General features: G+C 49.2%; 3 protein-coding genes across 6 annotated transcripts in view; 2 read left to right on the forward strand and 1 right to left on the reverse strand.

The window, feature by feature from the left end:
* The first annotated feature begins 16,330 nt into the window (after window positions 1-16,330).
* SAE1 (SUMO1 activating enzyme subunit 1) lies at window positions 16,331-76,963 on the forward strand. Of its 3 annotated transcripts, none has more exons than XM_068992337.1 (9): window positions 16,331-16,498; window positions 29,044-29,155; window positions 33,082-33,255; window positions 35,499-35,641; window positions 37,240-37,339; window positions 49,526-49,631; window positions 67,263-67,407; window positions 72,449-72,518; window positions 76,063-76,279. In XM_068992337.1, exons 1-9 carry the CDS (start codon window positions 16,401-16,403, stop codon window positions 76,153-76,155), a joined length of 1,041 nt encoding a protein of 346 aa, XP_068848438.1. In that variant the 5' UTR covers window positions 16,331-16,400; the 3' UTR covers window positions 76,156-76,279. The 3 variants fall into 3 exon arrangements, with proteins under 3 accessions (XP_068848438.1, XP_068848437.1, XP_068848439.1); XM_068992338.1 differs by lacking the exon at window positions 16,331-16,498 and adding an exon at window positions 16,752-16,787; XM_068992336.1 differs by lacking the exons at window positions 67,263-67,407; window positions 72,449-72,518 and having other exon boundaries at window positions 76,063-76,963.
* Window positions 76,964-81,254: 4,291 nt separating this feature from the next.
* On the reverse strand, window positions 81,255-88,780 carry BBC3 (BCL2 binding component 3). Its single transcript, XM_068992664.1, has 4 exons — window positions 88,730-88,780; window positions 85,750-86,038; window positions 84,124-84,314; window positions 81,255-82,122 (listed from the first exon to the last, which is right to left on the reverse strand). The coding sequence occupies exons 2-4, from the start codon at window positions 86,021-86,023 to the stop codon at window positions 82,006-82,008; spliced, it is 582 nt and encodes a 193-aa protein (XP_068848765.1). The 5' UTR covers window positions 86,024-86,038; window positions 88,730-88,780; the 3' UTR covers window positions 81,255-82,005.
* Window positions 88,781-111,220: 22,440 nt separating this feature from the next.
* Window positions 111,221-119,817, forward strand: part of CCDC9 (coiled-coil domain containing 9) — a 12,649-nt gene continuing 4,052 nt past the window's right edge. Inside the window, exons 1-8 of one of the 2 annotated variants that reach the window (XM_068992562.1) lie at window positions 111,221-111,291; window positions 112,908-112,981; window positions 113,109-113,213; window positions 114,952-115,047; window positions 115,218-115,466; window positions 117,091-117,174; window positions 117,272-117,445; window positions 117,990-118,171. In XM_068992562.1, coding sequence (XP_068848663.1) covers window positions 112,979-112,981; window positions 113,109-113,213; window positions 114,952-115,047; window positions 115,218-115,466; window positions 117,091-117,174; window positions 117,272-117,445; window positions 117,990-118,171 — 893 coding nt within the window. In that variant the 5' untranslated portion in view covers window positions 111,221-111,291; window positions 112,908-112,978. Of the gene's footprint in view, window positions 111,292-112,907; window positions 112,982-113,108; window positions 113,261-114,951; window positions 115,048-115,217; window positions 115,467-117,090; window positions 117,175-117,271; window positions 117,446-117,989; window positions 118,172-119,817 lie in introns of both variants that reach the window. The other variant, XM_068992563.1, reaches the window with a different exon arrangement.

Raw genomic sequence — 119,817 nt, forward strand, 5'->3', positions numbered from 1 at the left:
ACAAGAAACTGAGGTGATCCGGAAAGAACCGAAGGCAGTGTCGAGGGTGAGTGGCAGGAGGCGGAAAGAGCCGAGTGATGCCCGGCGGCGGTAATAAGGTTTATAGACCGAAAGAGCTGAAGTGTGGGGCTGGTGAAGCGATTAATGACGAGAGTAAAGACTTTGAGGAATTCGCCCGAGAGCAAGCGAGAAGAACCTAAAATTGCTAGGTTTAAGGGAGGCGGGAAGAGTCGAAAGCCTTAGGTGGGAGAACGGGAGAGAAGGAATTCGGGATACGGAGAGAAAATAATAACCGAAAGCTGGAGATCGGGTGCCTGGAGTTGTAGGTTTCCGGAGGATGAAGCTGAACAGGCCCGGAGATGACGTCATTAGAGACCTCTGTCGCTAATGTTATTCTTGGGCGGTGCAAGAGGGCGGGTCTTAGTAATTCTTTGGGAGAATTTAAGAACCTTGAGCTTAGTAGGTAGAAGATCTCAAAAGGTAGACTTGGGAACGCTGACCGGGTTCGAACAGTATAAAAACGTAAAATCTTTTGACTATCACAACTCTTATAAGGGGAGCTACCATTATGCCCATTTGATGGATGAAGACTGAACCTCAGTATCTAGCTAATTGGCTCATGGTTATAGGATTAGCCGTAGGGAGCATACCAAATTTTTAATCACAGCTGTCATTCCATTGCTCCCCTGAAGAAATTCTGTTCAGTGCTATTTATAAGAGGAGCTTCGTTGCATGCTTTTATGAGCACCTTGTACAGGTCGAAGTCCTGTGATGGCCGAATGGAACATAGTTTCTTCTTAATAGAGCTTAGAAACCGATAATGCCACAGGGGAAAAAAACTGGAAGTTAAAGAGTAAATGAAGACTCTTACTGTATTGGCAGACAAGGTTGTTTGAGCTGAGACAAGAAGAGATAATTCCAGGCAGAGGAAATAGATTATTTCAGAATCTGACAAAGCAAGGACCAGTTAGATTCCAAGAACAGAGAAAAGCCTTGTGGCATTAAGAGAAAATCTGGAGGCAGAGGCTGTCAGATCGCCTGCTATATTAATCTTACTATAAAAATTTAAAATATCGCAAACCAGGTCTGGACCACAAGATCTTCAGGAGGGTAATTTGCAATCTCTAGTAGTTTGAAACTGTTTAGATTCTTATTCTTATAAGTAGTGTATTGCATTCTATAAACAGTGTGTTGCATTATATAAGGCATTAGATTATATTTGCATCCCATAGAGTCACAAATAGTTTTCTAGACCATTATGGATATAGTATCCTTAGTGGTACTGCACTGTGGAAAATAGCTTGCAGTTAATTAACACAGTGCTTTATATTTTTCAAAGTATTTTTTAAAAATATTTGTCTGTTTGAAAAAAAAAAATTGTCTGTTTGAGGTTTTAGTTGTGGCTTGCAGGATTTCTCTGCATCATGTGAGATCTTTCATGCATTGGAGAAGGAAATGGCAACCCACTCCAGTGTTCTTGCCTGGAGAATCCCAGGGACGGGGGGAGCCTTGGCTGCCGGTAGGACTATGAATTGTCTAACCAATCTATATTGTGATTTATATCAAAAAAATGCATGTGTGGTTTTTGTCCTAGTACCTTGCACTGAGCTCCTAAAACCCTAGGAATGTCCAAAGTGATAAGAGCTATAGATAAAGGTTCATACAAGCCCCTTTTAACCGCACCTTAGTTTATGTTAATGAAGTGACTTTTGGAAAGCCACCAAGCTAGTTATCAGGGGAACCAATCAGGAGATTGCACTTTTTACTCCCCTTCCCCAGTCCCTGGTGGCTTCCCTGGTGGCTCAGACGGTAAAGCATCTGCCTGCAATGCAGGAGACCTGGGTTCGATCCCTGGGTCTGGAAGATCCCCTGGAGAAGGAAATGGCAATCCACTCCAGCACTCTTGCCTGGAAAATCCCATGGACGGAGGAGCCTGATAGGCTACAGTCCACCGGGTCGCAAAGAGTCGGACACGACTGAGCGACTTCACTTTCACTTTCATTTCCCAATCCCTAGAAGGAAGAGGAGCTGGAGATTAACTTAATCACCAATGGCCAATGATTTAACCAATTATACCTACATAGTGGGGCTTCCCAAGTGGCTCAGTGGTAAAGAATTCACCTACCAATGCAGGAGACTCGGTTTCCATCCCCAGGTAGGGAAGATCCCCTGGAGTAGTAAAGGGCAACCCACTCCAGTATTCTTGCCTGGAAAAATCCCATGGACAGAGGAGCGTGGTGGGCTACAGTCCATGGGGTTGCAAAGAGTCAGACACAACTTAGCGACTGAGTACATACACACACAAATACATACACTCCTACGTAGCAACACCTTCCTAAAAATCCCTAGCCTATGGGGTTTGGAAGAGCATGGCAAAGGATGAGATGGTTAAATAACATCACCAACTCAATGGACTTGAGTTTGAGCAAACTCCAGGAGATAGTAGAGGACAGAGAAGCCTGTTTCTAGTAGAGAAGAAACACAGGCGTTCCCCTCGAGGCACTTTAAAAACTAGCCCGGCAGTTATCAAATACAGGCTAGTTGATTTGGTGTCGGAACGTACTCCTACACCAAAATACAGCAATTCTAACCCGTGAGTTAAAATTCATGTTTTATGGCAAGATCAGAAAAATTTAAACCTATTTCTTTTCTCTCCCCTGTACTGTGCTTTGTATATCTGCATTAGAAGTCGACCAGACCTCCCCCAGTCCAAAGAAAGACCTGCTCAACCGTAAAGAGAAATATTCTCTCAGCATCAACAAGACAACTCCTTAAAAGATAACATCTTCTTGATTTTGTAAGGGACCACGTGACCCACCACTCTGTACCCCAGATTTGAATTGTGCAAACTTTCTACATCATTAAATGTACAGTCTTCTGTCTCAAAAACCTAAATAACTGTGCTTTGGCCTCTAACAGGTGGAAGAGTCTCAGAACTTCCTGAGGTTATAATCCTCCATTTGACTCATAAAATTTTCCATTTCTTTCCTAGATTGATCAACTCATTTTTTTTATTGACAACCCCCAAAGTATATATCCCGCAAGTACATAAAAAGGCACAAAGGAGATTGGGGATAGTAAGTAGGTAATGCGGGATTGATCCCTGGTCAGGGAGCAAAGATCACACAGGTGTCGGAGCTAAAAAACCAAAACCAAAACTAGAAGCAATATTGTAACAAATTCAATAAAGACTTTAAAAATGGTCCACATTAAAAAAAATCTTAAAATGGTGTGGCCAAAATTAAAATAATAATAACAGTTATAAAAATCTATGTATAAACACTTTTTTTTCTAACTTACTACCTGAAACGAAACTTTGTTTAAATTCCTTACTAAGAAAGCACTCAAATCTAAGTTTATCTTGTCAATTTCTCGCCAAATTATTGTGTCTTTTTTCCTACAAGAAATATGTTTTTTTACAAAAAAAATTTATTTATTTTTGACTGTGCTGGGTCTTTGTTGCTGCTTGGGCTTCTCCCAAGTTTCCGCGAGTGGAGGCTTCTTTTGGTGTAGTGTGCAGGCTTCTCCTTGCTATAACTTCTCTTGTTGTGGAGCACAGGCTCTAGGGTGCACCTGCTCAGCAGTTGCAGCTCCCAGGCTCTAGAGCACCAGCTCAATAGTTGGGGTGCATGGGCTTAGTTGCTCTATGGCACGTGGGATCCTCCCAGATCAGGGCTCCAACCTGTGTCTCCTGCATTGGCAGGCGGATTCTTTACCACGAAGCCACCAGGGAAACCCACTAAAAGAGACAAGTTTTGTCTACTGCCTTTTTTGGCCACTTCTTAGATTTCAGTTCTTTTTCTCCTGTTAATCTGTCTTATTTCAATTTTATTACAAATCTAGCCACTCCCTTTGTAATTTTATTACAAATTTCCCACTCCCTTATGGCATCACCAACTCAATGGACATGAGTTTGAGCGAACTCCAGGGGACAGTGAAGAAAGGGAAGCGTGGTATGCTGCAGTCCATGGGGTCGCAAAGAATCAGACACGACTGAACGACTGAACAACACACTATATCTTGGAGCATCTAGAGAACCTCCTCTTGCACAGGGCCCAGAAGCCCTAGGATGTCCTTTGGTGATGTCTCCCAATCATGATACAAATTGCTGCTAAAACTCCTAGAGGGCCCCCCAAACATTTTGGCTTTCTGGTAGTAGGGGTGAGAGGAAATACAAGTTTTAGCAACTTTCCCTTTGTTTGGGGACAAAAAAAAAAAAATCCATTCCAACATATCTCTTCTTCTGGAACTCCAAAACATCTTTGACCTGGCAGGTGCCCATATTTTTCTGAGACAGAACCTTCTATAATATGCATAAATCTATAATCAATGAATCCATGGCAACTGTTTCACTGTCCATTTGGTGTTGGTGGTTTAGTTGCTCAGTTGTATCCGATTCTTTGCAACCCTGTGGACTGTAGCCCACCAGGCTCCTCTGTCCATGGGGTTTCCCAGGCAAGAATACTGGAGTGGGTTGCCATTTCCTTCTCCAGGGCATCTTCCTGACCCAGGGCTTGAACTGAGTCTTCTGCATTGCAAGTGGATTCATCACTGAATGAGCCCCCAGGTATTCTTGGAAAATCATAATTCTGGAAAAGGATGTGATTTTTCTAGTTCCTGGGATGGCTTTAGGGTAGGTTCTTGAGCAGTCCTTTAGAGAGGAGACATCACAGAGTCTGGATGCAGTGCCAGCTTCAACTTCTGGAAACCCTGGGGAAGAAAGGAGACCATTGGTCAAAGAGAGACATTATGGTGTATTGGATCCTACTGACTACCAATGCAATCATTATTCCCACATTCTTTTTTGCTAATCTGATCTTGGATTTATTGGGAAGGTTGGAGGTAAAGAAGTTCAGTTTATGAAGTGAGCCTGTGTCTAACTAGTTCTTAAGGAGATGATGTCTTCTCTGGGGCTGAGATTGTAGCAGCCCCTTGCCTTCCAGCTCTAGCTGTCCAAGCCTGCCTCTCTGCCTCCGGGCAGAGAGGGGCCTGTATGCCCTTATGGCAGAAAGTGAAGAAGAATTAAAGAGCCTCTTGATGAAAGTGAACGACAAGACTGAAAAGGTTGGCTTAAAACTCAACATTCAGAAAACTAAGATCATGGCATCTGGTGCCATCACTTCATGGCAAATAGATGGGGAAACAGTGGAAACAGTAACAGACTTCATTTTCTTAGGCTCCAAAATCACTGCAGATTGTGACTGCAGCCATCTTTTAATGAAATTAAAAGACACTTGCTCCTTGGAAGAACAGCTATGATCAACCGAGACAGCATATTAAAAAGCAGAAATAGGTCCAACAAAGGTCCATCTAGTCAAAACTATGGTTTTCCCAGTAGTCATGTATGGATGTGCTGCTACTGCTAAGTCACTTCAGTCGTGTCCGACTCTGTGTGACCCCATAGACGGCAGCCCACCAGGCTCCCCCGTCCCTGGGATTCTCCAGGCAAGAACACTAGAGTGGGTTGCTGTTTCCTTCTCCAATGCATGAAAGTGAAAAGTGAAAGGGAAGTTGCTCAGCCGTGTCCGACTCTTCGCGACCCTATGGATCGCAGCCTACCAGGCTTCTCTGTCCGTGGGATTTTCCAAGCAAGAGTACTGGAGTGGGGTGCCACCGCCTTCTCTGGTATGGATGTGAGGGTTGGACTAAAAAGAAAACTGAGTGCCAAAGAATTGATGCTTTTGAATTGTGGTGTTGGAGAAGACTCTTGAGAGTCCCTTGGACTGCAAGGAGATCAAACCCGTCAATCCTAAAGGAAATCAGTCCTGAATATTCATTAGGACTGATGATGAAGCTGAAACTCCAATATTTTGGCCACCTGATGCGAAGAACCGACTCATTGGAAAAGACCCTAATGCTTCGAAAGGTTGAAGACGGGAGGAGAAGGGGACAACAGAGAATGAGATGGGACGCGATGGACATGACTTTGCGTAAACTCAGGGAGTTGGTGATGGACAGGGAAGCCTGGCTGCAGTCCATGTGTTCGCAAGAGTCCTACACGACTGAGTGACTGAACTGAACTGAAGGAGATGATGTCGCCCCCTAGAGGACATTTTGGAAATTATGGAGGGAAATTATTTTTGCTTCTCAATTGGTTCTCAAGGGGACAATATTGCTCCCTTGGGGACGTTTTGGAAATTTTCGTGGACTTTTGAGGCATCACAATAATGAGGGGGCTGTTACCAGATCTAGAAGGTAGAGGTGGGGATGATAGAATGTTCTGCAACATTAGTTTGTGAATAATGGGAAAAACTGTTTATGCTAAGTTATATTAAGCTGTCATGCTGAACTTTTCCAGTTCTTTAGGAATTTTGTACATAGCAAAGTCATGGTAGACTCTTGGAGATAAACGCATACCAACACTTTTGGAATAAGAGAAGTGTTTTGGAACTCAATAGAAGTGGTGGTTGCCAGTGGTGGCTGCACTAAATGTCACTGAATTGGTCACTTTATTTATTTTTTTAATTTGTATTTTAGATTAAACTATAGCTGATTTACAGCGTTGTGTTGGTTTCAGATATACAACAAAGTGATTCAGTTATACGTATACATTTTTAAATTTTTTTCAAATTCTTTTTCCAACTAGGTTATTACAAGTATTAAGCAGAATTCCTTGAGCTACATAATAGATCTTTGTTGATTTTCTATTTTAAATATAGTGGTGTATATATGTTCAGTCCCAAACCTTCAATTTATCCCTCCTCCACCAAATTAGTGTCTTTAAAATGGTTAATTTGAGGTATTCCTTGGCAGTCCAAAATATTTTATGTTATGTGAATTTCACATGAGTAAAATTTCACTCAGGACCCTCCCTAACCAAATGCAAATAAGTACATGCCCTGGATCTTTAAGGTCAATTTCAAGATCAATATATTAACAAATCATTCAAAGTTCCGAGTCTGTTTTTGCAACTCAAAAAAGTTTCACTTAGAATTTCCTGGTGGTACAGAGGACAAGAGATCTTGCTCACCTCAAATGGAGAAAGTCTGCATGGAGCAATGAAGACATAGTGCCACCAAAAATCAATAAATTTAAAAAAAGAGTTTGATTCCTTTATTTTCCTATGCTCCGTGCGTGTGTGTGTGTTTAGTCAGTCATGTCTTACTCTTTGCGACCCCATGGACTGTAGTCCTCCAGGCTCCTCTGTCCATGGGGATTCTCCAGGCAAGAATATTGGAATGGGTTGCCATGCCCTCCTCCAGGGGATCTTCCCTACCCAGGGATAGAACCCAGGTCTCCCGCATTGCAGACAGATTCTTTGTTCACTTGAATAACACAAGGCAACTCAGCAAAAGGGTTTATTTCCAAAGGCTTATCCAAAAGATGCTTGATATAGCCCTTTGCTCCCCAGTCATTCCATGACTTCTAAACATCTTTACTGAGCAGAGGTTGTTTGATCCTGTCTTTGGCATTTTCCCCACAGAGGTTATTTGATCCTGTCATTGATATTTTCCCCTTTGATTGGAAAATAGTAACACAGCCGAGTGCAATAGCTTTGAATTTAGAACTTACAAAACAAGGTTCAAAAAAAGAAAAAAACCACAGTTTTATTTTGGAAAAATTCAAAGATACACAAAAATAGAGGGAAGAATAAAGTGAAAGTCATATATATATCATCCAAATTAAACAATTATAATCTCATAGCCAGATAACCAACAAGGATTTACCATATAGCAGAAGACCTGTGCTCATCATTTTGTAATAACCGATAAGGGAAAAGAGTGTGAAATAAATAGTTTATGTGTATGTGAAAAGTGATACAAACGAACTAATTTACAAAACAAAAAGAGACGCACACATAGAAAACAAATTTATGGTTACCAAAAGGGAATGGAGAGGAGGGCTAAATTAGGAGTTTGGGATTGACACATACACTGTGGTAAAGAATCTGTCTGCCAGTGCTGGAGACACAAGAGTCTCAGGTTTGACCTCTGGGTGGGGAAGATCCCCTGAAGAAGGAAATGGCAACCCATTCCAGTATTCCTGCCTGGAGAACCCCATGGACAGAGAAGCCTGGTGGGCTACAGTCCATGGAGTCACAAAGAGTCAGACACGATTGAGCAGGTGAGCATGCATGCATATAATATAATACAGTACATACATTACATTATGCAGACTGATGAATTTACATCTGTACAAAGTGTTACGGGTCAAATCGTGTCTCCAAGAAGATATGTTCAAATCTCAATCCCTACTACCTATGAATATGAGCTTATTTAGAAACAGGATAGGATTCTTTACCACTGTGCCACCTGGGAAGCCCCTTATTATAGTATGCTTTTATTAAAATGTATTTGTTTTCAAGACTCCACTTATCCTTTGACTTTCATAGTTTCTACTCTAAACAGCAGAAACTGTGTCTACAGAATGGCTTAGAAAGCGTGATTAAAAGCTGTACAGACCCATGAGAGATGCCAAGTCACTTCAGTCGTGTCCAACTCTGAGACCCCATAGACGGCAGCCCACCAGGCTCCCCCGTCCCTGGGATTCTCCAGGCAAGAACACTGGAGTGGGTTGCCATTTCCTTCTCCAATGCATGAAAGTGAAAAGTGAAAGTGAAGTCGCTCAGTCGTGTCCAACCCTTAGCGACCCCATGGACTGCAGCCTACCAGGCTCCTCCGTCCATGGGATTTTCCAGGCAAGAGTACTGGAGTGGGGTGCCATTGCCTTCTCTGCCTTGAGAGATACCCAGAGCTTAATCCAATGTCATTTTTTAAAAACTGAAGCATAGTTGGCTAACGATGTTGTGTTAGTTTCAGGTGTACAGCGAAGTGATTCAGTCATACATATTCTTCAAAATCTTTTCTTCTACAGATTATTACAAGGTGTTGAGTATAGTTCCCTGTACTATACAGGGAGTCCTTGTTGGTTATCTAGTTTATATTCAGTAGCATGTATGTGTTAACCCCAAACTCCTAATCTGTCTCTCCATCTGTTGTCTTTTATTTATTTATGACTGAACCACCAGGCATGTGGGATCTTCCTTGGCCAGAGATTGAATGTGTGCCCCTCTGCAGTGGAAGTGCAGAGTCCTAACCACTGGATGGCCAGGGAATTCCACCCCTTCCCCATGTCTTTTATCTATTTTTTTTAAGTTTTAAAAAATTTTATTTTGTATTGGGGTATGGCCAATTAACAATGTTGTGATAGCTTTGGGTGAACAGTGAAGGGACTCAGCCATACACATACCTCCCCCCCCCCCCAGTCTTTTAAATACCCCTAAGAGTTACATGGTTCTAACAGGAAGAGGAGGAAAAGAATTCAGACTAGAATGAAACAAGACACAGACCTTTGTTCCACAGTTCTCCACACTGACTGCCTTTTAGAATCATCTGGGGAGCATTTGGTAAAAATCCCAAGGTCTCAGCTCCACCCCGAACCAATTAAGCCGTCTCTGAAGGTAGGGTTTGGGCACTGTCTTCACTAAAAAGCTCTCCAGACAATCCTAATGTACAGGTGGGATTGAGAACCACTGCCTTGGTGAATGGTGAGCAGTCACCTGGGTGGAGGTAATTATGTAATCCTTAAACCCAGGAGCCTGATGTATTGAATAACCGCTCTCCTCCCCCTTGAAGTTACTCTGTCACAGTTTGGGCAGCTGTTCTGATGAGGTGTTGCTGAAAAGCAAATTGCCCCATGGGTATCTACCCAAGAGAAATGAAAACTGTGTCTCGAAGAGATATTTGTACGCCAGTGTTCACAGCTGCATTATTCACTATAGTTGAAACGGTAGAAACAAACCAAATGTCTATTAATGGATGGATGGATAAGCAAAATGTGGTATATGCTCACAATGGAATATACTCAGTCTTAAAGAGTCTCCGCCTGCAATGCAGAGTTCTCCTGGGTTCAATCCCTGTACTGGCGACTAAGCACACACAATGATCACATATTACAATTAACAAATAGATTTCCAGGCTTTAAAAAAAAAAAGTACACACTTTAATCCGATGTTGTATGTCAATTATACGTCAGTTAAAAACAAAACAAATCATTATTTTGCCTCTTGATTGATGCTTTGTCCCCTGGGGTCACCGTGGCTCAGTCGCCTAACTTCTCTTCCTTTGTCTCCTGTTTACTTGGTTATCACTTCCTCTAAGAAATGTTCCCTAAGCCTACAGTACAAAACACTCCCCCTGCAGGTTATCTATTGCCTAGCATGGGGCTGGGCATTGAGGAGTTAGTGGCTTAGTGTTAGTCCCTCAGTTGTGTCTGACTCTTTGCAACGCCATGGACCGTAGCCCTCCAGGCTCCTCTGTTCATGGGATTCTCCAGGCAAGAATACTGGAGTGGGTTGCCAATGCCCTTCTCCAGGGCATCTTCCTCACCCAGTGATCAAACCTGGGTCTCCAACAGTGCAGGTAGATTCTTTACCATCTGAGCCACCAGGGAAGCAGGCATTGAAGATGTCCCCAGGGAAATGTAAATGAATGAACCCATCAGAGAGACTTTAAATTCAGAAAGATGGAGAGTGAGTTCGCATTCTCAGAATACTCTTTCCTGACTCCTACACTAAATCAGACACTATTGTAGCTCCTTTCCCTTGACAGCACTGCTCAAAGTTTCTATTTATTTTTATACCACTTTCAGCAGAGAAGGAGAACTAGAGTTAGAAAGAGAAAGGAAGCTGGGGTTGGGCAATAAGGGAGAGGGTAAGAAGGGAGAGAATTGGGTGGGGAGAATACTCAGGTTTTCTAATGCTCTGTAGCAAGTGTCATCAAACTTGTGCCAAAGGGCTTTCTGGTTCTTAGTTCCTGGACCAGGAATTGAACTCATGACCCGGCACTGCAAGCTGCCGAGTCTTAACCACTGGACAGCCAGGGAATTCACAGTAAACATTTATTTTACTTACAGCTCAGTACTTTGGGCAGAGCTTGGCAAGAATAGCTTCTCTCTGCTCCCTCTGGGGTGATTTTCTGCCAGAGAATCAAATCTCCTTTCAAGATGGCACACTCACATGGCCAGAAAGATGGTGCTGGATGTTGGCTGGAGCTGTCGGCCTGGCCGAGGGTCAGAAGCTTTGATCTCTTTCCATGTAACACTTCTCCGTAGGCTGTTTTGGCTTCTACTAGCGTGGAAGCTGGGGTTAAGAACAAGTGTCCCAAGAAACACATAGTGGAAGTTGACCACTTCCTTTTTTAAAAACAGCTTCACTGAGATATTCACACACTATGCAATTCACTCATTGGAAGTGTACAATTCAGGGACTTCCCTGGTGGTCCAGTGGCTAAGATTCTGCACTCCCAATGCAAGAGGCCAGAGTTCAATCCCTGGTCAGGGAAATAGATCCCCAATGCCACAGCTAAGACTTGACGCAGCCAAATACATAAATATTTTTTTAAGTGTACAATTCAGTCTTTTTGGGTATATTACATTATTAATTTAAAAGAATTTTACCCATTTTTTATTTTAAACCATTTTCAAATGTACAATTCAATGGAATTAAGTACGTTAAGTGTCACACAGCCATCACCAGTGCCTAATTCTTGTTTCATCACCTTTTGTATCTGAGTTCTTTCACTTAGCATAATATTCGCAAGGTTCATCCAAGTTATGGCCTGTATCAGTGCTTCATCCTTTTTATGGGTGAATATTTTTTCATTGTATTGTTTTACCACATTTTTTTTTTAATCCACTCATCACTTGATGGATGGCTTGGGTTGTTTCACATTTGGCTTTTGTGAATAATTGTTGTCATAAAGACTGGCATACAAATATCTGTTCGAGTCTCTGCAAATGGAAATGCTGGGTCCTATGATAATACAAAGTTTCGCTTTTTCGAAGGGAGGTTGCCCATTTCTTAGGGGCTGGACCCAAACACTGGCCTAGCATTCACTTCTATCATATATGATTAATCAAGCAGCCACAGAGCACAGATTCAAGGACAGGAGACCTAGATTCCTTCCCTCCCTCCCAATACAAATGAAGAATATCAAAAGATTTGAGGACATGTTTTACCCCTCCCACAGAAAGTCTGGGAGGGAGAGGCAGCGGTAAGGGCCAAGGAGAGACTCTCAAGGAGTCAGACGAAGAGAATTAACTCAGACTCTGGGTCTTGGCAGAGGAAGCCATGCTCTCAGCTTGGAGTTCTTCCGCTGGTTTGGTAGTTTCAGTCTTTATTGACTGCAAATCTCAGCTGAAAGTTTACACTCTCAAAATATCTTTTCCTGACTCCTACATTAAGTCAGATACTGTCATATCTCCCTTTTCTTTTCTCTTTCTCAAAGTTCTACTTCTTTTACTTTTTTAGTTAAAAAACACATTTAATTGTTTTTGGCCGTGCTGGGTCTTTGTTCCTGTGAGGGTTTTTCTCTAGTTGCAGTGAGCCGGGGTCACTCTGTAGCTACAGTGAGTGGGCTTCTCATCGCAGCGGCTTCCCCTGTGGCAGAGCACCAGCTCTAGCGTGCGAGGCTTCAGCAGTTGCAGCTCGCAGGCACTAGAGCACAGGCTTAGTAGTTGTGGTGAGCGGGCTTAGTTGCTCCAACGCATATGGGATCTTCCCAGATCAAGGCTCAAACCCGTGTTCCCTGCATTGGCAGGTGGATTCTTTACAACTGAGCCACCAGGGAAGCCCTAAATTTTTAATTTTTTTTGCCATACCACAAGGCTTGTGGGATCGTAGTTCCCCAGACAGCAAGCGCAGAATCCTAACCACTGGAGCTCCCTGGAGTGTGTCCAAGTTTATCATGATTGTATCCCCAGGGCCTGGCCCAAAGTTGAATACATAGTTGGAATTTGGTAAATAGTTGTTGAGTAGTAGTTGCATTAGTGAATGCCTTTGATGAAGTACTGTCTGTCCTCCCTACTAGAGTGTCAGCACCAGACAGGGCGGGTGTTTCCTTTGTTCACTCTTTCCACAGGGAAAGATGTGTAGTCAGTGGAGTAACTTGCCTCCAGGATGGTCCCCAAATGATGTTTGCCCTCTAGTATTCACATCCTTGTATAACCCCCTCCCACAATGAACCGAGCTGGCCAGTACGTGGCCAATAGCATACTGGTGAGAACACGTGACTTTCAAAGTGGCTCTGAGGATCACCTGCTCTGGGGTATGCCAGTCAGTATGTCATGAAGACACTCTAGCAGGCTGGTGGATAGTCCCAGAGGGAGAGGAATTGAGGTCCCCAGCCATCAGCCAACATCAACTTGCCAGCCACATGAGTGAGTCATTTTGGAAGGAGATCTCCCCCCACCCCAAGCCATCAGAAAGTTGTAGCCCCAGCTGCCATCTGACTTCGTCCCTATGAAAAACCTTGAGCCAGAACTACTCCTCCAAACTGCTCCTGAATTCCTGATTCACAGAAACTCTAAGAGATAACAAATATCTACTGTTGTTGGAAGTCCTTAAACGTTTATATAATTTGTTCCATAACCATAACCAACACAGTAGGTATTGCTACCCTTTTCTGAATCCCAGAGTCATATTGCCAAAGGGGAAGAAATATCTATCTCTGAGGTTCATAGAGAATGTACCTCACTGGGCAAGGTCATAGAACATGTGTGTGCATGTGACTATGTGCTAGGCTGCTTCAGTTGTCTGACTCTTTGAGACCCAGTGGACAGTAGCCTCAGGCTCCTCTGTCCATGGGATTCTCCAGGCAATAATACTGGAGTGGGTTGCCATGCCCTCTTCCAAGGGATTTTCCCGACCCAGGGATTGATCCCATGTCTCCTATGTCTCCTGGATTGGCAGGCAGTTTCTTTAGCACTAGGTCAGAGAACATGCTGCTGCTGCTGCTAAGTTGCTTCAGTCGTGTCCGACTCTGTGTGATACCATAGACGGCAGCCCACCAGGCTCCGCCATCCCTGGGATTCTCCAGGCAAGAACACTGGAGTGGGCTGCCATTTCCTTCTCCAATGCATTAAAGTGAAAAGTGAAAGTGAAGTCGTTCAGTCATCTCCAACTCTTCACGACCCCATGGACTGCAGCCTACCAGGCTCCTCTGTCCATGGGATTTTCCAGGCAAGAGTACTGGAGTGGGTTGCCATTGCCTTCTCCGAGGTCAGAGAACATAGTAAGAGCTTAGTGTACCACCAGAAGTGTAACTTCCTGAGAAAGCATGTGGGTCTGGGTTTGAATCCTAGTTTCACTACTCCTAAGATATTAATACTTTGCTTGGGCCACTAATACTTAACTTTGCTGGATCTCACACTCTTCAGCTAAGAAATGGGAATATTAAAGAATGTATCTACTCTTCCAAGGGTTAGAGAAATAATCCATGTAAAGCCCATTTAAGCTCCATGAGAGGGCAGATACTGTTTTTTTCTTTTTCACTGTTCTATCCCTAGCACAAAGATTGGTGGTTGACAATTTATTAATAAATATTTGTAGAATGAGCAATAAAAAGGCACTTTGCCTAAGTACACATTAGCTATTACTAGCCTACAAGGTCCTACATGGGGCTTTCCAGGTGGCTAAATGCTAAAGAATCCGCCTGCCAATGCATGAGACATAGGTTCAATCCTTGGGTTGGGAAGATCCCCTGGAGAAGGAAATGGCAACCCACTTCAGAATTCTTGACTGGAAAATTCCATGGACAGAGGAGACTAGTAGGTTACATTCCTTGGGGTTGCAAAGAGTCAGACACAACTTAGTGGTGGTAGTGGTTTAGTTGCTCAGTCGTGTCCCACTCTTGCAACCCCATGGACTGTAACCTACCAGGCTTCTCTGTCCATGGAATTCTCTAGGCAGGAATACTGGAGTGGGCTGCCATTTCCTTTTTCACGGGATCTTCCCAACCCAGGAATCGAACCCTGGTCTCCTGCATTGCAGGCAGATTCTTTACCGACTGAGCTCGGAGGGAAGCCCCACAACTTAGTGACTAAACAACAAAAAAAGGTCCTAGTGATTTCCCACCTGCTTCATTTTATGATTTAATCTCGTGCCATTTGCCACCCTCTCACTCTGCTCCATCTGCCCTCCCCTCTCCATGCTGCTGCTGCTGCTAAGTCACTTCACTCGTGTCCGACTCTGTGTGACCCATAGACGGCAGCCCACCAGGCTTCCCCGTCCCTGGGATTCTCCAGGCAAGAACACTGGAGTGGGTTGCCATTTCCTTCTCCAATGCATGAAAGTGAAAAGTGAAAGTGAAGTCGCTCAGTCGTGTCCGACCCTTAGCGACCCCACGGACTGCAGCCTACCAGGCTCCTCCGTCCATGGGATTCTCCAGGCAAGAGTACTGGAGTGGGGGGCCATCGCCTTCTCCCCCCCTCTCCATGGGTCCTCAAATGTCACATGTGCCAGCTTCAGGGCTTGTGCACCTGCTGGCCTCACCACCCCAAGAAATACTCCATCTACATAGCTTGTTATTGCAGCTCCTTCAGCTCTCTGCTCAATGTCACCTTTTCTGAGAGACCTCCTCTGGCCACTCCTGTCACCCTCTAGCCTCATATCCTGTTTTACTTTTCTCCAAAACATTTACTGAGTGCCTGACTTCCCCTCCCCCTTCCCCCCACTTTGGGCTCTCTTCAGTGTAATGTAAGCTCCATGAGGGCAGGGCTTAGTCTATTTTACTTGCCACTCTATTTCACAACGCCCGCGCTGCCAGGATTCAGCAGATTTAATTATATTTTCTGGATTTACAGCCACATAAACGACCACCTCGGAGAAGGCAATGGCACCCCACTCCAGTACTCTTGCCTGGAAAATCCCATGGACGGAGGAGCCTGGAGAGCTGCAGTCCATGGGATCGCTAAGAGTCGGACACGACTAAGCGACTTCACTTTTACTTTTCACTTTTACGCATTGGAGAAGGAAATGGCAACCCACTCCAGTGTTCTTGCCTGGAGAATCCCAGGGACGGGGAAGCCTGGTGGGCTGCCGTCTATGGGGTCGCGCAGAGTCGGACAAGACTGAAGCGACTTAGCAGCAGTAGCAGCAGCAAACGACAACCTGGCTTCCCTGGTGGCTCAGACGGTAAAGCGTCTGCCTGCAATATGGGAGACCTGGGTTCGATCCCTGGGTAGGGAATATCCGCTGGAGAAGAAAATGGCATCCCACTGCTGTACCGTTGCCTGTAAAATCCCAGGGACAGGATTGCTACGGTCCATGGGGCCGCAGAGTCGGACATGATTGAGCAACTTCACTTTCCTTTCCTTTACAAACGACCACCTGGGTAGTCCCGTGGGGCTAGAAGCCGCGGGGACTTTTGGCCAGGATTGGCCACAGACTCCGTCACGTGACTGGCTGTGTCCCGCCCGCCTTGGAGGCTAAGGAGGTCCACGTGGTTTTGACTCCGGGGCGGGGTGGGGGTGGGGCGCTGGAGGAGGTACTGCGCAGGCGCAGTCCGTGGCGCAGGCGCAGACGCCTCCCGGGCGGGCGACCGGCGGCGGTTGGCGGCGTGTGGGGCCGGGTGGCGGTTGCCGGGAGCGGGACCAGAGCTCAGGCAGCTAGAGCCGGCGCCATGGTGGAGAAGGAGGAGGCGGGCGGCGGTATCAGCGAGGAGGAGGCGGCGCAGTATGACCGGCAGATCCGTCTTTGGGGATTGGAGGCCCAGAAACGGTCAGGGCTGGTGCGGCTTGGGGGGTGGGTGCGTTGAGGATCTGCAGGGGGCGTCTGGCCTGAGGCGTTGGCGGCCTTCGGGGAACGCGACGGTTTAATTTGAAAAGAGGAGGCGGGAATCGTGTCAGGCGTGGGCGCCCTCTTGAGAGGACTGGAGGGGGTAGATTTGGTCTGCTTCCTCAGAAGCTTTGGGAAGCAGGGACGTCCCAGGTGGTGGGAGGGTCGTTCCGAGGGGTTGGCGGCCTCTCGAAGCGGAGGTTCAGGGACTCGACGCCCGAAGGGAGTGATGGTGGGATTTGGATCGGGGTTGCGGGCTTAGGGAATAGGAGAGGGGAGGAATGCCTGGAAACGGTGAAGTGGGGACGGGGGGCATAGTTGATTCATTCATAGGTAGCAGGAACCTCGTCTTGGCTGGCCGCTGGGGGAGACTGGCGAGCCAAACGGATGCGAACTTGCATTCATTTCTTGTGGCCTCTAAGTGGTGGGCCAGTCTGAGAGAATGAGGGCTTTTTTCTTTTCTTTCTTTTTTTTTTTTTTTGAGGAATTTTGGGGTACTTTATTTCAAGTGGGCATCCCGAGAGGCTCGGAAGGTACGCTGGAGGTACCCGAAGAGGCTTCATATGTGTAGATCTGGGGATGCCCTCCAGAGAGGACAGGATTGGGCATACCTTCGTCTTGGGCAAGTAATTTTCTGAGGGGATGAAGTCTTTGAAAGAGGCGATGGATTTGATCAGATATTTATTGAGCACCTACCGCAGACACCGTTGTAGGCACTGAGCGGGTGTCAGTGAACGATGGAGACTACATTCTTGTGGGGAAGGCAGTAAACCTAAAGAAATAGCAAAATATTGGGCAATGCAGGAGTCAGGGAGAAAAAATAAAGCAGGAAAAGAGGATCAACAAAGGATGGTGAGGTGGAAGAGCTGTTTTAAAATTTTATTCATTTTTGGCTGTGCTGGGTCTTCCTTGCTCTGTGGGCTTCTCATTCATTGTGGGGACTTTTCTTGGTGCAGAGCGGGGGGCTCTAGGGTTCTGAGACTTTAGTAGTTGTGTCTCCTGGGCTCTAGAGCTAGGGCTTAGTTGTGGTGCACAGGCTTAGTTGCTCGGTGGCAGTAGAATCTTCCCTGGATCAGGGATCGAATCCTTTGTTGGTAGACGGGTTCTTCACCACCGAGCCACCAGGGAAATCCTGTTTGTTTGTTTGTTTGTTTGTTTTTCGTTTTACTGGAGTATAGTTGCTCTACAGTGTTGGGTTAGTGGGAGAGCTGCTTTGATAGGGTGGCCAGGGGAGTTACCTGAGAGGTAACACTGAGCCTCGGTTCTGTATGCAAGGAAGGAGGCAAAGAGCTGTGTGATCATCTCGAAGGACCTTCCACCCTCAGAGAACAGCAAAATCCTGGAGGCCAGGGCATGCTTGGCAAAATAGAGCAACAGAAGTGGCTGGAACCAAATCCGGGGAAGGTTTTTAATACTAAGTGCTGAGGAACCTGTTGGAGAGTTTTGAGCAGAGAAGTAACACGATCTGCTTTGTGTTCGAAAAGGATCAGTTTTCTCTGTTGAAGTGCGCAGAAGTGGGAAGAAGGATTCTGGTTAGGAGGTAGCTGTGGTAATCCCCTTGAGACGGAAGTAGTGACCACTTGGAACTCTAGTGAAGTGAAGTTGCTCAGTCGTGTCCAATTCTTTGCCACCCCATGGATGGTAGCCCACCAGGCTCTTCCGTCCATGGGATTCTCCAGGCAAGAATACTGGAGTGGGTTGCCATTTCCTTCTCCAGGGGATCTTCCCGACCCAGGGATCGAACCCAGGTCTCCCACATTGCAGGCAGACGCTTTAACCTCTGAGCCACCAGGGAACTCTAGAGAAGGGGTCAAATATAGATTCTTACAATTTGAAGGTAGAGTGGACAGGCTTTGCTGAAGGATTCAATGTGTGGGATGTGAAACACAGAAGTCAAGCATGCCTCCAAGGTTTGGGGCCTAAGCAAGTGGAAAGATGGAAGTGCCTTTACTGAGCGAGGTGGGGAAACTGGAGGTGTGGTGGGAAGAATTGGGAGTTTGCTTTTGGATTTAGGTTTTAACTGTTTACTACTAGACATATAAGTAGCAATGTAGGAGTGATTGAGTTCAGTAATGAGGTCTGGGTAATGGGGAGTGATTATGTGATGTGAGGGTGTACAAAGTGGAGAATTACTTGATTGAAGGATTGGGGAGGCAGGCAGGTCACAAGAATTTAGTTTGAGAAGTGAGAGCTTGTAGAATTTTTTGGTGAGAGTGTGTGTGTTGGGGGTGAGGTGGGGGTTACTTCAGGCTCATTCTGGAATCTTCTGTGATTGTGGAGGAAGGTACATCATGAGGTATTAGTAAGCATTGGTCTGAGGGTTGGACGCACCTGAAGTAGACGATTGATCAATAATGAGAATGGGCTTGAAGACATAGGTGGGGTGGATTGAACTTAGGTTCACCTGATTGAAGGATTGAAGTGTTAGGAGGTCCTAAAGAATTGGGACATGAATCCTGGGTGTTCTGGAAGGATTGATCCAAGGGTTTGGGAACAGCAGGTCGGTCTTATTTGAAGTGGTATAGTGTCGGTGAGGATTAAACTAGAATTAGTGAGGGAGCTGTCAGAGGCTTAGGAACCAATGATTTATCTGAGGAGCAATAAAGGATGGATGGAGGCTCTTGAGGGAGAGAAGACCTAAGGAGCAAATCAGAGTCAGGGTAAGGAATTCTTGGGAGGTTGGAGTTATTCTGAGGAAATGGAAATGTACTGAGCTCAGTGGAGAACCTGCAAAGGGTTGGCTGAGGGTCCTGGGGGAAGGAAGGGGTTACCTATCATTTGAGAGCTATAGATTTGTAGGCAGTCTCACAGAGTTGATAAAATGCTCTATAGTCTCATAGCAGCTCTTTGGAGAAGGAAGGCAGTGGTTTCTTCCTCTGTTCAGAAACAAAGGAAGCACCACAAAGCAAACTGATTGGTCTCTAAGGGAACTCCAGGTGGGATAGGAGAGCTTCGGAGACTGGAGTAACTTCGTGCAATAGAAAGCAGCCTGGGAGTCGATAACTGCATTCTGGCTACAGGTTTGCCTCTGACTCTGTCATGTTGGACCAGGGTTGTCAGAGAGTTGTCAGGGAGAGAAATCATAATAAAAATGGCCTTCAGGGGAACTCATACAGTCTGGAGGTTAAAAACGGGTGTATCTCTCATACAGTGTTTTAATTTTTTTGAAATTAGTTGCCAGCATTAAAAATTCTAAAAGAATTGGCCAAATTTGGAACAATTTGAGCATGGAAAGAATAAAATCAACCTCACTTAGAAATATTTAATAATGTATTTTCTGATGTGGTGATATAAGAACCTTAATGCATCATCTCTGATGTTTTCCTACCAAACATATTTTACCCTAATCATGTTTTTAGAGAACAGGGGAACAGGTTAAAGGACACTATTGAGGTAATGATGAGATGTCCAGCATGTGGAACATTTTACAAGACAGCTGCCCTGGTTCTCTTCCAGAAGTCAGTGTCATGGAAAAAGCAAGCAGTGGGACTGTTCTCAATTAAGAGAGTAAAGTGGTGGAGCCAAATCCAAGGTGTGATCCTAATTGGATCCTGGTTCAAAAAGAAAACTTCTCTAAAAAAATAACTTTTAGACAATAGGGGAAATTTGAGTATTCAGTCCTGTTAGACAATTTGGGGAATTATTTTCTAGATGCGATAGCAGTGTGGTTATGAAGGAAAACATCATATTTTTGGAGCTGCAAGCTAAAGGTGTGAAGGGCTGCCTTGTTAGCACATGGGTAGAGCCAGCAGGGTAAAATATTAACTCTCCTTTCTATTTTTCTGTATGTTGGAATTTTTTAATGAGAAGTTGGGAAAATGTCTCTGTCTCCCAACTACTCCCCACGCTCCCCACATATGGGGATGTCGCAGTTTCTGATTTCTGTCTTTCGAAAAGTAGTTAAGGTCAGACAAACAGTAAGGTCAGACATCCCTACATCGGTTGGATCGAAGTGGAGGCTGCTTGTCTTACAGAGAGCTTATGTGGCCATGGTCTCCATCAGCTCTGCTTCAATCACTGATGGAACTGCCCGGCCCTAAGCATGTGAGTTTGCAGCTCTTGGTGTGTGCCCAGCCCATGTTGTGGTTGAGGTTTAGGGAAGGGAGCCAGCTCTCCCAAGGTCACACACCAAGTAAATAGAAGTGGGACTTCTATCTAAGCTGGTAACTTCAGGTTCACTGCCGGTTTCCATGATAGCTCATTTGCCACCCTGGAGGAGCTCATTCTTTCAGTTAAAGTAACATAAAGGAGAGCGTTGACGCTGGCAGCCCTGGTCGTTCTCAGACCATGTGCTTCAGTAGTTTTTGCACTGTGTTTCGCACCAGAGGCCCGTTTAACCCCATCTCAGAGTGAGGAAGGAAGGTGCCTGGGAAGAGAGAAGTAGAAGATAAGCTCTGTGAGGGTAGGTGGTTTGAAATGTCCGATAATTGAGATGTGGGTTTTGACCTGTCGCTGTGAAATTCCCAGTGCTTTGTTGAGTGGATGGAATGGTGGTAGGCGGCAAAGACCTGGGAAGTCCAGAAACCTGGGTTTAATTCCTGGCTGTGCTCGCTGGCTCTCTGGCCTTGGGTGCGTCACACAGTTCCTTGGCCTTAGGTCCCACATGTACACAAAGGAGGGGTGAGTGTGACTAAATCTTTAAGGACTCAGTGTTGAAGTTTTAACCTTACAGGATTGGGACTCCCAAAAACTTCGCTGTTTCGAAACACTCATCATCCTACACAGCTGCTGTTGAGACAGCACTTGAGTTGGTTCCATGGGCACCTAGTTGTCATGAAAGTGACAGAGCCTGTACTGGAAGCCAGTCCTGGTGGTTTCATATAAGGATCCATTTTCTAGTTATTAATAGTTGAGTTTGAATCCAGAACTTCTTAGTTATCTAACCTTGGATACATTTCTTAACTTCTCTGTGCTTCAGTTTTCTCACTTATCAAATGAAAATAACAGAATCTACATTATAAGATTTTTGAGAAAGATGGGACTTCCCTGGCGGGCCAGTGCTTAGGACTCCTGGCTTTCACTGCAAAGGATCTGGGTTCAGTCCCTGGTTGGGGAACTAAGATCCTACATGCTGTACAGTGCAGGAAAAAAAAAAAAATTTTTTTTTTAATTGAGAAATGGGATGAAGCACGAATAGGGTCCATGCACAGAAGGCATTCAGTGAATTCTCACTACCATTATTTGACAAATATAAATCACAGCAACAAAAGATGAGGAACTAAATAGGAGATGGGTTGTGATAAATAAGATACAGCAGGTGTCAGTGGGCTGCCAGGAAACTCCAGAAGGACAAGCTAGACTGGGAGGAGCAGGTTTGCCCAAGCAGATTGAGGTGGGGAACAACCTTAAGTTGTGTCTTGGATTCTGACAAGACATTTGAGTAAGTATAATGAATAGGCAGTTGGATTGAGCGGGATCATAGATTTAAATGACAAGTACTGTACTGTGGGTCTTCCCTGGTGTCTCAGCAGTAAGAATCCACCTGCCAATGCAGGAGATGCAGGAGACTTGCGTTCTAGCGCTGGGTCGGGAAGGTCCCCTGGAGGAGGGCATGGCAGCCCACTCCAGTATTCTTGCCTGGGAAGTCCCATGGACAGAGGAGCCTGGCATGGGGTCACAAAGAGTTGTATATGACTTAGCAATTAAACCACAACAACTGTACTGTTAATTGAAAAAGAAGTATTTTTAGAAGGAGGAAATGGTCAAATCTGCCAAGTGGTCCCATCATTTATCTGGTTGCACTGACCAGAAACCTAGGAACTCTTTATTCATCTTTGTCCTTTCTGTCTTCGTCCAGTCTACTGGGAAGTCCTCAGGGCTCTGCTTCAAGGTTTATCTCACCTGCCTTTTTTCATTATACTGATCATCTCAGATCACCTCTACAGTTCCTTGGTCTCCCCGTTCCACTCTTGACTCCTTATAATCCATCCTCCACTTAGTAGCCAAACTGATTTAAATGAAAAACAAACATTCCTTCTCAAAGCCTTCCCAGTGATTTTCTGAGTGCTTAGATCTTTTAAATCTGGTGCCCTTCTTGCCCTGCCTGCCTGTCCTTGCCTGCATCTCCCTGGCTTGCTCCATTCAAGCTATCTGTCCTTGAACCCCTCTGTTCCTCAGATATGCCTGTCCTTGGGGACTTTGTGTTTGCCCTACTAGAAATAGTCCTATACAAGATTTTTGCATTAGACTCTCAATAAACGTGGTTTGAATGTGAATTTCGTAGTCTTCAGAATTTTTAATCATGAGTGAAGTTCATTGGCTTGACTTACTTTGCAGTATGTTTTGTGAATTCAGATTGTGGTATAAAGATTGGTTCCTTCCTTTCCAGAAATTTAAAAGGTATTTCTATGGCAGAAGTTAGAGGGGAGTGAATCCACAAATACTTATTTAGAACCTACTTTATCTTCATTGGAAAAGACCCTGATGCTGGGAAGGATTAAAGGCAGAAGGAGAGGAGGATGACAGAGGACCAGTTGGTTGGGTGGCATCACCGACTCAGTGGACATGAGTGTGAGCAAGCTCCGGGAGGTGGTGGAGGACAGGGAAGCCTGGTGTGCTGCAGCCCATGAGGTCGCAAAGAGTCAGACACGACTGAACAACAATATGCAAGGCAGCATGGGGGAGACGATGAGAGAGGGAAAGAAAAGCACAGATCCTGGTTAAAATTGAATTTGGATCCCCAGTGCTGGGCACCCGTTAGCTGTGAGAGCTTGGACATCTTTGCTGAACCTGTATTTTTCCTTTCTCAAGGCAAGCATGAACCCTTTCCTATGGAAACATAATGGCCCATGCTGGGGCCCGTGGAGCCACCTTGCCTTTTAGGGAGAGAAACTATATGGAACATTTAGAGAGTGTGTGCTTTCTGAGAGAGGACAATGGTGAGCCATAATCAAGGTTTCAGTGAGGCACTGTATGTACACACCATACAGGGTGCCTGGCGCCCTGTGGGCCCTCTGTGGGTGGTAATTACTGTCATTGTTACTGATGGACTGTACACAATATGTCATAATGTGACTTTACCTTTATTTCCTGTAGAGAGGCATATAACTTTATTTTTTCCAAAGATTTTCTTATGTGGACCGTTTTTAAAGTCTTTATTGAATTTCTTACAATACTGTTTCTCTTTTATGTGTTGGTTTTTTGGCCCCAAGTCATATGGAATCTTAGCCCTCAGACCAGGAATCGAACCCGCACCTGCTGTTTTGGAGGTGTGGAGCCTTACTGGACCGCCAGGGAAGTCCTGAGAGGCATGTAACTTTATGAGCAGACTCTGGAGCAGTATTGCGCAAGTTGGTATCTGCTTTGCTAAGATCCCACATGCCTCACTGTGGCATGGCCAAAAAAACCACCCAAAAAACACAGTTTTTGAATGCCAAGCACTGTTCTAAGCAACTTATATATATTAACTTTTGCAAGGTTGGTAGCATTATTAGTCTCATTTTACAGATAAAGGAAGCTGAGAGTGGCAGACAAAATAATGCCTGTTGGGTAGCTGGTTTATATTCAGCAAGGTCCCTAAGAACTCCGTGCCTCAGTGGGTCAGTTTCCTTTTGGCAGCTGTAACGATTACCACAAATTTAGTGGCCTACAACAGCCCAAATTCTGGAGGTCAGAAGTTTGGAATCGGTTTCCCTGGGCTAAATGAAAGTCAAGGCAGGGCTGTGCTCTCTGGAGGCTCTGGGAAGAATTTGTTTGCTTGATTTTTCTAATGTCTAGAAGCCACATGCATTCCTTGACTTGTGGCCCCTTCCTCATCTCCAAAGCATCTTCAAGCCTCTCTTCTCTGAGCAAAGCCTTTGCTTTTGTCATCACCTTGCCACCTCTGACCCTTCTGTCTCCCTCTCTAAGGGACCCTTGTGATTATTTGGACCCACCTGGAAAATCCAGGATAATTACCCCTGCCCTTCCCCCCCAAATGCTTAATTTGATCACATCAGCAAAATTCCTTTTGTCATGATGTAATTTATTCATGGATCCCAGGAATTAAGGGCATGGATGTGGTGAGGGCGGGGCTGCATAATTTTATCTGACACTCTCAGCTTTCTTTATCTGTAAAATGAGACTAATAATGTTGTAGCCTCGCGTTCAGGGAAACAAACTCATTCAGAAGAACAATGCAGATAGTGGAGTGGAGTTTATTACACCGGTGGGCCCAAGGCAGAGTCTCCTCTTAGCCAAGGACCTCGACCAGTTTTAGTGAAAACCTTATATACCCTAAGTGTACGTGCCCAAAGCCACCTCCCCAAATTCCCTGAAACTAGTCTGAACAAAGGGAAAGAAAGATACAATCAAAGTTAACCCGTGATTCATATGCCTTAAGCCTAGGTAGGTAACAGTGGACAATTATCAATAGGTCTGTGGTCATAACCCAATAAGCATAATAGAATTTGTGATTCTGTTTGGTTACGCAGATAATTAGGGTATTCTTTTAGGAGAAGGAGAGTCTATGTACAAGCCCTGGAGCTCTTCCATCCCGGGGGTCTGGTTTTCCAGTTGGTATGTCGTTTCCACAGATACTGGGCATATAGCTCGAAGTCCACAATCCAGCCCAAGATGGAGTCCTGCTTTCAAGGTGGCCTCTGAGCCCGCCGTCTCACTCACTCTACCTGGTTGCCCTTCTCTACTAGCTAGTTCTTTCAGTTACTTTTAGCTGTGTAACCACTGTGTAAGCTAGTTCACTTCTTAGTCCCTGTTTTCTCAGCTCCAGAATAGGGATAGCAAGGTGCCAGCTCATGAGATCCTCATGAGGGTTAAATGACATAATACACGTGAAGAGTTTAGAACAGTGGTTGGCAGGTAGTGTGAGTGTTCACGGAGTGTTAACTATTCTTTGTTGTTGTTTGTTTATTTATTTATGTTTTGCGCTATTTTGCTATCTACCAGGTTTGTGTAATTCTACTGGGATTTCTTTTGCTGTATCTGTAACAGCTACTGGATTAACACTGTAATATATTTCCAAACACAATCACAGACACTAGAGATTGTGTGGTTTCTGAAGCTTGCTTACACTCTGATGGAGGATTGAGCAGTGACCACGTGAACAAATAGCATAACTCCAGATGTGGACCTACTTTGGATGAGGTGGCCAGTGTGGACCTCTCTCACGATGGAAACAGTTGAGCTGAGACCTGAAGAACAGGTCATGTGATGAGGTAGGGGAAGAAGCAGAGAGAACAGCTAATGCCAGAATCCAGCGGCAGGAGCCGACGTGGCGGCGCTTTCTAGGGTCAGGGACGGCCAGCCGAGCTGTAGGCGATTACCAAGGGCGAGAGCTGGATGAGGTGGCAGGGCTGACAGTACCAAGCTTGCCTGGGCACCATTGAAGGGACTCAGCAGGAGAGTGGCATGATCTGGTGTCGGAGCTCTCTCTTCCTGAGATGGGGACAGTGGCTTGTGGGGGGCAGGGATGGGAGCAGGGAGGCCGGGTATCAGGGTGTTGCAGTTTTACAGGTGAGAAACAGAGGCCAGGGTAGGGTGGTGGCCGTGGAGTGGTGGCCCATGCTGCCGCGAACATCAGTGTGCCTGGTTTTGGCCCACCTGAGTATTTCTGTAGGCTTGATTCCCAGAAGGCAATTGCTGCCTTAGAGTGAGTAATGAGAGCTGACATTCTTAAGTGCTGACTGTGTGCCAGGTACTATTAATTGAGCCAGAAATAAGCACTCCTGTCAGGGCCCTAGAATGGTTAAGGATTAAAAACATACCGTAATATTCGGTGTTGTTGGCAGTTGAATAAAAAAACCTCCTGAGGAGTAAGAGTCCGTGGAGCTCTGTAGGATGGAGGGATCCTGGGGAGGCCGTGGGCTCCATGGGATTTCTGTCAGAGGCGTTTATATGGAGCAGGCGCTTGAAGACTTCAGAGAGGACACTCTGAGTCGGTTGTGATAAGGACTTCTTGAGGAAATGGTGTCTGAGTCGGGGTTTGAAGTCTGGAGGAAAGGCTAGGCGAGGCCGAGGGAGGAAGACAGGGTGCGCATGTCAGCCGTGTATAGCGCTGCGATTTAATGTCTGCAGGTGGGGAACTGAAGGCGTGTTGGGAGGAAGCTGGTAGTAGTGGAAGATAAGGTGGCGGAAATGGGAGAGAGCCACGACTGAATGGATTTAAACGTCAGCTTAAATTTTGTTTCTCTGTCAGATTTTTTTTTTTAATCAAAATCAAATTGATCACTGAGCCCTTTTGTAATGAAGGCAGTGGAGATTGAAGAGATGTTCAGGTAACTTTTATTCAGCATCTGGTAGTTGGGTGGGCCTACATTAGGTGGTTTTGCACACATTTGACCAGGTCTTCGAGGAGATTAAATGACTAAAGTTAGAATGGGTATCTCCATTTTACAGATGAATGGAATGAGGTTCAGAGAGATGGCTCAGTTTGCTTGGGTCACCAGGTAGGAAGTGGCAGAGCCAGAATTCAAACCCAAGTCTTCACCCCTGAAGGGCATTAGTGCTGGGTCTTGCCTGTTGCCAAAGGAACGGCAAGGAGAACAGAGCCTGAGAAGTTAGTGGGTTTGGAGGCATCGATTTCTCAGAAGCAAGCGGGGCCAGTCTAGCTATATCCTTGGGGTAATGGAGCAGCCAAACCAGAAAAGACCATCATTCAGACTAAGAGGGACCATGAAACCTGGAATTCCAGGTGCAGCATTGTCGGGGCCAGGTGAAGGGAGATGAAGAACAGTGACAGCAGAGACCTGGAAGGTACAGCTTAATGCATGGCTGCTCAGCCTGTCTGATGTCAAAAGTTTGATCTGTGTACGATATCCTCTTTGGAAACATTGCTTGTTTATTATCTGTGCTGTTTCTGGAGGGATTGGAATGTCTCTTTCCTCCTCCCCCCTGCTGGTGTGATGCTGTCAACCTGTAATAAGAGACCCCCCTCATTGCTAGCTCTCTGTTACTTATCTTGCTTGTATGTCATAAGTCCTTTGCCCAATTACTCTGGTTAAGTGGAATTGTCGCATGAAAGTCTCCTCTCTGCTAGGGTGTGGTTGGCAGTGGCAGGGCAGTGTAGAAAAACAATAGTGAACAAGCTGGGAACCAGACATATGCCTCCGAGGGAAATACTGTCAGTGTTCTTTCCCTCCTCCTGATTTTACCCTTTGATCATACCACTGAAGGAAATCCCAAATCTGCTAGCATCAAGAATCAGTGCAGGACTGGATTTTATCAGCCCTCATTCCCATTCAAGATTTCTAGCCTGATGACATGCAAGTGTCCATAATTCTTAGAACGATTTTCGGAAAAGAGTTTCTGCATGTTCTCCCTATAGTGGTACTATATGAGAATGGACTCATTTCCTGAATTAGGAGCAGACTCATTGGCCAGCAGACTCTGAATTTATGTGTGACTGTTCTTAGTTCTTACTCATCCTTGTCAGTGTGAATAATCATAGATTTGCTGCAGAAATATTAATGAGTTTGATTACAAGGTGCTAAGACCTGTAAGACCCTGATGGGGTTTTTCATGATGCAAATTCTTTATTTCCTGTTTCCAATTGGAAAAATTCTGATTCTGAAACACTTTTGGTTCAGGAATTTCTCATAAGGGATAGTGGACCTCTGCTGCTTTATGCTGATCTCAGAGTTAAGTCCAGACTTCCTGGGGTATAGCCCAGCCTCTGATTACTTTCTTTTTAAGCTTCCTCTTCTGTCACCCTACAGACTTAGAATGATATAAACACTTCCCAGGTGCACCCTCTTTCATGCCACCTTGTGTATGATGGCTTAAATAGTGCCCCTCCTCTTCTGCTGTCCCACTAGTCCAAGCCATCGTCCTCTCTCAACTGTGACACTCTTCTAACCCCCCCGTGCCCACTCCATGACCTTCCATCTTGTTTAAAGTCCAGCGTCCTGATGGTGCCTTTGTAAGAGCCTTCATGATGTGGCCCCTGGTTCTCTCTGCAGCCTCATCTGTCATTCTTCCCTTTGCTCTCTGCTCTTCAGCTGCTCTCTCTGCCTTCCTGTTCCTGGAACATGCCACGCAGCCCTCTGCTTCAGGGCTTTCGCACTTGGCTGTTTTCTCTACCTGGCACGTTCTTCTCCAAAATACTACCTGTGTGCTTGTCCTTCATTTCATTTTAATTTTTGCTCAGCACCTCTGTGGAATGGCCTTCACGATCAGGCTGACAAAAGTAGCATCGTCCATCACTGATCCACATCACGCTTGATTTTCGTCACTTTTGGACATGTTATGTGTCTCTCTTTGTCTCTAGAAAATACAAGCTCTGGGAGGGCAGGGATTGTGTCTGTTTCTTCACTGCTGTATTTCCACACCTTAGAGGGATGCCTGGCATTGTAGGTGCTCCATAAACAGTTGTTGAATGAGTTGTTCTTTGTAGGATAGAGTGGAGCCTGTTTCTTTTCCAAGATTTGAGGTCTTGGTGCTTAAGTGCATTCAGTGAAAACCAAGGTTACTTCCTTTTGTCTTGTTTTGTTCTTCAGTGATTGGAGGTACTTCCACTCTTCTCTCTCATCCTGTTAACAATGTCTGCCTTGTAGGCTGCGGGCCTCCCAGGTGCTTCTTGTCGGCATGAAGGGACTCGGGGCTGAAATTGCCAAGAATCTCATCCTGGCTGGAGTGAAAGGACTGACCATGCTGGATCATGAGCAGGTGAGACGCGCTGTCCCCACATCACTGTCCTTCACAGTCTCCACCCCAGTATAAACACGTGGAGATTGTGTGTGTTCCTGCTTGCCCCTTCAGGGCTGTGAAAGAGGAGGGCTGGCGTTAATGACACTGTAGCCATGGAGACTGACAGTGCCAACGCCAGATTTGAATTCACCTCCACCATATCTTACGTGGTCCGCCAGTAGAGGCTCCGTCCCCTCACTGAGCTTGCTTGTCTGTAAAGTGGAGTTACCATCTCCCTTGAAGGGTGATTGGCACCACAGTGCCCCCTAGTGGCAGGAACACCTCACCCAGAAGAAGAATTTATCTTGGGTAGAGAGGGTAATAGCGAAGGACAGGGAAGCCTGGTGTGCTGCAGTCCCCTGGGGTCGCAGAGAGTTGGACACAACTGAGCAACTCAGCAGCAAGAGAAGGGTAAGAGAGGAGACTCAGGGAGGGGTGGTTCCAAAACTTGGAGGTCCTTGGTGTGGAAAAACAAAACAGCAGTGGAACGGTAGCATCTTCATTTGGTTGTGGAATCTGAGCATGGGGAACCAGGAGAGATCGCTGAGGGCGCGTGGCCTGCTTCTGCCAGCGCCTCAGCCTGGGGACGGACGCCGCTCAGTCTCGGAGCCACCCCTTACCTCTGCAGTGCGAGCACTGGTGGCGCTTCCAGCTTGGCTTCCGCTGCAAGGCCTAGCTCCTCTGACTAGTTTTCAAAAGCCTAACACGTGGTTCTCAGTCCCATCTGTGCTGTAGAATATTCGGGTAGTTATTTAAGAGTAAAAGTTTCCCAGGTGAGTCTAAAGTCAGGGAGGGCTGAGAAGCACTGCCTTCATGTGACCTGATCCCAGTCAGCTCACCCAGCCTGATGCCCACTCATAAATTGCGTAGCGCACGAGCACTCCTCAGTAGTTCCGCCTTTTACAGTTTGCTTGAGCTTTTGTCCCTTACTGCAGACATCCCAGGGAGACAGTGCTGCATGATGCAAAAGCTTTGGAATCCTGCAGACTTGGGCTCAAGTCCCACCTTCTGAAGTTGGGCAAGGGCATTCACTTCCCAGAGACTTAGTTTATACATCTATAAAATGAAGATATTCATTCCCGCCCCTTAGAGTTCTTCATTTCAGTTACATCAGCATGCATCCAGGAACACCTGTGGCTACCTTGGAGTAGTCTAGGTATGGGCAATAGAAAAATCCACAAGAGCGACTTCCCTGGTGGTCTGGTGGTTAAGACTCTGGGTGCAGGTTCCATCCCTGGTTGGGGAACTAAGGTCCCACATGCCATGTGGTGCAGGGAGGTGGGGGGAAGGGAGGGATGCACAGGATTTGTTTCTCATTCTCAGTTTTTTCCAGAAACCAGAGAAGGCTCCCTGACTCAGCTTGTGTCAGGGAGACATGAAAGGCTTCCCGGAGTGCTAAACTCAGTCTTAAAAAACAAGTAGAGATTTTTCAAGGTTGGAGGGGCTGTGTTTTAGGCAGGGGACATTAGCGCAGCATGGTAGAAATCAAAAATAACAAGCGGTTTGGTATTTGTAGAGCATGAAGCCTAAGGGATGGGGGTGAGGGTGCAGACTGCAGGTGAGGGCCAAGTCACGAAGGGCCTGCTGGTAAACTCCACTGTAAGCCTTTCCTTACTTCTCTCGGTGGTGCGGAGTCATTGGAGAGTTTCAGATGGGCGAGGGGCCCCTGAGCTTTGGGCCTTGTGTAGATCACTGATACCATGTAGACTGTGGATGGCACAAGGCATGGGACAGAAGACTACTTAGAAGGCTGCCTTAGTAGTTTAGGGAGAGTTGGAAAGAGTCTGAGGAATGGCAGTGATGACAGAGATGGCGAGAAGCACGCAGAGGTGAGAAGTGCTTAGGTGGTAGGATCGGGTGGATTCCGTATGAGGAAGCAAGGAGTAACCACAGCTGCTGCCGTGGACTGGAGGTGCTGGACGCTATGCTTAGAGCGGTAGGTGTAGTGTGTCATTTAGTCCTCAGAAACAACTCTCAGATGAAGGGATTATCATCCCTATTTTACACATAAGAAAACAGAAGGAAAGGAGGTGAAGCATCGCCCACCCAAGGTCACAGTAGTTAGTGGGGGCACCAGAACCCAGGCCCCGACTCCTGGCAGAGCCCACCTGCTTAGTCTCGTCACCTGGTGGCTGCTGTCAAGGAAATGAAGAAGATACAAAGACCAGGTTTCTGGCTCTGGTGACTGAATGGGTGGCTGACTGGTGGGCTCATCAACAAAGACAACAAATGTAGGAGTCACATATGATTGGCCCCTGGGATCTACAGCAGGAAATATCCAATGGACAGTTTAACATAAGACTCAAATGGATTGGGAAGTCTGTATTAGTAGAAGCAATTTGAGAAACAACAGTAGACTTTGGTAGATACTGAAAGGTATGGATTTGGTTTATGGAGCTACATAGAGTGAAAATATGAGTGATTCTGAATGGAATCCTGAAGACAGCTGCACTGAAGAGGGCCCATATAGAGACTGGGGTGTCCGGTGAGGGGGAAGGAGAGCTAGGAGCTGAGAGGCCAAGGAGTAAGGCCCAGATGACCCAGGTAAGCCAGGCAGAGTGTTGAGTAAGTGCATTGCTTCTAGTAAAGTGGTCATTTTCAGCCTTCTCCGTCCATGGGATTCTCCAGGCAAGAATACTGGAGTGGGTTACCATTTCCTTCTCCAGGGGATCTTCCCAACCCAGGGATCAAACCTGGGTCTCCTGCATTGGAGGCAGATGCTTTAACCTCTGAGCCACCAGAGAAGCCCCATGTTACATGGGATTTCTTCATATTTGCTCAAAAGCACACATTTAAGTCCTTGAGCCAGGATTTGAATCACAGATTTGAATCCAACCTTAATTACTCCAGAAACTGCCATGATGTACAATCTCTCTGTGTTGTGAGATCCCAGGATGGGTCACGGGGACTGTTAGACGGCTGGCCTGAAGTGGGAGGAGGACCAGCCCTGTATGCTTGGAGGAAAGACCGTAGGGACATGTGCACTGTGCATAGTTGGCAGGAGAGCAGGGTTTCCTCTACTGAGCCCAGTCTTGGTGGAGGTGGTGAGGTCATCCATGGAGATGAATGATTAAATTAGATGTTTGATGTGTGAAGAAATGCATTTTGAACAGTGGAATCTAATCCTGCTTGTGGCTATCAGGGGATTATATTATCTGTCTTTGAGGCTCTCTTCTGGTGATGTCCAGCCTTCCGAGTGAAATTGTCCCTTTGCTCCAGCCTCTGCTCATCTCGCCTCCTTTCTGAGTTTTAATTGAATTTAAGAGTTTGTTTCCAGCGTTCTTAATTGTGTCTGATTTTTGCATCGGTTTGATTTGAAACTACTTGTAGGCAGGGACTGCATCTTTTAAGCTACTTATGTCTTTCTATGAATGCTTCAAGTTGGGCACATGGTAGGTATTTTTGGTCAATTTTTAGCACTCATGATTATGTCATTTTGTTGGCAGTTAAAAATTAAGAAAGCATGGACTTTTTTGTTTAGAGTGAATTTGCATTATAAACACAAGGGGGTGCTCTTTAACCATCAATGCCCAGTTTAAAAAAGAAAAGTTAAATGTCTGTTTTCAAGCCTCAGGAGGAAAGAGTATAGGGAATCTGCATTGGACAAATTCCTATAGAAACAGTTGTAATACAATTAGATGCTAGATATTTTAGTTACTCTTTAAAATGGAAAAGTTCAGGGGAACTTCCCTGGCGGTCCAGTAGTTATGACTTTGCTTTCCAATGCAGGGAGTTCAATCCTTGGTCCAGAAGCTAAGATCTCACATGCTGTTAGCAAAAAAACCAAAACATAAAACAAGCTACACTGTAACAAATTCATTAAAGAATTAAAAAAATAAAATGGAAACGTTCATTTGTTATTTTCTGCCAAATTCGAATATTCAAAAAAAAAAATTCATTCCCAGGTATCTCCAGAAGACCCCGGAGCCCAGTTCCTGATCCGTACTGGGTCTGTTGGCCGAAACAGGGCTGAAGCCTCTTTGGAGCGAGCACAGAATCTCAACCCCATGGTGGATGTGAAGGTGGACACTGAGAATATAGAAAAGAAACCTGAGTCATTTTTCACCCAATTTGATGCTGTAAGTTTCATAGAGAACGTAAAATCTGCTGTAGGAATTAAGCACTAGTTGTATGTACATTAGGTCCCCTGGGGTGTTAGACTCTCAAATCTGAGCTTTTTCCCAATATAGTTTGTAGGCTGTTCTGTTCTTCGCTTTTAGTATTGGGTGGGCCAAAAAGTTGGTTTGGGTTTTTCTGTACTATCTTAAGGAGAAACGCGAACCAGGTTTTTGGGCAACCCAAGCTGTTGCCCTAGTTGGGTGAAGTCTTATATTACCTTAGTGCGTATATGCCTCATTAGTGTTTGGCCTTAGTTTGCTGAGTGTGTGGGTTAGGCAGACCCAGGCTGTTGAATCTGCTTTAGCTGCTTGTGAGTTGCTGCCTTATGGTTTCTTCTTTCGGCATACTTCCCCCAAGACCAGCTTTCATCATTGGTGTTTTGTCTTCCTTCCAGACTCTTCGCACATAGCTTTAATACATTTCACTGCAAATGTTTTCTTCTGAAAACTTAACAAGTTGGTGATTAATTTCTGTAGCAGAGTCATTTTTTTGTTAGAAATATCAAACTCCAGTCTGTGTTTTGTCTTTTAAAAGAGCACACCTGATCTTGGTCTGTCTATATCTCTCTCCTCCACACAGCCACTTTGACCATGCTGCCATGGGCAACTAGGCAGAATCACTGCAGCCATAAGCCAAATGAAGCATATCCGACCTCACTTGATTTCCCTGCCAAATCTCTGCAGAGGTGAAAGGATAAGTGAAATTCTGCTTCAGTGTCTATACGACCTTTGAGACATGGTTCCCTCCACCCTGGAAAAGCTTTGTAAATGTTGGATAACCATGTAACAGTCAGAGATGATCTGCTTGGTTTTTCAGTGAAAGACCTATTACGTGAGAGGTTAGGATTTGAGTTTGGTCTCCACGCCATTGTATCTCATATGTGCCTGTATTCAAATGTGGGCTTCAAAGGATGGTTCATCTGTGCGTTTTGTCCCTTTAAGATTTTTTTCACTCTGTTTTGTCAGTCCAGATATTGGAACATTTTCCATTTGGACATAAACCATCCTTCATTTCTTTATCCATAGCAACCACATTTGGTTTACTGTAGGTGTCCTTGAACTTTTAGCCACTAAAGCTTTGTTAGAACTGAAACAAGGGGTTGTTGCTTGTATTAATATAAGGCATGTTCACAGGGCAAGCGTGACTTGTTTGAGCCATGTTTGACTGGTCCTCATAAGGTTTTCACACTCACTCTTGACTGCAGAGCTCTGTTCAGACAGTTTGCATGTTCAGCTGCACCTGTCTTGTCTTTTAGATTTGATTTCTCCCCGGGTGGCTGCAGCCTTTGAATGGCAGTGGAGACACATTTCTCTATGACGATATGTCAGTGTTCAGGCTCCCAGACAGCAGCAAAGAGGTTATCAAATGAAAACATCCTTTGGTAATTTCTTCTCCAACTGTCTCTGTTCAGAAGAAAACATGTGCGATTTAGAAGTTGTCTTCCTGCTCCTGATCACAAAACTTTTCCTGAAAAGATGGTGTCCTGTGCAGTAAAACTTAGCCATTTCCAATACCTCAACTTACTGGAACACGACCTGGAGGCCTCAGAGCAACATTGATGATTCCCCTGAGTGAATCACCAGCTCATTGTCTTAACTCTGAATGGGAGGTCACTTGGGCTATAACCTTTTCTTTTGTCCTTAAATTCAGATTGTTTCACATCGAAAACTGTGGAAAAATAATCTTAATGGGACTTGTTTACCTTCTTTATCATCACACATCAGTCAGAAGAAGGGGGGGGATAATGCCCTTGTATTTAAACATGATCTTTGGGTAAATTTTAAAAAACTGGTTTTATTTCTTGCTGTAGCTTAATCAGACTTTAATAGGTTTAATGATTTAGAAATAACTTACTCTGAGTTATATTACTGTCTTTTCATGAAAACTGTGAAATGTGGTTTATGTATATTCATGGTTTAGGGGAAACAAATTCATTGAGTGCCTGTTAGTTAATAGCTCAACGTGTTTCGGTTTGGTCACAGAAGGTGAAATGACAGTCTCGATGATTTACATTTTCTGCACACTGAGACCTGCAACTGTTCTTTTGTCTTCTAACCTGAGGATCCAAGGAACCTGTTGTACCAGTTTGAAACTGGCTTTAGACATGCCCAGAGAAACTGTTCATTAAGGTTTATTTAGACTTCTGGGCGGTGAGTCATGGTCTGCCTAACTCACATGCAGCCACTTTTCTTTTCTTCTGCAGGTATGTCTGACTTGCTGCTCCAGGGACGTCATAGTGAAAGTTGACCAGATCTGTCACAAAAATAGCATCAAGTTCTTTACAGGAGATGTTTTTGGCTACCATGGATACACGTTTGCCAATCTCGGAGAGCATGAATTTGTAGAGTAAGTTCAGGGAAAGGAGGAGAGAACATAGCATTTTAAAATGTACTTTTATTCACGGGTAAGAAATGACTGAAATGGTTAGATGGCATCACCGACTCAGTGGACATGAATTTGAGCAAACTCTGGGAGATAGTGAAGGACAGGGAAGCCTGGTGTGCTGCAGTCCATGGGATTGAAGAGTTGGACATGACTTAGCGATTGAACGACACAACAGCAACAGGAAATGACCTGTTTAAGGAAAGTATTTTACTCTAGTACTTAGAACTTTGGGAAATCAGTTAACAGCTTATTGACTACATAGATTGTGTGTTCAGAATTGTAGGAGATGTGGCTCCTGCCTTCCAAGTTGATGGTCTCCTCTAGAGCAGGGGTTCCCCAACTCCCAGACCCCCGACTGGTACCAGTCTTTGACCTGTTAGGAACCAGGCCGTGCAGCAGGAGGTGGGCGGAGCTTCACCTCCTGCTCCCCATCACTTGTATTACCACTGGAACCATCCCCCGTCCTGACCATGGAAAGATTGTCTTCCACTGAACTGTCGGTGCCCCCCCACTGTGCCGAAAAGGTTGGAAACAGTTGCTCTAGATCATGAGAAAGGCATTTCTAAGGTGATCAAAGCACACCACTTGGGTGTCTGATCAGTCTGGGCTTTGCTTTCTGTTTAGGGACGACTTGATTAGATTGTATACATTTGTTCTCCAGCTTGGGCTTGTGTGTGTTTAGGTTTGAGAGCTAATAAACTGAGTACTAATTAGTTAGATGGGCAACTCTGGAGGCACTCTCAGCCAGAGTCTACCTTGGAACATCTCCAGGGTCCAGAGGCAGCTCTGGTGGAACAGACAGACCTCCTCTTCTTGCACCTTGAGGTTGCAGATCCTGGTAAGTCTCACATGATGAGACCTACCATATTTTGAACTTATAGCTTCTAGATGAAAGATGGTGATGATACCATTCTTGTAAGATGACAAGAGTTGGTTTGGGGGCTGTGACTTTTGACCACCGCCATGCCGATGAGAGAGAGAGAGAGACCCTTTATGGTAGTGAAGCCCCCACCAGGAGTCAAGACAGGAACTGTTTTCTTGCATTGAACTTTTCAGGGGAGCCCCTGAACTCTTCAGTCTGCAGGTTTCTTGCCTGTGAAGTTGAGATGGGGGAAGGATAGACATGTTCAGAATCTCTTATAACTCTAATGTGTGATGGCTTTAAGAAAATCTAGTCTTTGGGCATGTTCTAAATGGATAAAGAAGTCACTGTAGAGAAAAGAAGGCCAGATTATTTGAAGGTGAGCTCCCCATGGTAGATGGGAGGAAATGAATTCAGGGAAAGTTTACAGCGTTTCTTGAGAACATACTACGTGCTTGGCAGTCTGCTAACAATTGGTTATTTCTCTTAATAATCCTGCAGGGGTTATTATTCCCACATAGTAGGTAGATGCCACATCAGGTGGTCTTAGCACCTGGGCTGGGATTTGAGACCAGATCAGTGTGAGATGTTGCTCTTAACCACCATCCATTCCATGCAGTGAGCTGGTGATGCTCTTTTTGTTCTCATGGCATAATTCACAGAGTAAAACTCGATTCTCCCACTTCTCATCCTCTAGGGAGAAAACCAAAGTTGCCAAAGTTAGTCAAGGAGTAGAAGATGGACCTGATACCAAGAGAGCCAAACTTGATTCATCTGAGACGACCATGGTCAAGAAGGTATGTTGATGTGGCTGATTCACTTTGCTGTACAGTAGACACACAACATTGTAAAGCAACTGTGTAATTGTGTTGTTGTTGTTGTTGTTGTTTTAGTTGCGAATTCATACTTGTTTTAGTTGCTAAGTCATATCTGACTCTTTTGTAACCCCATGGACTGTGTAGCCTGCCAGGCTCCTCTGTCCACGGGATTTCCCAGGCAAGAATGGATGGTGAGATGGGGAGTGTTAAGTCAAAAAGCCCTAGGATCCTGTAGGCTCCAGGCCATAACCAGGAAAGGAAACATGTAGTCCTGAAGGGAGGAGTCTGGACAGAGTGGACCAGCGCTTGTCCCCTTTAAAGGGGGGCAGATATGCTTAGTCCCAGCTAGCTGTTAACATGAGGTTGCGTGTTCAGTAGCTAAGTCATGTCTGAGTCTTTGCGACCACATGGACTGCAGCACGCCAGGATTCCCTGTCCTTCACTATCTCTCAGAGTTTTCCCAGGCTCATGTCCATTGAGTTGGTGATGGTATTCAACCATCTCATCCTCTCTGGGCCTCTTCTCCTGCCCTCAGTCTTTCTCAGCATCAGGGTCTTTTCCAGTGAGTCAGCTCTTCACATCAGGTGGCCAAATTATTGGAGTTTCAGCATCAGTCCTTCCAATGAATGCTCAGGGTTGATTTCCTTTAGGATTGACTGGTTTGATCTTGCAGTCCAAGTGACTCTCAAGAGTCTTCTCTAACACTACAGTTTGAAAACATCAGTTCTTTAGTGCTCAACCTTCTCTGTAGTCAAACTCTACATGACTGTTGGAGAAACCGTAGCTTTGGCTGTATGGACCTTTGTAGACAAAGTGATATCTCTGATTTTTAATATGCTGTCTGGGTTGATCATAACTTTTCTTCCAAGGAGCAAGCATCTTTTAATTTCATGGCTGCCGTCATTGTCTGCAGTGGTTTTGGAGCCCAAGAAAATAAAATCTGTCACTGTTGCTGCTTTTTCCCCATCTATTTGCCGTGAAGTGATGGGACCAGATGCCATGATCCTAGTTCATTGAATGTTGAGTTTTAAGCCAGCTTTGTCACTCTCCTCTTTCAGTCTCAAGAGGCTCTTTAGTTCCTCTTCGCTTTCTGCCATTAGAGTGGTATCATCTACATAATTGAGGCTGTTCATATTTCTCCTGGCAATCTAGATTCCAGCTTGTGAGTCATCCAGCCTGGTATTTCACATGGTGTACTCTGCGTATCAGCTAAATAAGCAGGGTGACAATATACAGCCTTGACGTACTCCTTTCCCAATTTGGAGCCAGTCTGTTGTTCCATGTCTGGTTCTAGTTGTTGCTTCTCTCAGGGTCAGGTAAGGTGGCGTGGTATTGCCATCTCTTTAAGAATTTTCCACAGTTCGTTGTGATCTGCACAATCAAAGGGTTTAGTATAGTCAATGAAGAAGCAGTAGATGTTTTTCTGGAGAAAATGTGAACCTAGTGATGCCCAGATGTGATTTTTCAAGAGAGTGAGAAATGTAGATTTTTTTCATATGCCCTGTCCCAGACTTGTTAATGCAAGCAGCCTTTTTGCACGCTGTTCCCTTGCACCGTGTAGAGACTAAAGAGAACGTGTGCCCTCCTTACTTACCTGCTCTGTGGGCCAGCAGTTTGAACCTTTGGTGTATGGAGTAGCATAAAGAAGACTGTTGTTGAGCGCAAGCCATTACTCTTGTACAGATTTTTTTGTTTTCAAATTGGTAGACAATTTAGTAGGCTCCTTAATGGGCAGGGAGACAGTTTAAAGTTGAATTGCTTATTGCTTTTTTAAAATAAAGTTTTTGTTTTTTTCCCCACCAAATAACCTTTTAAGAAGAAAGGTCTTGATATTGACAAGTGTTCTCAGGTGTATATATATATATATATATTTTTTTTTTAACGTAGTTTATGTTAGGATTGGTACTCTAATTCATTTTATATAAGAAAGAGTGGAACGGGAATCAGTAGATAGATGATGGTTTCATAGCTAGTGTTGGAATTTGAGAAGGGAATTCACGCGATGAGGAAAACAAATCCAAGTGGCCAGAATTGGTTTTGTTAAACCAAGAGGAAAGACATGGCCAAGCCCATGTTTACTCTTTACTTTGTAGATTTAAACGTTGAGGAAAAAAACCAGCTGGTCAGGGCGTTGAGTTAAAATTGCTCTAAAGGGGGGATTCTAAGAGTGCAGAAACCACAAAAGAGACTGCAGAAAACCACAGAAGTGGAACTCTTGAGTTTCCAGCAAGGCTGCATTGGAGATTTTCTTTCTCTTGCTTTTTATGTTTGTGTTGGAATAGTTCGATGCTGTGAGTGCGATACAGAGGAATTATTAAGCCCTAATTTTAGTGTCTATTCACAGGACCATAATTATCCAGAGCGAACATTAGTGTTTTGGCCAAAACTTGCGTCTTTTTCTTTCTTCCTTTCTTTCTTTCTTCTTGAGGCCCAGTCAAGCTTTATCTGAATGGCTCCGTGAGTTTGGTTGGGGGAGATAAATTGTTAACTAAGGGAGGAGGACAAAAGCAGCTTTGTGGGTGCTGTCAATTTATAAATCACACCCTCTTACAAGTGTGACACTTGGCCTTGGTGTGAAGGGTTTTATGGCTTAAGGGCCTTCTCTGATTGAGGCGGGCCTTTCACATTCAAATAGAGAGAGCCCTAGCTTTGTGAGCCCTGCACAGCGGGAAGTTTCCTGGGAGTCAGTCTGCTGGTGCCCACTGGGGCGAATCTGGAAACCTCTTTTGGGAGCCACTTTAGCGAGCTATGAGGAGAATGTGGGCAGCCTGGTAGGCCCTGGGTGGCCTCTGCGTACCATTCTGCGGGCTCTTCAGGCACACAGCTCTTTGTGTAGCCTCTTCCTCCACAGGGCCCAGTTTGAAGGTATCAAAATATTCCCCAGCTGACATTGTTAGTCAGCTGTTTCACGGGGACAATTCAGGCTTGGATTCCAACCCTGAGCCGTGAAGGTCGTGAGGCATGCAGGGCATTCCTCATGACAATCTCCGGGATTCCAAACCTTGTCTTTGTGTGGCTGCCCCGGGAGCTGCAGAAGGCTGGGGCCAGGCCGGGGCTCGGCCACCTTGCGAGAATGTGCCGTCTCCATTTTGGCAGTGACTGCTCCACAGTTCCGAAGTTTTCCTCCAATTCAAATATCCCTGGGTTTAGATTCTGCCCTTTCAACTAGTTGGGCTATGCTGAGCCTTGCAGGATGGGGGTGGGGAAGCAGCCACTTCCTGTTTCCTGTGAAAGGCTTCTGGTGAGGGTTCCCTTCCCCTCCCCCCTTTCCTTAGGTTCAACCCTATGTTGTACACCCACTTGTGCTTAAAGGTACACATTGTGCTCCGAAATTAGAAACGTTAAAAAACAAAGAGGAAAAACAGAGCTGTGGTTTTCACACCGTCTAGGAAGATGCTTGGCCAGGCCTTTCTAGCACCTGTGCGAAGGTGAGAACTACAGTGGCGGGCAGATGCCCAGCCCAGAGACTGGTGCTCAGGACACTGTGTGCTTCCTTTGGTGCCCAGGAGGAGTCATCAGAGAGATTTCCCCAGAAACAGGTCTTGGGCACAGGCGTGAAGTGGGTACCATATACAGCACGTAAAGGAGATGGCAGCGGTTTTATGACGAGGAAGTATCTGGAAAGGTTTCCCTGAGGAAGAGTTGTTAGAGTTGAAATGTGAAGAACAGTCTTGCAAGCACCCAAGCCAGGATCAGCAGCCAGTCACAGGAAACAGGGTCAAGAAAAAGCTCAGATGTTGAGACAGAACGACTCTGACTTCCCTGGCTCCAAACAGCCAGTTCTTTCTGTATCTGTGAGTTGCAAAATGCCTACTGTGTACAAGGCACTGCATCGGGTGCAGGGAAGTACGTTAGTTGTCTTATCTCCATTTACAGCAGACCCTGAAGCCCAGAGAAGTTAAGGGACCTGCCTGAGATCACACAGCTGTGTCAGAGGAAGGACTGGGTGGGCTTCCCTGGTGGCTCAGATGGTAAAGAATCTGCCTACACTGCAGGAGACCTGAGTTCAATTCCTGGGTCAAGAAGACCCCCTGGAGAAGGGAATGACAACTCACTCCAGTATTCTTGCCTGGAGACTCCCATAGACAGAGGAGCCTGGCGGCTACAGTCCATGGGGTCACAACGAGTCAGACATGACTGAGAGGCTGACACAGGGAGGGGAGAACACGGGCGGTGGCTGAGGGTGCAGGGGCGCTTTAGCACCACAAGGCGCAGCCCCTTGGAGTTTCCAGGATGACTTGAAGTTGGGTGAGGATGCCAGGCTGAAGTATGTGAAAATCAGGGTCACTTCTGAAAACTTTCAGGATGAATGACCACCAGTGTGCTCCCATGTTGCTGCCCTTGTTTCTTTATTGTTAGGGGGCTGCCGGACAGGAGTGGATAGATTCTTGGGGGTGGATACTCTCTGTGATAGCTTTTTAAAGATTAAACATAAAGATTTGCTTCTGACATGCTAAGAAATAGACTTAATTTTAGCCCTTCTGAAGTAGTGGGTGACTAATTTTGGCCCTGGAAGTCCCTTTTTCATGAATTAGTTGTGAAATTCCACAGTTGAAGAGTGATTCATTGCTTTGATTTCTCCTTTCTGAGCCATTTATTTGTTGACAACTCGCATCCTCCTCTCAGCCCCATCTTTACAGCAACGTTCCTGGTGGCTGGCTAGTGGCTCCGCGTCTCCTCTGGCATGTTGATGGCAGCACCCGTTGCCCCTCAGATGACTTGGCAGTGCCTCCCTCGTTCACACAAACTCCATTCGACCTGCGCTGGGGAGTTTGGTTCCCAGCTGTGTTCCTAGTGCAGTGCCCACACATGCGTGTTCAGGACATGTGTGTTCAGTGTACAGGAAGCATAAGATGACCCAACTTGGGAGATTATTGTTGTTGTAAAAAGGATTTGTTCATCAGTTAGAAAGGATATAACTTTCTTTGTGATTGAATAAATTGATTAGTGTTGTAGTATGTTAGTTCTCATAGTTGAGGTTATTTGAACTGAGCTGAGAACAGACTTTTAAAGAAGACGAGGTTCTTGGTGAAGAATGTGTAGAAGTCTGTTACTGAGTTGTTGCCTGGACCAGAACCTGCAGGCCAGAGAGGTTCAAAACTGCCTGTCAGAGTGACTTGGTATGTTTGTGGTTGGGGGCAGGCAGGGAGGGGGCAGGGTGTACATTGCAGAGGATTTGGTGGGAAGCTGATGGCAGGTTTCCCAGGTAGAAGAGTTTTGGAGCGGGTGCTGCTGGTGCCTTGTCTCATCGGAGAGAAGTTTCTCGGTTCTATGGATGAGGAATAGAAGTCCCTGCCAGCATCACAGCACAGTGTGTGTGTGTGATATTTGAGACACAAAAATCATGTGACATCAGTGCAAGTCATAAAACACAACAATCAAGCAAACACTGTCCACCTTAATAAGCGGACGGTCTCCAGGACGCTTGTACCGATCTGCGTGTTCTTTCTCTGTCTCCTCAGGTCTGCTGGCACATTTGTGAGGATTTACTAAGGTATCCAGAGAGTGGATATAGGCCGGCTTGGCATGGTGTTTCATCATGTGTTTGTAATCTCAACAATGGAATAACGCTTACTAGGTGATGTTGTAGGGTAGAAATTAAGAATGTAGAGCGAAACCACCATGAAACCACCACCCAGTTTAAAGCAGAAAACACTATTGGGTGGTTGCGGCCGCTTGGATGCCCCTCGCCCACATGAGTAACCGCTGTCCTCAGTCATGTTTCTCATTCCCATGCATTTCTTCTTCCTGCTCGACTATGTTTCCAAGCAATACAGAATTGTTTGGCGTGCTTTTTAATTTCTTAAAAATTGGTTTCACATGCTTTGTTGTTGTTGTTGTTCATAGATACTCCCTTTATTAAATGTCTGGTGGCTTGTACCATCCAGAAAATACAATCTTAACAATTCTCCGTGGGAAATTCACCTTTTATTTTTTAAATTTTTTATTTTTAATTGCAGTAGATTTACAATATTATACTAGTTTCAGGTGTACAGCACAGTGATTCAGTATTTTACATATTATACTCTACCAAATGTTATTATACAATAATGGCTGTAATTCTTTATCTGATACAATATAAACTTGCTGCTGTTTTATAAATAGGAGTTTTTCATCTCTTAATCCCATACACATAATTTGTCCCATCACACTTCTGTCTCTCCTGTATCTGTGTAGTTGCTAAGTCGTGTCCAGCTCTTTGAGACCCCATGGACTGTAGTCTGCCAGGCTCCCCTGTCCACGGGATTCTCCAGGCAAGAATACTGGAGTGGGTTGCCATTTCCTCCTCCATTCCACATGCTTTTTAAGAGCAGCTTTGTGAGGCCATCTGTGTTTGTGTGTAGGTCTGGAGCTTTGCTGTCCATTATGGTAGCCACCAGCCGCGTGTGGCCATTCAAATTAAAATTAATAAAATTTAATTTAAAAATTCAGTTCTGCAGTCTCACTAGCCACATTTCACATGCTCAGTAACCACACACGGCCTGTGGCATCCATATTGCAAAGCACCCGTATACAGAGTGTTCTTGTCATCATTGCAAGTTCTCCTGGACAACAGTCACTGCAAGACAGTTTTATTGGTGGGTTTTTTGTTTATTTGTTTTGACCACAAAGTATTTGTTGTGTGAAAACATTACTATTTATTCTCCTGTTAATAGGCATTTAGCTATGTAAGTTTTTGCCGTTACAAATTGTGTTGCAGTCAGTGTTATGTGCGTGCATAGATAATCTCTTTGGGTAGGTGTGTGATTTCTCTAGGGCATAGGAGAATTAGAATGTGCACACCTTCAACTTCACCAGACTCTAAAAAAGTAAGTCTTAAGGCATTTTCTCTATTTACATTCCAACCCAGCAGCATGTAACAGTAACATTTGGTAACTTGGGGCTCTTTTGCCACTCTGCCGAGTGTGAAAACTGTCTCGGGTTGTGGTTGTCAGTTGTTAAAATGCTTTTGAAAACTATAGTCTCTGATAAGTAGGTGTGGAAATTAGACCTCGAAATCTGTAGTTTAAAAGTTGTTTCAATTCTGATTTACATGCTGCTTTACATCCAGATCTTTATCACTTCTTATAGATGTTCAGCCTGATTTTAAAAAGTAAAATAGGGTACTTCCCCAGTGGTCCAGTGGTTAAGATTCCATGCTTCCATTGCAGGAGGCATGGATTTGATCCCTGGTTGGGGAACTAAGATCCCACATGCTATGTGACACAGCCAAAAAAAAAAAAAAACCTCACAGAAAACAAAATGGTTTCACAAGTTCCAATGTGGAAAATATAGAACAAACTGAGAAAATGTGAATCTTGCTACCCAGTAATGTCACTATTCTTTTTATGCATGTGCATAATAAATTGGAGTGCTAGTTAATATATGTAAATATATGCAAGACATACATAATGACCTAATGTATGTGGCATATATATATATGTGTGTCGTCTTTCCTCTTTTCACTCCGTGTGTTTTCATAAGCACTCCTCAAATCTTTGTGTCTCCTTTGGAGAGCATGCTTCTGTTCTACTCTGTTTTATTTATTGAGCTATAGTTGGCATACAATTGGAGAACATGATTTTTAAGTGGCTGTCTGGTAGGTCTTCCTCGCTTTGCCTTGCCGTGATCTGTTGAGCCAGTTTCCTATTGCATAGAGGTTATTGCAGTCTCCCACTATCTAAATGGCTCAGCACAACCCCATAATTTGATAGCTGATAGACTGTGTGGAGAATTCATCTTTTATATTTATTGTTGGGCTTTTTGGCAAATGAAAGGCAGGTGGGTCTTATCAGCTCCTGGGTATTTGTTGAGAATTCTGCTCCATTCAATGCTGTGCCTTTCACTGTGGTCTCTGCATCAGGAAGCTGCTACCCAGTGTAAGAAGGCTTGTTATTAGTCTTAACTAGACTCTCAGATTGAAATCCTCAAGGCCCAGAATGATCAGGAAGGAAAATGGACAGTGGAGGGGAGTGGGTGAGGCCTACCAGACAGGGATTCTTGAGCTGAGGGCATGGTGAAACAGGAGGGGTTACTTCGTTTGGAGGAATGGTAGCGGCTGCTACCTGGCAGGCTTTGTGGCTGCTTCATCTGAAGGCTCTTTACTCCCTGAAAGCGGTGTCAGGCAGCCTTTTCTCTTTATAAACTCGACGCCAGTGAGGTGGGTAAGGCAGGCACCGCCTTTTGCATCTGTTCTACTACAGATTAGGCAGCTTGGTTAAGTTTTATTTTTGTTATGAGCCACAATAGTAGAATTTGGATACTTTGAACCAAAAAAGGGGGCATTAATTGGAGGCAGGCTGCAGTAGCCCAAGAAGCATGGAGTTTTATTCCTGTGATCTGAGAAGAGGAAAAAACCAGGGCAGCTGGGAAGCCCTGGAGACAACAGGAATCTGGCCTCTCTCTTTAGAGTTCTGCCATGAATGTGTCTCTATTTCCAGCTTTCATATTCTTGATTAAGGAATCTGGTGGGCCTGGCTTGGGTTGTGTGACCACCTCAGACTCTGTCACCTGTGCTGGTGGGTTGGTACACATTAAAGCCAAGGCCACAGGGGCCTCCTCCTTAGATCCCAGGAAACTTCTCCAAAAGTTGTCTGCCACAGACCCAAGAGAGGTGAAGTCATTGGTCCACAGTCAAAGACTAGTGGCAGAACTGGGACTGAATCTGCCCTAAAGTTGGAAAGGGCAGAGGGCCTCTACCCTTGGCTGTGGTGCTCTAGAAGGTCCCGCTCCGGCCTTCCTTCAGCCATTCCCCTCACAGGGTAAGGATCCCATGAGATCAGGAAGGTGCATCTGCCTGGGTCCCATAGCCTTGCCCCCAGTTCTGAACCCCATTCTGGGTACCTGGACCCCTGGAATCTCCTGGCCAGATAGCCTCAGGCTCACTTTCTAGGCTTCTTCCCTGTCTGCCTCTGGAGTATGGACCTTACCACAGCGTCTGAATGCCTCGGCCTGAGGATTGGATGTTTTGGTAGGGAAGGATGGGCAAAACCTTGTGCAGAATCAGGTTCAAAGCTCCTTACGTTGTGGGTGAGCCAGAATGAGACGGGGGCGACCTTCCCAGGGTACCTCCTCTGGCACAGGACTCCCACAGAGTATGAGAATTCCAAATTTGAACCTAGTTTTCCAGGTGGTTATGAAGGAGGTTTATTTGTCAAGGCTGGAGAATACAATATACTTTACTTAATAGCTTATTAGTGTGATTTATAACTGAATATGTAGACATGATATATGGGTTTTCATTTGTACTCTTACCCTCAGGCCCTGAGAGCGTTAGAGGCAGGCCTGTCTCAGACTGATTCTAGAACCAACTTTTTTCCCCCTTATTCTTCATATAATGGCTTAACAAATCAGTGGATTCTTAGCATTGGTCTTACTTAGCCAGGCAAACTACAAAAATTTTGAATGAAAGTCTTGGTGGGTTTTGAAACCTGGTAAGACTTTTCCTTATTGTGATGGCATCTCCAGGTCGTACTGCTGATGGCTTGATCTGTGTGTTAAGACTTGTTAAGAAGGGGCTGGCAAGTCTATACCAAGCACTAAATGTCCCTCTGGTTGACAACATGACTTAGCTTCTAAGGTCAGACAGATCCATTGACCAAAAGGTTTGAGGGCAGTACAGCCATCCTGTATCCTGGCTCTTACAGTGGGCCCAAACCCCAGAGGAGTGATCATGGGGAGGCGGAAAGCCACTTTACACACCATGGCTGTTTTTCATTTTCACCAGCAGTTTGTGTTTTCACCTTTCAGGTCCATTTTGATCTGCAGCTGTGGGAACTGCCTGGCAGCTAATGGGTCTTGGCTCCCTTAGCCTGTAAATTGCGCCATTGTTGTCTTCCTTCTGTTTTATTTTTCTTTCTGCTGTGGGGGTGGGGGGGAGTCGGTAGAGGGAAGAGAGGAAGACACACACCTCTGTAAGTCTGAAGGTTTATACACTTGCACACACACATGTACTAGCTTAAACTTGGTAGAAGTAGCTGACAACTAGATGAGGATAAGGTGCCACTGCCTTACTCCCACATATTTTAGTCTGTATTTTCTCAAATAAGGTATTCTCCGTGATCAGAAACCAGCCATCACAGTCAGGAAAAATACCTGGATAAGTCACTGCCATCTAAATCCTCCGACCCTGTTTAGGGTTTGCTGGTTATTCCAGTCATGTCCTAACAGCAAAAGGATCCAGGTCAGAATAGGATGCAACTAGATTTTCATGACATCTAAAGGTTGCAAGCCAGTTATTTTGTAAAATGTCTCTTAGTTTGGGTTCCTCTGATGTTCCTTGTAATTAGACTCTTGCTACACATCTTTGGCAAAAATACCATGACATGGATGCTTCTCATTGCGTCCTGTGGTCTGGTGCGTGGTTTCCATGTGCTGCTTTACTGGTTGTGTTAATTTTGATCATTTGAGTAAGGTTACTTTCCATATTAGTCCTTTGAAAACAATTTTTTTTATCCCTGTGTGACTAATAGGTATTTTGTGGAGAAGTATTTTGAAAATATATAAATACTTCATTCCTTAAAAAACTTTGCTCATTAGCTAATTTTAGATCTAAAGGATTATAGTTTACTTAAAAGTACTATCTATTATTCTTTACTTTTATCCTCAGATTGGTCCAGATTTGACCAGTGGAAGTTTCTTTAAGCTGAATTGTTACCTCGACATGTCCCATCATTCTTTGGGGCACTTTTCCTGTCTCAGGCTCCTCTCATGTTGCAGCTTTGCAATCAGTCATTTCTCCAAGGAGAAATGAATCTCTTAGTGGTGATTAGAAACCAGACTCTGTTTTAGATGTGCTTGTTGCTGCTAGAGTATCATTGCTTTTAGACTTTCTCAGTGTACACAGCAGGTAAATATTTGTATGTGTACACATACACTTGCATTTACATTTATTTCTTTATCTGTCTGTATATATGGAAAATGAGTTCACGGCAGTAACTCTCACCACAGGCTTCATTCTAATTCTCTCTGTTTCCACAGTTCTGATTCTCTTCTTCTCTGACAGTGAAGCCTTGCTGCCCAGATTCTCAGTGTATTTTCTTGTCGCATCAAGTCCTTGGATGTGATCAGGCTCCTGCTGCTGCCCTCTGAGGATGCCCTCCTTGCCCTGCCCTGCCCCCTCCAGTCCAGCCACCAGCTCTCCACACACACGTTCTTTCCCTGTCCTTCAGTCCCAGAAAATGGCTTTTGGACTTCACTGTTTAGGAAAGGGAAAGAAAACTATTTTCTTATTCATAATTAGTTGTTTGTGTTTTAACATATATCTCTCATGGCATTTTTAAAAGAAAATTTGATGTAGGTTACTAGGTTTCAACTGTATTTCTTCCTGCCGTAGGGAGAAGGAATGCTGTTATTCATGGGTATTGTTGTTTCTGTCTGTTTACTAACACAGAGAATATTTCATTGAGTATCTTTAGACACATTTTATTGGTCACTTGTGAAGGAATTTCCATGGCGTAAATACCTCCAGAGTCAGGATGGACAGAGCTTTGCTCTGTCTTCCTGCAGTGCAGGGAGTCCATAGCATTGATCTCTGTGACCCCAGTGCCCAGGGGAGCTCACAGTAAGTGCTCAGGAAGTGTTTATTGGATTTGAGTGAGCCTCAGCTTCTTTTCAGAGAAGGCAATGGCACCCCACTCCAGTACTCTTGCCTGGAAAATCCCATGGACGGAGGAGCCTGATATGCTGCAGTCCATGGGGTCACCAAGAGTCGGACACGACTGAGTGACTTCACTTTCACTTTTTACATCCCTGCATTGGAGAAGGAAATGGCAACCCACTCCAGTGTTGTTGCCTGGAGAATCCCAGGGACGGGGAGCCTGGTGGGCTGCCATCTATGGCGTTGCACAGAGTCGGACATGACTGAAGCGACTTAGCAGCAGCAGCTTCTTAGTGAACAAGGAAACCTAGTAATGGTGATGAGTTACTGCCTGGTGATTTGAAGTCACTGTATTTTATCCTTGGGCTTCCCTTGTGGCTCAGTTGGTAAAGAATCCACCATGCTGGAGACCTGGGTTCGATCCCTGGGTTGGGAAGTTCCCCTGGAGAAGGGAACGGCTACCCACTCCTGTATTCTGGCCTGGAGAATTCCATGGACTGTATTGTCCATGGTGTCACAAAGAGTTGGACACGACTGAGCGACTTCTTTATCCCTAAACAATCTTGTCTTTTTTTTTTTTAAAACAGAAGGTGGTCTTCTGCTCCATCAAAGAGGCGCTGGAAGTGGACTGGAGCAGTGATAAAGCAAAGGCAGCTCTGAAGCGCACGACTCCGGATTACTTCCTCCTTCAAGGTGAGCCCTGAAAGCAGTTTCTTGGCATGCGCTTTGTGCTCTCATTTCTGCACATGAGGCTGCAGAGCCCAGAAGGTTCCTTGAGGTTGCCCTGAGCCAAGTTCCCCCTTAGTTGGTTCTAAGTGGTCACTTAGGACAACAGAGTGAACAGAGAGGAGGCCCATCATTGAGCTCTAGTTTCTTTACGATTTCTGCTTATTTTAAATTATGTGTTGAAATGAACTGCTTTCTGAAATTGAGCCCAAGATAACAGTGTTATAAATCAAGCTCCTGTCATCACCACTTTTCCCTCTTCAGAGTTCTTCCTGCTCAAAACCAGCGTTCCTCTCCTGAGAGATTTTCTCCCATCTCTCACCATCACTGCCAATGTTCAGAGGGCCTTAGGTGGGTGTTGGTTGCCATCTCAGTGTTCTTGTGCTTGACACTTTATTATTTTTTAAAATACCCACGGAATGTGGGATCTTGGTTCCCTGACCAGGGATCGCACCCTTGCCCTCTGCACTGGAAGCACAGAGTTTTAACCACTGGACTCCAGGAAAGTCCCTGTACTTTAATTTTTTAATTTTATTTTTAAAACAGTAATCATGAACATTGAGTGCTTACTAGCAAGAGCCAGTGGGAGTTGATGTGTTATCCCTTAGTTCACAGACAAGAGAGCTAAGGCACAGAAAAATTGAGGTTCCTCTTGTTCTCAAGGTGAGCAAGTATGTAAATCACATGGGTTTGTTAGCATAAAAATAATCCATATCTGTTACAGAAAATACCAGAAAAGCCCGAAGAAAAAGAATCACCTTGACAGTTTCGTACTTTCGGGGATGTGCTTCTCAACTCCCCCTCCTCAATGCTGGGACATAGACACCCCTCTGTAAACAGCTGTTAATTTGCAGAGGTTTGGGCATAGCCTCGATGTTTCTAACTGCCACTTATAAGGGGAGTCAGCTAGTATTTGAGTTTACCATAACCTGGGGATCCTCAGCCAGGGGCAGTCTTGCCCTCAAGGCAAGTAAGTGTCTGGAGACATTTTTGGTTGTTATGACTGGGGTTGGGGTTGGGAGAGAGTTGAGATGTTGCTTCATATCTTAAGACAGCCCCCAGGACAGAGTGCTCTGGCCCCCAGAGTCAGCAGTGTTGCAGTCGAGAGACCCTGATCTACAACCCTTTTGCAGTTTCCAGAGTACTTTCTTGTCCATCTCCTCATCACATCTCCCTCATGAGATGGACAAGGTAGGAATTATCCCCAGTTTGGTTTCTGGGGCTGAGGAGGCAGAGACCCAGAGAGGCTCGTGTTTGCCTTAAGAGGACACCGAGTGAAAGCCTCTCAGTCATGTCCGACTCTGTGACCCTGTGGACTGCAGCCGCCAGGCTCCTCTGTCCGTGGGAGTCTCCAGGCAGGATACTGGAGCGGGCTGCCATGCCCTCCTCCAGGGATCTTCCCAACCCGGGGATCGAACCTGCATCTCTTAAATCTCTCCTGCGTTGGCAGCTGTGTTCTTCACCACTCACGTCACCTGGGAAGCCCAAGAGGACACCAGATGCAGGTGTAAGAAAGGTGGGACCTGAGCAGCCGGGTCTTTGAAATCTAATGGATTAAATACCTTATGAGGCACCAGGTAATAAGAGCATCCGTGCTCCGCTCTCAGTGCCCTGTGAGTGTTAGCTTGTTGGATCCTCGCCGCATGCACACGAAGATGCTGCTGTACACCCCTCTGTTCACACAAGGGGTAGACTGGTAAAGACATAGGCCCGTGGCCCTCCCTGTCCTCAGGAGCCTGTCACTGAAATGGGGAGGCAGGACTCGTGCCCTGGAGACCGGATGGGGGAAGGTGTATAATTCATCCCAAAAGACTCTGCTGACCATCACCATCAGAAGTTACCAGGGGCTGGGGAATCAACAGGACTTGAGGAAGAAGCAGGAGCTTTATATTATGAGGGACATGGCAGGCAGTGGTACACAGTTATTCAGAACTGCTGCTTTGCAATCAAAACAGACCTGCCTTCCAGTCCTGGCTCTGTCATTTTTTTTTCCCCAAGTGGATGAGGTTGAGCCACAGACTTCAATTCCTAGAGGCTCCCTCAGATTCCCCTCTGACCATGGGGGTGTTGACAGTGCTGGCCTCAGAAGGCTTTTGTGAGGCTTGGATGATACCCATGCAAGAGGCTTAGCCCAGAGCAAGTCCTAGAGACCTGTCTAATGTAGCTGTGTGCTTGGAGGCTAGAGGTACTTTCTAGTGTATAGGGTTGTTCTAGTGTATAGTGTTAGGGTTGACTCAGTTTACCCTTAATTCCATACTTGAGTAGGTATTATCATAGCAGCAATCCTGTCGGGCTTTAGTTTTTTTGCCTGTTTCATGTGTTTACTTCCCTCTTCTAAATGGTAACTAATTCTCTTTTTAGTTTCAATGCTTTGCATTTGGAGATTGACTATATTCATAACTAATAATGATACAGTTAGTTTCTTTATTATGATGAAAACATGCACCATAACGTTTATCACCTTAACCATTTTTATGTGTAGTTTTTTTTTTTTTTTTTCTTTTTGGCTGCATTTGGTCTTCGTTGCTGCGTTTTTGCTTTCTCTAGTTGCAGAGAATGGGGGCTACTCTCTAGTTGTGGTGCGCGGGCTTTTTATTGTGGTGGTGTTTCTTGTTGCAGAGCATGGGCTCTAGAATGAGGGCTTAGTAGTTGTGGCTCACAGACTTCGTTGCTCTGCGATATGTAGAATCTTCCCAGACCAGGAATCAAACCCAGGTACCCTGCATCGGCAGGCAGATTCTTAACCACTGGACCACCAGGGAAGTCCGTGTGTATAGTTTTGTAACGTGTATGTGTGTGAGTCACTGAGTCATGTCTGACTCTGCGAACCCATGGAATGTAGCCTGCCAGGCTCCTCTGTCCATGGGATTCTCCAGGCAAGAATACCGGAACAGATTGCCATTTCCTTCTCCAGGGGATCATCCCAACCCAGGGATCTAGCCCAGGTCTCCTACATTGCAGGCAGATTCTTTACCATCTCAGCCATGAGGGAAATGTCCGTAGTTTTGTAATAGGGAATTTTAAAAAAGAAGGCGACTCCACATGTCATACCATCTTGGTCAAGGCTGGCAGCTGTGTGCTTCCCACTCTTCCCTCAACCCCTGTGGCAGACGTGGCTAAGAAAGCCTCCTCGTTGACCGGCCACTTCTCTCAGAGCCTCAGAATGCTCTCGACAGCACTGCCTGCAGTCCTCTCTGGGCATACAGATGAGCCCACTTCTCAATTCTAATTAGTCCACTTACGAGCTTAGAAGAAGACCTAGAAGGGAAGTGACTCCTCCTCCTCCTCCTGGCTATAGAGCACACCAGTGGCAATATCAGGCCTAAAACCCAGGTCTAAAACCATGCACGTCCGCACCCCACCCTGCGCCACACACACACACCCCTGCACGTCTGCGCCACGCGTGCACACACACACCACGCACGTCCGTACCCATGCCGTGAGACACACACACACAACCCGCACGTCCGCGCCACACACACACACACACCACACATCCGCGCCCACCCTGCGCCACACGCACACACACACACACACCACACATCCGCGCCCACCCCACACCACACACACACCCCCCCCGCACGTCCGCGCCCACCCTACGACACACATACACACACACACACACCGCGCATGTCTGCGCCCACCCTGCGCCGCACACACACATGCACGCACACGCACACACGCATGGTGCTCTTGCTGAGTTTTCCAGATATCCAGCACAGCCTTCGCTTTTCTCTTTGCAGCAGATGACGCGTCCTAACTTCTTGCGTGTTGTCACGTGCATATTCCTGATGTTTTGTTTTGTTTCGCCCTCATGGGTCACCCTGTGCCCTGTGTGTCTTTCCAGGTAGGCTGCAACTGGAACTCTTAGGAGTGTTCCAGCAGTGAGCATCAGGGTCTGGTTAGCTTTCTGGGGGCTTTTCACATGTGATTAACTCCTTGATTAAGGACTGGACTGAGCTTCTGGAAGTAGAGGGCAATGGCTCTCATGATCTCTTTCCCTAGGGGAGTCTGGCCGGCAGCTTAGACTTCTGCCAGAATTCAGCTTGTAAGTGTTAAGCGACTTGCTTTCTTTTACTTGATGGCCTTAAGTGCTTCGGAAGAGATCTTGGAGCATACATAGAATGACCTCATTTGTCTTGTTGGCTGCAAAATGTGTTTCTCTGGTCTTTTGTGACTAGTCTTACCAAATGTAACTTGTTTTCAGCTTTTCTCAGTCCTTGGAATTTGTTCCCAAGAGCCTTTCTAGGAATGTGACTGATACACCTGATGATGCCTTAGGAATTCCTAGTGAGGTCAGAGTGCAAGGTCAGAGAACTTGACTGTGATACATACATGAGGATACCTTGCAGAGAACCCAAATGGAACACTTAGTAGGTGCCCAGCAGATAGTTTATACGTGAGTGACTAGTTTGCCTGTCTGGTCATTTCTTCCCCCCTCCCTCTGGTGTCCCCACAGGTTCCTCTTGCCTGCCTACTCTCCTGGGCACCCATCAGGCTTTTGATACCAGTGTCACCCAGCTCTGGCCTGCCCCGCACATGTAGACGGTCCTCACCCCATTCACCATCCAGCCCCTGTGAAACAGTTGCCCTGCTGTCCGTGTGCATGTGTTTGCTTTGTTGGGGTGTGAGTGTTTTTCCAGTTTACTTCATAAGATAGTGGCCAGACTGCACACTTCCTGCTGCATTTTCCACTATCTCGAGAGTCAGCCTCACCATCTGTGAGCAAAAGGTCTCATCTTTTTATTATTCTCCCATGGCATGTTGCAAAACATTAAGTGTGAGCTGGTTTCCTGTGGCAAAAAGTTGACTTTGATTTGTTCTTTTTGAGGTTACTGTGAGTTTATCATAACAGGAGTGCTAAAAATAATTGAGTCTCGTATGGAAACAGCATTCACTTACCAGCATGAGCAATAACACGCAGGTTTAGCCCAGACCAGGAAGACATGGACTTCATCTTGAGATGTGAATTACTGAGCAGAGAATCTTTGGCAATCCTGACTTTTCTCAGTCTGTTCTGACGAGTCATGGAAAAGTACTTAGGCCGTCTTTGAACCACAGAATTAATGCTGAAAATAATCTTAAGACCATTTTTGGAGCACCTGCCATGCTCCAGATCTCGTGCCTGGAGATCGTCACGGGAAGAAGAAGCCGCCTTGCCAGTGGAAAAGACAGGCAGAGATAATCCTGCTCGTGAGGGAAGCTGTAACAGAGGGCTATTGACAAAGCTGTCGTGTTGTGCTGGTCTGTTTTTCAATATGTGTGAATTCGACAATCGAAAGCAAACTCTTCTGAGAGCTCAGGGAACTTGGGGTCTGGCTGTCTTTGGGGAATTGGGAAGGCTTCAGAGAGGAGGAGACATCTGAGCTGGATTTTGAAGAATAGGTATTTGCCAGGTGGTAGAGGGAGGTGAGAGTATTGTGGGCCAGAGAAGCAGCGCCTGCAGGCGGCCAGCAGGTTGGAGACCGTGGCCCCGCGAGGCTGGAGCTTGGTGCGAGCCAGCCAGACATGAGATCAGGGCCTTGCTTTTTTAGGTTTCTGTTCTTACAGCCAGTGGTTTCCCAAGAGGATATCAGGCTCCCTCAGGGAACATTTGAAATACAGGTTCCTTGGTTCTACTCAGATTTACTGAATCAGAACAGCTCAGAGTGGCTGGCATCTGCATTGTTGCACACCTCCCAGGTTTCTAAAGGACCAGTCAACTAGAGGGAAGCCATTGCCCGAGGAGATGGGGAGCCCCTGTCCTGTGTCAGAGCCTTGGTTCACTCATTTGCAGTTTTATTTTAAGACGTGTTAAATGCTGTATTTCAGACGAGGACATGACTGAGGCAGGGCTAAGAAGATAACCCCATGTGGCTCTTGAATGCACTGTTTTGTCTATAGACCCTCAGACTAAAAAAATAGCTGTAAACAAATATTGAACTTGAGTTAGGTTTGTTTTTTACAGTGGTGTAGGTTAGAAATTCTGAAACTTATTTACTCTTTATTCTAGGATACCATCTGAGCCACCAGGGAAGCCCTGGATGGAGCAAATAGGCAAATATATTGTGGATAATGAGACTCGTATTTTTTTATTGCCAGAAAGGGGAGTTTATTAGTTGCCCTTGTTGTTTTAGTCGCTCAGTCGTGTCTGACTCTTTGTGACCCCATGGACTGTAGCCCATCAGGCTCCTCTGTCCATGAGATTTTTCGGGCAAGAATACTAGAGTGGGTTTTAATTTCCGTCTCCAGGGGGTCTTCCCAACCAAGGGATCGAACCCATGTCCCATGAATTGTCAGGAGGATTTTTTTTACCATTGAGCCACCTGGGAAACCCTCTCTACTTCAATTGGAATTGGAGTCATCTGGATGAACTCATGGTTTTTTTATATGTAGGTACAGAAATAGATGCATCTGTGTCCATCTATTTACATTTTTAATTATTTTTAAAAACATTTATTTATTTAGCTGCTCCAGATCTTAGTTGTGGCATGCAAGATCTTTTTAGTTGTGGCCGGTGGGATCTAGTTCCCTGACCAGAGATCTAGTACCCTGACCCTCCAGGCCGGTGGGTCCCTTACATTGGGAGCATGGACTCTTAGCCACTGGACCACCAGGAAAGTCCCCATGTGTTCACATTTATACATATGTGTTTCCCAGCGCTAACTAATAGCCATGAACAGACTTCATGGTTGTTAACATGCAGAGAACCAGGACTCCTTGGAGAAAGGGCTGGTTCTGGGCCTGGGGTAGGAAATTTACAGGTGTGCTTGGAACATCCTGCTCTGCCCGAATGTGAGGACGTTTACAGAGAATGACAGTCGTGTCTGTGTGAAGGTCACAGGAGTCAGTTTGAAGGGGCGCCTACTGATCAAATCTGGGAGAATTTGAGGATCAGATAAATCATGATCGTAGTTGATTACAACCCATAGAATAAAATAACTCATGAACCTATACTGATAATTGAATAAATAAATAAATGAGAGAGAGGGGAAAGTTTTTTTTTTTTTTTTCAAACAGAAAATAATAAATACATCAAGAATGAGGAAGATTAAAAGAAATCTGTGTTTGGCCATCATACTGGTAGTATTGTTTTAAGAATCATTGATGGATGCTAAAACGAATGGGAAAGTAGGCTGTGAAGCAGCATAGATGTCTTCCCAAGATACTTTTTGATTTATTAGATAGATACTAGAGAACGCTGGCAGGTTGTCCCTCCACCAAGAGATCACAGTTAACATTCCGGGAATAGGACAGTAGGTCTCACGCACCCGCTTGGGCCCACTGAGCAGGTGGGAGATGGAATAATAAGGAGCTCTGTGCTGCTGGGCTGGCCTCTGGTTCCCAGCCCAATTACGAGGAAGCATCAGACGCACTTGGACTGAGAAGATTCTGTAAAATAAATGGCCTGTACTCTTCAACAGTGTCGTTAAAGACCCAGGAACTCCATTTCAGATTAGAGAAGGATGAAGAGACAGGGTAGCTAAGTGGAACACGGACTTCCCAGACTGGATCTGAGAGCAGAAGTTGTGTTTTTTTTTTTTGGTTTTGCTTTCAAAGACATCAGTGAGACAGTCAGTAAAATTTCAAAAAGATCTGTTGAGTAGGTAGTAATACTCGATCGATGTTAATTTTCAGTTTTGATAACTTTTGTGGTTCTATGAGAATATTCTTGTTTAGGGGAAATACACAGTGAAGTGGGGTTCCTGGAGCTGGTGGATCAGACCTTGGGCCTGCCGTGGGGGGATTAGAATCTTTTCTAAGGTGGCCGATTGTTCTTGGTTCATAAGTCCAGCCCAGCAAATTTGGAGTTCCTGTCTGCTTTGTGCCACCCCTAGAACCTTGATGTCTCCAGATTGGGATTTGGAAGAAAGGCATTTTGGTTCTACTGTCATATAGTTCTTGGCCTCGAGCAAGCCCCTTCACCTTATGGCCTCTATTTTCTCATATAGGAATGGGGGAGATGTTGATAACCTGCTCCCAAAGATCATGTATAGGAGAGCTTTAGAAATCGTCCTGTCTTCTTCTTTTAATGTTAACCTTCTGAGTAAAATAGTCAGATGTCTCAGAGGAAACTGCCATTTCATGTGTATTCTTCCAGAACTTTGTAGTATTTTGTGCTTCATTCTTCCTCATCACTGCAGAGATTCTTTGACAAGGTTTCTTAATAATGGATAGTTTTAACTTTTTTATGGTTAGAAAACTTAGTTTCCTTGACTCCTCCTTGCTCAGCTCTCCCTGCCCCCGCCACACTCCCAGCCTGCCTGTTTTTATGATTTTTAACTGACTTTGTCTCTAGACCTCAGCTTGATTGGGTGATCAGTTCTCTGCAGAAGGAACTTCTTATTTTAGAACCTGTAACCTTTGCACACCAGCCGTCGCCACTTGCTGGGCCCGGCGTTCCCCCGCGGGTGTTCTGGTGTCCAGCGATGACAAGAACTGCTGAGGAAGAGATGGCCACAGGGAAATGGGTTCCGATAACGGGGCAGCCGCTGAGTGCTTGTTGATTTGCTGCTGTCATAACCACAGATGTTTAAAAATAATTTGTAGGGAGGGAAGAAGAAAGAAGCGGTGGGTTTTGTTGTGTTTCTTTTTTTTGTTGTTTGGTTTTTTTTTTCTGGTGCCACTTGTCTTATCAGTGGTACAAAACGCAGACCACAGTCATTCAGAAAGGAAGAAGGCAGTGCCACACAGAGTGGAGAGGTGAGGGGGAGGGCAGAGGTGAGCCGTGAGTGCAGTCCTGGGCTTCACTGCTGTCGGTGGGTAGAGACTTGCTGGAGAGCCAGCTCTGGTTAGGCTTGCGCTCTGTTCCTCAACCTGAAAAAGAGGCACATTACCTGGAGTCTGCCACCGGGGGTCACAGGGATTAACAAATGCAGGCCAGGCACATCTTGTGCATTCATAATTTTTTTTACTTTTTAATTTTTATTGGCATATAATCAATTTACAATGTTGTGTTCCAGGTATACAACCAAGTGAGTCAGCTGTACATATACATGTATTCATTCTTTTTCAGATTCTTTACTGATGGGGGTTCTTACAGAATATTGAGTGAAGCTGCCTGTGCTATACAGTAAGTCCTTGTTGGTCAACCAACAGGGCACTGTCATGAGAGCAGATCTTACTATGATCATCTCGTTTTCACAGACAGAAATAGAGTCTGAAAGAAGCTTAAGTCGTTTGTCCAGAGTCACCAAACCTAGTAAGTGTTTAAGCATCCCCCAATAAATACCACGTCCCTCAAAGTACTCAGTCAGACTTCAGCTATTCACCTTACTAATTAACACTCATGGCATTATGTCCATTTTTTAAAGTCTGAACATCACAAGAACCCGTGACATTTTCTTATTCCACTTTTGCAGATGGGAAACTGAGGCCCACTGAGGCCAGAATGAAATAATGGGCAACATTGTCAGCAACCTGCCTTGTCTTCTCTGCAGGCCCATGTCTCCCCCACCCCCATGTTAGCCTGTGTTTGAGCTGCTCTCGGGCCCCAGCCCAGCTGCGATTCTGGTTGAAAGCCTCACATCTCTTCCCTGACTGTCAGACAACAGTCACGGGAATGTCCTGTGCCATCTTCCCTGGGCAAGAGCGGTTGGTGGAGAGCAGCAGATGCCCAGAGTCAAGGTCATGTGCCACTCAAGTGCTGGGCTGGAGAAAAGCCCCTGTCTCCCTGCTGCTTGTGACCAGGCAGGGAAGTGTGAATGGGAGAGGGTTCTGTCAGAACAGCTCTGTGAGCCGAGGGTGCGGCTGGCCACGCTGGGAGATGGGGCCAAGCACTCGGGGGCCAGGGCACTCCACACTTGGCCTCTATATAACCTGCCTCAGCATTTCAGAATGTTTATGTCCCCTTCTTTTTTGTAAGTTACAGACTTCTCAGACTGCTCCATTGTAAAGATGAGAGTCAAGCTCAGGAATCATTAGACTGTTGTGTTTTGTTTTGTTTTTTTTTTTAAGACAAGAAATGGGGAACTTCCCTGGTAATTGGGACTCATGCTTCCACTTCAGGGGTCACGGGTTTGATCCCTGGTTGGGAAACTAAGACCCCACATGCTGTACAGCACAGCTGGGGGAAAAAAATGGTTTACGATTTTTGTTTTAAAATAATAATTGTCTTTTTCTTTTGTTTGTTTGTTTTTAAAGGAGAAATAGAATATTTCAGATGGAGTCTGAATGGGTGGTTTGCATTATTCTAAACTGATGGATTCTGGGATGGGAAACTAAGTTCATTTGAAGTGATTTTCTTTTTTCTTTTCTTTTTTTAAACCAGTCTGTATTCTCTCTTCTCTCTGCTTCCAGGGAGGCAGTACAACATAGAGGTTAGAGGTGTAGTGACTTTGGAATCTATCATAAGCCCAAGCCTTAGTTTCCCACCTCGGATATGAGGATGATCACAGTTGTACCCACCTCATTCTGTTTTATGTAGTAGAGCTCATTCTGAATATAGGCTATTAAATGCCCCCATTTTAAAAACCTAAATGTTAAGGAAACAAACATGTGACTAAAAAAACTGCTCAAACATAATTTTGCTAGCTGAATAATACTCCATTCTGTCAACTTGTCATTTTTTGTATGTGTGCTTAGTCACTCAGTTGTGTCCAACTCTTTGTGATCCTATGGGCCGTAGCCCACCAGACTCCTCTGACCGTGGGATTCTCCAGGCAAGAATACTAGAGTGGGTTGCCATTTCCTACTCCAGTCATGTTTTATGTAATCATCCTATTATTGGATGTGAGATTGTTTCCAGATTGTGGCATAAATAACTTGGCGGCAACCGTTTGCACATAATCACTGGCCACAGGGCCTGGCCTTTTGTAAAGCCCCTCAATACCACACCTTTGCATGGCTGGGTGAGCCAGTCCCTCCGCTGCGTGCTCAGGTTGAGTAATGTGGGTCTTTCATTTGGTAGGCAAAACCTAGCAGGTCATTTCTGAGAAGCAGGACTCCCCTTTCTCCCATCAACAACTTTCATCCAGCTGCCTCAGGTTTTCTTCAGAAGGCAGTGAGCTGTAAATAACCAGAGACAGCTTTCTTTCTGTCTCTGCTGAACTGAGATGGGATGTGGTCAGAGACTAGCTTTCATTGGCCAGATGAAAGGATGGCCAGGACTTGGTGCTCAGCAGGGGTGTTTCAGAAAAAGTCTTCAGGACAGGCCAATCTGGAGGTGAAGTTCTCTGGAGAAAGAGGTCAAAGGCCTGGGCGGCCGTGGTGACAGGGGCTTAATGTGCGTGCCCTCTGTGGACTGTGATCTCCGCCTTTTGGGTCCCAGCACAGCTCAGCATACGGGGTGGAAGTGGTGTGCAGGTGCTCAGGAAATGTTTGTGGACGAGAAAATGAATGAAGGAATATATGCATGCACATACTTTAAAGTTTCTGGATTAAAGAGGAAAGATGAAAACTAAGAGAGGTAAATGAAGCGGGTAGTGGGGTGGAGCTGAGCCAGATAACCAGATGCCACCAGATGCCTTGAAAGGTGAGAGAGGCTGAAAGCCAGCAGGCCTCATGGGGGTTCCCGGAGACCATGCCTCTGCCTCTCCCAGCCCAGCCCCTTCCCTCCTTTGAGCTTCACGCCCATGGGCTGGCTGTTCTGCACCTTTGGCCCTCAAATGTGGCCTTGAAAAGCAGCCTTCTATCTTGTTTCCCTCTTGAGGCAGATGTGGTACGCTCTGTGTCTTTTTTTTTTTCTTTTTTTATCTGGCTGAACATTCCTTGGTAAGAAACAGAACCATCCTGGGTATCTTGAGGTCTCCATTCAGTTCAGTCAGCACAGAAGCAGGCCGGTTAGATCTGTGAGGGCCTGTGTCACCTTTTTGTGAGCCTTCTCCCTGCCCTGTGACTCCTTTCCTTCCTTCTCCAAGCACCGACGCTTCCTCAGTGTGTGCTGTGGGAGCCCGCCCCGTGCTGGGCACTCAGTAGGTAATGGTGAACAAGACAGATGCGTCTCTGCCCCGCAGAGCACCAGAGGCTGGTGAGGAGACAGGTCCGTCCTCGTACAGGTGAGCCGACACTTTGACTATGGAGTCTCAAATTGTGATTGAGACCATGAAGGCCAAGAGCAAGGTGCGGAGAGTTACCAGAGTATTCACGATTCAGAGCCAAGGCACGGTTGCCCCCTGAGCTCACTGTTGAGTTGGTGGTGGTCTCAGTCACGTGAGGAGTCAGAGCTTAGGCCAGTGCGTCAGCCTCTCTGAGGGCCATGTGAGTGGGGTTTATGGAGGTCAGACAGTTCTGGAATAGCACCACGGACCTGACGCTCTCCTGGCGCCAGCCACGGTGCCTGGCCTGTGTTCATTCTGTTCATCCTTAAACTGTATGATTTCAGTGCTGTGACAATTCCCATCTTATGGAGGAGGCTCAGGGATGTTGTCAGGATCCAGCATTACAGTGATTGAGAACAGGGGTCAGAGCTGTCTGTTGGTTCCAGGCTGCCCGGGCCTGGGGAAGGGCTCTGCACAGAGAGGGCACAGTGGCCCCTGATGAGCAGCACGGGCAAGTCCCAAGGGCAGGAGGTGGCCAGGGTCAGCATTTGGGCCTGGAGGACCCGCCAAAATATGGTGGTTGTGTCTGGTAGGAAGGGGGTGTCTGGCTGCTCGGGGGACCACCTCTTCCACCCCGTTGCACCCACTCAGTGCCTTCTCTTGCCCCTGCCATCTCTCGCCCCCGCCTTTGTCGCCATGTGTCACTATGCGTGTCACCTCACCAAATGCTCGGGATGGCAGAGCATGCATTTTGCTCTTTGCTGCGCTCAGGCCCCGGCACAGAGTATTTATTGAATGAACAGTTGACTAAACAGGAGACCTGGTGTCTTGCCTTAGAAGATGGGCTGCTGGTTAAGAGGATAACTCGCCGTTTCAGTTTCTTGGAGATGTATGTCACCCAGGAGTGGATCCAATTTCCAGACCATTCCCAGAGATAATGAGTCTCTTGAGCGAGCCAGTTAGGGGAGAATGTTGAGGAGCACCAGAGAGGTGAGGCAGGGGTATCTGGTACAGAGCAGTTCTAGGCACCAGCCAGGCAGTTTTATAGAGGTTTGGCTTTTTTCCTTTAGATGAATTCTTTTGGGGAACAGCAGTTGAGTTGGAGCTAGTTTGCAACATTGACTTCATTTTTTTTCCTACAAAAATTAAGGAGTTTTTGAATGGCCTTAGTGATTATGCTAAATACAATTGTGCCATTTAAATGCAATGAGAGTTTTCAGAAAGAAATAGAATAATTAATAATATTGCTTCCCAGATTCCTGTTATAACACTAATATAGTAGTCTGATTCAGATTACATTTGAATTTGGGTTAATTTCTCTTTGCAAAAGTAGTAGTTTATCCACATATACAGTTTTTCTTCTAATCCAGGAAAAGGTGCTTGGTTTCTCCTTTTCAAAGTTTGTCTTCTCCATTGCATGGGCAAGTCCTGAACTCTAGCAGAGACCCCAGTCTGTCCTCAGTAGCGGTGAATGTCACCCCCTACCCCCAGACTTCAGCAGCCTGAGTTAATTAAAAGGTTCAGAGGAAGTTAATCAAGTTTGGAACTCTGATTTTGTGCAGTGTTTTGATATGTTTCGATGAGTCATCTTTTGGCATCCCTAACAGTATTTGATCTTCACAGAATAGTTTCATAATCTGGAAACTGGCGGGGAGGTGCTCTCCAGAAATGCAGAGTCAACAGTGATGTGTGTATGTCTGGCCATTTGGGAGGGCAGATGACAGAACAAAGAGGAGACTTTAATAAGCAAGAACCCGTCAGGGGCTCGGGTCAGTTCTGAGGCTGCTGCCCGTCTAGAACATTGGGCTTCTTCCCGCCCCCTCCAGCCCTGCTCACTGGAGTGCTGACATTAAAGGAAAAAAAAAAAAGAGTACAGAATACAGCCTCTGTTTGCTTTGCTGCAAATAAGTGGCTGGAGTGACTGGCCCCTGTCCCGGAGGCCCTGCACGAACTTCAGATGTGGTCAGTGAGGCCTCTAGACGGTGCCAGGCTGCCGGCCTACGTCCAGGCGGCCCGCACCAGGAATAGGCAAGGGGCCCAGAGAAACAGTGGGGCCAGCTGCTGGCGTCCTCTGAGCGCTGTCTTATTTCTTTCCGAGATGAAACTGGTCTTACCCTCCGAAGATGGATGGGCCAGGACTCGTATGGCCTCTGCCTCCTCTTCTCACCCACAGGACTAGGAACTTCCAGTTGAGAGAGGGCAGGGCCCGTCTGGAAAATGCATCTCACCAAAATGTGGTCGAACGGGAGTCCTCTTAAGGTGGGGGGCAAAGAGCCAGACCACTTGGGGTCCTGGGGCTGCATTCCTCATGGTCCTGGGTTTCTGCTGGGTCCAGTTAGGGTTAAGAAGCAGAGATTCTGAGTGCCAGCATTGGCTGTTCTGTGCCACTCCTCATTGGCAGTCCCATGGAAAAAACTGCTCAGTCTGTGAACTTCAGTTTCTTCACCTGTGAAGGGGGGAAGCGTATCAGGACCTCCCCCTCTCCCTCCCTCGGTTATTGTGGACGTAGAAGGTTTAGAAAGGTACCTGGCGTGGAGTAGGCACTGTTTGTTTTGGAGTTATTACAATAGTTTGAGTTTGCTTCAAGAGCTGTGTTTCGTGACCAGAAGATGAAAAGTTTTGTGGCGGGGGCTTAAAAAATGAGCCTCTCTGGTGTCCCTTGTGACAGTTCATGCTTCTGCCCCAGTGACACACAAGAGGACTGTACAGGAAGCAGCTGAGGCGGGCCCCCAGCTACAGTCCCGCAGCCTCACTCGCTTCCCACCTGCTTGTCCCTGGCCCTTGGACTGTGCGTTACAAGCATCTGCTCAGGCAACACTGACGCACACTCTGGGTCTGTCTTCTCCAGAGTGATGGACAGGATGAGGGCTGACATTCTATACCATCCACTTAGAGTGTCCTCTTGACTGGACTGGAGATTTCCGGGTTCGTTTGTCTTCACAGGATCTTGTTGGAAAAGAGGCCCGGTCTCGGCGATTCCTCACCACTTCCTCAGCCTTTCCTCCACCCTGTACCCACACGCTTGCTGAAGGCACTTGTTTAGTCCAGATCAGAATCCCAGCGACACATCCGCAGAGGTGGAAGTTGAGCTCAGGTAATGGCACGTCCGTGTTAGCCAGTATCCAGATGGACAGTGGCTTTGAGTTGGCTGCCAAATGGTCGAGCCGAATCAAGGGTTGTAGAAGCTGTATTCTTGGAAGAGAGAGAAGACTAACATTCCCGGACAGCAAACAGTATCCGAAGCAGGTGTTCTGGAACCTTCTAAAGAAGAAGAGGACAAGCCCTCTGATGTGCAGAGCCCTGTCCAGGGCGCGTGACTAACAGTCTTTCTCTGATACTGGCACTGAGAAAAGCATAGCCCAGCAGCAGTTTGCATCTTCTTTAACCCACACCTCCGCTGTCTGGGGTCTTCTGAGAACTCTGTATAACTATTTATGAATTTCTCTCAGGCTGCAATGAAGCTGTCTGTCCTGGCCTCTAATTCCCCATCCTCCCCCATCACCTTCAGGCTGCAGAGACCTTGCTCACCATTGAACTCTGGCACCTAGGTCCACCAGGCACACCAAGGTCAGCCGTGCTCACTCGTGCTGGCGAATGAATGAATTCTTACTACTTCTTGGAGAGCTGTTCTCCACTGGGCCGCTCATCACCAAAACTGTGTGTGAGTCTGAAGAAAACAAAGAGAAGGTCGATGATTCCCTAGTCCCTAGTCTGGGGCTAGATCCAAACATTTGCATTTTTAAAGAGCCCCACGACAATTGCCCATTCACCTTTACCTTTTAGAGGAGAGCTCCTTGTACTGAGAGAGGGAGTATGAGTTGGGGGATGAGGTCACCTTTTCAGTCAGCAAACACTGATGAGACTTAAGTGGAAGCACTTGGTAAACTGTGAGTGTGAAGGGCCCTCCCAGGGCCCCCCAGGATCTACTGTCTCTCCGTTTGCTCCAAAACAGCCCATGTGCTGTGGGAGGAGCACTGCCTGGAGAGGAGGCTCTGCCTGCCTTGGAGAGCACGGTGGGGACAAGAGTCCCCCCAGCCCGCCTGCAGTGACATCTGGATGAGGCAGTGGAAGGGGCTTGTGTTTTGATCGGTCTTCTGTTCATGCCTATGTCTTTTCATTTGGTTTACAAGTTCAAGCCTTGTTCAGGGCTCGTTCCACGGTAGCTCTCATTTGCTGCCGTCATCTGAATGCTTCCTCTAGTTCACATCCAAAATGAAACATCCCTTTCTGGAGGTTGACGTAGCAGTTGTATTAAGTATGGGAGGGTTTGTTTGTAACGATCCGCCTGTCTGATGCGTCGGAGCCCTTGGCTGGCCTCTCTGGCTGGAAGCAGTTCATCCTTTGAACTTGTGCCTAGAATGCATGCCTCCTCCACCTGACGTCTCTCCTGAGTCAGAACAGGGCCTTTTCCCTGTGCTGAAAGCTTCCCGGACTTTTCTTCCCAAACCCACACAGGCTTCACTCATGATGCTGACGCGGGGAAGCTTCGCTTACCAGCACCCTGCAGAGGCTGTCAGACTCTGCTGTGCTGTCGTGGCTCGCATCAGAGGGATTAATGTACTTCCTGTAGAATAAAAAAATTGTTTTATTATCAACATTTATAAGTATTTATTATGAAAAAAAGTATTGAAGTACTGTTGATTTAGTGTTGTGTTAATTTCTGCTCTACAGCAAAGTTGATTCACATTTACAGACATTCTTTTCCACTGTGCTTTATCACAGCTTATTGAATATAGTTCCCTGAGCTATACCTTAGGATCTTGTTATTCCGTTCTATATATAGTAATTTACATCTGCTAATTCCAAACTCTCAATCCATCCTTCCCCTTTAGTGACCACAAGTCTGTTCTCTGGGACTAGGGGTCTGTTACTGTTTCATAGATAAGTTTGTTTGTGTCATATTTTAGGTTCCACATATAAGTGATATGTGGTTTTTGTCTTTCTCTTTTTGACTTACTTCACTTGGTATGGTCATCTCTAGGTCCATCCCTGTTGCTGCAAATGGCTTTATTTCATTCTATTTTGTGGCTGAATCAATACTCCATTGTGTATACACACCACATCGTCTTTATCCGTTCATCTGTCGATGGACATTTAGGTTGTTTCCATGTCTTGCTTATTGTGAATAGTGCTGCTTTGAATATAGGGATGCATGTGTCTTTTTGAATTGTAGTTTTGTCTAGATATATGCCCAGGAGTGGATTGCTGGATCATATGGCAACTCTTTTTTTTTTTTTGGAGGAACCTCCGTACTGTTTGCCATAGTGGCTGCACCAATTTACATTCTCACCAACAATGTAGGAGGGTTCCCTTTTCTCTGTAGCCTCTCCAGCATTTGTTATTTGCAATTTTTTTTTAAATTGAGGGCCATTCTGACCAGTGTGAGGTGGTACCTACCTCTTTGTAGTTTTGATTTGCATTTCTCTGTTGGTTAGTGACATTGAGCATCTTTTCATGAGCCTGTCAGCCGCATGTATGTCTTCTTTGGAGAGATGTTCATTCAGGTCTTTTGCCCATTTGAGTTCTGTGAGGTTTTTATATGTTTTGGAAATTAAGACCTTTTTGATCACATCATTTTCAAATATTTTCTTTTCAGTTGTGAAAAGACTTGCTTTTTTAACCTGCCTTCTTCCTTTCCCAGTGCTCCTGAAGTTTCGCACAGATAAAGGAAGAGATCCTAGTTCTGATACCTTTGGAGAAGATTCTGAGTTGTTGCTCCAGATACGAAACGATGTGCTTGATGCCCTGGGTGTCAATCCTGATCTGCTTCCTGAAGACTTTGTCAGGTTGGTCTGACTATCACAATTGAGTTTAGATTGATAAATGTATTTAGTATTTGCCTTAATTTGGACACACACAGACACACACACATACACACACACACACACAGACATATACACACAGACACACACACACACACAGACACACCCCCACCCCCACCCCCACCCCCGCGGCCCTCCACCCCTCTGTTAGTATATGAAAAATGGATATGGCATCCTTGTTCCCAGCATCTTCACCCCTGGGCACTGCGATACTTTCAGCCTCAGGGACCAGTCCTTTGTTCTTATACACAGTCAGGTTTTGGGTTTGATTGGTGAAGTCCAAAGGGAGACAAGTCAGGAATCTCTCCCAGACAGTTTTGGGATCATCTGATTACTTCCACTCTCTCTCCGCATCTTTGAGGGACTCCGTAAGCTGCCTTGCTGTGCTCGCTTGTAGCAGCAATAATGATGGCTAGAATCTACTGAGCAGCTATTACGGTCCTAGGCACTGTGGTAGCTGCTTTGTGTATGTGCCCTCTCTTGACAAGATCCCATTTTATAGGAGAGGGGAAGCTGAGTTAGAGCTCAGAGAAGTCCGGTCACTAGCCTGAGGTTACACAGCTAATAATGGAAGCGTGGTGTAGTGCAGGCTTTCAGTGCTTTACCAGTGCAGCCATATGGTTGTTACAGTGGTCCTTGAAGGGTGTATTATTTCCCCCTGAGTTAACTGAGGCTTGGAAAGATACAGTCACATGTCCAAGGTTTTAGTAAGTAGCTGACCAAGATTTCCCCACACCGCTGATCCCTAGGGACAGCCTAGTACCTTGGTTCCTATTCAGCAAGAAAGTGAATGGTGGTCCCATCCTTCCCTAGTCTTTTCCTTGTGCACTCATGTCTGGGGACCTCACTTAGACACTGACAAGCCTCAGCCAATTTAAGACCAGCAGTGGGGCTTTGAATCGCCTGCTGAGCCCTCAGCCAGAAAGAGGCACCTGGATACCAGGCGCTCTTGTAAGCTGGCACCGGGAGGGAGTTCAGGGGCTAATGACACCACCGCCTGGAATGGGGGTCCCTGTCCTGGGGGACGGCCCACAGAGAACAGGTTCCCACAGGTGTCCAGCTTCAACAGTCCCAGCCGGGCCAGTGAGCACACCCAGTGCCAGTGCCAGGCCGTGAGCATGCAGCCGAGTGACCAATTTGGGCATTGAGAGTGATGAATGGCCTGCCTGGACATCGCCAGCCAGTGGCAGAGCCCCCACTTCCCAGAAGGAGAGAGCCACAGCCTTGCTGCTAACAGCCTGTCTCACTGCTGGCTGGTTTCGTCTCCACAGAGTATTGTATTCCCCCCACCCTCCCAGTCCTCTTTGCAGAAACAGCTCTCCCGTGTCTGTGCCCTCATGTCTATGCCCTCCCGTGCTCAGGTGCTCCCTGTCTATTGCCCTTTAAGTGAGAGGTGTTTGATGGCCTCTCGATGGCCGGCCATGGCCAGTGCAGATCAGGCTGGGGGAGATGCGCTGGGGATGCGGTGGGGAATCGAGCTGCCGTGTGGCAGCTGAGCTGCCTGCACAAATTGCCCACCGCCAGCTCCAAGCAGGGTGTGCTCACTTGAGGAGGGAAAGCTATGCCCAAGTCTCCGTTTCCCTCATCTGTCTGTGATCTGCTTGTCCCCTCCTTCATGTTAGGTTATTTATTCTCTTCAGAGGGCTCAGTTGCTTTTCTGATTATGAAGGTAACAGATGCCCGTTGCCAAAAAATAGAAAAGGGAAGAAAAGGATCTCCCATAGCCCCTTCCCAGTGAGAAGTCACCACTGCTGGCTTGGGGTTTAATTTGAGGGTTTAGCCTCTCAGACATCTGTATGTGTATTTACTCATGTGTCTTCTCTTTTTAAATACCAAAATGATCACACTTTCATGCGACAGCCTTCCTTTTCCAGCATCTCATGGATCTGTTTGTGTCACAAGTAAAGATCCGTGACCTCACTGGACTGCTTGATGTTTCATTGTCTACTGTATGGTTTTTTGTTTTTTTTTAAACTGTATGGTTTTTATTTAACCATTACCTGCTTGCTGGGTACTTATTTGTAGTTTTTCACTGTTTTACAAACATCTATGACAAAACATTCATAATGTATATGTGTAATATAACTTGTGTTGTTAAATTTTTGCATTATGGTAAAATGCACACATCATGAGTTACACCATTCTAGCCATCCTTAAATGGACAGATCAGTGGCGTTAAGTCCATTCACACTGTTGTCGCCTGTCACTGGTACCCGTCTCCAGAACTTTGTCCTCATCCCAAAGTGAACCTCTGTCCCCGTTGAACACTGACTTCCCATTGTGTGTCCCCAGCCCCTCGCAGCCTCTTTCTTTCTCGATGAATTTGACCGTTGTAGGCATCTTGTTTAAGTGGAATTGGAATGTAGTATATGTCCTTTGGTGAACTTACTGGTCCTTAAGTTTCAGAGATAATAGACATATTATGGAAAAAAACAGATAGTATGGAATGAATCCAAAGATGAAAATGAGGGGAAGTGGGAGGCACAGAGGATGGGATATAACATAGGCTCAAGGATGCACTGTGTAACACGGGGAATTTAGCCAGTATTTTTATTAACTAGAAATGGAAAATGACCTTTAAAATTGTATAAAAATTTTTTAAAATAGGAACTTCCCTGGTGGTACAGTGGTTAAGATTCTGCACTTCACCACTTCTAGGCGTGCAGGTTCAATGCCTGGTCAGGAAACAGAGGATCCCACATGCTGGGCAGTGTGGTCAAAAGTTTTTTGTTTTTAAAATAATTTTAAAAGAAAATTAAAATTACTCATTCCCTGAACAACAAGGATCGGGGGGTGGGGGATCACTGACTTTGTCCTGTGTCGTATTACACTGTCTTGATTACTGGAGCTTTGTAGTAGGAAATTTGAAATTGGGACATGTGGGTTCTCCAACTTTAGCTCTTCTTTTCCAAGATTATTTTAACTATTCTGGGTCTCATGCAGAATTTTAGGGGGGATTTTCCCATTTCTACAAAAAAGGTTAGCTGGAATTTTGAGAGAAATTATGTCAAATGTATAGATTAATTTGGAGAGTACTGCTGTCTTAACAAAGTTAAGTTTTCTGATCCATGAACATGGGAATATCTTTCCATTTATTTAAGTCTTTTATTTCTTTCAACAATAGTCTTCAGAGAGGAAGTCTTACACATCTGTTGTTAAATTTATTCCTAAATATTTTATTCTTTTGGATGCTATTGTAAATGGAATTCTTCATTTCATCTTGAAGGGTGTTCATTGCTGATGTATAGAAATGGATTGGTTTTTTTGTATGTATGTTAATCTTGTATTCTGCAGCCTTGATTCAAATAATTCAGTCGTTCAGATAATTTCTCTGTGGTTTCCTTAGTACCGTCTGTATACCAGATCGTGTCATCTGTGAAGACGTATCACTTCTTTCTTTTCGGTCTGGATGCCCCTTGTGTCTCTTTCCTGCTTTCCTTGAATGCCCTGGCTGGAGCCTTCAGGACAGTGCTGAGCAGAGGTGGTGATAATAGAGGTGCTGATAGCAGACACCCTTGTCTTCTTCCTGATATTTCGGTGTTTTGCCATTAAGTGTGATATTTGCTGTGGATTTTTGTAGATGTCCTTTATCAGTTTGAAGAAATTTCCTTCTGTTCCCAAATGTTGAGTGTGTTTATCACGAAAGGGTGCTGCGTTTTGTCCCATGCTTTTTCTGTGTCTGTTGAAGTGATCATGTGTATGTTGCTGTTTTGATTTACTGGCATTTTGTTGAGATGATACTTTTTTTTTAAGATTATATACTTTTAAGAAAAAAAAGTAGAACATTAAATTTGTATAGTGGGATCACATACAATAAAGGAGAATTTTTTTTAAGGAAAAAATTGACTATCTTTGAGAAGTAGAATTATGGCGACTCGTTTCTCCTGGCTGTAGTTTTCTCTGTTAGGTTTTATAGTTCCTTAGAGGACCTTGGTACACAAGAGGAAAAGTTGCCTCCATAGATTAACAGATGGGGGTGCTGGTCCCAGCCAGGGGGTGAGGAGATGGTCACCCCCCAATCCCAGTTGGTGGGAGTTAAGTGGGTCGAGCCTTTCTGGAGGGCATCAGGACTCAGCAGTTCTATATTTAGGAATTTGCCATAAGGAACTGTTTAGACAGCTCTACCAAGGTGTATGATCACAGAGTCCAACAGCTTAAATATCCATCCATAGGTTATGGGGCACAGTGAATAGTAGTTGCTGTGACCTGGGTTTTCAATTATATATATTTAGATATGTGCCCTTTTAAAAATGTCTGGAAGGGTGTGCACCAAAGCAAGAAGACTGGAAGTGTTCTCCTCGTGGTAGGGCTCCAGAGAGAAGCTTTCCATTTAACTCGCCTGCACCGCAACCTGCTCATTTCAGAAACCCCTTTGTGTTCAGGGGTGGGAGCTGGCGAAGCAGGTTTCCTGGAGGGAGGTGGTGGGAGACAGCATTTCACTGTCTGGGATGGATGATTGGGAGGGGCAGGTGACAATATTTGTCCTCTAGGTTCCCCCTCCTGGCCCAGAAGGGTTGGTATCTATGTGGGTAGTGAAGACTTTTCTCTGCTCCCGTGCTTTAATTTCAGACCCCGACTTTCCCAAGCTGTCTGCATGTTAACACAGGCCTGCTCCTGACATTTGTCTGGGACTAGCATATCGAACCCATTGCCCATTGTGGGACAAAAGAGAATTGCGAGAATGTGACCGGGGCACCGAAACATCTGGTATTTGTAGGGCTTTATTTTTAGGATGCACAGATATAGTCTTATCCTTTAACTTCAAAAAAAAAGAAGTTGTGAAACAGTTCTTGCCTGCCAAGGTTCAGATGTCTTTCTCGCCACCTACTAACCTAGATCAGATTTACTTTTCACACCTAGATACCAGTATTAGCATTGCTTTCTGAATTGACTTCTCCTGGTGGGAGATGTTTTCATTCAGGCAAACCCACCACTGACCTCTCCCAGATGTCCACACCAGCCTTCCTGTTGCTCAGAGCTCCGTTTCACATGTCTTCTCTTTTAGGTACTGCTTCTCTGAGATGGCCCCCGTGTGTGCAGTGGTTGGAGGGATCCTGGCCCAGGAAATCGTGAAGGTAAAAAGTCCCTGTGGCATGGAAGACCATTGGCCTTCCGCGTTAGGACCTGGAACGTGCCGACAGAGAGAGCCCAGAGCTGTCTTAGAGAGCTGCCTGGTTTCTCAGACCCCACTCATCCTTGCCTCCTGACCTCCCTGTTCCCTTTCTCCCTCCCTTTTTCCACTTCATCCCCTTCTCTCCAGCCCATTCACGTGGGCCTTCAGCAAATGACCTTGGGAATGCCTACTTTGTGCTGATAAACCCAGAACTGGACACAGCACCCACGGGGTGCTGTCTGCCATCCCCTAACTGTACCAACCAGCTGTCTGGTGTTGTGACATTTGCCACAGATTCTGCTTCTCACAGCTCTGTGAAGTGGGCACTGTCCTGATTCACACTTAAGGGATGGATGCCGAGGCCCAAAGAAGGGCCTCCACAGCCTGTACAGCTCCCGTCTGCTCCACAGTGTCCCTCCACTCATGCCATGGCGTCAGAGTTCCCTCTCATGACTTCACACACCGTGGGCGAGTGTAGAGCAGGCGGGAGTCAGCACCAGAGGAGCCCTGAGTCCGGAGCCCACAGGCTCTGTCCAGGGTGCCCTGTGCCCACGTTAGGCAGGTGTCCTTCTTCCTCTCGGAAGGGGAGCTTTCACACAGGGTCATGTATTTAGTACCTAGCACGGCACTGTCAAGTCTCTTCTGGAACATTTGGGTTGTCAGAACTGTAGCATACCCCCCAGTATGTGTTCCTTTCTTGGGGGACTTCGATATTTTCCTAAAGTGATTAATTTGCCTTGTGCACATATGGACCAACTTCTCCTGCTTTGTCTTGGTTTCTGCAAACTTGCTTCAAAAACAGTTGACTCAGTTTGATGGTCCCACCATCTTCTTAAGGCTTTTTTTCCTCTCTCTCTCTTTTCTTCCCTGACCATTCTCTGGATCAGAGTCTTTCTCTAAATCTGACTCTGTGGCATAGGCAGTAGGAGGAGAGGAAGAGGAGAGGCATGCGCTGCCGTGTGCGGTCTCACTCCTGCTCCTGCCTACCCAGGCTGGTAGGAAGGCTCAGCTCAGGCCCCCAGTCTGGGGAGTCGCTAGTGGCTGCGGGAGGACTGTTGAGAAGGACCCTGAGACTGCCTGTAGAGAGCCTTGGCAGGAACGAGAACAGTGATGGGACAGCAAGGGCAGAGTGGGAGCCTATAATATGTGCCATACAATGATGAGAGCATAGATAACACTTGTTTCTTTTAAACGTAGTTTTCTCTAGGACTTTTTTTCTTTTTTTGACTATGCTGGGTCCTTGTTGCTGCCGGAGGGCTTTCTCTGGTTGCAGAGAGTGGGGGCTGCTCTCCAGTTATGGGGCACAGACTGCTCACTGCGGTGGCTTCTCTAGGACATGTGGGTTCTGTAGTTGGGGTGCATGGGCTTAATTGTTACTCTGTGCGTGGAATCTTCCCAGACCTGGGATCGAACGCGTGTCCTGTGCATTGGCAGGTCGACTCCCCACCACTAGACCATCAGGGAAGTCGCTAGGTAGCATTTGTTGAAAGCCCATTCTACACCCACTGCTTGGAGACCTTGTTCTCGACATGATAGACTCATTCGATCCTCACAACAGCGCGTGAGGTAGGAACCGCTGCGATCCCTGCCCTGAGATGCAGAGCAGCGGTAAAGCCGGGATTCAAGCTCATGGCGTCCGGCTTCTGGGCCCGTACTCTTCAGCAGTCGTCAGCAGGTCCCGGGTGCCCTCATCCTCAGCTCCACGCATCCCGCGGAGATGCTGCTCCCTGACTTTCTTGCGTGGGATGGAGGTGGTGGGCTGGGCGGGTGGTCTTCGCCCGCTGTGTGCAGGGGCGCCCCTCCCTCCTGCTGCCGGGGACAGCTGTGGCCCACATCTTGTTCCTGGTTGTCCCATAGCCAGAGCGCTCTGCATTCCTGCCTGCTGGCGTGTTTGGAATCTCCCCTCCCCCTTCGGGAAGCACGTTACCTCTGGCCCCATGTTCACCCCGTGCCCTGCTGTCTTGTCCCTGCCCCTCCCCCTCACTTAACACCAGTTCAGCTTCAGCCAGCTGGCGTTAAAGGCCTGCCATCTGAGGGCGGCAGACCTCCGCCCTCTCCCTGGTGGGGCCCTCTGACCACGGTAAAACGTAAACATCGGGAGATGTGGGCAGACGTACAAGTCTGTTCCCTTGGCATCATCTGTTTCCCTCCTTCCTTGTATCTTTCCAGACACCACACATTCTAGCCCCGTCCTCTGTCTCATCCTCCTTCCTTGGGTTTAATCATTCTTCGTTCTCTCTCACCGTTAGTGGGCAGACTCCCCGCCTACAGCGCTAGCGCTTAGAGTTGACAGCAGCAGCCTCACGAGGCTCCGTGTGAAAATGTGTTGTGTCATCTCCTGGAACATGGGTTCTTGCATCTGGGATCCACCTGTGTGCCCTTCCACCTGGCTGAGTGCCTGGGGGCCTCAGATATTGGGAAAGGACCTCCTGTTCAAGCAGTAGCAGCTCCCATTTATTGAGAATCTACTCTGTGGCCGGCATGTTACAAGCTGGATCGCATTTCATACTCACCAGGAACCCTAATAGGCTGAGGCCGTTTGTTTGGGTTTTTATATGCAAGCTCAGAGAAGCCACCCTCTCACACCAGGTCAACACCTCCTCTCCAGAAGAATAGTTCGTTCTGGAATAAGGACTTGGAATAGGTATAATCGTCTCTGTTTTACAGACGAGGACTGGGATTGGCGCTCAGTTCAAGGAGGAGAGGTTCAGGGGCCAGCTTTGTAAAGGCGGGCCTGCCTGAGGAGTGACTGCACAGAGCTCCTGGGCACCTTGACAGGTTGCAGTTTGCGTGGGTGATGTCCTCCTCTTTAAACAGTGACCCTTCTTGGGTTGAGAATGTCTTAGAAAACTCACTGTCACCTCTGGACCTTTCCCCGGTCCACACAGGTCACTCGTGGTCCAGCATGTAATCCCAGGGACTATCACTCACGAAACGATGACCATTTCCATGGCCAACTAGCATCTCCCAGGCCCTCTGGTTGCCCACCCTGGTGTGTCCCGTGGAGGGCCAGCAGCACTGCCTTCCCCTGGGAGTGTCGGTGTGTTTCCCCCGGTGACAGAGGCTGTGCTCTCAGATGGGTCAGGATGACCATTCACTGCCTTTCTCCGTGGAATATTCATCAGTAATTAGTACGCCCATTTGCCAGTGGTGCTTCTCCAAGTTAAGCATTGTTTTAGATATTGGAGGTAAAGCATGTCTCTTAATCCCCAGGATAAAACAGTTGTTGTTTTCATTTTACGCGGGGAACGTAAAGGTCTGAGAGGCTAAATGGTCTGCTCAAGGGCACACAGCTGGTAGGGGACAGAGTGCAGGGACAGGACAGTCACAGTTAGAACTGTTCCCTGACGTGGCCAGATAGCCCCTGGGGAGTAAAGTCAGCGTCTTTCGAGAACCACTCTCCATGTTGCTTTGAGAAGATCTCGGTTCAGGGGTCTGTTCTCTTTTCTCCCTCGTATCCCCTTTTAAGCACTTGAGCTGAACCTTCTTCTTGTTTCCCTCCGCAGGCCCTGTCTCAGCGGGACCCCCCTCACAACAACTTCTTCTTCTTCGATGGCATGAAGGGGAACGGGATTGTGGAGTGCCTGGGCCCCAACTGAACGCGAGACTCCGTGGCCCCGGAGATGCTGACTGCACAGTGCCCTTGTGCAATCGATCCCCTCCCCTCCCCTATGAAGGCTTCTCCAGGCGAGGGAAAAACCAAGCCACTGAACCAGTACCAACCATTTCCTGCAAGCCGCGAGGCTGTGCAGCACTGCTGCGCAAGGGCCTGGGTCCTGACAGTCTCCTCCCCGCCCCAGGCCTCCCAGCTCGCCTGCGCGGCCAGTTCCTGGACGTCTCCAGCCAGGAACCAGCACACTTGGTCGCCTAGGAGCCTCTCGCCACCTTCTTGTCCTCGGTCCCCACCTGATGTCACACAGCGAGCTCGCTGTGTGACATCAGGTGGGGAATAACACCCGGGGCCGTGAAACCACACAGCAGAACCACTGTTCCAAGTGTAGACAGGTGCCCTTAAGAGAGGCAAAACCATGGCAGGTGGAGTGTGTCTCCACCAATGGTTGAAGCTCTGAGAAACAACAGGTGCCATCTGATGTGCTGTTCTTGAGTTTTAGTTTAGGATTAGTTGAGTTCCAGCCGGGATTTTGAAAGAGAGGAAGTATTACCAAATTCTCTTGGGAATTAGGGTGAGGCCTTGCCAGTGGAATATTAATGGGAAAGCTTGTTTGAAAAGGCAGATTCCTGGGCCCCACCCCTGGGAAGCCTGACTCTTTGGCTTTGAGGTGGGACGGGGGAGCCGGCCTGTCTTCCTGCAGAGCCCCTCACGGGTGCAGGCTGCTGCGCTGCAGGGCTGTGTGTTGGTCCTTCTTGTTACCCCCCTGAATCGCAGCTGTTTGTGTGTTTTTTATATTTTCTATATTTCTTTGGTTCTTCAAAAAGGAAGGATAGAAATAAAGTTATTTGCTTTAAGATTTGTTTTTCTTCCACGTGAGAAACTTCTTTCTCTGACAGGAAACAATGGATTGTTTAAACCTGAAGATGTATCCCTGGATGCTTGAACACAACACCAAGGCCCTTCCCTCTGTCACCATTCCTGCCACTGTTTTTCTGAGCAATGCAGCAAAAGTTAGCATGCTCATATTCTAAAGCACATAGAAGCTTGAGTCTTGTCAAATAATTCCGTTAAGTAGTGGCTGTTCGCAGTGACAGCAGTTGTAATGTAATAATAGTGGGAAAGGAGTAAAAGTGAGCAATGATCTCATAGCAGTTAAGTGAGACCGAAGTAACATGCCCCAAGTCCCACAGCTGGACGGGTCAGAGCGGTTGCTGGAGTGCCAAACGTATCTTGACTCAGCGACCCGAGCGTGCGTTCCACCTGGAATGCGTTCCTCACCCACAGTTGGCTTTCTCCCCATATTGAAATTGGCTGGTTAGAATGAATAAATCAGCTTCTCTATTTCAGCCCTGTTAATGTCAGTGAGAAAAGAAAAGCAGAGATCTCCTCTGGGAGGAGGGACTCAATTCTCCCCCTTCCTGGTTCTCTCTGCCCCTGCCTGAGGTGAGGCTAGGCTTTGTTTCTGGAGCAGCCCTTTTCTGGGCCCTGGTAGTGTTGAATCAGGGGATCCTTGGAAAAATCTCACAGGGTCTTGGAAAATCTGAGCTAATTACACCCTTTATTTTGCAATGTGGGGCCTTGGTCACAAGGGGGAGCAGATGGGTCTGGATGGATTAAAAACAAAACTGTCTTAGAATCTTCTCTGCAATTTTTCAAACTTTTCCACCTGTAATGGCAGAGACTGAGTGACCCCCAAAATGACCCCTTGGGAATCTGGAGGGTAGTGCTGGAAACTTCCAGCCCTGGACAAGAAAAAGGCTTAATTCTCCTTGCTTTCAGATTTCATATTTTTCTATATTACAAGTTTGTGTTATCTTAAGAATGGATTTCCCTAAGTCTCCAGGAAGTCCACGATGATTATCCTGTGGGTTCAAACACCTCAGGACATAACGCAGCCCACTTGAGAAGAGGGACCCTGTCTGTGAAGGTAACGTATGTTTGGTGGGGGAGGTGCTGAAGTTAGCAAATGATTCTGCCAGGCCTCTCCACTCCATACCCCACTTCTCTTGTCTCTGGTGTGCTTAATAACCAAACTTAGGTTCTCAGTGGTTGAACATTCTAGTGAACAGGTGCTACTCAAAAAAGCCTCCCTTGTCTTAAGAATCCACCTGCCAATGCAGATGACCTGGATTCGATCCCTGGTCCAGGAAGACCCTACATGCCACGGAGCAGCTATGCTGGAGCGCCACAACTGCTGAGCCCGAATTCTAGAGCCCCTGAGCCGCAACTGGAGGAAGCCCGTGCACAGCAACGAACACCCAGCGCAGCCAAAAATCTTAAACTTTTGGCCCCATCACAGCCTTACTTTCCATGATTTCCCTTTGCACTGCAGACCTTTTTTTTTTTTCAGTTTCTTGCATTTTACTGATAAGTATAAATATCCCATCTGTTGAGGTGTCCCTTTCTTGTCCCTGTACAGGTGGGGAAATGTAAGTTTATGTTTTAGTTGGCCAAGAGTGTAATAACAGCTGAAGTCCTCACACGACCCACTTGATACCTTTCAAAATAATTAGACTTCAGCTAAATTGCTTGAATCCTCACAGCAATCATGGGGGTAGATACTGTTGTACCCATATCACAGATAAGGCAACAGCCTCACCCACCCAAGTCTGGGGTAAATAGAGAAAAAAAAATTTTTTTCCCTTTTATTTCTGACTGTTCAAAGCAAAATGTACATGTCTAAGGACTTCCCTGCAGGGGGGCCTGGGTTTGAGCCCTAGTCAGGAAAATAAATTCTGCAAGCCGCAGCTAAGACCTGGCACAGCCAAGTAAATACATATTTTTTAAAAAGTTCATACTTGCGGGCATTTGTAAGGGGTGTTGGTATGCTCCGCATGACAACTACAGCATGAAATGATGGGGAGAAGAGGATGAGCGGGGCTGTGTGTGGGCAGAGCTCCTGCGCTGCAAGTGACGTGACAGTCCATAGATAACGAATAGGTAAGGATATGTTTGTGATCCCGAGAGCAGTACTCAGAAATGCTGATACACCTAAAGATACATTTAAAAGAATCCTTAGAAAGTATTCAAATAATCCAAGAGAAGGCAGGAGAGAGGAAACACAAAAACCTGATGAAGAGAAAATAAGAAAACAACCTAATCCAAACAGGTCAATAGTTCAATGAGGGGACTTCCCTGGGTGTCCAGCGGTCAGGACTCCCAGCTCCCGCTGGGCCTGGGTTCAATCCCTGCCTGGTTGGGGAACTAGGATCCCACAAGACTTGTGACACAACCAACAGGCCCTCCCCCCGCCCCGCAAAAAAAAAAAAAAAACACCTTAGGGCCTTGGGCCCCCTGTGTGTATGTAAGCATGAAGGAAATACAGAGAGGCACAAGATGAATACCCAGTACCTACCCACCATCGTTTCGCTACTTGCTGTTTCTGCTCACCATTATTTGCTATTTATTCATTGTGATAAATTTCAAGTTCATTCCAGTTCACTGCTGTGTGTTCTATTGTGTGACAGCAGACTTGATTTACCCTTCAAACTGACAGCTCTTGCTACTTAGATGGTGGCTTTGTGTCTTGCCAACACTTGGACACCTGTGCACGTCCCCTTTTTATTTCTGGCTGCGCTGAGTCTTCGTTGCTGCACAGGCTCTTTTCTATTTGTGGAGAGTTGGGGGCACCTTCCTAGTTGCGGTGCTTGGGCTTCTCTTGTGGAGCACGGACTCTAGGGTGTGCGGGCTTCAATTGCTGTGGCACGTGAGCTCCAGAGCACGGGCTTAGTAGTTGAGGCGCACGGGCTTAGTTGCTCGGTGACATGTGAGATCCTCCCAGATCAGGGGATCGAAGCCGCGTCTCCTGCACTAGCAGGTGGGTTCCTTACTGACACAACAGGAAAGCCCCAAACATCCACTTGTGAAGGAGACACCCCGGAAGGCACTTTTGCCACAGGCCGGTACATCCTCAGCTTGACAAGCTTTTGCCAAATTCTTGTCCAAAATGATGGTTTGCGTTTCCATTTCCCTCAGCCTTCCCTTTGAGAAGAGCCACTTTTGGGGAATGCCCTGCTGGTCCACTGGTTAGGACGCTGCTCTTCCACTGCAGCAGGTGCACATTAGATCCCTGGTGGGGAAACAAAGGTCCACGTGCACCACACACACCCCGCCAAAAAAAACCATTTTCTCTGAACTGCCCCTTTACTAGGATACCCAGGGGAAGGAGCAAGGCTGGGGTCTGAGCCTGTCTGTGGAAGATGCCACAGGAGAAACCTTTGGCCCATTACCCTGTTTTCCAGAAGATAGTAGTAGAAGCGCCCCTTCTTATATTTTCCTTTTTCCACTTTGCTCTTGGGATCTTAGTTCCCCTGACCAGAAATGGAACTCGGGCCCCCTGCAGTGGAAGTGAGGCATCCTAACCACTGGCCCACCAGGGAAATCTCTCCCCTTCTTGTATTAATTCAACACAGGGTTTTAACGCTAGGTTAGAGGATGTTTGGGCTTCCCAAGTGGCACTAGTAGTGAAGAACCTGCCTGCCAGTGCCCACCAGGTCTATTTCAGGACTGACACGTTCCCCGGGACTCCTCATGGTGGGACTTCTGAGTAAGTTAAAGGTCATTCACTCATTCTGTGAATCTTGAGCCCCCTGATGTTTTCTCCAATAAGAATAAAGTGAGAAGGTCTCCCAACAGCCCTGTCTTTGCAGGGCTTAGCTTTTAGTGGGAGCCCAGGAGGGGTGCATGAAGGTTGGGCTCCCACAATGGCTCAGAGCCATCTTTTAACCAGAGCAACAGACACCCCAGGGTGCTCCAGGCAACGCCCGGCCACCTCCTCCCAGACGAGCGTCACAGGCTGGGCCCAGGCCCCACCGCGGGGAAGGACAGCTGACAAGAGTATCCACTGTTCCAATCTGATTTTATTGAAAAGGAAACATACAAAAATCATGTACAAAAAAAATTAACCAAACATGTACAGAAAATTCATTCCGGTATCTACAGCAGCGCATATACAGTATTTTACAGGCTGGGCCATCCCTCCCCACTCCCAGACTCCTCCCTCTTCTGAGATTTCCCCCCCTCCCTGACTCCCCGTCTCCCCCCAGCGCTTCGCCCTGGGGACTAAGGCTGGGGCGGCTTCCGCCAAAATATCCCACCCCCCAAATGAATGCCAGTGGTCACGCGTGCTCTCTCTAAACCTATGCAATGGGATTGATGGGGGGGGAGCGGGGGGTGGTCTCGGGCAGAGCACAGGATTCACAGTCTGGGCCCCTCCTGGCCACCCCCAGATGAAGGTGAGGCGGGCATGCCCACCACCCGCCGGCTGGCTCAGGGAAGATGGCTGGGCGCTGGGCCGGGGCACCCGTCAGGACGCACCCCACTCTCTGGCTCCAGGAGGCTAGTGGTCACGTTTGGCTCATTTGCTCTTCATGGGCCCCCTCCCCGGGAGGAGGGGGGGAAGCACCAGGGGCCTGAGGCCAGGCCCAAAGTGAAGGAGCGCTGGGGGGAGAGACCCCCGCCCCCCAGTGTCACCGCTGCAGCTGGAATGGGCAGCCAGCACCAGCAGCCTTTCCTGAGATGGTGGTGGGCGGCAGAGGGGGGCAGCTCAGGCCCTGCCCCCTCGGTCCCCGCCGCCTTCAGACGCCAAGTCCGTCAGCCCTCTCTCCCCTGGCCCCTCAGCCAGGGGCCCAGGAGTCCACGTCTCCATCAGTGCTCCCCGGGGCTAGGCCGGGGCTGGGTCGGGAGTGGCTGCCCTGGCCCACCCCTGGGTCGGGCAGGGCTGTAGTCCAGTATGCTACATGGTGCAGAAAGAGTCCCCCGCGCTGGCCAGGGCATCAGGAGTTGGGAGGGTCCTGCCCCCCCGGGTCCCCGACATCCACCGGGCGGGTACAGGCACCTAATTGGGCTCCACCTCGGGGGCTCCGCGGCCTCCGGGGAAGGGCAGGAGTCCCAAGATGAGATTGTACAGGACCCTCCAGGGCGAGGGGCGGTGTCGTTGCCGCTCCTCTTGTCTCTGGGGAAAGGGAGCAGACAGGAAGTTAGAAGGGCTAGAGATGGACGGGTGGGGCGCACAAGGGGGTCAGGCTGAAGGGCAGCAAGGCGGAAGGCACAGACCCTCCACCAACCTGCTCAGGGCGGTACTGTTATCATTCATTGGGTCATCTCCTGGCCTGGAAGAGACTAGGAGGGACAGGATGTGGACGAGGCCCTCAGCATAGGGCCCGTAGGTATCAGCTCTGATCTCCTAGTCCCTGGTCTCCAGATGAAGACAGTCACCCGACCAAAGTCACCTGGGCTTGAGGGGTAGGCTGGACCGCAGCCCACCTGCCCTCCCATTGAAAGCTGATGAGACACACAGAAGGGAGCATAGAGCCCCCCTGTCTCAGCGATTCTAGAATACTCTGTGCAAGAACTGGGAACTATTCAATGCTGAAGCTGTACAGAAATGTTTGGGCCAAGCAAACCCCCAGCCCCTTCCCGAGTGGCAGGATGAAGGCTGGGGGCAGCCTCTGGGACTGTCACAGTTCCACAATGCTAGAAAAGTGGGAACGAAGGAAGCTAGATACAAGAAAAGGTTGCCCTTCAATGAAAATCAACAATACTCAATACTTATGGAGAGCTACCGTTCTCTCCACTCTGTGCTGAGTGCAGGCCTAGGTCCTGTGCCAAAGAACTAATCCCATCCCCACCAGATGGCAAGAAGAAACCCATTTTACAGATGTGAACAAGAAGGTCAGATCAACCATGCTAATGATCTTCATGGGTGCCTGGGGGTGGGCTGCCTGGTACCATATTTGCCTCTGCCTCAGTTCCCACCAAATTTTCCAGCCAGGAGAAGGTGACCAAGGGGGCATATGAGATTGGCAGAAATGCCACCATCCCACTATGGAGTGCCACTTGGCACAGTCATCTTGCTGAGCAAGCCAACTATTATTTATCAAGGCTAGGGGCTGGCAGACCACCCAGGTATCTACTGTGGAGACATGTGTGTGCCTGGAGATACGCATTTTTTGGGAGAGCTAAAAGAACAATAGAATTAAATTACATTTAAAAATTTGAGACACTTCTGGAATATCCTAAATACCCACCAATGAGAAAATGAAGACAATACTACATGGTGATCCGACAGAATGCTATGCTATGTTGCAGTGAAAATGAATGAACTGAACTCCCTTGTCCGTGGCTGTATCTCAAGCAAAACACTGAGGGGGTGGGAGCAGCTTTGAGAACACACCAGATCACGTTTAAGTCTGAAACGCCTCGCAATCCCAAGTATTGTTTGTGGCCTGGTGAATGTGTTGTAAAAGAGTCAACACCTGCAGACCAATGGGACAAGCCAATCTGTGAGGCTTCCTTTGAAAGCGGGGAGGGGAAGAGGGTCAAGGGGCTTCGCAACATCCGGTTTTTGTTTTTTTCCCTCGAATAAGCAAGCAGTATGGCTGTAATGTTCAGGTTGGACAGAGCTGGGTGGTGGGCGCCCCGTGTCTGTTATTCTCCGTTCCACCGCCTTAGGCTTCAAGTATCTGGTAGTGATGAGAGGCCTGGCTGAGGGCCCCGGGGGCGGGGCCTCCTGAGGGGCGGAGCTCCAGGCCCCGCCCCCAGCCCCCCGGGAAGCTGGGTGGCGCGCCGCCGCCGCCGCCGCCGCCGCCGCCGCCGCGCGGGTGGGTGGGAGGGGCGGGCGCGGCCGCGCCGCCGCTGCTGACTCATCGGCTATAAATAGCCCGGGATATATGAGCCGCTCCACCGAGCGCCGCCCTCAGTCCCCACGGCCGCGGGCCCCGGGCGCGCAGCGGCGCTCGCGGACGCTCCGGCCCCGGCCGTCAAGCCGGGCCGTGCCGGCTACAGCGCGGGTCCTACGGCGGCGGCTCGGCGACCACGCCGCCCCTCCCAGCTGCCTGTCCCCGGCGCGACCCCGCCGCGCAGGGCAGCAGCTGCCGCACATCTGGCTGGGCCGCCGCAGCCCCCTCCCCGGCGGGAAGTCCCACCTGCCGTCTACCCCTCCCCCAGCACTCACCCGCCGCTCGTATAGCGCGTTGAGGTCGTCCGCCATCCGCCGCAGCTGGGCCCCGATCTCTCGGGCCCACTGCTCCTCCTCCCCCCGGACTCCCGGGGCCGCTTGGGTGGGTCCGCCCGCCAGGGCCCCCGGGGCGCTGGGCACTGGCGATTCCAGGTGCTGCTCCGCGGGCGAGAGTGAAGGCTGAGGACCTGGGAAAAGCCGGGGCTGGGGTCACACCCACCACCCCTCTAAGGCCCTGCAGTGGCCCGGAGGAGGGCCGGCTGGCTAGGACTTGCTTCTCCCTTTTCCCGTCGCCTGACTTCTCTTCGCCCCCCCACCTCATCTCGAGCGATGCCACTATGCCCTCTTAAGAGCTAGATTTCTTAGCTCCTACTTCCCGGGGGAGAAAAAAAGTGCTGGGGAGGCCTTCCTGGGCTCACCTGTCTAGCAGCCAGCTACCACCCCACTCCCCGTGTTAGTCTGGAAGTGCTTCCTCTTATCCTACCGAAGTTGTTTGTTGATGTTTAGGTCGCTCAGTCGTGTCCGACTCTTTTTGCGACCCCATGGACCATGGCCGGCCAGGCTCCTTCCAAAACGATTGCCAAATTTTGACTGCTCTACTCAACCGACAGGGAAACTGAGGCTCCCCCTAGGAATGGGGCCCAAGGTCACACAGGGATACGGTGACTGACTACACCCCGAGTCACAAGCCTCGGGTCTCCTGGCCTCTAGTGTCCAACCACAGTGAGGCCACACCCCCGGATATGGCAAAGGCCTGGAAACCCAGAAGGCCGGCCTGTGGCCCCCTGTGAGCCTGGAGGCTAGGATGCGGGACGTCCCCACGCACTTTCTGAGTTCCTCTGACGACTCTTCCTCCCTCTGTCACGCCGGGTCCTGGCCTAAGGGATCCCTGAGAACTAACCTCAGGGCCTCAGTTTCCATGCCTGTCATTCTGGTCTAGGAACCGGGTCTCCTCCAGCCTCCGCTGGCCAGGGAATTCTGCCCTCTCCTGACCTCTCCAGGTTCCGGGGACAGGTGGGGAGGGACGCGGAGAAAACCTCTCCCTTGCCACCGAGCGGGCCGGCCGGGCACCACGGAGTTAACAGCCCAGCAGGCAGGGGACCTTTAACCCTTCCCTCCCCAAGACCCGGCCCCCCTACCCTTTCCCCCAGACAATGGCCCCTCCCCCTCCTTCCTCCTCTCGGACTGCAGAGAGGGCGGGCCCTGGCCAAAGAGATGCAGATAAAGGCACCAGGCCACCCTCGACCCCTCCCCGAAGTCCTGAAGTGACAGTCCCCTCTGCCCACACTCTTTCCAGCTGCAGTCCTCAAGGGGCTCCCGGGGACCCAGACCTGGGGAGGGTGGGGGGCTGGAAAACAGCTGTTGCCCCGGGCCCGGAAAAGGCCTTGGGCTGCAGCTCGCGGACTGCAGTCCGATTCCAGGAGGGACTTCCCAGTCGGCCTCCCCCCACCCCCCAGCCTCCCACTCCGTCTTCCTGCTTCTTGCAACACAAAGACCACACTGGCCACACCCTCCCCGTGGCCCGGCCGGCTCGCCACCTCCCCCGACTCGCTCCCCTTTCCCGGGTTCCTCGGGGTCTCTCTTCCCAGCTCCCGGCATCTCGGGTGCGGGGCAGGCACTCACCGTCGGATCGCGGGCCTCGGGGACGGCTGCGGGGACCCCCAGGCCAGCGGGGGGCCCCCAGGGCGGCAGTGACGGCGGGCGGGGCGGTGGGGGCGCAGAGGTAGGCGGCGGGCAGCAGGGCGGGGGCGGCGGGGGCAGCAGGCAGGCCGGGTTCGCAGAGGCCACAGGACACCGCCGAGGGCACCAGGCGGCTGAGCGGGAAGGGGCGCGGGCCGTCGCGGGCCAGGCCCTCTACGGGCTCTGGGGAGCTGCCCTCCTGGCGTGCTCGGGCCATGGCGCTCCCTGGGGCCTGCAGGACAGGGTAGATGGCACGCTCAGCAGCGGGGCAGTGCAGGGGGAGCCCCACGAGGTACCCACCCCACGCGGGGTACACAGGGTACCCCACTTCTGCCCGCAAGGCGGGCTGGGGCAGCCCACGAGGGTCCATGACACACAGAGCTGTGATGGAGGGGCCTGATGGCCCCTCACACAGCCCCTCCCCGGGCTGACCCCAGGCCCAGCCAACCCCAAACAAGGTGACCGGCACACAGGAGGGACCAGGGACAACATGGTGACTGGCACATAGAAGGGACCAAGGACAAGGAGGCACAGGACAGTTCTCACAGCAAGGACGGGCTCACGCAGGTCCCAGACTTGTGGGCCCGTCAGCAGTGTGTGTATAAGGGCTGAGAGCCCTCCAACACACACTCACCCAACCTGGGACTCACAAAGGGCCTGAGCTGGCAGGGTTAACTTTTGGAACACAGCGATGGGCACACACACACACACACACACACACACACACACACACGGAGGGCAGCCAGGCACTGCGATTGTTCCCACAACAAACACCAGGACTCAAACAGGACCAAGAGGGGGTGTATGTGGAGGGTATACAACGCACACAGGGCTCACGCAGGACTGGCCCGCCTGACCTCCCACCAGGCCTATTTGTACCCCAAAACACTGAGAAGGTCCCAGGACACACACACACACACAGACCACGGAATAGCTATCCACACACTGCATGCTGGCTGGTACACCCCAGCCCCTTCATCTCAAAAACACAGATACACAAAATTGTCAGGATGTCACCCACTGACCCGCTGTTAATATGCCCACAGAGCCACAGAGACTCACAATGCGGCCATCACAAGCACAGACAGAAACACACCAGCTAGGGCACTGTCCCTTCTCAGGCACACGTGCCCCTCCGCGTAATGCACCCGCAATAGATAAGACCTGCACCCCTCAGGACTCACACACATATCAACACAAAACAGACCTCCGTGGACACACAGGGACCCGTACAACTGCAACACACCCACTTGTCACCAACTCTCAGATCCCGGGACACATGTAAAGCAGGCACACATGTCATCAGATCTGGGTGAATTGCCACATGCCAGCAACAACACGGAGACGCAACAGCAGACATCAGCCCACCCTCCTCCCCGAACCTCCAAACACCATTACCAACTGTCAGCCCTGGACACACACGCACACACACACTACAGCTAATCCCACACTGGCCTGGCAGGGCGCACACCTAAAGCACCCTCAGAAAACACTGGTCTCACGTGACTGACATAAACACTACACACACGCAGCCCACATGACACACATGAGCCAGCCGATCACAGAGACAAGCCCCTCAGACTCAACACACACACTCTTTCTCTCTCTCTCTCTCACACACACACACACACACACACACACACACACGGGCTCAGACACATCCCTGTACAAGAGGCTGCCAGCAGCATCTACTGACTGTTCTACTCAGACCCCACAGAGCCTAGCTCCTCAATTCCCAGACGCGGATGCCAGACACACAAGCCAAACACAGACTGAGACAACCCCCCACCACACACACACACACACACACACACACACACACATACACACACGACGCAGAACTCACACAGACACCTGGACAGAAAAAAGACATCCGTAAACGCTGAGCTGAGCCAGATGCCCTGGAGATAGACACAGACACAGTCCACACAGACAAGACACACAAGCACTCGCAAACACAGCCCATCGGGCAAGACGCACACGTAAACACACAAACAGCTCACTCAGGCAACGCGCACACACTATAGCGCAAGCAGGCAACCGGGAGCCAGAGACTCACCCCCAAACAGCACACACAGACAACTCTCAGAGCACACACAAGTACACCACACAACAACAGAGCGCCCACCCCTCAGGCGCGGCAGCACGCACGGAGAAAACCCCTTCACACACACAGGGGGACGGCGCCGCACACCCCGCCGGGGCCACAACCCCAGCACGCCCCGGGACTGGCACAACCACTCCCTGCAGACCCCAGCACAAACTCGGAGCCAGACACGCGCACACACCCAGGCGAGACACCTGCAGATCCACCACCCCGCACACGCGCGCTCCCACGGCGGGCCCAGACGCCCCCTGCGCTGTCACGGTCCCCCCACCCCCCACGCCGCCGCCGCCACGTGCGCCCGCCCCGCCCGCCAGGCGAGCGCGGGGCCAATAACCGGCTGTTGCTGGGGCGCAGCCCCCGCCCGCAGGAGCCGCAGACTCCACGGCCCGCGAGCCGCCCCCTGTCGCCGCCCCCAGCGGGCGCGCGCCCGGGGTGTGGCCGCCCCTCCACGCCATCCCCCCCACCCCCACCCCCCGCCCCTCCGGGACTGCAGGGGCCGGGGCAGTCCGGGGCGACTTACTTCCCCGGGCCCGCACTGGCCGCCAGGGGGCGCTGCCGAGCCGGCACCCCATTGTTTGTAAACAAACCCGCCGGACCGCGGAGGCACCTGCGCTCTTGGACCCTCAATGCCTCCCGCCCAGGGACCCCAGCCTCGAGGAGGGTGGGGAGGGCAGGGAGAGAGGGGACCCCGGTGTGGGGACGAAGCGCGCCCTGCCCCCGCACTGTCTCTCCGAGTGCACTCCTGCCACCTCCTCCAGGGAGCCCACCCGGCCTGGCCAATCGCGGCTGGAGGGGACTCGGGGTGCGCACACTCACCCCGGGGGCATGAACACGCCGGAGGGGATGGTGATGGGGGGCGGGCGGCTTCCTTCAGGAGGGCGCGCCCGCCGAGCGCCGCTCGCTGAGGCTGCTGCCGCTCTAACTGCAGTGGCTGTTGCTGTTGCTGTTCCTGCCGCAGCTGCTCCTGGAACCGCAGGCGCGTTCGCGTCCTGGTCGCTGCTGCTGCTGCTGCTGCTGCTGCTGCTACTGTCGTTGTTGCTGCCGCCGCCGCTAGGCGCCCGCTCGCATGTGGCTCGCGCCGCGTCTCAGGCCGCCCGGCGGATCCCGGGCCCGCTCGGCGGCCGCCCCGCCCCGCCCCGCCCCGCCCCCGCCTGGCGGGTCCCACGCCCCGCCCCCGAGTGACGCCACGGCCGGGCCCGCCCGCCCGCCAGCCGCGGACAAGTCGGGACTTGCAGGCGAACGCCGCGCCCCCTACCTCGGCGCGGGGGGTTTCCCTGAAGCCGGGGGCGGGGCAAGGCTTGGGCCTGGGGGCGGAGGCGCGCCGATCGGCCGTCCAGACGGGCGGGACAGCTGGACACACACACACTGACACACTGACACACTGACTGGGACCCACAGACACACACCCTGAGACGTGTATGCAGGCTGACCGCCTGGCGCTCCAGGGTACATAATAAAGTCACGTGCTGTCAGGGCCATGGGGCCAAGCCCACTCGCAGACACGCCAGATACACTCCCTGGACAGGGGCGTGGACGCACAAACTCACGCACTGACGAGGCACTCACCCATTCAGGGACAAATACATACGTAACGTGACTTCCTAACAGTCTCACTGGGACGCAGTGTCACAGACACAGAAGTTGCACAAACACCCGCACTGCTGAGCACACCTAGGCTCACAAAGCAATCATGTTCACAAGCTCTGTTTAGGTACCCACAACACACACAGTGGAGGACCCACACAGACACCCACTAAGAGCTTGTCTTGTCGGTACACAGAAACTTCCTGATAGGCAGAGCAGGGCACACACACACACACACACACACACACGACACCTGTCACTGGGACACCTGGACACACTTGATCGGCAGTGTGTAGAAACACTACAGGGACACACCTCCAGCAGCTTACACACAAACACACCCCCAGCAACTCGTAGCTGACACATGAAAACTGCCAGAAATTGACCCTCCCGGACACAGATCAAGTCAGACATAAAAAGACAGACTCCCCCAACAAACAGTCACGAAGTCACACCTGTGACAGGTTCCTAACTGGCCCACTGCTGGGACACGCTCCAGAAGCATGTGCACCTGTCCGCACTCACCGCGAATCTGGTGGGGGACCCAGGGGGAGAAGAAAGCCCTGGGCAGCTGGCACGGGACATGCCCGGGCAACCTCTGCAGTGGCTCTCACCCGGGGTTTTCTGCCTTTCAGTTCCCTTTCCTTTCTCAGTCTCCCTTCGTCACTCCTTCCCCCACTCTGATGTGGTGACGCGAGGTGGTGTCGAAAGGCTCTGGGGCTCTGTCTCCCCTGCACCCTCCATTCCCTTTGCATCACCCCCCAAGCCGTACGGCGTCATCAGAGGGCAAGTGGCCTCTGAGTGCCCAGCAGAGAAAGGTTCTCAGGGGGTTGTCCAGGTTCTCAAGTTTGGCCAGATGCTTCTACTTCCCAAGAGCAGAGAATGCAGGTCTCATGTGTGATCTCCCTCCTTCAAATACTGGGGACCAGTTCACCCTCCCTCTCTGCTTCCTTTCCTTCGTTCGTTCAATCATTCATTCATTGACCTTTCCTTCCTTTCTTTCTTCCAATGTGTTTCTTTTTTTTTCAGTTTATTTATTTATTTTTATTTATTTTGGCTGTGCCACCCGGCTTGTGGGATCTTAGTTTCCTGACCCGGGATTACACCCGGGTCCTTGGCAGTGAAAACAGTGTAGTCCTAACCACTGGACCAGATCATCAGGGAATTCCCCTTCCAAACCGTGGGTCATGCCCCATGTGTGTGAACCATGCATTGTGAAATCACTGGTGTGGATCTTATTCTGAGTTCACTGAGATGTATTTACATACCATAACATTTACTCTTTTTATGTGTATAGTTTGGGGAGTTGGGACAAATGTACACTGTTGTACATCACCACATCCAGACTTGGACCCTGTCTGTCGCCCTCCGCAAGACTTCTCTTGTGCTCCCCCCTTTTTCATTTTTTGGTATTTTATTTATGTATTTATTTGACTGTGTAAGGTCTTAGTTGCGGCACACAGGATCTTTGATTGTGGCATGTGTGCCCTTTGTTGTGGCATGTGGGTTGCTGCAGGCAAACTCTTAGTTGCCACATGTGGGATCTAGTTCCCTGACCAAGGGTGGAATCCAGGTCCCCTGCATTGGGAGCACGGAGTCTTAGCCACTGGACCACCAGGGAAATCCCCCCTTGTGCCCCTTTATAGTCAGTCCCTTCTGCCTGCAAATTTAGTGGCTCTTGACCAGACTCAAAACAAAACAAAATGATATCATTTAAAAAATGTTGAAGTCAAAGGAAAATATTGTTTTTGTGAAAATTTGATTATAGCGGTTACATACCAAACCACAAAGAAAATGGATGTATTGCTGCCTATAGATCGAATTTAAAGGCATTTTAGAAATGCTGCTTTAGACATGTATTAAATGAGATCACACGTGGAAGTCAGTGAGTACAGTGTCTCATATGTGTGTGCATGTGTATATGCTCACAGGCATAAGTGCCTAATAAATGTTAACTCCAGGGAGGTTTCCAGGTGATGCTAGTGGTAAAGAATCCACCTGCCAATGCAGGTGATGTAAGAGACATGGGTTTGATCCCTGGGTTGGGAAGGTCCCCTGGAGGAGGTCATGGCAACCCACTCCAGTGTTCCTGCCTGGATAATCTTATGGAGGGAAGAACCTGGCAGGCTATGGTCCACAGGTTCACAAAGAATCAGACACGACTGAAGTGACTTAGCACGTGTGCACACACACTCTATCACTAGTGTAACTAATTATTGTCAATGTTTGCTCTGGGCCTGGCAGTGATGAATCAGGAGAAAGGCTCATGGACCAGCCTGGACTTCTTATCCACTGGCCAGTGCCCTAAAGCTGCCTCTTCTTGGGCTGGACACCAGGAAGTCAGATGTACTGGAATGTTCTTCTGAGAAGAAAATGAGGGTGAAGGAACTGGCTTGGTGAGTAAGGGTGGGAGAGGAGAAGGCCAAGAATCTACCAGGCCACAAGCAGTGGCACCAGTCAGGACCCTTCCCACAATCAGATCCTGTTCCAAATTCTGGTATCCTCTCACTCACCGGACCAGGGGTCTCAAACTCAAGACCATCATGAAATAAATGAGAGAAATGAGTCCAGTGTACGACAACAGGGCATGGTGGGGACTGTGGCTAAGTGGAAAAAGTATGTGTCTTCTGGAGGCCTACAAAGTCAAAATTGGAAAGTATATGAGTGGGCTTTCCTGGCGGTCCAGTGGTTAAGAATCTGTCTTGCAATGCAGGGGACACTGGTTCAATTCCTGGTCTGGGAAGATCCCACATGCTGCGGGGCAACTAAGCCTGTGCGCCACAACTACTGAGCTTGTACCCTAGAGCCTTGGAGCTGCAATTGCTGAAGCTCATGCGCATCGAGCCTGTGCTGGGCAACAAGAGAAGCCACTATAATGAGAAGCCTGAGCACGGAAACTAGTAGCTCCTCCTGCTCACCATAACTGGAGAAAGTCTGTACAGCAACAAAGACCCAGCACAGCCACAAATAAAAAAGTAAATAAAATTTAAAAACCCTATATGGGCAAAAAAAAAAAAAAAAATTATGACTGGCTGAAGGGCTGCCTTTTTGAGACCCGCATCCTAGGAGCCCAAGAAGGGATAAGTCCCAACCTCCACCTTCCAGACTAAATTTCCCCGCCACCACCACCCCAGCAGGTCTCCTGAGGGACCCAGGGACTCCCTCCTCTAATTTTCTGAAGAACCATTCCCTCCAACCCTGCCTCTGGTCGCTGCTCCCCTGGAGAGGGGACAGAGGGTTCTGAAGCTCTGAGGGGTCACCAATACCTTTGACAGAGGACGAGAAACAGGGGCAAATAGAGATACAGAGACAGGAAGACTCAGACCAAGGGAGTGGAGGGAGTCGGAAAGAGACCAGGTGGAGAGAAAATAAGAGGGGTCAGGGATGGGTTGGCTGAGGGTGGGGGAGGTCAGGCTTGGCAGAGAGCAAAGTTTTGCTTTTTGGCCCAGCGGCAGGCATGCAGGATCTTAGTCCCCAGACCAGGGATGGAACCCATGCCCCTGCAGTGGAGGCGCAGTCCTAACCACTGGACTGCCAGTGAAGTCCCTAGAGCAGTCTGTTCATCTCCTCTCTACTGACATGTGAGGTCGGATGAGTCTTTGTTGTGGGGACTGTCTGGTGCTTTGTAGGATATTTAGCATTCACCCTGACCTCTATCCCCTGGAGGCCAGTAGCAGCCCCTCCCTTTGTGACAATCAAAAATGTCTGCCAAAATAAAAAAAATGTCTGCAAACACGGCTTAATATCACCCACAGGCATGCTAAGTTGCTTCAGTCGTGTCCGATTCTTTGAGACCGTTTGGACTGTAGCCCACCAGGCTCTTCTGTCCATGGGATTCTCCAGGCATGAATACTGAAGTGGGTTGCCATGCCCTCCTCCAGCGGATCTTCCCGACCCAGGGACTGAACCCTCATCTCTTACATCTGCTTCACTGGCAGGCAGGTTCTTTACCGCTAGTGTCACATAGGAATCACCTGGGGGAGGCAAAAATCACTCCAGGTTGAGAACCGCTGGCTAAAAGAAAGTCACCAGAATCTCCATAACTGAGGCCCATTCCCCTTTCCCCCAAGAATGCACAGAATTTCACCAAGGAGCTGATGCTCTGTGGACTTGATGGCCTGACCTAGAATCCCCAGCTCTGCCATCTTTGGGCTGTGTGACCCTGGGCAAGTGGTCGCATCTCTGTTCCTCGATTAATTTCCTCACCTGTGAGTTGGGACAGCACAGGTCCCTAGTCAGAGGATTCTTCTGAGTAAGAAGGTCAGTAAAAATAAAGCACTGGGCTCTAACAGGTCCTTCACACATCATTTCTCTGTGTGGGGGAGCTATTGATTCTCTGAGAATCCAGAGAAGGTCTTCCAGCTAAGACCCTCAGGTTGGGGCAGGGGTTTCAAGTCCGGCCTGTGGGCCAGCCATTAGTGTGTTTCACTGGCTGGCACAGTTTCTCATTTTGAATATTTTCTTTATTTGGCTGCACTGGGTCTTTAGGTATAGCATGTGAGACCTAGCACCCCGACCAGACCAGGGATAGAACCTGGGCTTCCTGCCTTGGGAGTGCAGAGTCAGCCACTGAGCCACCCGGGAGGTCCCTCATTTGGACTATTAATGCCTCTCAAAGGGACAGTCAACACAGTGAAGATATACACCATCCAGATTTTGGAGCCAGGCTGCCTAGGTTCAAACGATGACCTTGAGGAAGTAGCTTCCTCCTTCTGCGCCTCAGTTTCCCCACGTGTACAAAGACGATCGCCATAGGACCCCAACTTCAATGTGAAGATTAATCAATGAGTTCCGGTTTGTAACGCAGGTAGGACAGTATCGTATCGGGCAGTGCTGGGCTCCATGTGAAGTGCTGGGTGAAGAAAAACAACGTCCCGGCTAGTTTACTGCGGACCCGCAACCTGCCCCGGTATCTTGAAGGCCGTTCCAGGGAAGTAGATTTCTCAGCACCGAAGAGGGAGTTGGAAAGGACTTAACTTTTCAGAGCAGGCTGTGAGTCCTGGCTTTCCGCGATGGGGAGGGGGGCCTCCCGGGTCCCCTCGGTGCGGCCGGCCTCTCAGGCCCCGGGGCTGGACTGGAGCCGGGTGGGGGCTGGGCGGGGGCGCCGGTGTCCGCAGGGTCCGAGCGGCCGGCGCGTGTGAAGGTTACCGCTCCCCGGCGGGGCGGGGGCCGCGCGCTGTTGCTGGGGTCTGCGGGGCCTGCCCGCGCCCGCGCCCGCGCCCCCCCTCCTTCCCGGCCAGCCAGTGAGCGGTACCCGCCGCCGTTGCCAGGGGAAACTCGCCGCCCCGTTACCCAGCAACAAGCCTGGCCCAACCAGGCGCGAGGACCCCCCAGGCCCCGCCCGCCGCTGCCCACCGCGTGCCCAATGCCAGGCGGGCAGAGCCGGCCCGGCTCCCGGAGACGGCGAGCGCGCTCATTGGTCGCCGCCGCGCCTGCCCGCCCGCCCGCCCGCCCGGATCTTGGGGAGCCCTCGGCGCGGGGGGCGGGGAGGCGGGCCCCGGGGAGCTGCCGGGCTCGCTGCCTGCAAGCCTGCGGCCGGCTGGGGTGAGGCCCGGGCTGGGCACTGCCGCCCCCACCTCCCCGCCCCCCCGGCCCGCCCCGTAACTCGCACTCCCTGACGAGGATGGGCACTTGGGATGGGCTGGAAATAGGGGCCGCGCATCCCGTCGCTCCCCAGGACGGCACGCTGGAGTCGGCCTTGTGGAAACAGCTAGCAAGCCTCCCCTTCTCAGAGGGAGACCTGGGCATCCTGACTCCGCAAAGATAGGAGCTGGTTGTCTGCACATGCCCCCCCTCCCCCCACCTCAGACCCTCCCCAAACAGGATTTAGGCATCTTGACTTTAAAAAAAACAGGGGCTGGGGAATCTCTCCCAGAAAAAGATCCCATAAAAATAGGGGTCTCTCCTTCTCCCCAGAGGACTCAGGCATGCCCTGTCCTGTGACAACGAGCATATGAACCCCCCACCAAGGGATGCTAGTTTCCCAGTCCCTGGAAAGAAGCATTCAGGCTGCCCCCAGAGGGAACCCAGGCAGGTCGGCTTCTGAGAAAGTTAGAACTGAGCTCCCCACCCCCACAGGAAGCAGAGACTCTGGTCTTTGGGCCCTCAGGCAACGAGATGTCTCAGAGTCCGTGGGCATCCTGGCGCCTCACCATACTGATGCTGGGAGACCCCACAGATACACCAGTTACCAGACCCTCAGGTGTCCAGTTCATCCAGACTACCACCTACCCAGCCCCAAGGGGGTAGGCTGCGAGCTCGCCTCCCCTCCGAGTCATTTTCCCCAGGGTCTAGCTTGTTGATCTCCCAGGTCGCAGGCATCTGACCCCACAGCCACGCCCTCTGCTCCCTGGCACTCAACCTCCCCCCTCCCCCCACCACGCACATGCCGGGAACCCAGGAGTCGAAGCCCCAAGTGTCACAGAGCCTCCCCTCCTCCAGTCACCTGGCGAGGTGACCCAGCCCCTCACAGTGTGCAGGGGGTCCCTTCCAAGTCCTGGGGCCCTGGGATGCCCAGGACCCTAGGTCTGGTAGATCCTGGCTCCCAGTGCTTTTAGTTGGCCACCGGGGATCCGGGACCGCGAGCCTGCAGCCCCAAGGGACCCTGATGTGAGCGCCCAGGCTACTCCAGAGAGGCTCAGATTCCTCAGTCCTCACCCCCAGGAGACCCAGGCAGCCGAGCCCCCAGCTCCAGACGCGGGTTGAGTCCAGGTGCGGCCCGCCCCTACCCTGGTACCTGGGGTGTGGGGGGGTGGAGTCGAGGATTACTCAGCCTCCAGAATGAGGCGATGACATCATCCTGGGGGGGGGTGACTAATGGCCGCGCTGGGGGGGGCGGGGAAGTTTACCCGGTAACAGCGGCTGCCGCACGGCCCCGCCCCCGGGGAAGGGCCAGGAGAGGGAGGCATAAGCACACACACACACACACACACACACGCACACACACGCACATAAGCACACATACATACACAAGCCCACTTAGCATTTCCCCTCCCCCCAAGCATCCCACATCACACACATCCTATTGGGGCAAGGGCAGGGATGAGTGCGTGTGTGAGACTGTGTGTGTGTGTGACTGCGTGGTTTGTGTCCTGGAGAGTTCCCTGTCAGTCTGCTGGGCTACTGTGCTGCGTGTCCAGGGGTTGACTTATCTGAGCTGTGTTTGTGTAAAGTTGTGGTGTGGGACTGTGTCAGTGTACTGTCCTGTATCAGCTGATGGTGTGTGTCACAGGGATGATGTTGTGTGATGGCATTTGTCCCACGGGGTGGCTCTGACTCTGCGATTGTGTGTCAGTGTGCTATTTGTATGATATTTGGGCATGCTGTGTGTGAGTGTGATGGTGTATCTGTGTGTTTGTGTTCATGTGCTGTTTTGTGCAACTTCCTGGTGTGCATAGATGAGGTGATGTATGTCCCTGTGGTTGTGTTTGTGTGACAGTGGGATTGGATATGCATTGGAGTGCTGTTGTGCATTAGCAGAAATGTTTGTGGACATGCTGTGGTTGTATGCAACGGTGCAACTGTGTGGTTGCATCACTATGATTGTGTCTGCAATGCTGTGTGATCCTGGAATTGTGTGTGTGTACCATCATCGTTGTAAGTGTGTGTGCACAAAACTTCACATCCTTGGGATTATCTAGGCCACTCTGTGCCTCAGTGGAATTGTAAGATTTTGTGTGGTACGTTGTGTGTCACTGTGATAGTGTGTGCCTGAGTGCTTTGCTGCGTGTCAAGGGGAAAATGTGCGTGCCTGTCACTGCTAATGTGTGTTTGGACAACGCTGTGTATAGCAGGATACACTTGTCATTGTATTGGAAATGTTGTGAGTCTGTGGGATTGTGTGTTACTGAGTGTATGTACATCAGTGCAGTGCTGTGTGTCCTTCTGATTATGTGTGTTGTTGTGATTGTGTTTGTCAGTGTGATGTGTGTCCATGAGACTGTGCCTTTGTTAATAAGGTTGTGTGTCTGTGCAGTCTTGTGTCACTGTGATTGAATGAGTCATTGTTGTGATTGTGTGTATCACTGCGATAATGTATGTGCCATGACCACTGGCATTGTGTGTGCCACTTATATTGTGTGTTCTAGGGTCTAAGACGTGCAGAATACATGGGTCTGGGCAACACTGGGTTTCAGTGTGGTTGTGTGTTAGGGTAATGTTGTGTGTCATGGTGATTGTGGATCTCGGCAGTGCTGTGTGTCCCGGAACTGCGACTGTGTCCCTGAGATTTTGTGCGTCTGCGATGCTGTGTGTCTCTGCGTGTTCCTGGGGCCGTGTGTGTACGACACGATGTGTGTCGCTGCGATCGTGTGCGTATGGGGGGCAGGCGATGCTGCATGTCCCTGGGACAGGGTAAGTGTGTGAGCCACTGTGATTGTGTGGCCACGTGCTTCGCTGGGTGTCGGGGGAAGGTGCATCTCCAGGCCTCCTGCCCGAGAACAGCGACGCTGCTCTCTGATTGGCTGCGGCCTCGCCAGTGAGAAGCTTCCGAATCCTGCGGTAACTTGGTAACTCGTAACTCGGCCGCCGCCGCCGCCACCGTGGGGATGAGGGGGTAGGGAGGGGCCCCGCCTATATCCCGCAGGGCTCACCCCTACAGGCGACCCTAACCCCGAGTGCCCCTCCCGGATCGCCCTCACCCCACCGCTCCCCAAACTCACCTCGATCTCCGCAGCCCTGACTCCATCTCCCTCTCCTTCCCCATCTCGGCCACTCGCTAGGACTCTCTCCACTTCTGTCGTCCCCGCTTGTTTCTCCCTATGTGTGTGTCCTCGTTTGCCTCTTTCTCTTTTTGTCTCTGTCTCCCGCCTCCCACCTCTGTCTCTCCTTTATCTCTCTCTCTCCCCAACTCTCTCTTCCTGTCTCTGTCCCTCCTGAGACTTTCTCGGGCTCTCTCTGTCTCCCCCTCCTCTGCCTCAGTCTCCCCATCTTTGCGTCTTCCCACGTCTTGGCTCTGCCTCCCTCCCTTCCCCGTCCCCTTTCTCTCTCACTCCCACAGTCAAGCTCAGAATTCACTTTTCATTCTGCGGAGGCAGCCCGGGGACCGACCATTCGCTACTTCACCCTCGCCCCTCCCCGCAAACCCAGGCTTCAGCCAGCAGGCCCCACGCAGGGCAGACTTCAGGAAGGACTTCCCTCCCTGGTTCAGCACTGGAGTTTTATCGCTCGGGCCAGCCGGAGCCCCGGAGGCCCCGTGGCTTCCGGAGGCGCCCGGGCGGGATGAGCTCACTGCAAGTTGGCTTGGATTTCATCAGCTTCCTCCACCGGAGTTGCCCCCGTTCCTCATCCCGCGCGGGCCGAGCCGGTGAATCCGCTGGGCGCCTGCTGCCTCCGAGCGGCGAAAGGAGGAAGCGCAGGCTCCGGCGTAAAAACCCAACCTTTGCAGTTCACGATGTCACCAGCTCACGAGTGCGAGTGCGGCAAATAGGAATCCATTTCATCCTCACAGTAACCCCATGAGACAGAGGCAATTTTCTATCCCATTTACAACTGGGAAACTGAGGTCAGAGCCTTGAGGTCAGCCGCCTGAGGTTACATATCTGATGAATAGAGCCCTTTAGAGGTTCACATGTGAGAAGGGAATTCTAGTAATCACCCAGATGTCTGCGGTCATTTCTTCTTTTTGTTTTTAAGATTTTTTTTTTGATGTGGATCATTTTTAAAGTATTTATTGAATTTGCTACAGTATTGCTTCTGTTTTATGTCTTGGCTCTTGGCTGCCAGGCATGTGGGCTCCTGGCTCCCCAACCAGGGACAGAACCCACACCCCCTACGTTGGAAGGTCTATGCCAAGCACTGTTACAGGCGCTGGGGACACAGAAGTGAAGAAAACAGACAAAAATCTCTGCCTTCCTGGGGCTGATACTCTAGTTTGGAGGAGATAGGCAATGGATAATAAAATTAACAATACAAAATGAGTCTCAAAGTAGATAAAAGAAGCAGGGAAGGTGGACCGAGAGTGTTGAGAGTGGTCTTAATCACCACGGTGAGCAGGAAAGATCTTCCAGAGAAAGTGATACTGGAGGAAGAGCCCAAAGGAGGTGCCCCTGCAGAGGGAAAGGCAGGTACAAAGGTCCTAAGGCAAGAGTGGACATGTCCAGAGGAGACAGGAGCGCTGTGGGGCTGGAAGGGCGTGAGGAAAGAGAGAGGGTGAAGTCCATACAAGATTAGATCGTGCTGAGGACTTTACTTTTTACTCGGCGTCAGGTGGCAGCCACTGGAGAGTTCCCAGCAGAGACGGGGAGGTGAGCTGACTTCGTTCTTAAGGCGCCCCTGGCGGCCAAGTGGGAAACAGATTGTCGGGTTGTGGGCGGAGCGAGCAGAGAGCCCCGGGAGGATGCGATTGTAACAGCACAGGTTGGGATGGTGGAAACTGGACCCGAGTGCGTACCGTGGAGTCAGGCTGAACGTGGAGCCGATGGGATTGGCCGAGGCATTGGGTGCGGATGTGTGGGAAAGAGGAATTTAGAGGGTTTTGTCCTGAGCAGCTGGAAGGATAAAAAGGCCAGGATGATGATGATAATAACAATCATAATAATGGCGATTCCCACATTCTGTGCACCTACTGCCAAATTCTGTGACAACTCACCGCTTTATGCACCCGTCCTGGTTAAACCCTTCTGACCATCCTGAGAAGCCAGAGGTGGAGGGGGCCAGTGTAGTATTCTGGATTTATTGAGATTTTATTTTGAAAGTGGAATCTACATGATTTGCTCAGTAGCTGTGTGTGGATTTGATGGATAATAACAATAATAGCCTACACATAGAGTGTGTGTCTGGAACCGTTCTCAGCACTTCAACTGTATAATCTTATTTAATCCTCACAGCCTCCCATCATTAGCACCATTTTACATAAGCAGAAATCGAGGCAAGAAAGATTAAGTATCTTGTCTAAGCACAACTAATAATTACAAAAACTTATTATAGAGGTGTTAGTGTGGGCTCTGGGAATCAGAAGGATCGCTTTGGGTTCAAATCCCAGCTGGATGTGTGACCTTAAACAGCTCACAAGGACTCCGGGTTTTGGTATCCTGCTTTATAAAATGGAGATTGCAAGAGTACCATTTTTACCAGGACTTGGGAATGAATTGCTGCTGCTGCTGCTGCTAAGTCGCTTCAGTTGTGTCCGACTCTGTGCGACCCCAGAGACGGCAGCCCACCAGGCTCCACCATCCCTGGGATTCTCCAGGCAAGAACACTGAAGTGGGTTGCTATTCCCTTCTCCAATGCGTGAAAGTGAAGTCGCTCAGTTGTGTCTGACCCTCAGCGACCCCACGGACTGGAGCCTTCCAGGCTCCTCCATCCATGGGATTTTCCAGGCAAGAGTACTGGAGTGGGGTGCCATTGCCTTCTCCTGGGAATGAATTGCTGAGGAACAAAAGAGAACCACAGAGAGACTTCACTGGTGGGTCCAATGATCAATGCATGGGAATGCCATGCTTTCGAGGCATCAGTGCAGGGGGACTTGGGTTTGATCTCTGGTCTGGGAACTAAGATTCCTCATGCACCACAACAAGACAAACAAAAACCCCCAACAACAACAACAAAACTCAGCGGCAAGAAAGGCTTAAATGTTAGTACAGACTCCTTTGGGGGCTTCCCAGGTGGCACTAGCGGTAAAGAATCCACCTGCCAATGCATAAGAGATGCGGGTTTGAGTCCTGGGTTGGGAAGATCTCCTGGAGGAGGGCATGGCAACGCACTCCAGTATTCTTGCCTGGAGAATCCCACGGGCAGAGGAGCCTCGAGAGCTATGGTTCCCAGGGTCACAAAGAGTCAGACACGAGTGAAGCGACTTAGCATGTACACACACTCTCTTTAAGGCCTGGGGCTACAGAGACGCGATCTTAAGACAATCCTGATAAAACAAATATTCAGTCAGTCACCTCAGAGGGCCTACAAGGTGTGGTGCTCAGAGGGCAAAAGAGCAAGATAAGCCCAAAGGGCCTCACAACACAGGGACGGAAGGCAGCAGACCCTTCCTGCCTTTCCCTCCAGGTTGCAGCTGGTGCAGAATATCTGAGCCCTCCTGGGCAGCATGGCTTGTCCTTTTTTGTCTAAAGGTATCTGTCCTGTCCTTCTTCCCCATAGAAGGAAAGTGTACATACCTCATCCAATCAGCAAAGGACTCGCAAGCTGTCTAGCCCATTCTTTTGTTCCCTGGTTATAAAAACAGGCAAATGACCCAGATTCCTTGTCCCGCTCCCTTGAGCTGGCCCGCTGTTCTAACAGTGTCTCCCACTCTGATAATTTCTTCTTCTTTTGTTCTGCCTCCTGTCTGAAAATTCTTTTCAGGGACCACAACACAAGGTTTGAGTCTTGTGAGGACTCCTCCAGGCAGGACTCCCTGATTGCCTCCTTGCTTCCCCAGGCTCATAGGAGCTCGTCTTATCTGTACCTCCGCTTACGCAGCTTGTGTCAGGGAATATGCCTCCCAGTGCCTCTTACTGGGCCAGGATGGGCCTGCCTCAGCCTCCCTTTCTGTCTTACAGCAAGGAATGGAGCCACCATATTCCCTCTCTTCACCCGGGACACGGCTCTATTCACCTGGCTTGCCCCCAGCGTTTCACTCTGATCTCTACTGAAATGTCACCTTCTCCGAGAAGCCTTCCAGGACCATCTTTGTCCCCTCACTCTGCCTTATTTTGCTCCACAGTTCTCCTTTTACATAGTCATTTGTTTAGCTAGTTACAGTGTGTTTTCTTTACTTGAAAGTCACCTCCATGGCGGCAGGGACATAACTGTACTTTCGACTTTCCATTTCACAGATTGAAAAAAAAAACTGATCAAGGCTCCTCCGCAAAGCAGGTTTCATAGTTCAAGGACTATTTGTTGAATGAACGCGTCTGGGGTGGAAAGCGGCGGAGAGTCCGCCACACCGCCCCCTGGTGGCGAGTGGGAAACTCGCACCGCGAAGTACCCTGCCAGGCTGTCCCAATTTTCTACAGACGTTCAGGCCCTCTGTTATTGCCTGTGTACTAATTAATACTAGGACGTAACTCCATTTCACGTTAAACACAAAGTATTGTTTACGATCATTTTTTGAACTTTCAAATTTTCCTTTTAAATGCTTTAAAACGTTGCTTCAACTGAGGCATAACTTCCATAATTTTGTAAGGCTCACAAATCCCACACGTGAAACTCCATGTAATACGTACACCCAGCCCAGGGTCCGAGATGGGGGATGCAAGATACAGACATTACCCCTAGGAGCTTCCCTCAGACGCCCTCTAGTCACTGTTCCCCCGGGGTAACCATTATCCTGAATGCTAACAGCGGAGATCAGTGTTGCCTCTTCCAGAACTTCAGACAAACGGCACCATGCAGTATGTGCCCCTCCGTGTCTGTCTGGCTCTTGTCCCTCGGCTTCATGTTTGTCCCATTCATCATGTTGCCGTGCATCATCGGAGACCGTTTGTTTTCTGTTTCCTTTTTGGCTGCGCGTCCCTGGCACGTGGGATCTTAGTTCGCTGGCCAGGGATCGAACTCACAAGCCCTGCATTGGAAGCGCAGAGCCTTAACCACTGGACCACTGGGGATGTCCCCGCCCTCGTTTTTGTATAGTATTCCTTGGTAGGAAGACATCACAGTGTGACCATCCACTTCGCTGCAGGCGTTTGAGTTGCTTCCGGTTTGGGGTTGGATTAGTCTACTCGTTAGGGCTGCCATAAGAAAGTAGCACAGACTGGATGGCCTAAACGACAGATACTCATTTTTTCAGAGTTCTCAGACATCCGGATGTCTGAGATCAAGGTCTCGGTGGGGGTGGTTTCTTCTGAGGCCTCTCTCGTTGGTTGGTAGAGGGCCACTTTCTCTCTGTGGGTTCCAGTGGTCTTCTGTGTGTCTTAACCTCTTCTCATTCATTTTTTGGCCTCAGCACAGGGCATGTGGGATCTTAGATCCCCTACCAGGTATTGAACCCACGCTCCCTGCATTGGACGTGCTGAGTCTTAACCGCTAGATAGCTGTGAAGTTCCCCTAATCTGCTTTTCTTATAAGAATACCAGTCATCCTAGACTAGGGTACATTCTAATGATCTCATATTCACTTAACTATGAGAGACACGTAATCTGTCTCAGTGAGGTCACACGCTGGGGTCCTGAGGTGGGGGTTAAGACTTCAAGATATACATTTTGGGGTGATACAAATCAGCCTGTAAGAGGGCCTATTATGTAAAAGCTGCTATGAACATTGTGATTCGTGGCACATCTTTTGGGGCACACGTGTACGCGGTGCATGCGTGCTCAGCCGCTTCAACTGTGTCCAACTCTTGTGACCCCATGGGCTCTAGCCCACCAGGCTCCCCTGTCCATGGGATTCTCCAGGCAAGAACACTGGCACGGGTTGTCCTGCTTGACCGCAGTCTAGGTCAGGTGCTCCTCAAGGCTGACCCTGCCAAGGACGGCTTCCTTGCTTCCCTTTTTTGTAAATGATTTATTTATTTGGCTGCACTGAGTCTGAGTTGGGGCACATGGGATCTTCCATCTTAGTTGTGGCATGCAGGATCTAGTTCCCTGACCAGGAATCAAACCCAGGCCCCTTTCACTGGGAGTGTGCAGTCTTAGCCACTGGACCACGAGGGAAGTCCCAAAGGAGGGCTTCCTGGAGGAGGTGACATCTGAGCTGAGCTCTGAAGGATGAAGAAGACTTAACCAGTGGAAGAGGCTGTGAAGGGTGTTCCAAGCAAGAGGAATGGCTTATTTCCAAGGCCCAGATAAGGGAGAGCATATTATTTTCAAGGAGCTAAAAATATTGTTCTGTATGGCTAGAGGAGGGTTTCTCAGCGTCGGTTCTATTGACTTTCTGGGCTGGATAAGTCTTTGTTGTGGGGGCTGTTCTGTTCATTGGAGGATGTTCTGCAGGTTCTCAGCCTCAACCCAATAGATGCTAGGGGGACCCTCTCCTTAATCTTCCCTAATCCAAGATGATCTGGGCTCCACCTCCTTGCTCTAACCAAACTGGCAAGGGCCCTGTATTCCAAACAAGGTCACAGTCTGGGGTTTTAGTTGTGATAACCAAAAATGTCTCCAGATGTTGTTAAATGTCACCTGAGGGGCAAAATCGTCCCTGTTGAGAACCAGGAGGTGAGACCGTGGAGGGCGAGGATGGCAGAGAGGGAAAGAGGCGGTCTGAGAGGTCAGCAGAGGGCTGGGTACCCTCAAGTCTCCTCTTTCCGCCTGAGGGACTCTATGGAGGATGGGCCATGTGGAGGCTGGCCGGCCTGGGGACTGGGTTCAAATTCTGACCCCGCCACTGCAGTGACTGGATTGTGGTCTCCGAGATAGGTCCACTTGGAACCTCAAAACGTGACCTTATTGGTCTTCCCTGGTGGCGCAGTGTATGAGAATCCATCTGCCGACGCAGGGGACGCAGGTTCGATCCCTGGTCCAGGAAGATCCCACACGACAGAGGAACTAATCCCGTGTGCCACAACTACTGAAGCCCGAGCGCCTAGAGCGTGTGCTCTGCAAACAAGAAAAGCCACCATGATGAGAAGCCTGTGCACGGCAGCTAGAGAGTAGCCCCCACTCAACTAGAGAAAAGCCCGCACACAGCAACAGAGACCCAGTGAAGCAAAAAAATAAATAAGTACATTAAAACCTACTGGGAATAAGGGTCTTTCTGGATGTAGTGAAAGCTAGGAACTCAAGCTGAGCTCATTCAGGATTAGGGTGGGGCCTGCATCCAATGACAGGTGTCCTTATAAAAGACAGACAAGGAGAAGATACAGAGAAATCCAGAAAGGAAGGCCTGGTGAAGGCTGAGGTGGAGACTGGAGTGATGGGTCTGTAAGCCACGGGGAAGACTTGCCAGCGGCCTCCAGAAGCTGGGACAGAAGCAGGGCTTCCAGAAGGAAGCATCTCTACTGAGACCTTGATTTCAGACCTCTGGCTGCCTGAAATGCGAAAGAATGTATGTCTGCTATTTTGAGTCATGCTGTTTGAGGTCATTTGTTATCCGACACCAACCCAGCCGCTCAGCAGCTGTGACACCGTGGATGGAGAAGCCTCACTGAGTCTGTCTTCTCTTTCTGTAAAATGGGTATAAACAAGGCACCCACCTTTTAGGACTATGACACATATGAAAAGAGTATCCTTTTAATCAATAAGTTAGCAAACATTTGTGACATGTTCATAGATCATCAGCTGGCCTGTTATGTGGTCAGTGGTATTACACGTAACAGAAATATAATCGAACGTGGGTCTCCCGCATTGCAGGCAGAGTCTTTACCAACTGAGTCACCAGGGACGCCCAACAGAAATATAATAGTGGCAGTGAAATGCACTTAATGTGTTCTGGGGACAGGTTTTTTTTTTTTCTAATTTACTTAGCTGCGCCGGGTCTTTGTTGCGGCACGTGGGATCTTCAATCTTTGATGCAGCATGTGGGATCTTTAGCTGTGGCACGTGAACTCTTAGCTGTGGCATGTGGGGTCTAGTTCCCTGACCAGGGATCAAATCCCTGCCTCCTGCATTGACATTAAGGAGGCTTAGCCACTGGACCACCAGGGAAGTTCCTGGTCATCGTGTGGAGTGCCTCTTGCTGCTATCAAACAACACATGTATTCTCTTACCATTCTGGGAGTCAGAGATGCAAAGTCGATTTCACTGGACCAAAATCAAAGTGTCAGCAGGACCACACTCCTTGCAAGGCTTGAGGGGAGAATCGGCTCACTAACCATTTCCAGTTGCTGTTCCAGCTGTGGTCTGTGCATTCTCTGACTTCTGGTTCCTTCCTCCCTCTTCAATATGAACAGTGGAGCATCTTACTTTAACGGCATGTGGCCTTCCTTGTCAAATCTCCCTCTGCTTCCCCCTCTTTTATTTGAAAAATGTAATTAATTATTTTAATTTCTTGGTCTTCTCCTGTGGCATATGTGGGGGTCTAGTTCCCTGACCAAGGATTGAACCCGGTCCTCCTGCACTGGAAGCATGGAGGGTGAGCCACGGGACCACCAGGGAAGGTCCTGCTTCCTTCTTCTAAGGACCCTTGTGATTGGCACTGGATCCACCCTGATGGTGGATGGTGCAGGGTTCTCTCTCCATCTCAGGTTTCTTGACTTGATCGTATCAGCAAAGTCCCTTCTGCCACATAACGTAACGTTCTCAGGCTCCAGGGATCAGAAGGCGGGTATCTTTGGAAACCACTATTTAGCCTACGAGGTCCTTGGTGGCTCAGTGGTAAAGAATCCGCCGGCAGTGCAGAAGACACAGGTTCGATCCCTGGGCTGGAAAGATCCCTTGGAAGAGGAAACGGCAACTCACTGCAGTATTCTTGCCTGGGAAAGCCCATGGACAGAGGAGCCTGGCAGGTCACAGTCCATGGGGTCACAAACGGTTGGACACGACTTAGCAACTAAACTCCTACCACTATTCAGCCTGCAGCAGCCCCGGCTGGTAGCCCACTGGGGCGGGCACTGTACTTGTCATTCTACGGATGAGGACCCTAGGGCTCAGAGAAGTTAAGTGACTTCCTTGTGGTCCCACAGCTCAGGTGGCAGAGCAGGGATTTGAACCTAGACAACCTGATCTCAGGGCCAAGATATCGCTTGTTCTCCTCACTGTCTCTCTGGGGTCAGGCAGCCCCAGGTTCAAATTCCAGGTTGGCTGCTGATCAGCTGGATGACTGGGGGCCAGCACCATCAGCTGAGTCTTCATGTCTAACATGTGTGTGAACATACCTCTCCATATAGAAGCGATCAACAAGGGCCTTCTGTAGAGCACAGGGAACTGTAGTCAATGTCCTGTAATAACCTATCATGGAAAAGAATCCGAAAAAAGGACACATATGTATGAGTACCTATGCCAGGCCGCTTTAGTCCTGTCCACCTCTGCGCGACCCCATGGACTGTAGCCCACCAGGCTCCTGTGTACATGGGATTCTCCAGGCTAGAATATTGGAGTGGGTTGCCATTTCCTTCTCCAAGGAATCTTCCTGACCCAGGGATCGAACTTGGGTCTCCTGCATTGTAGGTGGATTCTTTACCAATCTGAGCCACCAGGGACACCCACTTTATATCAACATATATACCCAACTGAATCACTTTGCTCACCTGAAACTAACACAACATTGTAAATCAACTATACTTCAATTAAAAATTAAAAGAAAAAAAAATAGAGACGTCTCTAACGGTTCAGTGGTTAAGACTCTGAGCTTCTACACCAGGGGGCGTGGGGTTGATCCCTGGCTATGGAGCTCAGATACCACAGCCCCCGGCAGTGCAGTCAAAACAAATAAAATTAAATAAAAATTTATTTAATAAAAGTATAAAATGGGAATGAGAATGCTCACCTCTGGCTGGGTGGGGCAAAGGGATCAAGACCACGTGGGGCCTAAGCCTGTGGCTTTGCTCCAGGCAGGGACCCAGGCACTGGCAGCTCAGCGGACCTTCTTACTGGGCCCCTGTGCTCTCCTTTGTAAAGTGGAGATGATAAAGAATTCCCTTCATTGCCCAGAGTTCTGGTGAAGATGCTGAGTGTCTCAAGGAGGGATTCTCAAGGTCTGGCTCACTCTGCTATCTCACCTTCTCGTCCCTAGTAGACATACCAAGAGTGCTCAGTTTCCCTTTTTAAAAATAATTAATTTTTGGCTGGGCTGGGACCTCATCGCTGCGTGGGCTTTGCTTCAGTCCCGGCGCGCGGGGGCTACTCTCTACTTGTGGTGCGCGGGCTTCTCATCGCAGTGGCTGCTCTTATTGCGGAGCACGGGCTGTAGGGCGCGTGGGCTTCAGTAGCTGTGGTTCACGGGCTTAGTTGCTCGGCGGCGTGTGGGATCTTCCGGGATCAGGGATCCAACCTGTGTGTCCAGCACTGGCAGGTGGGTTCGTTATCACGGAGGCACCAAGGAAGCCTGAAGTCTCACTTTTTAATCAGAGAGTGGCCACTCAAACTACACTGAGACAGACTCTTTGGCTGTGATATTGGCAAAGATCAAAGACGAAGAATACCCCTGTCCGTGAGGCTGCCAGGGGACCTGCACCACTGTCCTGTCTGGAAAAGTGGCAGTGAGCACTAGGCCTTTCCTGAGCAGCCACCATCCCGTGGAACAGAGGAAGTGCAACCCTCTGGGTCCCCCTATTTCCACAGCTTTGCCCAACACCCTGGGAGGTGCCCTTGCAGTCTTGTACATGTTTTTAAAGGCTGTGGGATCTTAATTCGCTGACCAGGGATTGAACCCTACCCCCAGCAGTGAAAGCACCAAGCCCTAACCACTGGACCACCAGGGAATTTCCCACTCTTTTTTTCAGGAGGGTTTCCAACTGGTATAAACTTCAGGTTCTACATACCCTGGGTCCACCTCTCTTCATTCTTTTTTTCCCCTGGAAAATAAAAATGGGAATTAACCTGTGATTCAGCAATCTGCTTTCCTAGAAGACAAGACGAATGGTTTCCATTTATTGAGAACTTACAATATTTCAGGCCAAGCACTGGGTGTCTATTAATTCATGAATCCATTGAATTCTGCGCAACAAACAGTAGGATGGTGTTATGATCTCCGTTTACAGATGGAGAAGATGAAGGCCAGAGAAGTTTCCTATGCGTGTTGCCCAAGATCACACAGTTGGTACATGACAGAGCCAGGATTCAAAGCCAGATCTTCTGGCTTCAGAGTCAACAGCCTTACTCATGACATTAGGAGCCCTTTTGTGAACAGGATCACAGATCATGCAGTCATCAAGCTATGCGCCTATAGAAATTCAATGCTGCATCGCTGGCAACCTCCCCAGTTAGAAACAACTCGAACATCCACGAGACCAGTTGGACTAAATTATGGCTCATCTGTAGGACAGAATTTCACGTGGCAGTTTAAAAGCTAGTCAACCATCCACGGGCTAACTTCAAGGTATAGAATTTCAGGGCATACGTTTTGTTTCACAAACAAGGAAGAAAATAATAGTACTAGCCAAGATTCAGTCAGGGACTTCCCTGGTGGTCTAGTGGTGAGGACTCCTCGATCTCACTGCCAAGGGTAGGGTTCAGTTCCTGGTCGGGGACCTAAATTCCAACCCCCTGCCAAAAAAATCACTCATTCATTAAACAAATAGGTTTTGAGAGAGACTCTTATGTATGACGCACTGTTGGAGGTACTGCGGACATAACACAGAGAATATAGTTGAGAAAAAAGTCAGTAAACAGTCAATCCTACAGGAAATCAACCTTCAGTATTCACTGGAAGGATTGATGCTGAAGCTGAAGCTCCAACTCTTTGGCCACCTGATGCAAGGAACTGACTCACTGGAAAAAAAACCCCGATGCTGGGAAAGATTGAAGGCAGAAGGAGAAGAAGGTGACAGAGGATGAGATGGTTGGATGGCATCAGTGATTCAACAGATATGAGTTTCAGCAAACTCCAGGAAACAGTGAAGGACAGGGAAGCCTGGGGTGCTGCAGTCCACGGAGTTGCAGAGTCAGACATGACTTAGAGGCCGAACAGCAAGAGAATAAAGTGAAACACGGTAGTTTAGGGGGTAAACAGTAAGATGGAGACATAAAACTGAAAGAGAAAAGCATGGGAGGTTTCGAAATTTTCAAACGAGTGGTTTCAAGGAAGACCTCAAAGAGGCAAAACTGAATACACAACTGAAGCCGGTGATGCAGTGATTTTGGTAGGCATTTGAAAAATTTTTACTTATCTATTTATTTCTGTGGCTGTGCCTCAAGGCTTGCGGGATCTCAGTTTCCGATCAGAGATTGAACGTGGGCTCCATGTGTGAAAGCACCCAGCCCTACCCACTGACACACCAGGGAATTCTTGGGGGATTTTAAATTGTATGTGTAGAGAAGGTCTCTGAAAGGCTGTTAATGATAACCATATAGGGGCAGTGGATTGCCAGGTATTTTCGCTTCCCATGTTTTAGACCACAAACTAAATTCATCAGCAATCTCAGGAAATCTGGTCTGCTCACTTACAACTGTCATCACCTCCTGTAAGGGTGTTCCATAGCATTTATCGTCACTTGTAACAATAGGTAAATTATGTCTAAGCTTTGTTTAATGTATGTAACCCTCTTGACTCTGTAGCAAAACCCAGTAGGTCCTCCTCTGAGCATCTTCCAGTTTCCTAGAAGCACCAGTTCACTCACCACAGGGCCTTTGCACAGGCTGTGTCCCCTGCCTGGACAGCCCCCCCTCTCAGTCTAGCCTCATCTCTCTCACAAGACATCCCCCACAGTTCTGTTTTCTGTCGTTTCACATGTACTTGTGCCTTCCCTCAAGAGTCCAGGGATGGGGTCTGCCTTGTTCATCACCTTAACCCCCACTTCCCTATCCCCCCAGTACACAGCTGGCACTCAATGCTGATTCAGAGGAAGAAGAGGTTCTTTCCATTGAAAACTGTGAGCTCCTACAACTAACTATAAAGTTTCACTGGCAGGAGGGTGGGGGACCCCCGCCAACCTCCCAGCACAAGCTGGCAGGTCAGGCTTCCAAGAGTTACTTGAAGGAACCAGGAAAGAGGAGATGCAAATAGAGACCAGAGAGAGGATGGTGTTTCCTTTCCCTGGAAGAAAGTCATTCAGGTAGAAGACAGTAGAACAAGCTTGCAGAACACTCTGGGCGCCCGCTCAACCCACTCCCGCCTCCACCCGGCGTGGGGGGTTGGGAGGAGGGGGTGTTGGCGGGAAGGAGCGCCGCGCCTTTAAGGCTCCCGGAAACAGGCCTGCAAGACCGGAAGTAACCCGCTTTAGTTCCCTTCTTCACGTGATGCAGGCCGGAAGTGACGCGCGTGGCCCGGGAGCTGCAGACGCGGAGGCCGACGGAGCCGGAGTCGCGGACGCCGCGGGGTCTCCGGGACAGGTGACCGGGGGAGGGGGCCGGGAGCGCGCCCGGAGAGGGCGGGGCCTAACGCCCCACGTGGGGGGAGCGGGCGCCGGCGCTGGCGGGGTAACCCGCCGCCCGTGGGGGCGGGGTCAGAGTACTCCGCGGGGGGCGGGGACTGGACGCCCACATGGGAAGCTAGAAGGGTGCTGAGGGGGCGGGCCGTCGGCGGGGCAGGGCCTGGGTGGGCCGGGCTCCGGACTCATCCGGAGCCACGGTGGGCAGCTGGGGAGGGCCCGAAAAAAGTTATGCTGGGGCTGGGGGCGGGGCCAAATATTACCCTGAGGACTAGGGGCGGGGCCGGAAAGTTTCGCGTGTCCTGGAAGTGGGTCCAGGAAGTCAGGGGCGGGGCCAGGGGCTGACCTGAGGGTCGGGGCGGGGCCAGGCGCCGGTAGGGCGGAGCCAAAAAGTTTCGCAGGAATCGGGCCGCTGAGCCAGAATTTAGGGGCTCTGGGTACGGGGCCAGACACTGACGGGCGGGGCGGGGGCGGAGCCAGGGGCGTGACCAGAGGCTGGGCTTAGCAAATCGGAGGCGGGGCCAAAGTGTTGGCTGGTGAGCCGGGGGCGGGACCGGTGCCAGAAGGCGAGGAGGAGGGGGCGGGTTTAGGCTGCTGCCTGGGGCTCCTGTGGGCGGGGCCAGGAAGTTGGCTGGGGCCGTCGGACGCCGGAAGGGGGTGGGGTTAATTACGCGCCTGTGGGCGGGGTCAGAGGTTTGGCGGGAAAGGCGGGGCCGGAAAGTTTGCCTCTCTTCGCGGCGGGGCTGTGGCGTTCCGGACCGGGTGGAGACTGGAGCCTTTCCCTAGAAAGCCGCGTGAGGGCGGGGCGGTTTTGTCTGCGCCTGGGCGGGGAGGCTGTTCACCCAGGAGGCCAAACCAGACCCGGGAAGCCTGGGTCTGTTGGAGGAATCTTTGTTGGGGTGCAGGGGGCGGGGCTTTAATATCCCTGAGGGTAGGGGCAACGAATAGGAATGGGGCTCGGACTATTTTTTGAGTGTAGGGTTATAAGACGTCGCTGAAATTCCTGGGGAAGTGTTAGGTGTAGATTATTAAACGGGATGTAAGCAGCACCAGGTTGAGCAGGGGGAGTCGGCCTTTCTTGCGCAGGTCGTGGGAGAGGCTCATCCTAAAGCTCTCTTGGGGTAGAAGCCTGGGTTTTAAACTCTCAGCACAGGGGTGTGGAGACTGAACTAGGATTTTCATTTTGAAGGGAGCAGTGTGGGGTGTTTCCCTAAGTGGTGGGGCGGGCCCAGAACTTTCCCAGGGTGTGTGTGACTACATTGTTTACAGAGGAATGGATGGGTCCAAAACCCTCTTGAGAGTACTGAGTCTAAACTTCTCCTGGTAGGGGGTGGGCTAGAAGAGGGGCTTCAAGAAGAGGGACTGGGAGTGAGGGCGAGAATTCTTTTGGAGTGAAGGGTGTGTGTGTGTGTGTGTGTGTGTGTGTGTGTGTCCCTTGGAGTAAAGGGAGTGTGTGTGTGTGTGTCCCTTGGAGTGAAGGGATGTGTGTGCGCATTTGAGGAGCCCCCAGTCTGGAACAGGAAGAGACAGATTGAGTGGAGCCATTGGCCTTAGTCCTTCTGTTCCCTCTGCCCTCAGGAGCCCCCAGTGCTGTGTCCAGATTCTGCAGGGGAGGTTTGCTGGGACCCAGGCCCCCCTCTGCCAGTGGAATGGTGAGAAGAAAAGTGGGGTCTTTGAGATCTGAGCTTTGGGGCAGGGGGCTTGGGAGGAGAGGTTCTCGGCCCGCAGACCCTGGAGCAGGTAGAGGTTTCCAGCTTCTTATCTGTCCGCCCCTCTCAGTCAGCCGCACTGGATCTGAAATCGAAGGAGGAGAAGGATGCTGAGCTGGACAAGAGGATCGAGGCTCTTCGGCGGAAGAATGAGGCCCTCATCCGGCGCTACCAGGTGCCCTAGCCCCGCCCTGGGAGACCCCATCCCCTCTCCTCCCCGCAGTGAGTTTCCCTCACCTCTCCTTCCTTAAAACCTTTTCATGACTCCTCATCACTGTCAGGGTAAAAGCCGAGGGCCTTAGCCTGGGATTCCTCCTTTCATTCCATCATTGGTTTGTTCGTTCACAAGTATTCATCAGGGCCCATTGCTCAGTGGCACTGTGGCGGCAGCGGTGATGGAGGGGACCCCGGGCCTGCCTTTCCAGGGCTCACAGGCCAGTAGGGGCCCAGCCATGGCTTCAGTCAGTGATGAGCGAGTGGGCCAGCCTGGGATGGAGGAGCTCAGGGTTCTGTGAGCCCAGGTGGGGCTCTTCACCCAGCCTGGGGGATATTAAGGAGGACTTCCTGGAGGAGGGGATTCTGAGACTCGAAAGGTGAGTAGATGTTAGCCGGTCTTTTTTTTTTGCTGCACCACATGTCTTGTGGGGGTCTTAGTTGCCTGACTAGGGACTGAACCCAGGCCCATGGGAGCGGAGCAGGCGGTCCTAACCACTAGACCAGCAGGGAAGTCCCAGCTAGCTGAAAAGGAGAGCAGAACATTCCGCACAGAGGGGACAGTTTGTGCAGAAACTTGGAGCTTAAAGTTGGAGGGTCAGATGGAGGATATTGACCTGCAGAGACCCGCTGGGGCCCGGCCATGCAGGCCATAAGGCTAAGAGTTTGGACTTTTCCCTAAGGACATTGGGGAGCCATCAAGGGCTTTGAGTGGAAGTGGGGCCAGGTCAGAATAGGTTTGTAGGACGACTCTTTTGGTTGCTGTGTGGTGGAAGATGGGAGGAGAGGACACTGGGGACAGGAAACTGGGGCAGGGACTTCGCAGGGGGCGAGGGGTGGGGGCCGTATGGAGAGGAGGTGCCTGGCCTGGGACAGGGCTGTTGGGAGGGACTCAGTGACTGATGGACGGTGGCAGGAGGTGAGGAGAGGATCCAGGATGAGGCCCAGGTCCCTGTCACAGGTGCCAGAGTAGGTGTTGGGGCTGTCCCTGAGATAGGAGGAGGAGTAGGCTTCATTTATTCATTCTTCATGCATTCATTCATTAAAAAAAAATAAAAGGATGTTGAGCCTCTGTTGTGTGCCAGGCAGTGTTCTAGGCTTGGGGTATATATCAGTGAACAAAACAGACAGATATCGCTGACCCAGAGTAGATTCTGTTATGGGGAGGAACCAGATAAGAAGCAAAATAGACATAATGTCCTGTTGTGAAAGGGGTGGGGGGAGGGCGGGGTGGTGTGTGGAGAATGGCAGGCGAGCTGGTCAGGGAAGGCCTTCCTGAGAAGGGGACCTTTGAGCAGAGGCCTGCAGGAGGTGGGGGACTGGAGAATCTATGGAGAAGGGGCATTTCTGGCAAGGGGAACAGCAGGTGCAAAGGCCCTGAGGCAGGTTTGAACCTGGTATGTTCCAGGCACAGTGAGAGGGTCACAGTGAGCGAGAGGAGAGAGTGGGAGGTGAGGATGGGATGGTAACGAGACCACACCCTGTGGAGCCCCATTGGCTGTGGGGGAGCCTTTGACTCTGGCTCAGAGGGTCTGAGCAGGGGAGCCGCCTGGTGCGCTTAGAGGGAAGAAGTGACCGGGTTTCTTGTCTAGAGCTCCAGACAGAGGTCTGCGCTGGGGCTGACTTGGGGACATTGAGGGGACTGTGGGCATCTGGCCAGTACACAGGACCCCTGATAGCCGCTCTCTCTGATCTCCCAGGAGATTGAGGAGGATCGGAAGAAAGCTGAACTGGAGGGAGTAGCAGTGACAGGTCCCCGGAAGGGCCGCTCGGTGGAGAAGGAGAATGTGGCAGTGGTGAGCTCCACGCCAGGGTGGGCCTCGCGAGGACGGGTGGGTGGGGGGGGGTTGTGAGACCTAAGAGCCTTCCCTGCTGCCCCAGGCCTCGACCCTGGCAGCCGCCCTCTGGGCCTGCGGTGTCCTGGTCTCCCTGCCCCAGTGACCTTGCCCCCTTCCCCCCTTTCCAGGAGAAGAACCTGGGTCCTTCCCGGAGGTCTCCAGGGACCCCTCGGCCTCCAGGGGTCAGCAAGGGAGGCTGGACCCCCCCTCAGCACGGAGGCCGGGCAGGCATGGGCCGGACATCCCGCAGCTGGGAAGACAGTCCCGGGGAGCAGCCTCGGGGAGGCGCTGGGGGCCGCGGCCGGAGGGGTCGGGGCAGGGGGTCCCCTCATCTCTCTGGAGGTGGCGATGCCTCGATTGCCGACCGCAAATCCAAGGTAGGAGCCGAGGGGGCTGACGTCTGCCTGAAGTCTGTTGGGGAGGCTCAGTGTTGTCCTGTTGCTCTTTCTGTTCTGCCCTCAAAGGGGTTTTATCCTTCATCCGTCGTTTACTGTCTCTGTTTTCTTTTTTGGACCCTCGCTCCGGCTCTTTTTCATCTCTTTCCCTTTCTTCTTCTCTCCCCTAGTAGACCAGCGCTGTGGGTACTCTCCCTGTCTCTTTCTGTCTCCCGTTTTGCGCTCTGCTGTGTGCTTGGTCATCTGCCTTCCCTTCCCTTTGTCTCTTTTTGATGGTGTCTGGTGGGTTCTGTCCAGCACGCATGCTTTCCTCATTCGTGTGTGCGTGCGCATGTGCTCTCTCTGTGTCATTCCCTGAATTAGTTGGTAGGGAGCAGTGAGGTTCTTACTGTACCTGCTCTCCGCACCCCACCACGCAGATTAGCAGAGTGGTGGCTTAGGGGACAACTTCTATGAGTTCCCTGTCCTTGGGCAGCTCACTTCCCCTCTAGGAGATTCCAGTTCTCGCTCTTAAGTAGGAATGAAAATCAGGTTTAAAGGTTTTCATAAGCATCGTGTGACATGAGGCATAGAAATCCTCAGATTAAGCGCTCAATGTATGTTGCTTAAGGATGTTTAGAAAGACCCCAAAGTGCCATGGCATTAATCAAATGCAAGTTTATTTCTCTCTTGTATGCTGAGTCTTGGAAATGCAAGTGTTCCCAGCATCTTGGGCACATGCTCATCTAAAATTCTGTTACCACCCAGGGTGGGGGGAATTGTTACCTAAGAAAGGGAGGAGAATGGATGGTGGGGGTCACCTGGCCATTTGTTAAGTTGTTACTGTGGCAGCCGTTGAGGGGTCCCCAACCCCTCTGCCAGGCTCAGCATTTTGCCAGAAGGATTAACAACTGAAATTTATTACAGGGAAAGAATAGAAAGCAAAATGGCCCACGAGCCAGAGTCTGGAGGATACCAGGTGCTAGCTTCCAAGAGTCTGCGTCCAGTGGAGACACAAATTGTTGTTTAATCACTAAGTTGTGTCTGACTCTGCGACCCCGTGGGCTGTAGCCCGCCAGGCTCCTCTGTCCATGGGATTTTCCAGGCAAGAATACTGGAGTGGGTTGCCATTTCCTACTCCAGGGGATCTTCCCCACCCAGGGATCAAACCTGTGTCGCCTGCATTGGCAGGCAGATTCTTTACCAATGAGCTACCAGGGAAGCCCAAAGACACACAGGCTGTACTTAATTGTTCTTCATTGACAACATATGTCAAAGTTCATCTACTGAGGACTCATTAGAGAGCTAGTACCCAGGCTTCTTATCTGAGGCTGGTCACATAGGTCCCCTCTGCCTCGTACACATCCAAATTCCAGACCGTAGAAGGAAGGTGGGTGTTCAGCATACACTGTATTTGCAGAAAAAGTCTAGGCACCTGGAGCCCCGCTTACTGGTTAACTGTTGACAGGACGTGCAGAGAGCCAGTGTCCAGGTGCCAGCCAGGGGCTCCTTGCATAACAGGTCTAAGGAGAGAGCCTCAGATGGTGACGAACGCTCAGGTTGAGTGGTTCTTTCTGACGCCCTGTGTGTGTGTCTCTCTCTGTCCTCCCTTCCTCCCCCCAACAAGGAGTGGGAGGAGCGGCGGAAGCAGAACATCGAGAAGATGAACGAGGAGATGGAGAAGATTGCGGAGTACGAGCGCAACCAGCGGGTCAGTGCCACGGGCGCCCCCTGGCGGTGGGGTGGAGCTGCCGGGTCGGGGGAGCGCTCCAACACCCCACCCCCCAACCAACTCCGCATGCCTGCAGGAAGGCGTGCTGGAGCCCAACCCGGTGCGGAACTTCCTGGACGACCCCCGGCGACGCAGTGGGCCCCTGGAGGAGCCTGAGCGGGACCGCCGGGAAGGCAGCCGCCGGCACGGGCGCAACTGGGGGGGCCCTGACTTCGAGCGGGTGCGCTACGGCCTCGAGCAGGAGCGGCAGGTGGGTGCGGGCGGCGGGGCCACGACTGCCGCCCAGCAGCCGGTCTCTGGGTTCCACAGGGAGGGATGTATGTTGAATGCGGGGCGCAGAGCAGGAAGAGGCTGCAGCCCTGCACTCAGGCTTCCCTCCAGTTGCTAGTTGCCCCAGAGCCGCACTCCTTTCTTTTTGTAGCTTTATGATCTGTTTTGGTGTGATTTTCCTCCTTGCTGACGTTAGTGATGTTTACTGGGTACCGGCCGGGGGCCAGGCACTGTCTAGGGTGCTGGGGCTAAATCAGTGGCCATGTAATAAGATGTCAGATAATGCTGAATGTTGGGAAGAAGGCTCCAGCCCAGCCAGGTGAGGGCACGGAGAGTAGAGAAGGATCTGGCGTGGCTTCTCTAAGGTGCCACGTGAGCAGATACGGCTTTGATCTCCACCCTGTCACCACCTCTTCCTGTGACCTTGAGCCACGGGCTCTACCCAGGAGCTTAGAAGGCCTCAGGGAAGGGGTGCCAGGCGAGAGTGGTGGGCGGAGCCCTGACTACCCATCTGCCTGGGGCAGGGCCGCCGGGCTGGCCTGGGCGGCGCTGGGGACATGACGCTCTCCATGACGGGCCGAGAGCGGTCCGAGTACCTCCGCTGGAAGCAAGAGCGGGAGAAGATCGACCAGGAGCGGCTGCAGAGGCACCGCAAGCCCACCGGCCAGTGGCGGCGGGAGTGGGACGCCGAGAAGACAGATGGCATGTGAGTCTCTGCCCTGTCCGCGCCCGTGGGGCTCCTCGACCTTGGCCCTGACCTCTGGCTCCTTGGCCTGTCTCGGGTTTCTCATCCTGTGTATCAGTTAGCACGAGCTAGGTAACACTGCATAAGCATCGCCAAGTCTCAGGGCACAGAAAAGCGTTTCTTTTTCCTTTTTTAAACAACTAAAGCATTTTGTGTTAGGGTATAGCCAGTGTAATAACAGATGTTGTAATAGTTTCAGGTGAACAGCAAAAGGACTCAGCCATGCAGTTTTTTACAACCATTTATTTATTTATGTATTGGCTGCGTCGGGACTTAGTTATGATGTGCAGGCTCTTCATTGCGACCTGCAGGCTCCAGGGTGCCTGGGCTCAGCTCTTGTGGCAAGCAGGCTTAGTTGCTCCAAGGCCTGTAGGGTCTTAGCTTGCCCGACCGGGGATTGAGCCCAAATCCTCTGTCCTGGAAGGTGGATTCTTAACCACTGGACTGCCAGGGAAGTCCCGAAACATTTCTTTCTCCTGTGCTCACTGGTCTTCTAAGTTGGGCTGATTCAGGCTGGACTGGAAGCTGTGGGTCCAGCTGGGGTTGAACTCACTTCTGCCCTGCACGTGTACATTCTGGGGTTTGTGCTGAGGGAAGGGGCTGCTGGGGGAAGCGCTGGCCACAGTACTGGCAGATGTGCAGGAGGGAGAGTGAGACACTTCCCCGTCTGTTAGCCAGCAGACCCCACCTTGCTGCAGCAGGAAATTACACTCTGTCAACTCGATAGTACTGCAGTGATTCTACAGCCAAGGGTGCGGATGTGAGTTCTCATGCAGGGAGAGCATGAAGAATTATAGCAATGACCCCTTGGCATCCTCCCTTCATCCCTCTAACCATGTCCCCCACCTACCCAAGCACCTTATCCCTGTGGCATTATTATTCTCAGGTCTGACTCTGTCGCCTTTCGGGTCCCAGGAAACATCCCATTAGTCAAACTTAAAGCGAAGGCATCATCCACAGGAGGGCTAACTGCCATAGCAAAGGTGGAGAAGATTCTGGAAGACCTGCTGAATGGCAATCTTAAGATGGACAGCTGTCGTTTTTACATCATCCTCTATCCTTTGCCACAGTGCTGGCTAAAGAAAGAGGATCTTGTCTGTGTGCCTGGAGGTCGGAGCATTTATTTTTGGATTGTGAGCTAAGCCTTTGCCAGCGTGAGAAACATTTTGCACAGATATCCATAGCTGATGTTTCTGAGGGGGAGGCAGGTGAGCTTTTGTGGAGATGTTCTTGGGCTTAAGACTGAGAAAGTCCTCTTACGTCCTCACAGCAGCCTGCAGCAAGTCTCACGTTTGCATTGAATAGAGCAAATTGTGCAGTGAATAGAGCTAACGTCACATTTGAGGCTACTGTTTTAGACCTAGATAATGTATGTAACTGGGCTTCCCAGGTGGCGGTAGTGGTAAAGAACCCACCTGCCAATGCAGGAGACATACGAGACGAGGATTCAATCCCTGGGTCAGGAAGACCCCCTGGAGGAGGGCATGGCAACCCACTCCAGTAGTCTTGCCTGGAGAATCCCATGGACAGTGGAGCCTGGTGGGCTGCAGTCCATGGGGTTGCAGAGAGTTGGACATGACTGAAGCAACTTAGCACGCAACACAATG

Source organism: Capricornis sumatraensis, chromosome 20, assembly GCF_032405125.1.
Source record: "Capricornis sumatraensis isolate serow.1 chromosome 20, serow.2, whole genome shotgun sequence".
NCBI classification, from domain to species: Eukaryota; Metazoa; Chordata; class Mammalia; order Artiodactyla; family Bovidae; genus Capricornis; species Capricornis sumatraensis.

What these genes read in the sequence shown, in the direction of transcription:
- SAE1 (XM_068992336.1), top strand. Translation starts at nt 16,401, where the DNA reads ATGGTGGAGAAGGAGGAGGCGGGCGGCGGTATCAGCGAGGAGGAGGCG. An exon ending in CCATGCTGGATCATGAGCAG is followed by an intron (nt 29,156 to 33,081) that starts GTGAGACGCGCT and finishes ATTCATTCCCAG; the next exon opens with GTATCTCCAGAAGACCCCGG. An exon ending in GGATTACTTCCTCCTTCAAG is followed by an intron (nt 49,632 to 76,062) that starts GTGAGCCCTGAA and finishes TTCCCTCCGCAG; the next exon opens with GCCCTGTCTCAGCGGGACCC.
- BBC3 (XM_068992664.1), bottom strand. Translation starts at nt 86,023, where the DNA reads ATGGCCCGAGCACGCCAGGAGGGCAGCTCCCCAGAGCCCGTAGAGGGC. An exon ending in CCGAGGCCCGCGATCCGACG is followed by an intron (nt 84,315 to 85,749) that starts GTGAGTGCCTGC and finishes GGCTTTTCCCAG; the next exon opens with GTCCTCAGCCTTCACTCTCG. An exon ending in ACGCGCTATACGAGCGGCGG is followed by an intron (nt 82,123 to 84,123) that starts GTGAGTGCTGGG and finishes CCCTTTCCCCAG; the next exon opens with AGACAAGAGGAGCGGCAACG.